We start from the raw sequence: 144,179 nt of genomic DNA, 5'->3' as shown, positions 1-144,179 counted from the left end.
CCAAATGGGTGTCCCTATGCATAATCCAAAATGGTACCTTTCATTCTTACCATCTCATTCCCATGGAAGTGTAGAGAAGGCCTCTGTATACACAAAGGTGGAGGCCATCATCGAATCCCCCAGCAACAGAGTGATGTGTAATGTGCACACTCAGCCCCCCCAATTTGACTTCAAAGGGGTGCAGCTGATTTTCAGGGCACGCACGAGGCTGCTCAAGCATCCCTGTTTCATTCTAGCTTGTGTTTCTGTCCCTTGGTACAACGGATTAAAGCTGCATACTCTTATTTGGGAGAAAATCCCATTGATCTCAGAAAGCATGTGAGGGGGCAGGATTAGGTTGTAAGTGTAACGGATTCAGCTGGAGTGCCTTTGGGCCTCACACAGCTATCATTTCATCTGTGTTCCTTTTATGTTATTTTTATGGCATCCAAATAGGCGCACTTCATTTATTCAGGAGGTGTGGGTGGAGGCAAGTGTGTTTTGGAGAGAGCGCTACGCGCCAAAGACTTTTAACCCAATTGAAACGTCAATATATGCCAATACAGTGGTACCTCGGGATGCGAACAGGATCCTTTCCGGAGCCTCGTTTGCATCCTGAACAGAATGTAAGACGTAACTGTGCATCTGCACGTGCGCAGGTTGTGTTTCGCCGCTTCTGCGCATGTGCGTGACATCATATTGACCATCTGCACATGTGCATGATGTCATTTTGACCACTTGTGCATGCGCAAGTGGCGAAACCCGGAAGTAACGTGCTCTGTTACTTCCAGGTCGCCACGGAGCGCAACCAGAAAATACTTATCCTGAAGCATGTTTATCCCAAGGTATGACAGTATCTTAGGGACGCGGGTGGCACTGTGGGTTAAACCACAGAGCCTAGGGCTTGCCGATTGGAAGGTTAGCGGTTCGAATCCCTGTGATAGGGTGAGCTCCCGTTGCTTGGTCCCTGCTCCTGCCAACCTAGCAGTTCGAAAGCATGTCAAAGTGCAAGTAGATAAATAGGTACCACTCCGGCAGGAAGCTAAACGGCATTTCCGTGCGCTGCTCTGGTTCACCAGAAGTGGCTTAGTCATGCTGGCCACATGACCCGGAAGCTGTACGCCAGCTCCCTTGGCCAATAAAGCGAGATGAGTGCCGCAACCCCAGAGTCGGCCACGACTGGACATAATGGCCAGGGGTCCCTTTACCTTTATGACTGTATCTTAACCAGGTTCAACAAACTGCTGTTGATGGTTGCTACAATTTATGCATTTATCTGATGTTACGTTATTATTATTTTTTTACCTTTTAAGAAGTGCCATTGAACGCTTGAGTGCTTTTCAATTTTGCAATTCAGGCTGCGGATTGCATTTCTAATGACTAGCTTAATTTCGACGGGCAGCAGCATGCGCTTCATCCCCCCAGAGAGAATATGCCTCTTGGTCCTGCCTATCAAAACAATGACATTTTGGACACCCTTTCAGGTTTCAATAAATATCAGATACAGGTCAGTGCCTTCCGGCTGCCAAAGGGCGGCTGACCTTAGACATCAAAGGGCAGGAGGTGATGGCTCACTTGTCTCCGGAGTACAGAGAACGCAGGATCCCTTAATGTTGCCGAGCCTCGAGATCGTCACTGCTGCCTCTGCTGACTGCAGAGGACCAGTGGAGGAGGGAAATGCAGGCTTGTAGGAAATCCAAATACAAGATGGAACCAGAGAGGAGCATTTGTTTTCCAGATCTCAGAGTCCCTTCAGGAGTGGAAAGCCACCACAATTTGATTCCCTCCCCCTCTTCTTTTTCCCTTTCTCCTCCTGTGATGGAACTCCTATTTGGGGACTTCCCTGGCTTTTTTTCTGGCCCATGTAGGACCAGTCTGGATAGTTAGCCTTGGTGAAGACTTGACATTTTCATCCCCCCCCCCAAGTTTTTGATTTGAGTTTCCATTGAAATGAGGCTGTATTTTAATGTTTTCATGTTGTATTTTAATCTTATTTTTAAGTTGTATTTCAATCTGTTTTTATATCTGGTGTTAGCCGTGTTAGAGGAGGATTTTCCACTGGTGGCAGATGACAGAGACTGTGACACCACGAGACCGGTGTAAAACCAAATTAAATAAAGGTTTTATTTCAAAACAACAAACAGCAAAGCTTGTGGATGTTTTTCTTGCAGGCAGGGTTCAAACTGCAGCTTTTCTCCTTTTGTAGTCATGGCCAGCTGTACTCAATCAGCCCAGAGCTTACAGAAACTGTTCTTAAAGGTACAAACATGTTTCTGTGCAGAATGACTCCCAATAAGCCGCCCTGAGGGGGCCACTATGGGCGCATTGGAAGATGGCCGACAATAACATCTCTCCGACCCACACAAGGTAATTAAGAGGCTGTGATGGGAGTAAGCAGCCTCCCGTCCCCCCCAAGTGAGTGGGGGGGACAGCCCTTGCTTGCTGTGCCCTATACCACCCCCGAATTTGAGGGGGTGGGAGCACTAGGCAGAAAGCCCTTGCGTGGACTTCGAATCTCCTGGACGCTGTCTCTGATTTGCGCCTCTAGCTGCAGCAACTTCAAAAGAAACAATTAGAAGGAAGTTAATGCACATATTTCAAGGAAGAATGGGGAGTAAAGACTGCTAATTGAAGAGATCTCTGAGAAAGAAGATGGGTCGGATAAACAGGAATATATCATGAGAAGACACAGCAAGGCTCGGTCTGTCGGTAACGGGACTGGATGGGGGGGGAACTTTCCTTTCTTTTCTTTGATTAACCAAGAATCCCCCCCCCCCAAGTCAGAAATGCCGCTTAAATGACCTAAGCTGATGATTTAAGACTGTGTGGAGATAATTTTCTAACCAAAAGCATGTTTTAAGGAGATTGTGGAAAATATAAGAGCTTTGGGATGACGCAGTAAAAAATAGCGTCACCATTTTGGCAAGTTCTGTCGAAAGACTTATGTCTGGGAGGAGGAACAGATCTGTTTTTATTGTGGGCGAGCCTCCTCAGAGGGACCAAAGAAGGCGACAGATTTGCGAAGATTAATGATGGAAAAACTGCTTTATTTATGGAAGTGATGATACATGGAAACCATCTCGATATGGTGATTGGACAAACGGAAAAATTCACACAGGATTATATCTGATGTTTACCTGCTTAAGGAAATTATCAGAAGAGATCACAAAGAAAAAGAAAAATATATGAATAAGATGAGACGTGGGAACAGCAAGATAGGACTGGATAGAATTATGAGCATTATTTGGACAGATTTGTGGATATTAACGCAGCAGCAAGAAGATGATTGGAATCCCCTTCGGATCTTGAAATATGGGTCTCCCAACAAAAAATTTAAAATTCGGCTTTGTAATTCGGAATTTATATGATGTGATGTGATTTGATTTGATTGGTCGGTTAATAAAAATTATTTTTTAAAAAACCCCAATAAGCCTCCCTGAACCCGGTATTGGCTGGGGAGGGTGGGGTATAAATAAAAATTATTATTATTATTACAATTATTATTATTATTAGGGGAGGGGATTGAGACAGAGTGGAGGTTACTGGGGGAAGAAAGAAATGAGAGGAGGCAAGTCATAGGAAAGAAAGTGTAGGAACAGGAAGGGAAAAAAATGTGCAGGAAATTAGTAGGGCACAGGTGGGGAAACCTTCTCATTCCAAGGGCCACAATGCCTGCTGCACAAGCTTCCAGGGGCCGCATGCTAGTAGTGGGTGGTGCCAGAGGCAAAAGTGGGCAGAGCAAGAAATGTAAATTTTAGTTTTGTACAGGAGGCTAGCTTCTACACACACTCTCCTCTCTCTCTCATCTAGGCCATCAAGAAGCATTCAAGGCAGGCACAAACACTCAAGGAATATGTAAACTTGGGGAGAGCCCCACAGACCAGATAAATATGGGGCTGCAGGGCTGCATTTGCCCTTCAGCCCTGAGGTTCTCCATCTCTGGAATAGAAGATGATCAATATTTTCAGATTTGGTCAGCCCACCAGTCCAGTTTAGCTGAGCATCCTGTCTGTTAACAACTGCCTGTCAGACACGACAAAGTCATTCACAAGCAAATGTAAGGGGCCACCAACTAATCTCTGGGAGGCACTAGAGCTGGGGTGGTGGTGGTGTCGGTCAGTCGGTCAGTCTGCAGGCTCCTGTGTCCACAGCTGACATCACAAAAAGGCAATGGATGGCCAAGGGAGCTGGCGTACAGCTTCCGGGTCATGTGGCCAGCATGACTAAGCCACTTCTGGTGAACCAGAGCAGCGCACAGAAATGCCGTTTAGCTTCCCGCCGGAGTGGTACCTATTTATCTACTTGCACTTTGACGTGCTTTCGAACTGTTACTATGTTGTGTTTTTTTGTGTTTTTATGTTGTAAACTGCCCTGTGATCCTTGGATGAAGGGCAGTACAGAAATTCAACAAACCCTGAAGCTGACTAAGACTCACACGTTGATTCCACTCACAGCTCTTTCTTCACCCTCTGTCCTCTCCTCCCCCAGCTTCAGAGACAGCCAAGATGGGTTGCAGGTTTAATGGTACATACAGTGGTACCTCAGATTAAGTACTTAATTCATTCCGGAGGTCCATTCTTAACCTGAAACTGTTCTTAACCTGAAGCACTACTTTAGCTAATGGGGCCTCCTGCTGCCGCCGCGCTGCCAGAGCACTATTTTTGTTCTCATCCTGAAGCAAAGTTCTTAAGCCGAGGTACTATTTCTTGGTTAGCAGAGTCTGTAACCTGAAGCGTATGTAACCTGAAGCGTATGTAATCCGAGGTATCACTGTATTATGTTTGAGCTGGTGCTAATGGTATGTACCATTCTCATAGGGTAAAGGTAAAGGACCCCTGGACGGTTAAGTCCAGTCAAAGGCAACTACAGTGGTACCTTGGATTAAAATCTTAATTCATTCTGAAGGTCTGTTCTTAACCTGAAACTATTCTGAACCTGAGGTACCACTTTAGCTAATGGGGCCTCCTGCTGCCGTTGCGCTGCTACGCCACTGCACGATTTCTGTTCTCATACTGAAGCAACGTTCTTAACCTGAGGTACTATTTCTGGGTTAGCGGAGTTTGTAACCATTTATCTACTTGTTCTGGCGTGCTTTCGAACTGTTTGGCTGGCAGAAGCTGGAACAGAGCAATGGGAGCTCACCACCGCTGAGTGGATTCAAACCGCTGACCTTCCGATCAGCAAGCCCAAGAGGCTCAGTGGTTTAGACCAAAGCACCACCCGCGTCCCTTATTTTCATAGGGCACCCGAGTCAACTTGTCTACAGCATCCAAAGCAGTATCTAGGGTAGGTCCAAGGTTAGAGCACATAACAAAGCGTCAGGTGAGAGGCATGGTTATGTTTGGTGTAGGCAGGAGACCAGATAGCAAGTTGGACACAGAGCTGGTATATAAACATGGTTCTTGGCTCAGACACACATCCAAACATGTTCAAAAATACATGTAGGAGTTACATTTTGAGAGAACATGCATTTAAACAGTGTGTTTTGACAGGAAAATATTTCCTAACACTATAAAGGCTGTTCCTTTTGCTGATGGGAAAAAGTTATCCTGAGATGCTTTCATGGGGAATAGATGTCATATTTCTGCATCCCCACCTCCATGTCTCTGTCACACCACCACCTGTGGTCTATATCGAGCTGAATATTTTGCGAATCAATTCTGCCCGGCGATGCAGACTGATTAATGAGCTGTTGCAAAAGAGTCTGGATTTTTTTGTCCTGTTGTTTCAACATGTCTTAACTGATGTCTTTCCAGTGGAAACTTCAATAATGATAATCTTTATGTGTATTGAAATGCAGATTTCTATGCTGGTTTAGATCAATGAGGAAAGAGGATAGAACCAAGACATGCAAAAGGGGAACTCCATTTGCAGAATGGCCATAGCTCAGTAGCAGAGCTGTTGCTTTGTTTGTAGGATGTCCCGGGTTCAAATCCTGCCATCTACTATATGCAGGGCTGGAAGAAAGCCCCGTCTCAAACCCTGGGCAGCTGCTGTCAGTCAGTGTAGGCAATACAAATTCAGATGGACATGTCTCAGCATAACACAGTTTACTGTGTTCCTATCTCATCCTTAGTAGAGATAATTACTGTGTCCGCCCAAATCCTCGCTGGATTTGTAATTTTTCGTTGGAATCAGGGGCGCCGACTTATAAAAAATATTGGGGGGGCCCATACCGGGGTCCTGCCGCTGGTTCGCTCAGGTAGCCGGGAGAACGCAGTTCGAGGTGGCGGTGTTGGGGAGAGACCCTCGCTCAGGGCGCCACTAGACTTGCCGGCCGGCGGCCTATCTGGGGGGTTTTGGAGCGTATTTCGGCGGAGCGATTGGGGAGGAGGGGGCTTGTTGCCGGATTCTTCAGCTGGGCTGGAGATCCGCTGCTGGGGGGTCCCTGGGCCGAGTTGTGAGCACGGCCTGCTGAAGGGAGATCCAGCCGATTGCGCGACGGGGACGGCCGGGGCTCTCCGGCTAGGGCGCGCGGCTGGCTGGCTGGCGAGGGAGCAGGTGGGGAGGAGGCGGGGGTCCTCACTCTCTTAGGAAACGCGCCCGCGCGCCGGATTGCCACGAAGTCCGAAAGGTGCGTGTGTGGAATTAAAAAGCAAAAACGAGATACGGGCAGGGCAGGCAAAGAGTTTTCTGCAAGAGGATGGAGGGCAGGTTGAAGAGAAAATCACTCAGGATGAGACAGTCAAATCAGCCATGATAAAATGGGCTCAGGATATTGGGTATAACATCATGTTTGAGGACTGGGAAAGGTTATGGACCACCGGAATGAAATTCACGGCATGTAATGCCTTGAAGGAAAATATTATGAAAATGATTTATAGGTGCTACATGACCCCAGTCAAGCTTGCAAAAATATATCACCTGTCTGATAATAAATGTTGGAAATGTAAGGAGGCTGAAGGGACATTCTTTCACCTCTGGTGGACTTGTCCAAAAGTGAAGGCCTTCTGGGAAATGATCTATAATGAGTTAAAAAAGGTATTTAAGTATACCTTTCCCAAGAAACCAGAGGCCTTCCTCTTGGGCATTGTTGGCCAGAAAGTGTTAAAGAAGGATAGAACTTTCTTTATGTATGCAACTACAGCAGCAAGAATACTTATCGCAAAATATTGGAAGACACAAGATTTGCCCACATTGGAAGAGTGGCAGACGCAATTGATGGACTACATGGAACTGGCTGAAATGACTGGCAGAATCCGAGATTTGGGAGAAGAAACAACGGAAGAGGACTGGAAAAAATTTAAGGACTATTTACAAAAACAATATAAGTTGTATGAATGTTAAAAATTTACACGATTCGGAAACTATAGCTTCAGCAATTAGATTTGGGAAACAGGAAATTATATTTTAAGTAAGAAAAGGTCAAAATCTAAGGTAATACTATGTTTAATTTAAGATATAAGTAACTGATGAAAAGTATGTTAAATTTAGAGGTATAGTATTTGAAAAGTACAAAATAAGGTACGAAACAAGGTAATAATTTGCTGATATCTTTATTATAAAGAATGCAGGGTAAGGGAGATGCGAGGAAGTCCAGTTAGTTATATAAAAAATGTGTTGAATGGTTGGTTTTCTTTTCTTCTTTTTCTTTTTTTCTTTTTCTTGTTCTTTTACTTTTTTCTTCAGTGTATGTTTCTAACTTTGTATTTGAAACCTTAATAAAATATTTATAAAAAAAGAAGAAGAGAAAATCCTTTCGCTTTTCTGGGGCGCAGGGAAGTCTCAGAGTCGGAGGTTGGGGAAGGGACCCCCTTTGCTCTGCCCTCTTCTCCCATCTTAGATTTGCATGGGGGTCCCCGCCCAAGCTTGCCTGGCCACCGGGCCACACAAGGGCCGCGCTCTACGCGGCACACCTTGCTAGCCGCGCAGCTGTCCTCCGCGGCTGCGGAGCGGCCCTGCGCCGGTGCCCAGCCCCTCTGGGCGCCCGCTGCGCTGCCAATGACAAGCGGGCGACGTCGCGGGCGGGGAAGGCGTCGCTTTCTTTCCCAATCCTGCATCCTCCCAGTCTTCCAGCCCTTTTTTGGGTTGGAAGCTCGTCTCGTTCGCCCTTCTCCTTTCTTCACCCTGCGCGCAATTTTCCTCCCTCGTCTCCCTCCCCATTTCTCCTTCCTTCCTGACTGACTGACTGACGGGCTTGGGCTCGGGCTCAGGGTCGGGCTCGGGCTCAGGGTCGGGCTCCGGGTCGGGCTCAGGCTCGGGCTCGGGCTCCGGGTCGGGCTCAGGCTCGGGCTCGGGCTCGGGCAGCCACAGCGTCGGCGGTGTTGGCGATCGGCGGCGCGGGGGGATGGCCCTCCCGGGGGAGCCGGCGCTGCTCAATGGGGTTGCCAAGGAGACAGGCCGGCCGCCCTCCTCCCCCGGCCCGGTGCCCCCCGCCGCGCCGGTGCCCGTTATCGAGCTGGTGCGCGCCGGGCGCCCTATAAAAGCCGCGGACGCGCCCACCGCTGCCCGAGATTATTGGGGGGGCTGAGCCCCCCCAAACGAATTTTTGAGGGGGCTCGGGCCCCCTCAAGCCCCATGGAGTCGGCGCCTATGGTTGGAATGGAATGAGCCATAACCTGAATTTGTTGTTGTTTAGTCATTTAGTCGTGTCCGACTCTTCGTGACCCCATGGACCAGAGCACGCCAGGCACTCCTGTCTTCCACTGCCTCCCGCAGTTTGGTCAAACTAATGCTGGTAGCTTCGAGAACACTGTCCAACCATCTTGTCCTCTGTCGTCCCCTTCTCCTTGTGCCCTCCATCTTTCCCAGCACCAGGGTCTTTTCCAGGGAGTCTTCTCTTCTCATGAGGTGGCCAAAGTATTGGAGCCTCAGCTTCACAATCTGTCCTTCCAGTGAGCACACAGGGCTGATTTCCTTCAGAATGGAGAGGTTTGATCTTCTTGCAGTCCATGGGATTCTCAAGAGTCTCCTCCAGCACCAGAATTCAAAAGCATCAATTCTTCGGTGATCAGCCTTCTTTATGGTCCAGCTTTCACTTCCATACATCACTACTGGGAAAACCATACCTTTAACTGTACGGACCTTTGTTGGCAAGGTGATGTCTCTGCTTTTTCATGGATCACTGTCTTCATGGATCACTGCCTTGTCATGGCAAAGGGGCTTGAATAACTCAGAGAAGCTATGAGCTATGCCATGCAGGGCCACCCAGCTGGACAGGTCATAGTGGAGAGTTTTGACCAAAGGTGATCCACCTGGAGCAGGAACTGGCAAACCGCTCCAGTTTTCCTGCCAAGAAAACTCCATGGACAAAGACAACCTGAATTTAGGGATGGATAAATTTGTCAGTTTTGCTGACTGCTTCCCACTCCCAGCCTCCACATTTCTGCAGAGATTTGTATTTTTTTAAAGAAAATCCTCGTGAAAATTAAACAGAATTTTAATGCAAGCATTTAACAAAAACATTTTATACACAGTTTTCACTAATATATGCACTTTTGCAAGCATTTTCCCCATATATGCTGCAATTTGTATTTTATTTTCTCTAGTGTTTGCACTTTCTTCTTTGGAGAACTGCAATGCAAAATTCGGAGAAATGCGAATGTTCAACAAGAGTTGTATTTCAGTTTGCATTTTGGGTTGCAAAGTGTGAATTAGGTAGTGGCTGAGCGGGGGCTCAGAAACATCAGCTGTGGGGTCTGCCACTGCTGCCCCCTCCAGCAGCCACTGCCTGAGGTCTCCAACGGGAGGATACAGTACACATAAATAAATAATAAATAAATTTTAATTTATACCTCGCCTTTCCCACTTCAGAAAACCGGGCTCAGGGCGGCTAACAACAAATTTAAAACACTTAACTGATGCAACAAAACAGAGCATAAAATACAGTATAAAACGCGAATAACAATGAATTCAGAATTCAAAAATCATTTTAGGGGGGAAATCCATCCAATAAACACTAGATAATCACCAGGGCTAGCTGGCTAAATTAGTCCTATTTGGGCCAGCGAGGAGACCAGGGGGGAATTAGCTGTGGGATCCTGGAGGGGGAGGGAAGGAAGGGGAATAAAAGATAATGTACTGGACCCCATACCAGCAGCAACCCCCATCTCTCAGCTTAGCTTTTATTTTATTTATTTTTAAAAAAACTAACTTCTGCACTGAAAAGTGCATTGAGGTCCATTTTAGCCCACTTAATTGGAAGGAAGGCAAGGTTCAATTTCTCATCACGGTTGCTCTCTAGGCAAATCTGAAGCTGCAGGAAAGAAGAATGAAAACAGCCAAGATTCCATCAGCAACTCTCAGGTGTGACTCACGACTGGTGGCTATTTGCTTTTATACGACTCCTTCCTTTCATTCCTGGTTTTGCTATTTACTCTGCACTTGAATTATTTAACTATGCAGAAGATTCCCACCCCCCCACCCCCAAGGGCAGAGAGTAACACTACTGTGCATAAAATATGAAATTAAAATACATCATGTATACTGCCTTGCAGTATAATTAGACAATTTCTAACCAAAAGAAGAAGAAGAAAAGAGGATATAGTTTTCCCGGGTACAAATCCAATCAGCACAATGTCTGGGGCTGCTCCTACATCAAAAACCTTATCAACGGAATAATTATTGTATGAAATTACAAGTACCAATTGGGAATCCTCAACAACATCATTCAGAAGCTGCTGGTGCTTCACTGTTGTGAGTCTTTAGAAGAGCGGGACCATAGAATCCTAAAAGTGTTCTTTGAGCTTAAAACCAAGAAAGTATTCCCCCACCCACCCCACCCAAAGAGATGGCCCTGCCATTAGCAAAAGAGGCAAATGGTCATGGTGTGGCAGATTAAGACCCCCAACCCCTCAAGAATGTAGGAAGCTGTCATATACTGAGTCTACCTAGTTCAGTACAGTGGTGCCCCGCAAGACGAATGCCTCGCAAGACGGAAAACCCGCTAGACGAAAGGGTTTTCCGTTTTTGAGCTGCTTCGCAAGACGAATTTCCCTATGGGCTTGCTTCGCAAGACGAAAACGTCTTGCGAGTGTTCCGATTTTTTCCCGCTTTCCCCCCCTTTTTCTAAGCCGCTAAGCCGCTAATAGCCTTTTAGCCGCTAATCCGCTAAGCGTTTAATAGCCGCTAAGCCTTTAATAGCCGCTAAACCGCTAATAGCGCTAATCCGCTAAGCCGCTAATAGGGTTGCTTCGCAAGACGAAAAAACCGCTAGACGAAGAGACTTGCGGAACGGAATATTTTTGTCTTGCGAGGCACCACTGTATTGCGCATAAAGACTGCTAGTGACTTTCTACAATTTCAGGCAGGTGTATCTCCCAGCCTGTCAAGGTGGGAGCTGGGAGCAAGTCAGCAATAGCTCACAAAGTGTTACTGACATTTACACTTTATTCAAAGAAAGAGCTTGGGCCTGTTGGGAATTTCATTCCTCCGTGCTGCAGATATGGGATCGTTTCATCACATGTCTGTATGTTTACATTCCACAGTGTTGGATGTCATGGGAATGGAAGTTCAGATACGCTGTTTCCGTGATATTGCTTTTGCTTTTCTCTTCTCTTGCTGATGAAGAAAGTAAGAGGAGCCATGTTTACGGATATCTGTCGCACCGGTGGCTCGGGAGGAAGATTAATCACCCGAGTGTCACTTTGAAGGGAGTAACACACCAGCCGTGGTGTTGAATCCCAATAAGGCCTAGTGATTGCAGCAACCCAATGGGTCTTGCCCCAATGAAGCAGTAGTGAGGACTGAAGGTCCGCCCCTTCCTACTGCTCTCCAAGGCTTCTCCCCTCTTGGGTCCTTCCTCAGCAACCTGAGGCTCCTTCATCTTGTCTCTCTTTGCTCTGCCCTCTTCATACCTCTTCAGGTTCTGTGTCCAGTACGGGAGTTCCCCTCTCCCTTCTAGTAGCTCACCAATAAGAATTAACAAGCATTTGGTAGATTTATAGTCCTTCTATTACAGCATTATGTTGCAAGCACAAACAGACAACCATCCACAAGGAGATCATTTGCCTACTCTGACTCCTCCCCCTGACTTCCTCAGCAAGAAGCGTGCCAACAGGAAGTCCCTCCCCCTCTGCGTCTCCTTTGTTCTCTGACACCCTCGGACCTGTCAGTGTTTGTAAAAAAAAGGGGGGGTTCTGACCTCCCTTTGTCACCTCAGCCTGGTCCTCGGACCCTTGTCAGCATAAAAGAGTCCACGGGAAGAGTATCCTTGCAGAGTACTTTCTGCTTTTATTCTTAAAAGTCTTTCTGCAAAAGTGACTGACCAACTGTACACACATGAACACTACCAGCTTTCACCAACCAACCAACCAACCCAACACCAAACTAACAATTCTCACTCTATATAGACAACCCGGTGCAGGCCACTGACTCATGCTGACCCAGCTTTTTAAGCATTAAAGAAACAGCGGCAAATTTTTAGCCGCGACAGGACCTCTGAGTTCGGGGGAGGGAGGGGTTCCCCCCCAACTCTCAACTGATGTATTGCCCAGCTGCTCCCTCTCTTCTGGTTGCTTAGCTACTATCTCATAGCTCGGTAGCTCCTCTATAAACTGTGCAGTTTCTGTGTCTGCCCGTCTCTCTGCTTCTGGAAACACTGGAAGCAGGGGGGTGGGATATTCCCTCTCCTCTTCTGTTAGGAACTGATCTACCTGCGATTGCATCCCCCAATTCTCCGATCCAGACCAGCTCCTGACATTCTGGGAGACTAGGTTTGGAGGGGAGCTGGTCACAGCAGGAAGGGGAGACCTCCTGGCTTCTTCAGAAGACTGCCCCATCTCTGGCTCTTGCCTCCTCCTCTCCAGCCTTTGCTTCTGCCTCTGATTCTTCCTGCTCACTAAACCCTGTTAGCTCTTCAACTTCCAACATCTCCTTCTCCCAGTCTCCTCCCTCTTCTCCCTTTGACCACTCATCATCATCCCATCACCAGTCCCCTGGCTTTGAGTCTTCTTCTCTTGAGGGTTCCCCAGCTGGTGCCTTCTACCACTCCTCTGCCTCCAGCCAGTCCATGACAGAGCCCTATCTGAACATGCTTGGGATTGAACCTAGGAACATGCAAAGCAGATGCTCTACCACTCAGCTATGACCCTTCCCCACATGTGGTTGCTTAATTGTTGCCACCTACTCATTGTGCATGGCTCCCATGAAGCTCTCAAGGTGAGCATTCTGGGCAAGGTTTCTCACCATGGATAGAAATTCTGTTTTCAACGTAGTCAAATGTTGAAAGTTTCTGGAAAGAAACGTAGACCTCAGTCATAAGGAGCCACTGAGTCTTTTTTTTTTTAAAAGATATTTATTAAAATTTCAGAGAAAAGAATTACATAAAAACAAGAAATACAAAAATAAAAGACAAAAGTAAAAATACAAGAAAAATATAAAATACAAAATACAGAATAAAAAAATAAAAACACTTAAAAAGTGAGTCTTATACTCTCGGCTGCCTGAGGACTTGTAGCTCAGAATGGGAAGGTACTTCAGAACGGAAATATCGACCACTGGCATCAAAAAGTTTGGTCATGTGCTCTTTTAGAGAAATCAACCCATAAGCTAAGGGCAAGCAGGGGACAAAAGATAAAGGACTCATTCGAGAAAACATGGAAAGCGTTTATTGATTACACAAGTGTAAAGGATAATGACTGCCCCTCACCCCCGATGTGCTCTAGACTATGGGCCTTTTGTGTTCTCTCTTGATCTTGAAACCCCATTAAGAAAACTCTGTAAGGAAAACGTAAAAGAGAAACAAAGAGTTAGGATAATCAGTGTGTATTAAGAAAACCCTGTAAGAAAACATAAAGGAGAAAGAAAGAGTTTGGATAATCAATGTGTATAGTTATGGAGCATTTCTTAAGCCTGTTATGTCAGTAACTCGTTCTTTTCATCTGTTTCGCTTCATTTTTAATTTGCACTGTTAAAAAAGTCTAATAAAGAATTTTTTTTAAAAAATGCCAAAAGTTGCTACTTTTCTTTTTTTAAAAAAAATGTTTTTATTGCATTTTTTTCAGACATAAACAGAAAACAGAAAAAGAAAGAAAAGAAAGAAGAATATAAAAGAAGAAAAAAAAAAGATCATAACCCTTCAACAGCTTATTCCAACTTTCCATCGGACTTCCCCGCATCTCCCGCACAATGCATTCTTAATAATAAATTTATCAGCAAATTGTAACCTTGTTTCATGTGTTTCTTTGGTACTTTAAATTGCAGTTTAAGTTTAAATCCCTTATTGTCCAATTACTCTAAAAACAAAACGTATTATCCTTTTTAACATTTAAACTTCGATCCCTTCAATATTGTTTTCCAATTTCATAAATATTACACTCTCATTGCTGGGGCTAGCATTTCAAATTATGCGTCATTTTATAGTTCATATAACTTATAATGTTTTTGCAAATAATTCTTAAATTTTTTCCAGTCCTCCTCCATTGCTTCTTCTCCCAAGTCTCGGATTCTGGCAGTCATTTCGGCCAACTCCATATAGTCAATCAGTTGCGTTTGCCACTCTTCCAACGTGGGTAAATCTTGAGTCTTCCAATGTTTGGCGATCAGAATTCTTGCTGCAGTGGTAGCATACATAAAAAACGTTCTATCCTTCTTTAAAACCTTTTGGCCGACAATACCCAAGAGGAAGGCTTCCGGTTTTTTAGGGAAGGTGTACTTAAACACCTTTTTTAACTCGTTGTAGATCATTTCCCAGAAGACCTTCACTCTTGGGCAAGTCCACCAAAGGTGAAAGAAAGTTCCTTCAGCTTCCCTGCACTTCCAACATTTGTTATCAGACAAGTGGTATATCTTAGCGAGCTTGACTGGGGTCATGTACCACCTGTATACCATTTTCATAATATTTTCTTTCAAGGCATTACATGCCGTAAATTTCATACCGGTGGTCCATAACCTTTCCCAGTCTTCAGACATGATATTGTAACCAATGTCTTGAGCCCACTTTATCATGGCTGATTTCACTGTCTCATCCTGAGTATTCCACTTAAGCAGCAAGTTATACATTCTTGATAAAACCTTGGTCTTTGGTTCTAATAACTCTGTCTCAAGTTTCGATTTTTCCACCTGGAATCCTATTTTTTTATCCAACTTAACAACCTTGTTAATTTGGGCATAGTGAAACCAATCTTGCACCTTATCCTTTAAGTTTTCAAAGCTCCGCAGCCTCCAATTGTCACCAACTTTTTCTATTAGTTCCCAATATTTCGGCCAGCCGGCCTCCATATTGTGTTTTTTCCTCGCCTTAGCCTCCACTGGTGATAACCACCTCGGAGTCTTACTTTCAAGTAAGTCTTTGTATTTCAGCCAGACCATAAAAATTGCTTTCCTGACAATATGGTTTTTGAACATTCCATGTGCTTTTGCCTTGCCGTACCACAGATACGCATGCCATCCTAACGAATTGTTAAAACCTTCCAGGTCTAGGACATCTGTATTCTCTAATAAAATCCAATCTTTCAACCAGCAGAAGGCTGCCGCCTCATAGTATAACCTTAAGTCTGGCAGGGCAAATCCCCCTCTTTCTTTTGCATCAGTTAGTATTTTAAACTTTATTCGGGGCTTTTTGCCCTGCCAGACAAACTTTGAAATGTCCCTCTGCCACTTTCGAAAACATTCCACTCTGTCCACGACCTGCAAGGTTTGAAATAAAAACAACATTTTTGGCAAAACATTCATCTTAACAGCAGCAATTCGGCCCAGCAAGGAGAGCTTCAGTCTCGACCATGTTTCCAAATCTTTCTTAACTTCTGACCAACATTTCTCATAGTTGTCCTTAAACAAGTTCAAATTTTTAGGCGTCAAGTTTACCCCCAGGTATTTCACCTTCTTAACCACAACTAACTCTGTTTCCTTCTGAAACCCCTCTATTTCTAAGGGTGTCAAGTTTTTCCCCAAAACTTTAGTTTTTTGTTTGTTCAACTTAAATCCTGCCACCCGACCAAATTCTTGTATCAGTTCCAGAACTCTTTTTGTACTAGATTCTGGCTCCTGTAATGTTATTACCAAGTCATCTGCAAATGCTTTCAGTTTATATTGTTTCACTCCGACCGTGATCCCCTGTATTTGCCGGTCCCTCCTAATCATGTTCAGCAAAACCTCCAGGACTGATATAAATAGTAGGGGGGATAGGGGGCACCCCTGGCGTGTTCCTTTTTCAATATAGAACTCCTCTGTCACCACATTGTTCACTATCAACTTAGCTTTTTGTTCTGAATAAATTACTTCTATACCATTTTCAAACCCTCGTCCCACTCCCATCCCTTCCAAGTTTTTTTTCATAAATTTCCAAGAAATATTGTCAAAGGCCTTCTCAGCATCGATAAAAATTAACACTGCTTTAGTGTTAATATTTGTTTGTAAAAGTTCCAGAATATCGATTATATTCCGAGTATTGTCAAACAAATGCCTGCCAGGAAGAAAGCCTGCTTGGTCCTTATGAATTACTTCATTTAAAACCTTTTTCAATCTACTTGCCAAAATGTCTGCAAATATTTTATAATCCACATTTAGGAGTGAGATGGGACGGTAGTTCCTAAGTTGAGTCTTTTCAGTTTCCACTTTGGGTATCAATGTGATGAAAGCTTCTTTCCACGTTTCCGGTGCCCTTCCTCCCCCCATAATCTGGTTGCAAACCTCCATTAGTGGTAGAATCAAATAGTCTTTTAATGTCTTATAGTATTTGGAGGTAAGCCCATCTGGGCCTGGAGATTTGCCCAGCTGCATATTCTGGATGGCGTCCTCAATTTCCTGTTGTGTTATTTTACAATTCAAGATTGATCTCTTCTCCTGAGACAGTTCTGGTAAGCCATTGAGTTTCAAAAATCGTTCCATCTCAGACACTTCCTCAGGCCCTTGTGTATACAACTTTTTGAAGTATTTCTGGAAACACTTTCTAATTTCACCTGGTTTCTGAATATTTTTCCCTTCCACCTCTAGATTGGTAACATAATTAAGTTTCTGTCTTTTTTTTCAACTGCCATGCCAGCAGTTTCCCACATTTATTTGCTGACTCAAAGGATCTTTGTTTCATTTGTTTGATTTTCCATTCCACTTCTTGATTTATCAATTTCAAATATTGTGCCTGATGGAATTTAATTTCTCGCAAGATCTCTTTGGATTTTGGTTTAGATCTCAACCTTTTCTCTCCGTCTCTTATCTTCTCTAATATTTTATCCTTTTTCCCATTCCAGAGCTTTTTCTTAATTGTATTTTGTTGTATCAGAAACCCCCTCATTACAGCTTTACTAGCGTCCCAGATTGTTCTTTTTTCCACTGAAGTGTTCAAGTTGATTTCAAAATAGTCTTTTAAAGTTCTTTGGGCCTTCTTTACGATCTCTTGATCTCTAAAGAGGGTGTCATTCATTTTCCATCTGAAGGAGCCGGCTGGAGTAAGTCTCAATTCCATTTTCAGGGCATTGTGGTCGGAGCAAGTCTTTGGGCAGATTTCCACTCTTGTAGTCTTCGGTGCCAGCCCTCTAGTTGTCCAAATTTGGTCGATTCTCGTCCATGATGAGTGGGCCTCAGAAAAGAAAGTTCCCTCTCTACCTAGGGGGTTCCTTGTCCGCCAGATGTCAATCAAATCCATATTGTCTGTCAGTTCAAAAAAGGTTTTCGGTAGTCTGCCATCCTTGGTTAATTGATTTTGTGACTTATCCATCAAAGTGGAGACCACCCCATTCATATCTCCCATCATAATGATGTTCGAATAGTCCAGATAGTCCAGTAGTGTCTCATGCAGCTTCTTGTAAAATTCTGCTTTCCCCTCATTCGGTGCATAAATTCCTACTATCAAAACTTTTTCTCCTTGGGATTGTATTTCAATTGCCAAGATTCTCCCTTGCTCATCTTTAAACAAAAATTTCGGTGCTAGGTTCTCCTTTGTGTAGATCACCAGGCCCCTCTTTTTTACTTTGTCTGATGAAATAAATTCTTGGCCTAGTCTTTTGTTAATTAGTACTTTCCTATGGAGCCTAGTCACGTGCGTTTCTTGCAAGCAAATTATATCCAAATTTTCCTTTTTCAAAATATGAAAGATCCTTTTTCGTTTTTCCGGGGAATTTACGCCATTAATATTCCAGCTGTACAGCTGCAGAGACATCCTGTATCAATCTGTTGTTACTCTTTATGGGGTGTCCTCCTTTTTGTCTGGGTCCGAGGGAGATGGTGTTGGTTCAGGTCCAGGCTGTGGCAGAGGCCAAGGGGCTGCTGTTCCCTTCTGAAGATCTTCTCCGTTGTCGTGCAGGAACTTCTGGTTGTCCTCTTTTGACTTAATTCTAACCTTCTTTCCTTTGTATTTAAATGATAAGCCTTGTGGGAACTCCCACCTGTAAGGTATTCCGTTGCCTCTCAAGAGTCTTGCTAGGTCGGTGTAGATGGCTCTGAGATCCAATAGTTGTTTTGGTATATCCTTATAAATTTCCACTCTTCTGTCCTGGATCTCAAGTGATTTATTAAAATGAAGGTCAAGTATTTTGTCTCTCTCCTGTTTAGTCTTTAGAATGATCAGGCAGTCTCTGGGTCTGTCCTTTCTGGTTACACTTCCCAGTCTAAATGCCGTTGTTATTTTGAAGTCTTCGTCTTCCTTTATTCCCCAGAATTTGGAGAATTCTACTGTCAAAAAGCCAGTCAAATCTTCTTTTTCAATCTCTGGGATAGAGCGTAATCTTAAATTATTTTCCCTGTTTCTCAACTCTACCATAGACAGGTAGGCCTGCTGGTCACTGATGTGCTTGTGTAACGGCCTTACCTCTCCTTTCAATTCATCCGCTTTTTGAATTGCTTGGTCAGCTTTCTGAATTGCTTGGTCAGCTTTTTCGTTCGCAGCTTCGGCCAGTTTCCGGTTCTCAGACGTAGCGTCTTTTAGGTTCCCAATTGTTTGTGAGTGCTGTGCCACTTGTTCAGTTAGCTTTGTAATGGATGATGTAGCTAAGTCAATTTTTGCTGATTGATCATCAACCTTCTTGTTTAAGATTGCTAATTGTTGTAGCATTTCCTTCAGAAGTGCATCAGATCCACCTGCAGCCATATCCTCTGTTGCTGGTTGTTCAGCTTCCTTAAGTTCAGCTGTTGCTGAAGGTTCAGTTCCCTTCAATTCAGCTACTGTTGGAAGTTCAATTCCCTTCAATACAGCAGGGACTGATGATCTACGTGACTGAGAAATCAGAGTTGTTTGCACAAGCTGGCCTTTTGTTGCTTTCGTTTTAGATCTTGTTTTCGGTTGGCCACTCATTCCCCACCTGTCTATGAGTCAAGGTCAAGCTGTCAAAAGTTCCATGGGAAGGACAAGCCTCAATGTAGATAACAACAGCGGAGAGACAAAACAAAGTTAGTTCCCAAGGAATTGTAAATCCCAGTCTCCACTAGAGGGAGTACAGTTGAAGGGAGAACAGTTGGAGTTCAGGAAGGAAGGAAAAAAGTTATGGTCGCCATTAAAGTTCCTGCAACTAAATAATTTTCCAAAAGTCCTTAAAACTTTTTCCACTGGCAGAGCCCTTCCAAAATTGCCACAAGTATCACCTCTCAAGGCGCAGGATACAATTACTTAATTATATAGTCCAAAGTTGCCTCTATGTATCTGTTTCAATTTTATAGATTGTATCAGCAAAGGACATTTCTTTTCCCCTGCCGCCCCGAGGCTGGGTCTTGAACTTTAAATTCCACCAAAGGAGAAGGTTCCCAAGTTGCTTCCACTCTATAGAATAAATTAAAAAGAAAGCTTGCCTTTCATTTCAAACCGCAGTACTGTCAGACGCATAATACTTCCACTTTAAAATCCTTTTTCACTGCGTCCAGCCTGTCAGTTCCTTTGCCTTTGATCTATAAGCTTTGCCGGAAGACGGACTTCCTGTTTCTCGTCATTCCGCTTTCAGCCAAATTCAAAATCTTAAAAGTCTTAATTTTGTAAAGTCCCAATTACTCACGGATTGTGGTTTTCCAAATTTGAAAGTTTCAGGAAGAAAGGTCAGCGCTGATCGGCAACAGCAGCGCGGCTTCGCTCCGCCATTACCGAACGCGCCGCCTCCGGAAGTCCCCTTTTTTAAAAGTTGCTACTTTTCAACTTTGAGCTGTATTGAAAACAAAATTTCTAGCTGCCACAGCAAACAAACAGTGGTGCGCACTATCTCTAGCTCCCCTTTCGCCCCAATGATAATAATAATAATAATAATAATAATAATAATAATAATAATAATAATAATAATAATTTATTATTTGTACCCCGCCCATCTGACTGGGTTTCCCCAGCCACTCTGGGAGGCTTCCAACTAAGATTAAAAATACATTAAAATGTCACACATTAAAAACTTCCCTGAACAGCGCTGCCTTCAGATGTCTTCTAAATGTCAGGTAGTTGTTCTCTTTGACATCTGGTGGGAGGGCGTTCCACAGGGCGGGTGCCACTACCAAGAAGGCCCTCTGCCTGGTTCCCTGTAGCTTTGCTTCTCGCAATGAGGGAACCACCAGAAGGCCCTCGTCGCTGGACCTCAGCATCCGGGAAGAATGATGGGGATGGAGACACTCCTTCAGGTATACTGGGCCGAGGCCATTTAGGGCTTTAAAGGTTAGCACCAATTCTTTGAATTGTGCTCGGAAACGTACTGGGAGCCAATGTAGACCGGTGTTATGTGGTCTCGGTGGCCACTCCCAGTCACCAGTCTAGCTGCCGCATTCTGGATTAGTTGTAGTTTCCAGGTCACCTTCAAAGGTAGCCCCACGTAGAGCGCATTGCAGTAGTCCACTCTGCCTCACTCTGAGGAAGGAGACCTCCCTCCTCTGAGCCAGGCAGGGAGGTTGGAGAGGTGAATAGCTTGTTGCAAGGGCAAAAGTTAACAGTTAAGTGGGGAAGAGGAGGAGGAGGAGGAGATAGTGGGTGTGGGGTAGTAAGAAATGCTACTAGTAAGAAATACTTTATGCCCCAGCCCTGGTTTTAAAGCACTCACTGTCCTTAAGCAATATTTTTTTCACACACACCCACACACCACTATTTCATAGAAAAACATCAAAGTGGTTTGTAACAACAACAACAACCATAAAGAATAAAAGCAGGCATCAATTAACTGTTGTGGAAAGATACATTCTTAATTGCCTATAACTTGCTTAGAGGGTTTCTATAAATATATAAAATGAAATATAAACCTGGTTAAATTAAAAATAAAAATGGTATTGGAAGAAGTAAGAGCAGGCACAGATGCTTGCATTCAGAGACATTCCCAAGAATGTAAATCCTATGAGATGGATGATGCGATTTAGACCCAGCAGCATAGCCCCCAAATTAACTACTACAACAAATTATTCCTGCCGTCTGCCTTGCCAGGTTCCCTGCCCTTCCCCGGATGCCTTTGCGCCACATGAGGATTTCGCTATGGGGCACTTCCCTGCCCCAGCATTGCTCAGCTAATGATCTGGATGGGTCCATGCTCCTAAGTACTAGGGCTGAAAGCTATTTGTAGAAAAATATCTCTAAATTTAAGCTTGCTGGAGGGGAGGGGCACCTGCAAAGGGATTTCTGGCCAAAGTAGACGAATCACCAGCAAACCAGAGTGTTGGACTGCTGTTCCTTTGGGATTAGTACTATACCTGTGTTCATGCTTACTTCCCATCTGTTCAACTTGTAATGTGCAGTAATATTCTCATACAAGGAAACTGACCTTCAGCTTGCTGACTCTGGAACATCCTGAGTACAGGTGCTGTGGACATATCTGAGGAGGGGGCACCCCCCCCCAACAGAAAGTTCACTCCAAACACTGCTCAGGGGGCTTGCTTGACTTCTTCGCTGTTCATTTTTCATCTGCTGACAGCTGAATTCTGCAAACCTGGTTTTCTTGGGGCTGAATTGCGTGATTTCCTGGCAGTTGAAATTTTGGAGATGATGCTTGATCTTTAGTTTTGCTGGTTTCTTGGATTCTTTGGTGGCTTTTCTTTTGACAATGTTAGTTGCCTTAAGAATCCCTTTGGCCAAAAGGCAGGGTAGAAGCATTGAAGAGGAAGAAGAAGAAGAAGAAGAAGAAGAAGAAGAAGAAGAAGAAGAAGAAGAAGAAGAAGAAGAAGAAGAAGAAGAAGAGAACACTGATTCATCAGTGTAAAAAGGTAAAGGACCCCTGACAGTTAAGTCCAGTCACGAACGACTCTGGGGTTGTGGCACTCATCTCGCTTTATTGGCCAAGGGAGCCAGCGTACAGCTTCCGGGTCATCTGGCCAGCATGACTAAGCCGCTTCTGGCGAACCAGAGTAGCGCACGGAAACACCGTTTACCTTCCCGCCAGAGCGGTACCTATTTATCTACTTGCACTTTGTGCTTTTGAGCTGCTAGGTTGGCAGGAGCTGGGACCGAACAACAGGAGCTCACCCCGTCGCAGGGATTCGAACCGCCAACCTTCCGATCGGGAAGCCCTAGGCTCAGTGGTTTAGACCACAGCGCCACCCACGTCCCACTCATCAGTGTAGAAAGGATTAAACTGCATAGCTTAAAATGGGATTGTATCCAACTAAGGACTTATCCACTCTTCCTCTTTTCCTGCTGCTTTCCCTGGGGGAAATGTTCTCTTTAGCATTCATTTGGAGCAGATGGCAATCGGGGTTTTGTGGATGGCTATTTGTTCTGATTTAGAGCTAAAGAGTGGGTTTTCTCTGACAAAGGAGTGGGGCAAGGGGAAAACCCCTCAGATCCATGCCTAGAAAGTGTGGGTCAATAGAAGTGTGGGCAAAACCCTAAGTCACTTAGCCAGTGGACTTCATTCATGCTCATGCATAGAACAAAACTCCCTTCCCCTCGCATTCCTTGCACTCTGGGCACTTTGAGTCAACCCAATGCTTCCATTTTTAATGCCCTTCTAAAATGCCTCATGGTTTCTGAGGGAACTTTCGCAGCAGCATTCGCTCCTGGATTATATCAATAATATGCAAATACAACAGGTAAATGGATATATGTAAAGAAATCTGGCTTCAAAGCTGTTGTTTCCAACAGGAACGCTTTGAAAAATACCCTTGCAATGGATTTGCTAGCATTGCCTTCTGTGCTGGATGAATATCTTGTGACGAATTATCTTGTGAATGGTGAGGATTGACCATTTGGCCCCGAAGTGCTGGACTCAGACTTGCTGCTAATCGGACATTTTTTTAAAAAGGAGTGGAAATGTCAGAGAGAGAATAAAATCTGTTATTGCTTTCTGTAAACCTCAGAAGTTGCAAACACAATGGAAAATGTAACAGTGTTGACAGTATCTTGTTGGGAAAGCTACAGAAAGGATAGCCTTGTTGTAGTCTTTCGCCCCATTGTGTCAGAGAATACAATAATGGAGATAGGAATCCTTCTCTGGAAAAAATGTATATGCAGCTGGTTGATGTGGGCTGAAGGAGAACTGCAATTGCAAATACAGCAGTATTTCCAAAGCTCATTTCACTAGACCACCGTTTGCCAACCTGGTGCCCTCTGGATGTTCTGGTTTCAAGGTCCCATAAGCTCCAGTCAGCTAGCGAAGGCTGACCTACGCCAATGACCATGAGCAGGGCAGACCTCACAGATGGTGCTGCTATGCATTTGCTGGAGCCTTAAAACCAGTCCTAAGATTATCGGCAGAGGGAATGAAATTAATCCAACCCCTGACTTCCTCCAGTTTTATCCAAGTCATTCTCTCTCAGACTCACACACCTCAGTAGTCATCAAAAAACTGTAGTCAGGTGTATGGGAAAATCCAACCAGAAGACCAATTGTATATCGAGGAGGTGGTGATTCTGACATGGTTACCAGTATGTTTCCGAGCACAATTCAAAGTGTTGGTGCTGACCTTTAAAGCCCTAAACGGCCTCAGTCCAGTATATCTGAAGGAGCATCTCCACCCCCATTGTTCTGCCTGGACACTGAGGTCCAGCGCCAAGGGCCTTCTGGTGGTTGCCTCACTGGAAGAAGCCAAGTTATAGAGAACCAGACAGAGGGCCTTCTCAGTAGTGGCACACACCCTCTGGAACCCCTTCCCACCAGATGTCAAAAAGAACAACAACTACCAGACTTTTAGAAGACATCTGAAGGCAGCCCTGCTCAGGGAAGCTTTTAATGTTTGATGCATTACTGTATTTAAATATTTTGCTGGAAGCCACCCAGAGTCGCTGGGGAGGCCCAGCCAGATGGGCGGGGTATAAATAATAAATTGTTGTTGTTGTTGTTGTTGTTGTTGTTGTTGTTGTTGTTGTTGTTGTTGTCGTTGTTGTCCTTCCTGCCTCCGCTCCTTCCCCCTCCCTGGCAACTGTTAAGTTTCTGAAGGTGTGAGAACGTTCTCTGATGTCCTCATCAGTTGGGATTAGATGAAGCCCTCCCCCCCTCCAGCTGCCTTAATCAGTCTGGGTGGTTAGTGCTGGGAACCTTCTTTAATGTTGGAAATTGTTATTGGAAAGTAAGGCATTGGGAGGAGGCAGCTATCTACAAAATCAGATGGTTTGAGCAGTGAAATATACTTGGAGTCCTGTAGTGATTTCATGCTCTTTATTGCAGCTTGTAAAACAGTGATTGAATTGCCCCCCAAACCTCAGGCTTTTATATACATTATTTACACAATGAGTCCTGACTGATTGGCTAATTTGGCTTCCCTCCTGGAGTCTGATTGGTCTTTTCCTGCAGGCCAATCAGTTGTTGCATTTTAGGATCCTACTTGCCTATTGTTCTAGGATCCAAGCTTAGTACATAACAGGCAGAGTGATTTAGAAGCTCGTGCACGGACTGATTGGCCGCAGGGCCATGGAATCTAAGACTACCTGGGGGAGTCACTTTGCCACTTCTTGAAGGCTTCCAAGTGGCATGCCTGGTATGTATATATTGCTTGCTGTTTAGGAATCAAATCTTCTTCTCAACTCCCTTGTGTTTTGTGTTGCTTCTGAATCTCCTTTAGAAGAACCACCTTGCATTTGGCAAGACATCAAGCAGAGATACAGGTGGCCAAATGCCCTGTTTGAAAACCCGGAGAGCTGCTACCAGTCAGTGGTGGTTGGTACTCATCGGAACTGGTGGGGCAGAAGACTGGTAGAGAAAGCACCAATGACAGGCAGATCCAACTAATTCTAATGTTCTCCCATCTTCCTCCCTGCCAAGTTCAATGAGGACAGGCAGCTGATAGCCATGGTCACCCGCTGAACCAGGCCTATGGATGGCAGGAGATATTGCCTGGTACACCAACGCAAGGTGTTAGAAACAATTGAAGAAATAAAATGCACTTTTCGTATTTTTTCTCTGCAACAGCCTCTGATTTTTGTCCAGCTAAAGATAAATGGAGTAGAAGTTAATGAAAACAGAAAACGCGGACCATGGCTCGGGAATCATATTGTGCAGTAATTTACTTACAACAGGAGACTTCTGCATTAGCTACAAAATGGAGAATTTTGTCACTAATAGGGGGTGGGAGAATGAATGTATGGCACTTTCCAGCATACATATAATGAAACTAGCCAAGATTTCTTCTTTGGGAAGGGGGTGGGGTGGAGAAATGGATTATGATGCATCAAACTTGGTGTTAAGGCAGCCTCCTATGTTCTTCTAACTCACTTTAAACTAGAGTTAGGGGTGGGGGGTGGGGTGGGGTTGGAATTCAACCAGTGTGGTGTAGTGGTTAAGAGCGGTAGACTCGTAATCTGGGGAACCAGGTTCGCTTCCCTGCTCCTCCACATGCAGCTGCTGGCGACCTTGGGCTAGTCCCACTTCTCTGAAGTCTCTCAGCCCCACTCACCTCACAGAGTGTTTGTTGTGGGGAAGGAAGGGAAAGGAGATTGTTAGCTGCTTTGAGACTCCTTCAGGTAGTGATAAAGTGGGATATCAAATCCAAACTCCTCTTCTTCCTCTTCTTCCTCTTCTTCTTCTTCTTCTTCTTCTTCTTCTTCTTCTTCTTCTTCTTCTTCTTCTTCTTCTTCTTCTTCTTCTTCTTCTTCAATTTAGTTCACATTTAAAGGTGAACCTACCTAATTTGCACTTTCTGAAACAATACATGAACCAAAACACAGCCATCCTTTAAAATTTGCACTTATCTGACTTCTTCAGTGCAGTTCTGCACACACACACACACACACACACACACACACACACACACACACGTACTAGGGTCAAGTGTGCTTAAAAATGCACAGATGGGTGAAAATAACAGAAAAATATATCCAGGGAAATTGTTATTCTAAAATGTGTCCATTAGGCATAAAGGTAAAGGTACCCCTGACCCTTAAGTCCAGTCACGGACAACTCTGGAATTGCGCACTTATCTCACTCTATAGGCCAAGGGAGCTGGCGTTTGTCCGGAGACAGCTTCCGGGTCGTGTGGCCAGCATGACTAAGCCTCTCCTGGCAAACCAGAGAAGCGCACGGAAACGCCATTTACCTTCCCGCCGGAGTAGTACCTATTTATCTACTTGCACTTTGGCGTGCTTTCGAAGTGCTAGGTTGGCAGGTGTAGGGACTGAGCAACGGGAGCTCACCCTGTCGCAGGGATTCGAGCTGCCAACTTTCTGATCGGCAAGTCCAAGGCTCAGTGGTTTAGACCACAGCGCCACCCGCGTCCCTTCCCATTAAGCATACTCACATTCAAAAATGTTTATATTAGGATAAATTTGCACTAAAACATTGGAGAATTTGCATGTGGAGTTGAGGAAAAAGGAGGAGGAGTGTTTTTCTGGGGGTGTTGTTGTTGTTTAGTCGTGTCCGACTCTTCGTGACCCCATGGACCAGAGCACACCAAGCACTCCTGTCTTCCACTGCCTCCCGCAGTTTGGTCAAACTCATGCTGGTAGCTTCGAGAACACTGTCCAACCATCTCGTCCTCTGTCGTCTCCTTCTCCTTCTGCCCTCAATCTTTCCCAACAACAGGGTCTTTCCCAGGGAGTCTTCTCTTCTCATGAGGTGGCCAAAGTATTGGAGCCTCAGCTTCACGATCTGTCCTTCCAGTGAGCACTCAGGGCTGATTTCCTTCAGAATGGAGAAGTTTGATCTTCTTGCAGTCCATGGGACTCTCAAGAGTCTCCTCCAGCACCAGAATCAATTCTTCAGCAATCAGCTGTCTTGATGGTCCAGCTCTCACTTCCATACATCACTGCTGGGAAAACCATAGCTTTAACTATCTGGACCACTCAAGGGTATATAGACCTGGCACCTTTTTTTCTAGAAGAAATGCACTGACTGTGTTGAAAACTGAGGCTGAAATGGGGAGAACTGAACTCAAGCTCCCTTGTGCATGGCTATTGGCAAAGGCACTCTCCCAATAAATGATGGTGATTGTGATGAAGATTGGAAAAGAAAGAAGCTGAGAGAAACTGAATTTGATATATTTGCTCATCCCTCTGTTGAATACTAATACTCTTGTAGGTTGTTTTTAGCCATTGTTCTGCTGGCTTTCTTCGGGGTTCTGCAAAAACTTACAACCTCCCATCTCAAACAGGACATTTTCTCCTCTTGCACAGGGCAGCGAACCCCAGTTATTACGAGTCTCCTCTTCTTTTTAACTTCACATTTGGGGGCTCTGTGGGAAGGGTTCGTGGTGTTGCATCCTATCACATGTCAAAAGGGTTCCTCAATCAAAAGAGAGAGAGAGATTGAAAGCCACTGCTCTAAAGAACGATCGATCTTAGGGATGGGGATGGATGAAAGAAGTTTTGACACATCAAAAAAAGCCGCTGGATAGAAGGGAGGAAACAAACAGGCAAACTTTTGACCAATGAGAACACACTTTGCTCAACTCTTTGAGAAGTCTGAGTTTAGCTTTCGGGTTTTGAACCAAAGGTTTTTCCAACAGCAAATGTGCTTTCAGCTTAGAGATCAAAACATGGCTGTCAAATCCCAGACTGAGCAGGAGAAAGCATACAGATTCTGTTACCTGGGAAAGACGGATGTGGAGGCTGGGGGGGGGGAGGGGAAAACCACAGTATGTGATTTCTCTTCTTCTCCACCAAATGCAGCCCTAATGATAAACCTCTGGGAAATGTTACATCTCAGCTTTCATGGAAGAAGCGGATTACACAGCCATTTGGGAGAACGCGAACGTTTTCCAGACAGAAAAGTACATTGGGTTGGGGGTGCAGTGAGAAACTATATGAACATGAGACGCACTAGATAGGGCCTTCTGGCAGTTCCCTCGCTGCGAGATGCAAAGCCACAGGGAACCAGGCAGAGGGCCTTCTTGGTAGTGGCACCCACCCTGTGGAACACCCTCCCTTCAGATGTCAAGGAAATAAACAACTATCTGACTTTTAGAAGACATCTGAAGGCAGTCCTGTTTAGGGAAGTTTTTAATGTTTGGTGTTTTATTCTGTTTTCAATATTCTGTTGGGAGCTGCCCAGAGTGGCTGGGGAAACCCAGCCAGATGGGTGGAATAATAATAATAATAATAATAATAATAATAATAATAATAATAATAATAATAATATTATTTAGATATCCTAGTATGGGGGAGTAGCTAACTGGAGCCACTAAATCAGTGTTGGACTACAACTGCCATCATCTCCAACCAGCATAGCCAAAGGTCAGGGATTATGGGTGTGGTAGTCCAAAACACCTGATAATTTATTTTTTATATTTTACAGATTTATAAATCTGCCCATTCCTGCCTCAGGCCCCATCTGCCAGTGTCCTGCAGCTCCTGACAGGATTTCCAAGAAGGAATGCAGACCTTGGTCTGAAAAATATTCTCTCCCTACAGCCTTAGGGGAACCCTGCTGCAGTGCAGGCCTGTACGCTTTAGAGCCCTTCTAAATAAACCTGTTACGTTCCTAGAGCTTGCAGGGAGCCTGAACCCGTAGTCAAGGTTCAACAGACAGCACCCTGAACGTTTGTCACTTTTCCTGAAAGCTGCCTCTCCGTTGCTGTTCTCTGTTTCCGCCCAGTGGAGAATATTTTGCACGGCTTGATTTGTTAATGACAGGTCTGCCGATGTCTTTGCAATGCAGTCAAGGAGACACTTTTGTCGAGGCCACAGGTGTCACCTGCTTTCAGATAGCATTTAGCAAAGTGTGCGAGAGGTGTGCTGGATGAGAGAGAGAGCTGTATGTGCCATCCTGCTGTGCCTCAGAAGCTCCTGAGCTAAAAGAGAGAGGGAGTGAATGGAAAACACTAAAATGCATTTTTTTTCCTGTTGTGACAAAGGCATAATGGACGAGTGTTCCCTTTGTCACTTACGTGAGACTATTGATGGCTATAGAGAAGTTGGGCAGGGGGCAGGATATAGGTCACAATCTAGCAGAATTTCAGATTGGTGTGATAAACCTGTATCTCTTACTATGGAAATCTCAATCCGTATAGAAACTGGGGAGAAAGAGTCTACCATAGCCTGCTCTCTGATATACCATTTTATTTATATGTGGGATTCTTTCCACCAGGGGAGAGCTTTCAACTATGCGTATCTCTACCTATACTCTGAAGTAAAGGTAAAGGGACCCCTGACCGTTAGGTCCAGTGGCAGACGACTCTGGGGTTGCGGCACTCGTCTCGCTTTACTGGCCAAGGGAGCCAGTAGTCATGTGGCCAGCATGACTAAGCCGCTTCTGACGAACCAGAGCAGCACACGGAAACGCTGTTTACCTTCCCGCCAGAGCAGTACCCATTTATCTACTTGCACTTTGACGTGCTTTCAAACTGCTAGGTTGGCAGGAGCAGGGACCGAGCAATGGGAGCTCACCCCATCACAGGGATTCGAACCACCGACCTTCTGATTGGCAAGTCCTAGGCTCTGTGGTTTAACCCACAGCGCCACCCGTGTCCCCTATACTCTGAAGCAGTACAACCCAAACACAGAGTTGTCACTAGGACCCAGGAGACCAGGGCTCTAATTTCAGAAATAATTTTAGGAATCCTGCTAATTAAAGCAGAGCTCAAGAGGGGTAAGGAAACAGAGCCTTAGAACGGCTATATTTTATGCCAACTCCTTCCCGCTTCTGAAACTTCCTGGGCAGAGCACACCTGGGGGAAGGAGTTAATTTCCCCTGCTAAAATGGTGCAAAGGTGCAGTGAGCCAGAAGATGGCGGCCCTTGGGCCAGATACAGCCTATTGGCCATCACTTCCTGATCACTCTTCTGAAAGAAAAGCCCAACCAGATGTGCTGACCCACAGGTGGTCTAATTTCTGGCGTGAGTTTGAGCTGAGTGAGCCAACATTTTTATTTTTTCCTAAAGCTTTGCTATTTTAATCTGGTTTGCTGAGGCAGCCCCTCTTGTTTGCCATCTCGAAAACCTCAGGACAGATGGATGCTGAACTAATTTCCTGTCTCTGCAGCGTTGGATCTAATTAAACATTTAGACAGAGAAAGTTATAATTGTGGGGTAATCTGTCTTGCCTTTATCATGCTCTTTCCCCGAAGATACTCTCCTGCCTTTCCACCGAAGCAAATAAACTTGGACAGATGTTTACTTTCAAAGCAGGGCTGGGGAGGAGACGGAGAGAAAGGAGAAGAGCGCTATTAACATGGGTCGCATTCAATAGCGAAGCCATTCCCCCCCCCCCCCATTGCACTTGAAGCCAACATTCATTGTAGAACAAAGATTTTGGTACTGAGTAAAATTTGATTTGCATGCCTCGGGGAATAATAAAAGAAACCTATTATGGAATGAAATGGACTGTAATCACATTGAGAGGATGGAGAAAGATTGCTGCTCCAGGAGGGAAACCTAGCGTCTAGTAAATGGGCTGTTGCAGAAGAAAACACAATAGTGTCCCAGATGAAACATCAGCCAGCATTCTGCGGTTGATGTATGAACTCAGTTTACAGATGCTCCTTTTCTAAGTGGAGTGACTCAGGCTTGCCCTTTCAGACCATGTTTGCAGGAGACTGCAGCCAAGTCCCTAGTATAGCGCTAGAATAATTCCTGCACAAAAGACGGGCATAAGAAGTGCCTTGCTGAATTGGACCCTCTTGGCTGTGAGTACTGGAAGACCTGCTCCCTGCCCATTGGACTGACTCCAACTACAAAAGTTGAGGTTGCTGAACAGTCTCTTGAGTTAGGGTATTGTTGGCGGGGGTTGTTGCTGTTATCAAGATCAATTTTTTGTATCTTTATTTTAGATCTTATTATGGTTTATGTGGAAATTGTGCAATTTAGGTAAAGGTAAAGGGACCCAGGTGGCGCTGTGGGTAAAAGCCTCAGCGCCTAGGGCTTGCCGATCGAAAGGTCGGCGGTTCGAATCCCTGCGGCGGGGTGCGCTCCCGTCGTTCGGTCCCAGCGCCTGCCAACCTAGCAGTTCGAAAGCACCCCCGGGTGCAAGTAGATAAATAGGGACCGCTTACAAGCGGGAAGGTAAACGGCGTTTCCGTGTGCGGCTCTGGTTCGCCAGAGCAGCGATGTCACGCTGGCCACGTGACCCGGAAGTGTCTTCGGACAGCGCTGGCCCCCGGCCTCTTGAGTGAGATGGGCGCACAACCCTAGAGTCTGGCAAGACTGGCCCGTACGGGCAGGGGTACCTTTACCTTTACCTTTAAAGGGACCCCTGACCATTTGGTCCAGTCGAGACCGACTCTAGGGTTGCGGCGCTCATCTCGCTTTATTGGCCGAGGAAGCCGGTGTACAGCTTCTGGGTCATGTGGCCAGCATGACTAAGCCGCTTCTGGTGAAGCAGAGCAGCGCACGGAAACGCCGTTTACCTATTTATCTACTTGCACTTTCGAACTGCCAGGTTGGCAGGAGCAGGGACCAAGCAACGGGAGCTCACCCTATCACAGGGATTCGAACCGCCAACCTTCTGATTAGCAAGTCCTAGGCTCTGTGGTTTAACCCACAGCGCCACCTGCGTCCACCTGCAATTTAGTAATGCACTTTTTATGTTTCATTTATTGTTTATGACCACTTTCATTACGCTGTAATTATGGTTTGTTTGTTTTTCATGTTGTAAGCCACCTTGAGCATGGTTCAAACTATGGAAAGATGGCATACAAATAAAATCATGTATGGATGTATGTATCTAGACTAATACCCTCTTCCTGCAGAGGCCAACAAGATGCATATAAGAAACCCATTTTTTTTTGCAGCAGCCACACACTGCCTCATTTTTTTCCTATTGCGTCATTGGTGAGGGACTTTGTTGGAAGCTTTCCAAAAGTTCAAGTACACTATGTCAACCAGATCACCTCTATCCATATGCTTGTTGACACTCTCAAAGAACTCTAAGAGGCTCTTGAAATAGAACCTGCCTGTACAGAAGCCATGCTGCCTCGGCTTCAGTAAGGCTTGTTCTTCTTTATATACCTAGTTATTTCATCCTTAACAATACTTCCCACCAGTTTTATGGAGACAGATGTTAAGCTAATTGGCCTGTAATTTCCATTGTACCTCTTGGATTCCCTTCTTTAAGAAATAGTGTTACATTTAAAAATCAGTGTTACCAACCACACACCAGCTGAGCTCTTTCATTGGGCAACTGGCCTCAACTCTAAGATCTTTTTCCTTATCAGTCTTGACTAGTTCAGGTGACATCAGCATACATGTTTGGATTGATTGGTGGGTTTTTTGACCCAATTTGCATAATATTACATTTCCTTACACTGAATTACTTGTATGATTTAATGCCCATTCACTGAGTTTGGAGAGAGATCCTTTCGGAGCTCTTTGCCATTCCTTTTTGTTTATACCACACTGAATAATTTGGTGTAATCAGTTAACTTGGCCACTCACTTTTTTTTTAATAAGAAATTTATTAAGATTTTCAAAATATTACAAAATAAAGATAAAAAAGGAAAATACAAAATAAAAATAATTAAAAACAACTCAGTCTTTCCATTACTTATTTTTCATTAGCTTGTTTCCCGGACCTCCTCACGCCTCCCTTTTTTGTATTCCAATTCAGTTTGTTGGTTCAGCAAATCCTTCCCCTCTTTAATTATCCTAATCTTTAATCTTAAAATATTGTAACATTAAATCTTTACCTATTAGTAATCCATTTTTCATATTCCCTTATAGTATTGCAGCTAAAAACCACTTAGTTTCTATCCAACATCATTCTAATATTCATTAATTTTACAATATTTCTGTAAATAGTCTTTAAATTTCTTCCAATCTTCTTCCACCAACTCTTCTCCCTGGTCTCGGATTCTGCCAGTCATTTCTGCCAGTTCCATATAGTCAATCACCTTCATCTGCCATTCTTCCCGGGTGGGTAAATCTTGTGTCTTCCAAGAATACAAAGAGGACTTTGTTACAAGTATTTTGCTGGTTAATTTTGTTACAATTGGACATAAATATGGATACAAAATGTCGGGGGGGGAAAAGAAACAACAACTTGACTTTTGGATTAGAGGACACAAAGTTACTGCAACCCCCCTAGAGGGGCTTTGGGACATTACAAGTGGCGTATGTGGAAAACTACTCTGGGATGTGTACTGGTCTTAGCTCCTGGGAAAGTAGCAAAACTGAAATATTGTTTTGTCTACAGAGGTGACAACACAATAGAATCTTTCTATTGAAGTAAGGTAGGAACTGGGCATAAGTTTTTGTTCCTGAATAACAAACCTCTGTAGAGATACTAGATTTCAGAATAAGAATGGTTTTGCAGCTGAACAAGACAGAAACCTGAGAAAGTAAGAAACAAAAGAGCAAAGGACCAACTATGCCACGGAAAGAATAATGGGAGGAGCAACAATGACCAAGGGAAATTAAAGGCCTCTATTAGACTGGATTTTTGAAGTTAAACATTATCAAAACAAGCAAATTCAAAGAAAACCGGCAAGATGGATTGAGGAAAATTTGGTTGTGGACTTGAGACCTCCAGGCCGACAACATACAGACTGATGGACATGGGGAATCCAAACCGGGGAAGGGAGGGGGAATTCTAGAATCCAAAGGCTATGTAACCAACTTTTGGAATCTTCTTCTATCTTCTATCTTTTATCTTTCTATATAACTTTGGTATTTTGATTTAACATGTTTTGGGAAAAAAAGGGGGAATTCGTGGAAGGAAACGGGGCAGATCTTGGGGGAAAAATCTTTTGTTCTATTTTGTTAAAGATGAGGAGTGATGTTAAGATTGTAATTTAAATTGGCTAATAGGTACAACATATTAGGTTTAAATTGGGAATGAGAACTTGTGGAACCAACGTAGGGAAAGGGGAATACAGTCGGGAGGGGAAGGAGGGAGTCCCAGAAAGAAGGTTATGAAAATAAGGGTTTAAAATTGGTCTTTCTTTTTCTTTCTTTTCTTTATCTTTTCTATTTTTTCTATTCTGTTATTATTGGAAATTTTAATAAATATGATTATAAAAAAAAAATAAAAAAAAATCTTGTGTCTTCCAGTACTTTGCAATGAGTATTCTTGCTGCTGTTGTAACTTGGCCACTCACTGCTCGCTACTAACGCCAGAACATTTTTGGACATGTTAAAATGCATGGGATCCCAATACAGATCTTTGGAGGACCCAACTGACTACATCCCTCCATTGTGAGAACTGTCCATTGATTCCTGCTCTCTGCTCTCTGTTCTTTAAGCAGTTACTGATCCACAGGAGGACCTGACCTCTTATCTAATGACTCCTAAGCTTTCTCAGGAATCATGGTGAGGACCTTTATCAAAAGGTTTTGGAAAGTCAAGTATACAATGACCACTACATCATGCCTATCCACATGCTTATTGACTACACCAGCGGTGTAGTGGCAAACTCAGAATTGCAGAGTCCCTTCATGATAATCACAGGCACCCAATGTCACAGCCACAGCCCCACCTAAGTTTATGCAATGATCTGAGATTATAAAAACAATGTTATAATTGTTACAATATTAGCAGTTAGGGATGTGTTGCAACCATCCATGCAGACCTCCCCATATTGCCTTACAACTAGATCTACTATTTTCCATGTACGTACATAGGCAATAATTTAGAATGCTCCATTATTTTATTTCAGAGCGCCTTGAGTTGTGTTTCTCTTGAAGTTCCATTGTATGCAACAGAGCTTTCACACTGTTCTCTTGAAACTGAAGCACCTTCTGTTCCTAAATGCTTAGCTTTGGAACATACCGAACAACAACAACAACAACTCAATTGCATGAAGACCGGGAAGGGTTAACCACCAATCGGGGGAGTCCTGCTGAAGTACGCCAACTAGGATCCTCCAGGTGTCACTGCTCGGGGGCGTGCCTTAGGCCCACACCTCCATAGGCTTCGGACAGGGCAACGCCACCCGGAGTCCTTTACCGGACTACGCTTTGCTTTGGGGGAAGGTGATGGCGCTTCCTTCCCCCTTCATTTGCATAACAATACCCCTGCCAATGCCTAACCACCAATACCGGGAAAGTTGTGACGTTTGCTACGAGGTAGGTGAAAAAACAAGGTGGCTGATGAATTTGCCAAGTAGAAAAATTCCTACCAGGCCCCTTTCGGCGACCAACCGGAGTCCGTAGCAAGGTCAGATGGCTAAACCTAAGGGAAGGCGGCGTGGGAAACCGAAGCAGCTGGAACGGGGAAGAGAGTAAAGTCCCCGGGCGCGCCAGCCTTAAATGCTCTAGGCCACGCCTCCCCAGCCTGCCGATTGGCTGGCCGGGGCGATAATGCGCCCGAGGATTCCCCTACTCTCACGGGGACTGTGAGCCAGCCCCCGCGTGTGTGGGGAGGGGGTGGGCCCGCAACCCCACCTCCTCTCCAGCTCGGAAGTGGCTTTCTCAAAGACATCTAAACAAGCAATGGAGATGCATGGGGTGGAGAAAGTGGATAGAGATCTTTTCACCTGCTGTCTCACAATACTAGAATCCGATCAGTGCCATACCCCATAGTCAAGTTTGACTGGACTTAACCATCCAGGGGTCCTTTACCTTATCTTTTTACTAGAATCCAGGGCCATCCAGTGGAACTGATGTCAGCATTTTCATTCTCTCCCATTGATGGATGTGTGATTATTACATCAAATGTCTATGTCTACATTCCACCACATGTGATTAAAAGTTCCTATTTGGTTTTTACACCTCCATGTGGTTTTTACACATTGTTGTGAGATTTATTTATTTTAGCCAACTTAACAGGGGTTAGATACCACCTGTATTTCATTTTCATGAATTTTTCCCTTATTTCACACGGTGGCACTATGGTCTAAACCACAGAGCCTAGGACTTGCCAATCAGAAGGTTGTCGGTTCGAATCCCCGTGATGGGGTGAGCTCCCATTGCTCAGTCCCTGCTCCTGCCAACCTAGTAGTTCTAAAGCATGTCAAAGTGCAAGTAGATAAATAGGTACCGCTCCGGCGGGAAGGTAAACGGCGTTTCCGTGCACTGCTCTGGTTCACCAGAAGCAGCTTAGTCATGCCACATGACCCGGAAGCAGTCTGTGGACAAACGCCGGCTCCCTTGGCCTATAGAGTAAGATGAGCGCCGCAACTCCAGAGTCGTCCGAGTCTGGACTTAATGGTCAGAGGTCACTTTACCTTTAAGTAGCAGGCTGTAAATTTTAAGTTTTTTGTCCAGAGCTTTTTCCATTTGCCCAATTCAATCGTATAACCTAGGTCTTGGTCCGATCCAGCTCTGCAATATCTTTCTTTAGGTGTGGCACCCCGAATTGTGCACAGTATCCCAAATGTGGTCGCACTAGTTCCTTAAGACCGCTTTGGAAGACTGTTCAGTTTACTTGCCACAGCTGGCTGCCAGGTCTCTTTGCAAAGTTCCAGTATCCTTATTGAAATTCTACCTTTTCCGAGGCTCCTGAAAGTGTGTCATTGTCCTTCTCCCACTCTCAAGCAATTGATTATGCCTGTGGCATCAAGGTGCAGATCCCCACAGGGCAGAGAATGCTATTATAATGATGAATACGGAGTCCTCCGGTGTAAATGAACAGGGCTTGTGGAAAACATTTGCAAAGCCCCCATAAAACAAGCCCAGTGACAAACAGGCGAAAAGAAAAAATTAGCACGGATATGAATCCTTCACAATTTCTTTCCTCCGCCCCACTTCCCCCTCCCCCCACTTCTCTTGCATCTCCTTGAATCCCACACAGGCAATCTTGCTTGACAGGTTTACTTGTCACGATGGGCGCAACACTCTTCCTCTGCTTTTATACTTGAAAGACTTGGATACTTTGCAGTCTGTCAAGTCTAAATCTATTTAATCCATGACAATTTATGTCCCTTCCACAGCGCGGTGCTTGTTTTGATCATAAGACCAGGTTTATTATTGCATGAAATGAACTGAAACTTCGTAAGGTGCGAGGAGGAAGGTGGGGAGACGGTGATTGCTTTTAAAAGCAAGAGTGGGTTGCAGGAAGACCTTTAAATAAATCTGAGTTGTCCTCTAAGTGAAAGCTTGGGCTGCAAGTGGGCCAGTTTTGGTTTCCCCCCAGAGGTTTGAAGGTGATCTGAGAGCAGAACCTTTGCCCAATGTTCAGTACAAAGCAACATGTATTTCTGTTTGGCCATCTAGACCAATATTTGGTGCTCTGGCTGGCAGTGACTCTCCAAGGATTCAAGTGGAGGATTTTCACATTTGACTTTGATGTTTGTCTGCTTATGATGTTTCTGGTTGCAGGACTTTGCAATGTTTCAGAAACCTCTTTGAGCTGAGACAACACAGGGTCAGAAGAAATGAAATGACCACCAGGGACAAAACACACACTTCTTTTGCAGCACTGCTCACCCAAAGATGGCAGCCTGTGATATGATCCAACATAACAGCCACAAAGTCAGAAATGTTGCCTAAGGACAATGGATGGTCTTAGAATTTAGATTCCAAGCACTGAGCACCATCAAACATCTATTGGATTTAGAGATTGTAAGGAAAAGAAGAGCATAGATAGCAAACATCAAAGTCAAATGTGAAAATCCTCCACTTGAATCCTTGGAGAGTCACTGCCAGCCAGAGTACTGAATATTAGTCTAGATGGTAAAACAGAAATACATTTCTGAAACATTGCAAAGTCCTGCAACACCTGCAGCCAGAAACATCATAAGCAGACACTGGAGAGACCTGTCAGGAATAAGCACGGACCAATGGTACCAAATAGTATGGGAAACAGCCTTACTAGAAAAACTAACCAATAAACTGAAACTGACATGGGGACAAATAGAAGAAGACGCCTTCATGGTATGGCTCCCCTTTATCACATACACAACCCAACAAGACAATGACAAAAATCCACCAACAGCATACAAATCAATATGGCTAACCTGATCCAAAACACCCGCCCACCCCCACTCACACATTAAAACAAAGACCACCACAGCCAACCACAAATGAACAACCACACCCTAGGCCAACCCCAACCTCTCTCACCACCAAAGAAACATAAGTGAACAGCAGAGAACCTGCACAAGTGATGCTGACATAATACCCCACATATATTAAGTAAAATAGAAACATTGCCACCTGACCCCACCCCCACTCACCTTCCCCCCTTTTCTTCCTAATGTCTCAACAAATGAAACTGATCTGTAAAAGACGTTACTTGGGGGGGGGGGGGAGAGAGACATTGCACATACTTTTGTAAACCAAGAAAATCTTTAATAAAAATACATTAAAAAAACCAACACCTGCAGACACCTCTCCCTGCCCAAGCTAACTTGAGTGTACACTCAATCCTTCTAAGGGACCCATAGTGATTTGTGCTCAGGATGGTATTGGGGTGGTTATACACATTCCTGCTTTCAATACTGTTTGTAGCTGCAGAAGTTTCAGGGCAGACCTACTGCTTCGTGTCTCACCTGTACATGTCCTTTAGCTTTCTGCTGAAATCTGCAGCGCACCATGTTGCTGAAGGCTGCACTGAACATTTTTTAAAAACTGATTTCTGTCTCCCATTAAAACTTTATATTTTTATGACTCAGGTTTTATCTGAGCTACTTTTGGAGGAAAACACATCATTCATTGAAGGAGATAGAAGTTTCCTTTGAAACTCTCACTGTCACTGTTTTGTATTTCAGATTTATCTTGCAGGAGCTTTTCGCAGTTCCTTCTACACATTCCTTCTGAATTTTTATTTATGAGACACCTCTGGTGCTATCAATATTCCTTGAAACCTGTGCTTTTTTTTCAAGAGAAATTGGTGCCGGTACTCCCCATGAAGTTGTTACAGTACGTAAGTGCCACACTTTTTAGCAACAACAAAAAAGGAGGTGCTGACACTGTGTATGCTTGATGACCCCCTGAAAAAAAGCACTGCTTGAAAAAATGCATAATACCATCCAGCCTGGAATGAGCCAGGAGAAAAGTAAATTAGAATGTGGGTCACTTCCAGCACAGCCCAAATGTTCCCACTACTGCAAATATTAATATCGCACAGTTTGAAGCAAGTGGGATGCATAAAAACTGACTCCATTGTCAAGGTCCATAATTTTGATGCAAAGCTTTACTTGCAGAACTTCCTTCAAAACAGAACAAAAACATCAAAGATACATCCAAATAATTCCATATCATATCTTGTGCTGTCCAACACAGGCTCAGCAGCTTAGAAATAAAAGATAATTCCAAACATAGCTATAAACAAAGGCCTCCCTCCTTACAGCCTCCATTTTGCCTGGAGCTGTTTTTCCTCACTGGAGAGGGTCATTACATGTCCTTACTTCCACAAAGACTGGGAACAAAGATTCAGCCACCACCCTTCCAAGGTGGTGAATTTGCAATTCAGTACCTCTGTCACCTGATCTAAGGTTAAACACTCACATGTTAGCTCGCAGAAAACAACAATAGTTAATCAACCCATTGAGGAGTTCAGAGACCACTTAGTATACAGTGGAATTTCCCCACATTAAAGCCTTCTGTAATACACATTTAGGCATTCCCTATTTCATTGTCAATTAAACAATTATACTCAACACCCATAACTCCCTAGGCATCAGGGATGGGTATTTCAGTACTGCCCTAACCCTTTCAATGCATTGCAGTAGGGAGCAAGTATGTGAATTTTGCGATTGAGCAATTCTTTTTAAAAACTTAAACTATGTAGATTGATTTTAAAGCAGTAATAACCTCACACTGTTGGGGATTTTTTGGTGGGTATGTTCTGGAACATGTGATGGACTCAGCAATAATGCATTTATGGTGGATTTACACTGAACCACCCACACATCATTTAGTTTTATTTATTGTTTTGTGCTGCTTCCCAGTAGTGATGTATGGAAGTGAGAGCTGGACCATAAAGAAGGCTGATCACCGAAGAATTGATGCTTTTGAATTATGGTGCTGGAGGAGACTCTTGAGAGTCCCATGGACTGCAAGAAGATCAAACCTCTCCATTCTGAAGGAAATCAGCCCCGAGTGCTCACTGGAAGGACAGATCCTGAAGCTGAGGCTCCAGTACTTGGGCCACCTCATGAGAAGAGAAGACTCCCTGGAAAAGACCCTGATGTTGGGAAAGATGGAGAGCACAAGGAGAAGGGGACGACAGAGGACGAGATGGTTGGACAGTGTTCTCAAAGCTACCAGCATGAGTTTGACCAAACTGCAGGAGGCAGTGGAAGACAGGAGTGCCTGGCGTGCTCTGGTCCATGGGGTCACGAAGAGTCAGAAACAACTAAACAACAACAACAGAGTGCAACAAAAAGCAGGGCAGTAATAATAATAGAACAACATTTATTGAACTTTTGGGGTAGAAAAAGTGAGTGCAGCCATGCAGGCACTGGTGGGAACTGTTGTCCCAAACATCTGGAGGGCATCAGGTTGACACAGACTGGGATAGGAGAATAGCTATCTACCACAGATCTCAGGCTAAATAGGCTTTCATTTAATCAGGATAATAATTAAGCCTACTTCCCCTCCCTTGGTCTTCATAAGGAAAACTGAGGATGCCCCCAGACTGCCAGTGTTTTGAGCGTGGGATTCAAGCACAATACAGGAACTTTAGTTTTGAACAACTGAACTGGATCTATTTTGTTGCCCTAGAACGGGCTTCCTCAAACTCAGCCCTCCAGATGTTTTGAGACTACAATTCCCATCATCCCTGACCACTGGTCCTGCTAGCTGGGGATCATGGGAGTTGTAGGCGAAAAACATCTGGAGGGCCAAGTTTGAGGAAGCCTGCCCTAGAACAACAAAGCCACTTTGTTTTGTTCTAAGGCAGTGGTTCTCAAAGGGTGTGGCGAACCACCTGGGGTGGAAGGAGAAGATGGAAAGTGTGGTGGGATTTCACAAACCCAGCTCTCTCATCCAGCCCCCAGAGCAGTTTTTACAACTTTGCTTTACATGCTTTTAAAAAAATAAGAATAAGCAAAGAGTAAATGTACATACCTCCAGATAGTCACACCCTTCATTCCCTGCCCCCCCTTTAAAAAAGACAAACAACTCAACCTGGTTTACAAGTAGGGGGGGCAGACTCCTGAAATTTATATTTATCATGCAAGAGTCAACAACTGGGGTGAAATTGGCTAACTGAGCAGGAGAAGAGTCTTCAGTGTGTTCTCTTAAAGTGGGGTGTCTCAGCCTTCACCCATAGTCTGCATATGTCCTGAAAAACAACAGTCCTCAGCCACCTAGCTGTAAATCCCACAACTGTCTCCAAGCACTTATTAAATCACAATCTCCCTCAATAACCATCACCACCTGTGTTTAAGCATGCATTAAAGAGCACGGGCGTCTGGGAGGAAATCAAGGCTCCACCATAAACTGCCACTTCATAAATTGCATTGCAGTTTCCATTCTGGGGCCTGGTCACAGCAATTAGGGATCAGCATAGATCCGTGTTTCTCCAAGGGGATGGAACAGGCTCTAGAGATGGGTCTGTATACACAACTCCTAATTCTGAAGCTCTCATCACAGAAAAACTAGCAAATTAAAGAACTCACAGCTCATAATATTACAGCAAAGAGATAGCAAACCTGTTGAGACTAGCCTATCCGTGATCCTGTGTGGGTTCTGTAGGTAAATTCTGCTAGGGAATTTTTGCTTGTTTTATCACTTAAGGAAGGGGTGGGAAATTTGCAGCCTTCTGGATATTGATGGACTCCAACTCACATCAGCCCTAGCCTGCACAGTCAGTGATAATGGGAGCTGAAGTCCAACAACCTGTGCAGGACCATGGATTCCCCATCCCTGCCTTAAGGCAACAAACAGTCCACTCAGAAAGCAATGCTTTATTTGAGTGAGTTAAGCTCTTGCATCTCTCTCCTCTCAAAATAAATAGGACCTAGCCAGTGTGAGCTTGGGCTGAATTGCACCTGGTGTTTGAAAGACTGACATGCATTATTTTTTGTGCCTGTCAATAAGTTGGGCAGGAAGTAAACAAACAACAACAACAACAACAAGATATATTATTTATACCCCGCCCATCTGGCTGCGTTTCCCCAGCTACTCTGGGTGGCTTTCAACAGAATATTAAAATACAATAGTTTATTAAACATTAAAAGCTTCCCTAAACAGGGCTGCTTTCAGATGTCTTCTAAAAGTCTGTAAGTTGTTCTTCTCTTTGACATCTGGTGGGAGGGCGTTCCACAGGGCGGGTGCCACTACCGAGAAGGCCCTCTGCCTGGTTCCCTGTAGCTTTGCTTCTCGCAGCGAGGGAACCACCAGAAGGCCCTCGGAGCTGGACCTCAGTGTCCGGGCAGAATGATGGGGGTGGAGATGCTCCTTCAGGTATACTGGACCGAGGCCATTTAGGCTTTAAAGGTCAGCACCAACACTTTGAATTGTACTTGGAAACATACTGGGAGCCAATGTAGGTCTTTCAAGACCAGTGTTATGTGGTCTCAGCGGCTGCTCCCAGTCACCAGTCTAGCTGCCACATTCTGGAGTAGTTGTAGTTTCTGGGTATATGGAATAGATGTCCAGTGAGGGAAGAATTGTTGCACACACCAATCTCCAAGCAGTGAGAGAGACTTCAGGGATGACCAAACCTATCCAGAGTTCAGTTTTCTTGGAATGAAGGTCAGTGGAGACTGTGGTATCTTTGAGATACATGGTTTTATCTACACATATACACATAGGGCTGTGGGCCTATGTATGCTGTGGGCAGGCTCACAGCATTAATGCTTTACAGATATTGCCTTCCTATTTAGTTTCTAGCAAAGTTCCCAGCTTTGGCTCCAGCACAGAACAAGACAAGTCTCTGTGTCCCCAGCAATGTTGAACTTTGGGTTTAAAATTTCAGCAGCACCCTGTGTGGTGCCAAAATTCAACACTCCCTTACCTCTCACCTTCTGTTGTTCATCACTGTTGTGGTGCCCCCTGCAGTGCCCTATCGGCTCAGTGACCAGTGTTGGTGAACTGGTTGCATTTCCCTAAACCTGCCTCTGTCTCCAGCTTCCAGCATCAGCCAAAACTCATACACACAGAGAAACAGAATTCTCCTTGGCCTATTGTTTTCCACCCTAAGATGACATGGTATTGAGCTGGATGAAGTGGGAAAGGGCCCACTCATTTGTCTCTATGGCAACAGAGCAACATCTTTGGACATGTCAACGGTGGTACTTACCTGGCTAGCTAAGGCTAAGGCTACCTAACTAAGGACTTCCGGGTTAGCGCGATCGACTAATGGCGGATTCCCTCTGAGCTCCGGAGGGAATCGACTCCGCAGGACCGGGTCTTGCCGCTGCGGCGACGCGGGGACCCTTAAAAATCACAGGCGGTGAAGCCTGTGAACTTGGTGACTCGGCGGGCACCATTTGCGCCCCCCAACCCGTGAAGGAGCCTTTTTAAAGGCTTCGGAACGGGAGACGGGGTAAGCGGCGCGGTGCTGTGAGTCGTCTGCTTCTCCTACGGAGTGAAGCCGCATGCCATGGTCAGAGAGCGCTGACTTCTTCTTGTGAACAATTGGACTTTAAAGCAGCAACCCGTGAGTAGTACGGAAATTGGATTTCTAAAGGAATTTTTTTTTTTTAATTAGGCACGATCGGGGAAGGTGTAAACAGGAAGTCCATCTCCCCGTCCTATAAATAATCTAAAGCAAGGACTAACTAACTAAGGTCGAGAGGATTTTTTCCTTCTTATTGGGCAAAAGATATTAATTTCACGATTTGGCAGAAGTAATTTTTACTGGAGGATAAGAGTTAATTTTTGGAGCTGAAGTGTCACCCCCCCGGACCCGGGAGTGATCCGCGAGAAAGCCTGTTGGAGAGATATTGAAGAGCTTGACAGCTGTCAAACTAGCTGTCAAGACGGAAAAAGCGAACTTTGTTTTCTGTCTCTGCTGGTTATATTTGTTACAATTTGGTTATACTTTGTTGAAAATAAGGAAGAAGAACTGATACAACCTAACTTGATTTTTGGAATTGAACTGGAAGGAATACTAAGTAACCAAAATCCCTCTAGAGGGGGTTTTGGGACATTACAAGAATGGCTGAAGGAGGGAAAACTCAAGCTAAATTGGACAGAATTTTCTTTCTCTTGGGAAAGTTACAAGGCCAAATTGATGTTTTGGCTACTAACGTTGCAACCCTGGACTTAACAGTAAACAAGTGCATTGAATTTGATAAGGATTTGATCCGGGAAGTTCGTGCAGCTGGACAAGAGGAGAAAGTTGAGAACTTTGAGAGTGTGGAGAAAGAGACACATGTTGTTTTTGAGGAAAGGGAAGGAGGAGATGTGGTGCTGCAGATGACAAAGGAGAGCCAGAGTCCTGACATGATGGCTACAAAGGAAAACAAGAATTGGATGATGAAAATCTGGTCCAAATTGGAGACTATATGTGGAGATCTGAAGATCTAAGGATTACAAATTTGATTAAGGTGAAAGCTGGAGCTTCGGGGACATTTGGACTTGAAAGGAGCAAGAAACAAGATTTGGGCTCCACTTTTAAGTATGGTGGTCTGGCTGGAGGAAGCGTTGTCCCCATCGGATTAGAGCATCTCTGAGATCTGGTGTTTAATATTAAGGACTATCAAAAAAACCGGCAGAGAGGAACTGAGAGACAATTAAGGGCCTCGGATGTGAGATCTCCAGGCTGATAGCAGATTAAGACTGATGGACATTTGTTGGGGACTGAAACCGGGAAAGGGGATGGGGTGGGGTTTGGGGATCCAAAGGGTGTATAATTATAATTTGTCTTTTTCTTTTTATTCTGTTTTGTTATCAGTATGAAAAGTGGGGAATTCGTGGAAGGGAATTTGGGTCGATTTTGGAAAAAAGGATTTAAGAATGAGTACTGAGGTATAAATTTTGAGGTTTATAAGGTAAAATTGGTTTTTTAAAATGAATTAAGTATAAAAAGGTTAAAAACTGGGGATAAGAACTTGTTGAATTTACAATTTGAATTGGAATATAAGAAGGGGAGGTGCGGGGAAGTCAGGGAAATATGTTATAGAAAATAAGGATTGCAAACTGTATATGTTTTTAATTTTTCTTTTTGTTTTTTCCTTTTTGGCTTTTTAAAATGGAAAATTCTTAATAAATATTTATTTTTTAAAAAAAGGAACTATTCTGACCAGTTCAGTGGCCTCTTCTACTAGATCAGGGGTCATCAAACTTTTTCAGCAGGGGGCCGGTCCACTGTCCCTCAGACCTTGTGGGGGGTCTGGACTATATTTTGAAGGGGGGAAACTAAACAAATTCTGATGCCCCACAAATAATGCAGAGATGCATTTTAAATAAAAGCGCACATTCTACTCATGTAAAAACACCAGGAAGGCCCCACAAATAACCCAGAGATGAATTTTAAATAAAAGGACACTCATGTAAAAACATTCTGATTCCCGGACCATCCACAGGCCGGATTTAGAAGGCGATTGGGCTGGATCCAGCCCCCAAGCCTTAGTTTGCCTACCCATGTACTAGATTCTAAGCCTCCTTGATGCAGAATCACAGGCCTGCAAGGTACCCCTGGATATCATCCAGACTGATCCCCCAAACCTAATAGTTTAAATCCCTCTACATGGGAATGCCATTAAAAGCCCATGAGAAACTTTAACTGGTTCAGATTATGTCGGGAGAGTTATTAACTGAGATGCGCCTTTCTGAGCATGTCTTTGCCAGTATGGGGATGTCATGAATATTAGAGAAAAATACATTGATTGTGATCCCAGAAGTCTCTGCATTAATGTTTAATGCATCATTTCATTTAGTTGGAAATGCATTTTGTAAACACTTGCTCCCTAAACAGCTTGCCTAATGATCTTCATTTCATGATTGGATCGTTGCTTATGATCTCATGGAAATGTTAAGAGGATGAAAATATGAATCATATTCACTTTCATATTAATCTCGGTCAGAGATTTTTTCCCCGAGAAAAATAGGTGCTGGAGCTCACCATGAAATTATAGAATCATAGAATCATAGAGTTGGAAGAGACCACAAGGGCCATCGAGTCCAACCCCCTGCCAAGCAGGAAACACCATCAGAGCACTCCTGACATATGGTTGTCAAGCCTCTGCTTAAAGACCTCCAAAGTAGGAGACTCCACCACACTCCTTGGCAGCAAATTCCACTGTCAAACAGCTCTTACTGTCAGGAAGTTCTTCCTAATGTTTAGGTGGAATCTTCTTTCTTGTAGTTTGGATCCATTGCTCCGTGTCCGCTTCTCTGGAGCAGCAGAAAACAACCTTTCTCCCTCCTCTATGTGACATCCTTTTATATATTTGAACATGGCTATCATATCACCCCTTAACCTCCTTTTCTCCAGGCTAAACATGCCCAGCTCCCTTAGCCGTTCCTCATAAGGCATCGTTTCCAGGCCTTTGACCATTTTGGTTGCCCTCCTCTGGACACGTTCCAGTTTGTCAGTGTCCTTCTTGAACTGTGGTGCCCAGAACTGGACACAGTACTCCAGGTGAGGTCTGACCAGAGCAGAATACAGTGGCACTATTACTTCCCTTGATCTAGATGCTATACTCCTATTGATGCAGCCCAAATTGTTATAATAAGTCGCCAGGCAACTCGGGACAGCCCTGAACAGATGCCAGTTTGACAACAGTGCCATTCATCTCCCACGGAGGTGCTGAAGACTACAGCGAGTTGTCTCCCTAGCTGGTTTGGGGGTTGTCAAATAAATTTGCTCCCACCTCCCTTGTTCACTTAGATTCAGGCAGATGGCTAGGGCAACTCAGAAGGGCCCTCACACAAATGCACACGTGTGCAGTGGTAGGGGCCTGACTGGAAAGCTTAAAACCCACTGTCGCCACATGGGAGGCAGATTGAAGAAAGGGAAATACCAATGGCCCCACTCTGTAGCTTGACCAATCGTGGAGAGGAGTGACTAGGAGCTAAGTGGAGTCATAGATCTGAAAAAAGTATAGACTTGCATACACTGGCCAGTTTCCGAATTGAAATGTTCATTTTGGACTTCTCAGAAGGTCATAAAGACAAGAAACAGGCAGGAGGAGCACTGGTGCGCAATGGCACTCCCCTGAGTGGTGACGGAACTGTGCTCCGGCTGAAAAACAGCAACACTGATCTTGGTCAACTGAGCCTTGGCCAACCTGGTTCCTTCCAAATGTTGTGAACTGCAACTCCTAGAAGTCCCATTAAGCAGAGCTGTTTTGGCTGGGGTTGGTGGGAATTATAGTTCAAGACTTTCAGAGGGCACCAAGAAGGTAATGCCTGAGCTAGCTTCTCGAGGTTGCATGTTTTTGTCCAGTGTGGTGTAGTGGTTAAGAGCGATAGACTCGTAATCTGGGGAACCGGGTTCTCTTCCCTGCTCCTCCACATGCAGCTGCTGGGTGACCTTGGGCTAGTCACACTTCTCTGAAGTCTCTCAGCCCCACTCACCTCACAGAGTGTTTGTTATGGGGGAGGAAGGGAAAGGAGAATGTTAGCTGCTTTGAGACTCCTTCGGGTAGTGATAAAGCGGGATATCAAATACAAACTCTTCTTCTTCTCCTTAGCTAGCTATTTCGCTTTGTTGTTGTTTAGTCGTTTAGTCGTGTCCGACTCTTCGTGACCCCATGGACCAGAGCACGCCAGGCACTCCTGTCTTCATTTCGCTTTAGCTGCTAGCAAGTATCTGAGATATTTATTCATGTGCATTTCACCCGTTTCACCACTTTCTCCAGAAGCATAAAGAAAGACTTTAAGGTAAAGGAACTTGATTAAGCTTATATTGCTTGCTATCATGACAGGATAGGCAAACAAGTGAAAATATTTTGGTACTTCCAAGCAGACATATTGCAGGTCGCAGGGAGAGGACGCCAACTTGACCCAATGCTCAGTGCTTTGTTTTGAAAGTGGAAATACATCGTTTATGAAACGCTGCCAAGTGGATACTAAAACTAGACTTTCCTACAGTGCATTGCTAAGAGTGATTATTTTTAATATTAGGATTACTGGTGATCTACAGAAGTTGAAAGGTTTAAACATACTAGAGCCAATTAAGAAAAATTTTCAGGAGACTTTCAACCCCTTCCCTGTATCATCATAGCTTCATCTTGTCTCCTGAAGGCTTCTTAAATAAAGTCTTGCTGCTTAAGAAACCTTAGACAGTTTTGAAATATGTTCCCCCCCTTATTACAGCTATTTTTTATCACCCTGTTGTGTTGTGGGTATATTTGCTACTCTCTCATGCTGTACCATGTTCTCCTGCCAACACTGTTTTGACATTTTGAAGTAAACTGTTTTTTTTTATAAAGACCTTAGGACTCGGATGGGCCACCTCGAGCTTCTTGGAGAAGAGTTGGAATGTAAATGTAAGAAATCAAATTCTGGGTAAAGCAAGCAACTCCTGGTCTGCTTAGCTACAGGGCTGGGCAAGAAACTTATGGCCACAGAGACACCATCACTGACTCCCAGTTTGTTTCGGGGTACAATTCAAAGTGATGTGATTTAATATTTGTATTCTGCTTTTGCAACAAAGCAGCTCAGCATAATAAAAGCATTTAAATTAGACACCTGGGAGCTGTAGTTTGCTAAGGGTGCTGAGAGTTGCTAGGAGACCTTGCCATTCCCCTCCCAGAGCTACAATTCCCCATGAAGAGGGATTGATTGCTAAACCACTCTGGGAATTGTAGCTCTTGGAGAGGAATAGGGGTCTTCTAACAACTCTCAGCACCCTTAACAAACCACAATTCCTAGGTTTTTCTAGGGGAAGTCATGCTTGTTTAAAGTTGTAGAATGCTGTTATTTTCATATGGCGTGGATGGAATCTAACCATGGGATCCAACACATGATTAATTTATTTTTATTTTTATTTTTATTTTTATTTTTATTTTTATTTTTATTTTTATTTTTATTTTTATTTTTATTTTTATTTTTATTTTTATTTTTATTATTAACTCTGAGCTATTCCATGAACTCTTCTTTGGGCTGAAGCACAGGATATTAATGTTTTAAAGAAATGCAATAAAGTACAAACATATTTCATGGCTTCTGTGTGTGAGTGAATTCCTCCTGCCCTGTCTTGAAGATGCTCTTCCTCTCTTCTGACAAAGAAGGCTAAAGGGCGACATTCTTAACATGTTTAAGCTAAGCGGAAAGGACAGTAACCAGTTTTCCATAGAGTGGTATGTCGGAAAAAATTAAGGTTTCAGTGTGACCGTATTTCCGCCTGTCTTTTTAACACATGTTGCCACCAAAATTAGCAAGCGCTATCAATAATGAAACAAAAAAAAAATGTTCCACTTTCTTAAAAGAAATCAGTGGTAAAGAGTTGTTAGTGCTAAATAAATTGGGAAACAGGAGTTGTTCTAATAATGAGAAGATTTCTCTTGTAATATATTCAGTTGATATCGTTTTATTTATGGTGAGCGAGCAAAATGTCTTCATTCTGGTGGCAAGGGAGAAGGCAGAAGAGAGGGAGCCATATGTTATCATGGCCCCTTGCAAGTATGCTGCGTGATGGGGAAATCAAAAATACTTGTGATCCAACGCAGAAAATAGAGGCACAGATTGTTCTATATTCCAAATGCATTAGAATATTATTATTACAGTGGTACCTCAGGTTAAGAACTTAATTCATTCTGGAGGTCCATTCTTAACCTGAAACTGTTCTTAACCTGAAGCACCACTTTAGCTAATGGGGCCTCCCGCTGCCGCCACACCACCGCCGCGTGATTTCTGTTCTCATCCTGAAGCAAAGTTCTTAATCCGAGGTACTATTTCTGGGTTAGTGGATTCTGTTACCTGAAGCATATGTAACCCGAGGTACCACTGTATTTTAAATGGATTTAAATATTTGTGTGTGTGTGTGTGTGTCTGTGTGTGTGTGTGTCACAGCACAACCATATGCATATCTACTCAGAAGTAACTCCCAGTGAATCCAGTGAGACAAGTCCAGTCTGCACTATGCATTTATAGCAGTATCATTCCACTTTTAAACAGTCCTGGCTTCGCCCTCCAAATGCACACATCTTCGACTAGCTTTTAAATTTGCTCATAATGATACATTTTCACTCTCTAAAATTATGCACACCATTCCATTTTACTTCCCTCCCCTCCTAAACACATCACTCCTCCCCACCCACCCCCACTGAAACATTCCCCACCCCCCGAAATATTTCTTTGCTCCCAAGATGGGAGCAATCGCAAGCACAATGCCTAATGCGCCTTGAACAGTTAAACTAGCCTAAAGCACTGGAACTTTAATTCATTATAACCAAATCGCTATGGATACAGAGTGGCTCGATGATCCTGAGTATTATATTCTGAAATTTGACATTATTATTTTTTTACTACCCTCCAGAAAACAAGGTTCATAAAATTTGATTATTTTATTAGTGCTCCCTAATTTAAAAGTAAGAAGATAATGAAATACAAGACAGCTCTCAAGACATAATTCACTCTCTTCAGTGCTATCATTTTGGAAGCTGGCAGTGAGTGGCTGGAAGAGGCTATTAATTCCCCTTGCTGTTGTACAATCCCTTGTAGTTCCCAGCTATTGCCTTGAAGAAAAGGAGATCTCTTTGGTTAATTAGACCTAGGCCGACAATGAAATGGGAGAGGAGAGATGAATTCCGCATAAAAGCTCCCAAAGAACCTCCTTGCTCTTTGGCAACAATTTGGCAAAATGTGTACGATTAAGGTGGGCTGGTTTTGTGCTGATGGAGCAGCAACTGTATATTTAAATGTCTCCTAGGGTGTGCCCTGTATCTCTCTGTGCAGGGTACAATATGGCTTGCTGCACTCTGAACCCTGAGACATACACGGTGTTCCCAGATCCCTGGTTTCCTTCTCAGTGGCCACACAGGGTCAGTGATGGGAAGACAATGTATGCCTATAGTGCAAAGGTGTCCTCAGACACATCCATGCCCTTCTATCAAATGTGAGAAACCTTTGGCTATTCAGATATTGTTGAACTACAACTTCCAAAAAGCCCCACTGAGCATGGCCAATGACCAGGATTGATGGGAGCTGTAGTTCAGCAACGTCTGAAGGGTCAAAGTTTCCCCACATCTGTCCTATATAGAGGAACATAGAGGAGAAACCTCAGATTCCAGTTTGACCCATCAAACTCCATGGGAGCCATTGTCCACTGAGGTACAGTGTACCTCCTTCATCTGCCTGGGTCTATCCTGCATTCTGCTTCTAGGAACATATGAAAAACAAGAAGCTCTTTTGGATCAAGCCAAGGGTCCATCCATCAATCCAGGTCTCCACCTACCACTGACCTGTCAGGGACATGGCTCAACCAAGCTTAGGGGAACAGGCAGACTCAGAAATTGAGCCAAGTGAGAGAGAGGCCAGCTCTGCAGACGAAAGGTGGCTGATAGAGATGGGAAGGGAGAGCTCGACCCCCTCTTCACGAAGAAGTCACTAACACTTATAGCTCTCAAGCAGGGGGAGAGTTAGGGGGCAGTCAGAGTGTTACTAGGCAACCAGCAGAGAGGCAGAGGACAGAGGCTGTGTCTAGTGGAAGTGGGGAGAGCAAAGTCCAACCTCTCAGTCCCCGTTCTCAGAGACTGGACAAGGTCAGAGTGCAATAGAAGGGCAAGAGGGGAAGGGTGGGAATCTGGCATCCTTCCTGCTGTGAGAGGGGCGGAGATTCAGACTGACCAACTCATTCAATGAGAGCAGACTAGAAGCCGTGCTCTCGATGTGTTTTTTTGTAAATAAAAGTACCATAAAGCTGCCGGAGAGTCATTAATTCTTATCGAGGCTTGCCTGCCTGCCTGAGATCATTACATGACCTCACACAACAGTTCAGCCAATCATCCAATAGTTGGAAGACATCATGCCCACAATCTCAGCAGCAGCATTCCCTGAAGCTCTTGAAGAAGTGTGTTTATGTGCAGTTTCAGGCATGCAAATAGAACATGCCCCTGAAATGGACTTGTCCATGTTATGTATTGTGTTTCATCTGTGTACTATCTTATTTTTGTAAACTTCCCATGAAGGACTTTGCCGAGGGGTGGTATACAAATCACTACAAACAAACAGGGATTCCTTGGCAGGTAACGGGAGGAATGGCTCCCTGGTGGTAGGAAACTTGCAAGTCCACTGATCTGTTGCATCAGTAGGCTTCAAGGTACTGTAGGTTGCAGAAATATTTGCTCCTTGCAAACCAGATCAGATTAGTTGCTTTAATCAACATGGGCTCCAGGAGGCACTTCATCGAAAAGCACTGAGCCATTCCTCATTAAGTTCACCAGCCTTCCTGGTTCCCAAACCTTTTCGCAGCAACACGATGCCCTTCATAAATGTCAGCGAGAGTTATGGAGATGCAGCTGATTTCCAGAGACGGCCCCCAGAAGTAATTAGAACTGTCGGAAAGAGTTTTGCCTCCTACGCAGATCTTGGAAAGTGACGTTTCCTTCAGCGGAGGCGTGTGCCAACTGGCAGATCGAGCTTTGTTTCCAGTGGCCAAGAGTCTCAAGGTGCTGTTTTGCTTCGTGCTCATGAAACATCTCTCTGTACATGCCAGCATCGTTTTTGCAAAGACAAGAGGGTGTTTAAAGAGTGCATCTGAATAACTCTGAGATCAGAGGGTACCTTCTGAAGTGTTTCTAGGAACACTTAGCTGAGTCTTAAGTGCTGCAATAGGCACCCTTGGAAGAATTTAACGGTGGTTAGACTTCTCTCTGCCTCGGGCGAAACATTCAGAATCCTCAAGTTGACCAAGGATGGAACAAAGTGTTTTCTAATACAGCAGAGCCATGTTCTTCAATGGGTTTGAAATCCCATTTTTAGAGGCTAGGATGAATTTGCCATGAAATGGATTTTATGCATTTTCAGTTCAAAAATGGATTTGCTTCCTTTTATTTCAGGTCACTGAGAAGATGTGAGCAAGATATTTGCAGAACAGTCCATTTATTTATTCCTTCACCCCAGTTGCTTTCCCAGTTGCAACCAAGGCTGGTAACAAAGCTAAAATAAAAACCAATCTATCCTAAGATCAGGAAACCTAAAGGAAACCAACTTAATTAACAAAGAGTCTTGTTGTTGTTGTTGTTTAGTCGTTTAGTCGTGTCTGACTCTTCGTGACCCCATGGACCAGAGCACGCCAGGAACTTCTGTCTTCCACCTCCTCCCGCAGTTTGGTCAGACTCATGTTTGTAGCTTCGAAGACACTATCCAACCATCTCGTCCTCTGTCGCCCCCTTCTCCTTGTGCCCTCCATCTTTCCCAACATCAGGGTCTTTTCCAGGGAGTCTTCTCTTCTCATGAGGTGGCCAAAGTATTGGAGCCTCAGCTTCATGATCTGTCCTTCCAGTGAGCACTCAGGGCTGATTTCCTTCAGAATGGATAGGTTTGATCCTCTTGCAGTCCATGGGACTCTCAAGAGTCTCCTCCAGCACCATAATTCAAAAGCATCAATTCTTCGGTGATCAGCCTTCTTTATGCTCCAGCTCTCACTTCCATACATCACTACTGGGAAAACCATAGCTTTTACTATACGGACCTTTGTTGGCAAGGTGATGTCTCTACTTTTTAAGATGCTGTCTAGGTTGGTCATTGCTTTCCTCCCAAGAAGCAGGCGCCTCTTAATTTCATGGCTGCTGTCACCATCTGCAGTGATCATGGAGCCCAAGAAAGTAAAATCTCTCACTGCCTCCATTTCTTCTCCTTCTATTTGCCAGGAGGTGATGGGACCAGTGGCCATGATCTTCGTTTTTTTGATGTTGAGCTTCAGACCATATTTTGCGTTCTCCTCTTTTACCCTCAGTAAAAGGTTCTTTAATTCCTCCTCACTTTCTGCCATGAAGGTTGTGTCATCTGCATATCTGAGGTTGTTGATATTTCTTCCGGCGATCTTAAAGCCCAGCCTTTCGCATGATGAATTCTGCATATAAGTTAAATAACCAGGGAGACAATATACAGCCTTGTCGTACTCCTTTCCCAATTTTGAACCAATCAGTTGTTCCATATCCAGTTCTAACTGTAGCTTCTTGTCCCACGTAGAGATTTCTCAGGAGACAGATGAGGTGATCGGGCACTCCCATTTCTTTAAGAACTTGCCATAGTTTGCTGTGGTACCTATTTATCTACCAGTTTCCTGCTTGGCACGGGGTTGGACTCGATGGCCCTTGTGGTCTCTTCCAACTCTATGATTCTATGACACAGTCAAAGGCTGTCAAACATAGTCAATGAAGCAGAAGCAGATGTCTTTCTGGAACTCTCTAGCTTTCTCCATAATCCAGCGTATGTTTGCAATTTGGTCTCTGGTTCCTCTGCCTCTACTAAATCCAGCTTGCACTTCTGGGAGTTTTCGGTCCACATACTGCTTGAGCCTTCCTTGTAGAATTTTAAGCATAACCTTGCTAGCGTGTGAAATGAGTGCAATTGTGCGGTAGTTGGAGCATTCTTTGGCACTGCCCTTCTTTGGGACTGGGATGTAGACTGATCTTCTCCAATCCTCTGGCCACTGCTGAGTTTTCCAAACTTGCTGGCATATTGAATGTAGCACCTTAACAGCATCATCTTTTAAAATTTTAAATAGTTCAGCTGGAATACCATCACGTCCACTGGCCTTCTTATTTGCAGTGCTTTCTAAGGCCCATTTGACTTCACTCTCCAGGATGACTGGCTCAAGGTCAGCAACCACACTACCTGGGGTGTACGAGACATCCATATCTTTCTGGTATAATTCCTCTGTGTATTCCTGCCACCTCTTCTTGATGTCTTCTGCTTCTGTTAGGTCCTTACCACTTTTGTCCTTTATTATGGCAATCTTTGAACGAAATGTTCCTTTCATATCTCCAATTTTCCTGAACAGATCTCTGGTTCTTCCCATTCTGTTGTTTTCCTCTATTTCTTTGCATTGCTCGTTTAAGAAGACCTTCTTATCTCTCCTTGCTATTTTTTGGAAATCTGCATTCAATTTCCTGTATCTTTCTCTATCTCCCTCGCATTTTGCTTGCCTTCTCTCCCCCGGTATTTGTAAGGCCTCATTGGACAGCCACTTTGCTTTCTTGCATTTCCTTTTCATTGGGATGGTTTTCGTTGCTGCCTCCTGTATAATGTTGCGAGCCTCCATCCATAGTTCTTCAGGCACTCTGTCTAGCAAATCTAAATCCTTAAACCTGTTCCTCACTTCCACTGTGTATTCATAAGGGATTTGATTTAGATTGTATCTTACCGGCCCAGTGGTTTTTCCTACTTTCTTCAGTTTAAGCTTGGTCAATTTCAGTTTCTTCAGCACCAGTAGTTGGTGCATAAACTTGGATTACTGTTATGTTAAAAGGTCTGCCTTGGATTCGTATCAAGATCATTCTATCATTTTTGAGATTGCATCCCAGTACTGCTTTCGCCACTCTTTTGTTGACTATGAGGGCCACTCCATTCCTTTTACGGGATTCTTGCCCACAGTAGTAGATGTGATGGTCATCTGAACTGAATTCGCCCATTCCCGTCCATTTTAGTTCACTGATGCCCAGGGTGTCAATATTTATTCTTGCCATCTCATTTTTGACCACATCCAACTTACCCAGGTTCATGGTTCTTACATTCCAGGTTCCTATGCAATATTTTTCTTTACAGTATTGGACTTTCCTTTCGCTTCCAGGCATATCCGCAACTGAACGTCCTTTCGGCTTTAGCCCAGCCGCTTCATCAGCTCTGGATCTACTTGTACTTGTCCTCCGCTCTTCCGCAGTAGCATGTTGGACACCTTCCGACCTGAGGGACTCATCTTCCAGCGTCATAACTTTTATATGCCTGTTGTCTTTGTCCATGGAGTTTTCTTGGCAGGGATACTGGAGTGGCTTGCCGGTTCCTCCTCCAGGTGGATCACGTTTCGTCAAAACTCTCCACTATGACCTGTTCATCTTGGGTGCCCTGCTCGGCATAGTTCATAGCTTCTCTGAGTTCTTCAAGTCCCTTCGCCACGGCAAGGCAGTGATCCATGAAGGGGAACAAAGAGTCTAAAACAAAGAGTCTAAAACCAACCTATTTGGTTGAAAGGGCAAGGGCCATAGCTCAGTGTTAGACTATCTGCTTTGTATGCAACAACACCACCTGTTCTTTCCTGATAAGCTCAAATGTACACATATATATTTATTCACACAAACACACAAAATACACCCTGCTCTTCATTCACCAATAATTTTTTAGAAGTGTAGAACTGCCCCACTTGCCTGTTTTAGAGACCTTAGGACAGGGATTGCCAATGCGGTGGGCTCCAAATCTTATTGGGCTCCTTCGCCCCTCAACCCTAGTCAGGGATGATGGAAGGTGGAGTCTAACAACATCTGGAGTGACCACACTGACTAGCCTAACCTTAAGCACCATCAGTGACACAGCTGTCTTCTGAATCCTTGCAGTGTAGGGTGTCAGGTACAGCTAATGAGTATCAACTCAGTGTGGTGCTTGAGATCTTGGAGGTTATGTTAAAGGTAAAGGTAAAGGGACCTCTGACCATTAGGTCCAGTCGTGACCAACTCTGGGGTTGCAGTGCTCATCTCGCTTTATTGGCCGAGGGAGCCGACGTACAGCTTCCGGGTCATGCGGCCAGCATGACTAAGCCGCTTCTGGCGAACCAGAGCAGCGCATGGAAATGCTGTTTACCTTCCCGTCGGAGTGGTACCTATTTATCTACTTGCACTTTGATGTGCTTTCAAACTGCTAGGTTGGCAGGAGCAGGGACCGAGCAATGGGAGCTCACCCCATTGCAGGGATTCGAACCACCGACCTTTTGATCGGCAAGTCCTAGGCTCTGTGGTTTAACCCACAGCGCCACCAGCGTCCCTTAGGAGGTTATGTTAGGCTGCCTAAAATGCATCAAGTATAGCATGCATTGGAACTGTCCGTTTTCATTGTAATAAATGAAGAGGATTTCTTCAATTAGCTCTAACATCCAGGTGTTCTGCAGGGCTCCCTGCTATTAGATAGTGTTGCATGCTGCCTCGATCTCTGAACGGCAAGAGATTCCAGACACTTACCCAGGGTTCGGGTTTCCTTTTGGCACAGTGACTGTGGTGCCTTTTCTGATATATTTACACACAGATATAACCTGAGCCTATGGTGGAGGGGTTCACAGCATTAACACCCCAAAGGGTCTTGTTTCTCCCATAGCTACAGCCTTGGATTAAACAGAAATCAAGCATTGCTCTCAAACAGCTCTCTCTCTCTCTCTCTCTCTCTCTCCAGCTTGCTGCTTTTCTTCTAGGTCACATCAGTTCCACTTTAAATTCAGGCTTCGTCCTTCTGCATTGAAGGAGGGGCTCCACCCATTTGTCATCTCACACATAGCCCCTTTTCCTTTGTTCTCTTAATGTCCCATCACCCAGGCGATCTCCTCCCATCAGAAATAAAGAACTATCTGAGGTTTAGAAGACATCTGAAGGCAGCCCTGTTTAGGGAAGTTTTTAATGACTGATCTTTTAATGCATTTTTAATCTTTTGTTGGAAGCCGCCCTGAGTGGTTGGGGAAACCCAGCCAGATGGGTGAGGTATGTATAAATAAATAAATATCATCAACTCCAGAAGCTAGCCTGACTTACATTTTAACCATGGATGGACCCAGGGGTTGGAAGAATCTTGCATATAGCCTACTTCCTCCCCTCCAAACTATATTATAAAATATCAGTTTCAATAAAGCCATGTTGCTGCAATATATATATATATATATATATATATATATATATATATATATATGCCATTAAGTAATAAAAGCCGGGGAGATATTAAAGCTAAGCTTCCAGCACAGTATCATTAGCTTGGTTTTACTGAATGTCTTGGAAATTTTTACAACCCCCTATAATGTGTTTTATTTTATTGACTTATACATTTAATCACCATCTACCAGCACTGAAGGGGGAGGGGGAGAGAATAAAAGTACAAAGAGATCAAGAGACTCTGGAGCTCTTTCCCCCCCTCCCCCATTTATCAACATATTGTTTGACTGTGTTGGTTTGAGATGTAATGAATATCTCTGGATGGCAAGTAATTAACAAAACAAGCACACCCACATATTATGGAGCCGCACAATGCTTTGGCTCATAACTGCATAGCTTTCTGGGTTTTGTGTTTTTGCATCACCTCCCTCTCTCAGCAGCACTTGCCAATTTCTTTTGGTATGGCGCCATATTTTTATTGCAAGGTTAATTTTCTCAGGGGAAGTTGCCAGTACGGATGTGTCTCCAATTGCATAGAAGAAAGTGCATGCTGACAAATTGCATCCCTTCCCCTTTTAGCTCAGCCAAATTTTCTCGAAGGGTGGAGAACTTGAAACTTGGGGACTGAATGTGGCCATCCAAAGCAGGCCACACCCCTCAGGATTAGGCCACGCCCCACACCAGCCCTGCCCTGGGAACTCCTCAAGTGCACATCAGTTGTTGTCGTTTAGTCATTTAGTCGTGTCCGACTCTTCGTGACCCCATGGACCAGAGCACGCCAGGCACTTCTGTCTTCCCCTGCCTCCCGCAGTTTGGTCAAACTTATGCTGGTAGCTTCAAGAACACTATCCAACCATCTCGTCCTCTGTCGTCCCCTTCTCCTCATGCCCTCCATCTTCCCCAACATCAGGGTCTTTTCCAGGGAGTCTTCTCTTCTCATGAGGTGGCCAAAGTATTAGAGCCTCAGCTTCATGATCTGTCCTTCCAGTGAGCACTCAGGGCTGATTTCCTTCAGAATGGAGAGGTTTGATCTTCTTGCAGTCCATGGGACTCTCAAGAGTCTCCTCCAGCGCCATAATTCAAAAGCATCAATTCTTCGGTGATCAGCCTTCTTTATGGTCCAGCTCTCACTTCCATGCATCACTACTGGGAAAACCATAGCTTTTACTATAAGGACCTTTGTTGGCAAGGTGATGTCTCTGCTTTTTAAGATGCTGTCTAGGTTTGTCATTGCTTTTCTTCCAAGAAGCAGGCATCTTTTAATTTCGTGGCTGCTGTCACCATTTGCAGTGATCATGGAGCCCAAGAAAGTAAAATCTCTCAGTGCCTCCAGTGCACATCAGTAGCAGAGGGTAAAGCTGACTCATGCAGTCTTACTACCTCTTGGGATGCCTGGGTACTTACTGACTTCTCGAGCTGGAATGGAGTGAGGCTGTAGCTCATTGGCAGAACATTTCCCTTGCATGCAGAAGACCCCCATTTTCAATCCCCATCATCTCTAAGTAAGGCTGGGAATAGGTCTTGCTTGAAACCTGGAGATCTTCTGCCTGTCGTTGCAGACAATAATGAACTAGATGGACCAATAGTTTGACTCAGCATGACACAGCTTCCGACATTCCTAGTCTGACCAGTTTGGGTGTTTATTCATGTTTCCCTTGCTGTGGGGGCACAAGGCAAGATGGTTTTCACTTTCCTTCCTTTTAAAGTAATCATGGTACCTTGTGCTACACGTGTCTACCAAATTCAAGTCATTTCCCCAAACTGATGTCCTTCCAGAGGTTATAGACGCCAGATCCCATCACCCCAAGCCAGCATGGTCAAATGGTCAGGGATGATGGGATTTGTAGTCCAACAATATCTGGAGGGCACCAGCTTAGGGAAGGCTGATTTAGGAAGTGTGGGCATCCGAAATATTTCATGGTATGCTTTGAGTCTGCCATTTGGGAGGATAGAAATACAAATGTCCCATTTTCAGTGTTTATTCACTGCTCAAATGCATGACCATAACTCAATGAGATACATTTTTAGTTTCCAGTTATTAGACATTTTTATTTTCCACTTCTTCTCCTTCTTTTCAAACTTTACTTAGAAACTGAGTAAGTGGAGTCTGCGGCCTCGAAGAAACGCAAATGTCACATTTAAAGCTCACATCACACATCCTAAATATTCGACGCCATTTATAAATAACAGAAGCTCTGCTGCATAAACCTCTCCCATGCCACGTGATAGACCATGCCTGGCATCTTGCTATAAATTCATGGCCCAGAGACGAGTACAGCAGTAAATAAGCCAAGGAAGGTTACTGCGATCGTGGCGAATCGCTATTAAATTTTCAAATTGCTTTGACAGGGCAGTCAAACCTCAGAAAGGCAAACGATGCATTTGTCAAAATGCTTGATATTCAGGAATAAAATTCCAAGGCAGCTCCCACTTTTAACATACTGCTGTTTGAATGGCAGATTAAAAGATAAGTCAATGTTTACAGAAAAAAATATAAAGTATGTTCAAGAAGCACAGTATATTGCTGGAAATGCAGGGTTTCCTATCTAATTTCAACTGTATTAAGTTCTGCCCACTCACTGCGTTCTAGCCATTCATTTAAGCTACTTCATAATGCAGACTGGATGCAATTTGATCAGTCCCTTCATGCTTTCGATCAAGTGGAATCTTCCATTAATGGAATACCTGCAATTGCACCTCCAGGACCTGTGATCTACTACATATTTTGCCTCTCTCTTTTTTGCTATGTATTCAGAAATTTCTTAAGATATCATAACCAAATTCTGTACGATGGTTCCTGAGATCAAGGAGCAGGTTTTTGGTCTGTGTTTGGATACAAATGGATGGCATTTTTGAGTCAAGAATTCAGGGGTTAGCAAACTTTTTCAGCAGGGGGCTGGTCCACTGTCTCTCAGACCTTGGGGTGTGTGTGTGCTGGACTATATTTTTTTTGGGGGGGGGGGGAGATGAACGAATTCCTATGCCCCACAAATAACCCAGAGATGCATTTTAAATAAAAACACACATTCTACGCATATAAAAAACACGCTGATTCCCGGACTGTCCATGGGCCAGATTTAGAAGGTGATTAGACCAGATCCAGCCCCGGGCCTTAGTTTGCCTACCCATGTTCAAGACAGTGGACTGAACCTTTCAAAGCTTCTTCGGATTTTAACCACTGGTTTGAAAACTGCAATGATTTCGTTTGTTTCTTAGAATTTCTCAGCAACGCTTGGCACTTTCCTCTGCTATATAGATAATAATAGTTTGAACATACCATGGAGAAATTTCGTGATGCATTTTTCTCTTCTACAAGTGTACAGGCTGCACATGTTGGGATTTCCGGTCTCCAATCCACGTGTGACTCAATCCTTTCCCAAGGATGGGTAGTTTTGTAGAGAAAAGCGCAAGTTAAGCGCCACATACATGATCTACTGCGCATTTTTTGCTTCGCTTTGGGCTCATGATTTTCCACTCAAGTATAGAAGAAGTGTGACCATGGTATGATTGCTATCTGTTGCTCCCCCCCACTTTAATGACACATGATATAAATCAATTTGGAAGTTTCTCTTGGAAGTTGGCGTAGAGATTTCAGTAACAACAACAATGACAATGATAAGTAGAATTTGGACTCATGGACGGGCGTTTAATCCTGTGGATGGAATCTGGAGCCCCAGGAAACAGCCTTATACAGTGGTACCGCAGGTTACATACACTTCAGGCTACAGACGCTTCAGGTTACAGACTCCGCTAACCCAGAAATAGTACCTCGGGTTAAGAACTTTGCTTCAGGATGAGAACAGAAATTGTGCTCCGGCAGCACGGCAGCAGCAGGAGGCCCCATTAGCTAAAGTGGTGCTTCAGGTTAAGAACAGTTTCAGGTTAAGAATGGACCTCCGGAACGAATTAAGTACTTAACCCGAGGTACTACTGTACTGAGTCAGAGCATTGGTATAGTTCAGCATTGCCTACATGGAATAGGAGCAATTCTCCAGGGTCTCAGAGAGGGAATCTTTCCCAAGTTCACCTGGAGATGCTGGAAATTGAATATGGGGGCTTCTGCACCCAAAGCAGATGTTCTACCACTAAGCCACAGGCCCTCCCTGGACTCCCTTGCTAACTGAAGAAGCAGAGATTCTTCTTTGCTGATTCTTCCCTGGAGCCTCCAGGAACGTCCTCTTATAAATGGAATTTGGGGACCCTCCAGCATAGAATGAGTTGTAATACGGGGAGGTGCATGGGGAAGGACGAATTGGCAAAAATTGCCTCCTCTCCTCTGATGGAGAAATTTTTAAGTAGGGTTGCCATGTGTCCAGAATTTCCTAGACATAGCCAGAATTTGGCTGTCTGTAACAGCGCCTGGGCAGAAATCGCTAAAACACCCGGGGAAATCTGGATGTATGGCAGTCCATGTCAGAAGTGTAGATTTTAGCGAATTTCTTTTAAAATAGCTCAAGAACTTCATTCACCCCCTCAAGATATTGCAAATGAAGCTCAACAGCTTTGGGGAAAACTGAAAAAAGCTGAACAACTTTTTGAAATATGGCAACACTGTTCTAAAAGGGTTTCTAGATTGGCGATATCTCTCCTGGAAACTCAGAAGAAAAGCTACAAGCTACAGGTTAAAAGGCAGGCCTTTACTGAAATACAAAAGCACATAGGAACAGCCTAAGAGTGAGGAGGTTGTAAAGGACCACATCTAAAGCAATGTTGTTGTTTTTTATATAAACTTATATATTACACATGATTTCTATTCCCCAATCAAAGGATTACAATAATCTTGACGGTTGCAACCCAATGTCACTATCCTGAACTAATCAAAATCATTTAGCTCTTCAGATCAGCCCCCATAGCATTTTTCACTGTCGTTCTTTATGAAGACTTTGACTAATTTCCTATTCATTAAATGCCTCCTGATATCCTCTTTCACCTATCTGCAAAACAATTCAAGATTAATCAAATTGCCATGCCTAGCCAATTCTCTGTTGCTGCATACAATCTATTCTAGCAGTTTATTCTTCCCAGTGCTCTGGAACGAACATTCGCCACATACAGTACCTAAAAGCAGCTATTTCTGTACTGTAAAAGGCAGGCAGGCAGGCAGAGGTCTTTTCAGTTTAGCTAGGCCATAGGCTCAAAAGAAAACGGAATCATCAAAACGATACAGTTTTATAAGATTATTATTTTCTCCATCAACTCTTTCACCAGAAGAGACGTCTTTTGGATCAAATGCCCTTCAGTGATTGTAAGGGCACCAAAATGAGTCTTCTCCCCAATAATAATAAAATATAATATTCTCCAAATATATGAGATTTGAGTGAAGAATCCCAGCAGGCAAGGCTTCTACATATGCTTGGATCTGACCTTTGTTTTTGTTTTTTTAACTGAAGCCCTCCAGTAGAAATAAGACTTCAGGTTTGAAAAATGCCCTCTATAACAAGCAGTCAAAAGGACTTTCTCTATCAGAAGAATAGAAGAACATTAGGAGCCCACATTATCACCTGTAATTTCCCCTTGTGTGGGTATTATCACATCTGCTGAGACAACGTTCTTAAATCTAGCTGACAGAGACAGGACAAACAACCCGTTTCTGGTCATTTCATCGAAAGGGGAGCAGGAATCCGATGGGAAATAAAACGTCAACGCCTTCACATGTGAGTAATCAACCACTTGGGGATGAGATATGGAGTCAGAGCTTTCTGAACTGAAGCCTGAACATTATTTTTTTAAAAAGAGGTATGTCATAGTTCAACCATAGTTTATTGAATTTACTTCTATACAGGAACAGAGATGGATCTCAGAACAAACTTTAATGGGCTGTAACGGCAGCGCAAGAGTCCTTGGCAGCTTCTCTGCGGCAGTTTTATAGACTCACCCAGGGATAACTCCAGGTGCGATAAGAGCCACAGGCTGACTCCACACTTTTTACAGCAGAGGTGACCCGTGGTGAGTACACAGGTGGTTCATGCAGGAAACACAAGAAATTGTGGGCCTCATACCTGCAATTTTAGGCATCTATGTTTATATGTTTATACACATCATGGAGCTCCAGTCCAAACAGAGTTCCTGGGGACAAATACATGAGTGTTCAAAGACATGGTTATGAAATCTATGCATCTGCTACAGGAAACATCTGGGTATTCACTCGTAGCTGAGGAAGATTGTCTTCCATGAACATGGTCTTAAAAGTGAATCCATAAGTGACTGTAGAGGCCAATTCCGGATCCACACACCCTTCCATAGTGGGGACGTAGGTTTCCAGGTGGGAGCTGATCATGGTGATGGTTTGCCAAACATGTCTTCCTCTTAGCATGTTTCTCCCTTTTGTCCTAAGTTCGATCGTCTTCAAAGTCCATGACACCTTTGGGAAAGGCTGTTCTCCAACTGGAGTACTTGTAGGCCAGTGTTTCCCAGCTGTCAGTGTTTATACTACGTTTTTAAAGATTTGCTTGGAAACAGACTTTAAACCTCTTTTGTTGACCACCAGCTTTCCATTTTTAAGTTCAGAATAGCATAGTTGCTTTGGAAGACGATCAGGCATCCACATAACATGACCAGTCTAACGAAGCTGATGTTGAAGAATCATTGCTTCAACACTGGTGATCTTTGCTTCTTCCAGTACACTGGTATTAGTTCGCCTGTCTTCCCAAGTTATGTGTAAAAAAATTTGGAGACACTGTTGATGGAATCTTTCGAGGAGTTGGAGATGGCGTTTATAAGTGGTCCACGTTTCACAAACATACAGTAAGGTTGGTAGTACAATAGCTTTGTAAACAAGCATTTTGGTTTCCCTGCAAATGTCCCGGTCCTCAAACACACTGCACTTCAATCGGGAGAAAGCTGTACTCACAATGCTCACACCAGTGAATGTCTGACACATCAAGTGTGGACTCATGGCGAGGGATGCTTTATACTATGTCAGGGACTGGCTGGATGATGAGGAGTGGTGGGACGCACCAGCCGGGGAACCCCAAAGGGAACCTCCAGATGAGGAAGGCTCAGAGCCTGGGGATTGGTGGTGGGACACTAAGAAGAGGTCAGAGGGAGAAGAGCAGTTGGAGGCTGAAGGGGCAACAGGCTTCAGTAAGCAGGGAGAGCTTGTGACAGGGAGCAGTGCAGACTCAGAGGCTGAAGCAGAGAAGTGGGGGCCGGAGGCTACAACACACTGGAAAGCCCCAACAATCTGCTGGCCTATGTTTTTTGGTCATTTAATGCATTAGTTTACTTGGGATTTGTTCGATCACTAAGGGGAAGGGGGAAAGTAGTCTGCCTTTGCCTCCTCACCCTGCTGCCAAACTTGCTTAGATGCTTATTTCATTTGTTACCTTGATCTTTTGTCAATGGGTCTGAGAACCATGTTTCTATTTTCATCTGTGGCATGTTGCTGGCTAAGCCTGAGACAGCTGATTATGAATATTGACAAAAGTATTTTTTAAAAAAACACTCTGAGATTTTTCTTACAGTACCACATCAGCTGAATGGAATCTCCTGGATCCACTATGTCCAGCTTTTATCCATATATGGAACAACAGAGAATCCAGATGGAAAACACAGTATGTTATTTCTCTGTACTTGGTTATTGCAAAAAATAAAATAAAATCTTAATCATTTGCATATGGCTAAAAAGTCTTATAGAGTCCACTGTCACTAACTTAGGTTTTGCACTGCCAGTGTAGAAAAGAAGTCTAATGGGTTCCACATATTCATTAAAATACTGATTTTTGAGGGTCAGATATATTTTGGTGGAAGAAATACCAGGACTGAAATGTATACAGAACCCCTACAACTGGCATTCAAATTTCAACATGAAAAATATGCGGCAGGATTTCCCCCACCCCATCCAAATATCCAATTGCAAAATTCACCCCAGGAGACAGATTTGGAATATTAAATTAACTTCTCTTGTAGATTTCCCCCCTTTTTACTCCATGACATTTTCCTTTGTGGCTTTCTCACTCCTTTCCATCGCAATTTCTTATTTAAACAGCCTCTCGAATATTAAGATAGAGGTCACACGCACGGATGCCCTTAGCACAAACTTCTCCTGCACAACTAACGTGGCATTTCCAGCAGGAGGAGCCGTTGCACCAGATCCTTGGATGGAAAAGTGGCTTACAAGAGAGCAACACTGGATTTCCCCCAGGAATTGCCTGGGCCAGAGATGCTGGAAGCAAGAGTGCAGAAGGCTGCCTTGGCCCCTTCCATTGGTCCACCTTTCCACAATTCAAGAAACAAAGGATCTTTGAAATCTCTCCTCCTGAGGGTGAACAGTAAGAGATGCTTTAGCACATCCTGTCTCCTTATAATTCATCACTGCAATAAAGTGTACTGGGAGAAGCTGCAGGAAGACCTAGAGAAGAGTAGAATAGAGCAGACATCAAGTCCACTTCTGCCAGGGCCCCTTCACACTTCTGCATGTCCCGCTGCTTCCCCCCAGGGAAACCTGCTGTTTATCACTGAATCAGAACTTCCATCGTTTTTCCTGCGGATCGACACTTGCTCTGATTCAGCAACAAACAGCAGGTTTTCCCAGGGAAAGTGGTGGGGGAAGCTGAAGTGTACGCGAGCCCTACATCTCTGTTGGATCAGGGCAAGATTAAGACTGTTAGAGGTGGTAAGCACTGAAAAGATTTGGGTGCCCTAATTCAAAATAATAACATGATTCCTGCATTTCAAGCATTGGGACTAAATGACCCTTTGGGGAAATGGAAATATTTTCATGGTAGTGGCTTTGACTCAGAACAAGACAGATTCAAAGATCCTGTATACTATTGATGTATCATTTTCAGTCAGTAGAGCAGGAGACTCTTAATCCCAAGGTCATGGGTTCGAGCCCCACGTTAGGCAAAAGATTCCTGCATTGCAGGAGGTTGGACTAGATGAGTCTTGTGGTCCCTTCCAACTCTACAATTTTATGATTTTGTGATTCGGGTCCTTTCTGCAACCTTCCAGACAGGGAATGCGGGATCCAGGGAGTGCTGCGTTTGACTCACCTCAGGCAATTCCATAGTGCTCAACTTTTTTCAGGTTAAAAACTGGAATGTGCATCTTCAAGGATGTGTTCCCAGGTGAGTCACGTGACCCATGCCACACTGTCACCCCAAAAAACATTCTTGGGGGGGATTAATGTTGCACAGCACCCAATCCAAGGCCAAGATCAGGGCCCCCCAAAATGTTTTTGGGAGTGTTAGAGCCTGGCGCAAGAGCACATGGCGCAAGAGCATTGTGGCATCCAAAATGGAAAACAAGGTGGTAAAACAAGGTGTCCCATCTTTTTCAGGACACTTGGTGGGTATGCAATTCTGGAAGAAGGTATGGGAGCCTTGGCCTTATTGGCTGCCTGCTTCTCCTTGTGCCAACCTTGCTCTGAATCATCCATCACTCTCACAGTCTCCTTCTTCCTGGATTCCGCAATTCTTTCATTAGCCGCAAGAGCTCGGCAGCTGTTTCAGACATCTGCAAGCCCTGATATTGATTTCCTGGTGAGAAGTTTGCCCACCCACAGATCATCCACCTCCTCAGAAAGCAAGCGGAGGCAGAGAGAGCTTCTCGAAAGAAACATGTGCAAGAGACCTCCCTCCCTGCCCTGGGATTTATTATCTCGGCAGTTGAAGCACCCACATTGAGAGTCCATTAGGAGACGGCAGGAGGCAGGCGCACAGGATTTGGGCATCTCAAATCTGAAAAATGAGACGTCATGTGCAAATCTGGGATTCTTACAGAGAGAGGTTGTAGTTTAGTGGTAAAGAACAGAATGTCCCAGGTTCAATCCCTGGTGTCCCCTGCCTTAAACCTTGAAGCACTGGTGCCTTTAAAGGTGAGCAAGCAAATAATAGTGATGGTGATGAGCATAGGGACATAGGAAGCTGCCTCATGCTGAATCAGACCTTTGGTTCACCTAGTGGAAGGAGCAGGTATCAAGAGTGGGTCAGCAATAAATCACAAGGAGTAAGGTAAAGGGATCCCTGACCATTAGGTCCAGTCGTGGCCGACTCTGGGGTTGCGGCGCTCATCTCGCTTTATTGGCCAAGGAAGCCGTCGTACAGCTTCTGGGTCATGTGGCCAGCATGACTAAGCCACTTCTGGCGAACCAGAGCAGCACACGGAAACGCCGTTTACCTTCCCACTGGAGCAGTACCTATTTATCTACTTGCACTTTGACATGCTTTTGAACTGCTAGGTTGGCAGGAGGGGGGACCTTGCAATGGGAGCTCACCCTGTCGCATGGATTCGAACTGCCGACCTTCTGATCGGCAAGCCCTAGGCTCTGTGGTTTAACCCACAGCGCCACCCGCGTCCTGGGTCAGCAATAAATCACAAGGAGTAAGTGAACTTAACTCTTTATTAGAAGAAACAAAGCCTGCTCTTTACTAAGTAACCTGAGACTCCGCTGGCACATTTGTCTTTGCTCTTCCTGGTGCATACCTCTTCTGGTTCTGAAAGGCCAGGTGGAAGGGGAGTTTGCTGCAGTAGGAGGGGGAGACCCCCTGGCTTCTTCAGCAGCCTACCTCATCTCTGCCACTTGGCCCCTCTCCTCTCCAGCCTTTGCTTCTGCCTCTGGTTATGGTCTTCCCTCTGGCACTGATACTCCCTGCTCAATAAACCCTGTTACCTCTTCAGCTTCAAACACCTTCTCTCAATCTCCCTCTCATCGTCATTCTACCACAAATCCCCACCACAAATCTGAGCCTTCGTCCCTTGGTGGTTCTCCAGCTGGTACGTCCCATCATTCCTCTGTGTCCAGCTAGTCCATGACACTTCACATGGTGTTGTCTACATTGACTGACATCAGCTCCCTGGGATTTTCAGACAGGAGACATTCTCAGCCCTCTCTGGAGATGCTGGGGATGGAACTTGGGACCTTCAGTGTGCAAAGCAGATGCTCTACCCCAGAGCTACAGTCCCTCCCCATTGCCACAGAGGCTGGTGGTAATTGTGATGGGGTGGAGGTGAGCCTACTAAGAGAGAGGGCCGAAACAGAGAGAAGAAGCCCCATGGAAGATGCCTTGCCCAAGCTCCCCTCCTCAGCCCCATGTGCAGGAAGATGGAAAAGCACCATTTGGCTTCTCTTCAATATCTGCCTTTAACACCAACCAGCCTACAAATTTTCTTTACAGCTCTTCAGAGAGCCTCCCCTGCCTTTGGATGTCAAATTAGACTTTCCAGATCCTTCCTCGGCTGAAATCATGTTCCATAGGAAGGTGTTTAAAAGCACCAGTGATTGTGGCTTTTGGCTCTCTACGCCCATGGATAAATCAGGAGTTAATTCCACTGACGTCAGTGGAAAATATGCTGGTGAGCAATGAGACCCAGGTTGTTAAAGCTCCCAATTGCTACAACCTGGTTGCACTTGGAAGTGTAATAATTCAGTCGGTTCTGGAGCCATGGTGAAATGAGAGTAATAGGACTCTGCCACTTTATAGGATCTCCGGCCCAGTGATGCTTCTCTCTAAGGGCTGTAAATCCATGTGCGCATGGAACATTCCGGAGAGCTGAAGTAGCAGCAAAGAAAATGCAGACCTCCTCCTCATCTCCCTCCGGGTTTTTGGAGTTTTTTTGTTTTTGTAAGAAGAGATTAACTTTGGAAAGTTTTAACAAGAAAAAGTTTCTCGCTGATGGGCTATTCTGGCAAGATACTTGGAGATACATATGCACTGCAGCATCCTTTAGAGGTCCCTGGCGCTACAGTAGGTACATCTCAGATATTTCAAGGCAAAAGTGGAGTGTCAAAAATCTACTGCAAGGCCGCAGATTGAATTGGTTCAGTCCCCTGTTCCCAGCGCTAATTTCTCCGTTATCCTCAGCTTTGGGTTTTTGTTGTTGTTTTTTTTAAAAAAGGCTGTGGTGGGGCAACTTTTTAACTCCTTCTGCTCCTCTATGATAGGGATAGGGAACCTCAGACTCAGAAGGCTGAATGTAGAAGAAGAAGAAGAAGAAGAGTTTGGATTTGATATCCCGCCTTTCACTCCCCTTCAGGAGTCTCAAAGCGGCTAACATTCTCCTTTCCCTTCCTCCCCCACAACAAACACTCTGTGAGGTGAGTGGGGCTGAGAGACTTCACAGAAGTGTGACTGGCCCAAGGTCACCCAGCAGCTGCATGTGGAGGAGCGGAGACACGAACCCGGTTTCCCAGATTACGTGACTACCGCTCTTAACCACTACACCACACTGGCTCTATGTAGCTCTCCAGGCCTCTCTTTCCAACACTTGGAATTCTCCCCACATGATACCTCTTTCCGTGTCAAGGCATTAGAGTTGTCTCCACATTTTGTGTTCTAACTTTCTTCAGAAATGTCTGATTGACTTGCTTTTTTAAAAAGCTAAGAGCCTGGGGCCCCTGCTGGCCTTGGTCACGCAAACTCCATCCTACCCTTTCCAGCTATCTTCCAGCACCCCTGGTCACTGTCCCTACTTTGCACTCTCCTTGAGTGTTTATGCCTGGCTGCCATGTCTCCTTGAACTTTGAAAATGCCTCATCCTTGCCTGGATGGTTGCTAGAGAAGACTGTGTGGACATGTGTAACAACTAGCCATGGTACTGTACCAAGATGAATTTCACACCCGTTGCTCTGCCCACTTTTACCTCTCTCCCTGCCCACCATGGGAATGTGGCCCCCAGAAGATTTCCCTAAGAGGGATTTGGCCCTCAAGCTGAGAAAGGTTCCCTATCCTAGCCATAAGTGAACAGCAACACATGTTTGGGCAGGGTCTTCCCCTACTGAATCATAACTGCTAACAATGACATCGCAACAGAGAGAGTAAGATGTGATTTAAGAGAGCCTTTTAGCTTTCTGTTGGTGTGAATGAACATAAGTACCAGTTGTTGGTATACTGAATTTATAACCTGCCTTTTTAGAAAATAAAAGAGTCGACTTGGGATTGAGATAAATCATCAGCTAAAGGAACATCAGCTGAGAATTCCTCACCACTACAGAACAGCATTTCCATGGCAATATTCAAAGATGCAATTTCAATAAGCTAATGTAAGGGCTTGAGCTCGTGGACTAGGATTCCTTGCTGCTGTTGTCAGGGGACAACTGCTCCTGCATCAGAAGATGTTTGCAAAGATGGCTCAGCTGCCAGGTGGCATGGGTCTAGATTCAGAATGAAGGCACAAAACAGAAAGCTGTGTGGATCAGGGGTGTGAACCCCTGAGTTCCTTGCATTGTTGTTCATTTGTCTAATAGAGCAATCCTATGTACAAGGAGGTGGCGTAAATTTACACCAGTTCCAAACCCCATTCAGCAGCAGCTCTGCCTAAGCCTGGCAGAGGGAAAACAAGCCTTTATGATAGTGCTCTGCACTGGGTTGCCAGGTCACGTGATGTTATGGACTGGCCGGATGCCAAGGAGTGGTGGGAGGCACCAGCTGCAGAACCCCGAAGGGAAGAAGGTTCAGAGCCACAGGATTGGTGGTGGGACAACGATGAGTGGTCAGAGAGAGAAGGAGCAGACTGGGAGGAGGGGGTGTTGGTAGCTGAAGAAGTAACAGGGTTTGATGAGCTGGAAGAGGCTGTGGCAGAGGGCAGTCCAAAATCAGAGGCAGAAGTGGAGGCTGGAGAGGATGGAAGTCAAGAGGCAGAGATCAGGCAGACTGCTGAAGAAGCCAGGGAGTCTCCCCCTCCTTCTGTGACCAGCTCCCCTCCTCCCTGGTCTCCCAGAATGCAGAGAGGAAAGAAGATGGTGGAGCAATGAGAGACAAAATGAAGGAGCCTCAGGCTGTTAGGCAAGGAACTAGGGGAGGAGTCTTAGAGAGTGATGGGAAGGCAGGGACCTTTAGTCCTCGCAGCTGCCTCGTTGGAGCAAGAACTACTGGGAAGACTTGCTGTGAACACTAGGCCTGTGCTGGTTTCTTTGAATGTCTTTTATGTCTTGTTTTTATCTGTATGGGCCTACGGCCGTAATAAATTATTATTATTATTATTATTATTTGAATAAAGAGTTAACTTCACTAGCATCCTGTTTGCTTGTCACGGCTCACAGACCCAAACAATTTCTCTGTCTTACATCACCCAATTGAGAGATCTTACACTCTTTAAACCAGGGGTGGGCAACCTAAGGCCTGGGGGCCAGATGCGGCCCAATCGCCTTCTCAATCTGGCCTGCGGACGGTCCAGGAATCAGCTTGTTTTTACATGAGTAGAATGTGCCTTTTGATTTTAAATGCATCTCTGGGATATTTGTGGGGCCTGCCTGGTGTTTCTACATGAGTAGAATGTGTGCTTTTATTTAAAAGACATCTCTGGGTTATTTGTGGGGCATTCATATTTTCCCCAAAAAATATAGTCCGCCCCCCCCAAATGGTCTGAGGGACGGTGAACCGGCCCACGGCTGGAAAAGGTTGCTGACCCCTGCTTTAAATTCCTAGGAGTTTATCTCAGTGAAGACCTTACTTGGAAAATAAATACAACCCAAGTGGTTAAGAAAGCCCAACAGAGACTCCATCTCCTCAGAGTATTGCGGAAGAGCGATGTCAATCAACATTTGATGATCTCCTTCTACCAGTCCACAATAGAAAGTGTCCTTTCATACTGCATCACGGTGTGGTACGCTGGTTTGACATCATCTGATAGGAAGTGCCAACAGAGGGTGGTGAATACAGCACAAGATATTATGGGCTGTCCCGTGAATCCGCTGGATGAAATAGCAGAAGAACGTTGCCTCAGGAGAGTGAGGAAAATTCTCAGGGATCATTCACACCCTGGCTGGCACTTTCTTGATCTCCAGGCAGAAGATATAGAAGCATGATTACTCGCACCAACAGGGTAAAGAACAGCTTCTATCCATGGGCTGTTAGGCTGCTGAATGAAAAGATAACAACAGGGCAACTGACTTTCGGGTTTGGTGTGTGTGTGTCAGTAAATGAATTAAGACTAAGAGAGCTGAGTGGGGGGGGTGCTCGTGTAATCTCGCTGTATACAAGTTATACAAGTGACAATAAAGTATTTCAATTTCAATTTAAACCCTTCCTGTCTCTGCCCACTAACACACAACTTGGGGAGAGGGGCCACCCCTCCCCTTGATGGCCTTTTTGATGGGTCATAACTTGGCCTTTGTCCCCCTAATAACCCACACTAATCTTGCTACCATCAGGCTGACTTGACTTGTTACCAGAAGCTTAATCCACTGCTTTTAGTTTGGCACAGTTTAACTCCCCAAACCTTGATTAATTCTAACTTTTTGGGGACCCAGGAATTAAGGGTGCCTCACACCCCACAAACCCATAACAATCTATGGGTACAAATCTGCACCTGAGTTACTACAGAGCATATGTGGGCCTAACAGCCTAATCTGAAAGAAGAAATTAGAAGACTCTTGTTATTGTTAAACAATTAGAAGTCAGTTACTCTTGCAGTCCTATCTAGAGATCTGCCAGTAGATGCGAATGTACCTTCTGCCAACCACTTCTCTGAGAGCTATGGAAAATGTACCCAGAGCACAGCATATTGAAGCACAACTGTAAAGTTTTTACGTCCCCTTTAGGCAGACTATTAAATGACTAACACCTAGCTCAAGGCAACAGGGAATGGAGTCCCTAGTGTGTGTTACATTTTCATTAAACCTAGCAGTTTATGGACTTTAGGGCTATAAATCCATGTTCTGTAAACATATACATAAAAATAAAACCACCTGCATCACGGCGTCCAAAGATAGTGGATTATGTTTGTTTTTATGACCCTCAGAAACATCTAAGGCTGGAAGCAATCTCAGGCCTGGGTAAAATAAGGATTTGAAAACATGAGCACGGAAGACTGAATTTGCCCATGTTCCTCATTCCTGGCTTTTCTCTCCCCAGGCTGCCTTATCTGAATTTGAGATAAGGGGCTCCAGCAATGACTTATGTGGGAAAGAATGCTGTGATGTGCTAAAAGTGTTGCGCTAAAATAAAAGCACTGAAATCCATGCATTTGTGAAACTTGGCATTTTCTCTTTCTTGCTCTCTGGAGAAGGTGGACTTAGAGAAGAAGCAATAGCTCCAAAGAAGGTTGTCACTGAATTGCAGCTACGGAATCCTCTGGGATGAGCAGATCAGCTGGGATGAACAGCTTAGGGTTCAGTTCAGCCAGCGGATTCCAAGCTCAACCAGGCTTAGGTATCGTTAAGATCCCAACCCCAGCTTAGCCAAAGATGTAGCTGTCACTTTACAACTTCTCTCCCCCCTGTCCTGGCATTTTCCTTAAATTTAGGCATCTAAATTTCACTCTTGCCAAGCTAATCTCTTCCCCAAAGCATGGGGATTGGAGACCGCTGGTAAAACTATTCCCTCTAATAAAAACCTGGCAGTCACAATGAAGCTCTACCTTCACACCTTCTCCCCAGTTTGGTTTATTTTCTCCCTTCCTCCATCAACCCAGCTTGCTATGGTGTCCTTATGGTAAGTTTATAGACATTACTTTAGCTTTTGGCAGACACTTGTCTGCAGCACTTTTTTTGATGTCTGAATCACTGACATACTTCAAGGGTCCCCGCTTTGACTTGTGCCACTTTCTAGAGACCCCACTTTCCCCAAAACTCTCCACAGGAGTGCTGATTCACCTCAAAAATTGTAATCCATCTGAATCATCAGATTTTGTGTGAGTGGAATGTAATATATTGTACAAAATTTACATCCCATCTGTTGCTCCATCCACCTTTCAGGACCAGATGAAGTTTGCATACTGTCTTCAAGAGCAACCACACATCAGACACATTATAGGAATCTTCTTGGGAGAAAAGCAATGACAAACCTAGACAGCATCTTAAAAAGCAGAGACATCACCTTGCCAACAAAGGTCCGTATAGTTAAAGCTACAGTTTTCTCAGTAGTGATGTATGGAAGTGAGAGCTGGACCATAAAGAAGGCTGATCGCCGAAGAATTGATGCTTTTGAATTATGGTGCTAGAGGAGACTCTTGAAAGTCCCATGGACTGCAAAAAGATCAAACCTATCCATTCTTAAGGAAATTAAGCCCAGAGTGCGCACTGGAAGGACAGATCATGAAGCTGAGGCTGCAATACTTTGGCCACCTCATGAGAAGAGAAGACTTCCTGGAAAAGACCCTGATGTAGGGAAAGATTGAGGGCACAAAGAGAAGGAGACAACAGAGGACGAGATGGTTGGATAGTGTTCTTGAAGTTATCAACATGAGTTTGACCAAACTGTGGGAGGCAGTGGAAGACAGGAGTGCCTGGAGTGCTCTGGTCCATGAGGTCATGAAGAGTCGGACACTAAACAACAACAAGGTGGAGATGACAAGAGGAGGAATGACTGAGACCATATGGTGGGTACCTTTTATTTTGCATTCAAAAGCTGGTATTTATTTCAAAGTAAAGTGTGTTTGCCTTGTGATTCCAACCCATTTTTAGGACTATACTACTACTGGGAGTGACACACAGTGTCTGGAATATGCTGGAGGAGATAAAGATAAATGGGAGTGAAAAGGTAAAGGACCCCTGGACGGTTAAGTCCAGTCAAAGGCGACCATGGGGTGCAGCACTCATCTTGATTTCAGGCCGAGGGAGCTGGTGTTTGTCTACAGACAGCTTTCTGGGTCATGTGGCCAGCATGTATTGTTGAAAGGGTGCTGGAAATGAACTACTAGAGGGATGGAGCGAAGTTATTCAAGCTGCTGCCCAGCCATACAGAATTTAAATACGAGGAAGAGGCGAGTCAGTACAGAAGAAAGAAAAACAGACTTTTCTAATTGACATCGAAATCAGCTTTGGGGAGGCTAGATTTGCAGATGATCTCATATGCAAACAACGGGGCTAAAGTGAAGCCAGCTTTCGACATATGGACATTTTGGCCCTTGAGTGTCTTGCTTCCTTTCTGAACTTTCACTTCATAGCCTGGTTCAGATGGATGAGTGCCTGAAATTAAATAAATGAAGGGGGATTTTTCCCCCCTGGCAAGGATTCCTGACCCAGCTGGATGCAAGAAAATACTGGATCTGTTTCAAGACAGACAAGCTCTGCAGTCTGAAGAGCTTCGGTGATTTTCTATAAGCATCTGAGATGTTGGGGGCTCATCCAAGTTGGGATAACTCTGGGAAGGATGTTCCAGAGAATCACTCCTTGGCTATTTAGGTCCGTTATGGTTTAAGTGCTTTTTACATGAGGCATAGAATCTGCATCACAGTAATTCCACCCTGAGAGGGACCCTGACTTTTTGTATTTTGGCTATCATTCACAAAAGCTGTTAAAAGCACAGCGCCTGTGCTAGAGTGATTCTGGGGATGCTTGAAGAATTTGTTGTTTGCAAATTCCTGTGCAAAAGGACCTAATTTGCACATCTCACTCCAATGTGCAGACCAGAATTTAGCTACCTACCTGATTTTGCACATATCTAAACATTATGGCTGGAAGTTAAAATGTATTAAAGTATATATTTAAATATGTATTTAAATGGAAAGGAATGGCATTGGGTGTAAAATATGGGACAGTCACACAGATAAGAAATAGACAGATCTGCCCATTTTACTGGTGCACCTGAAGTGGAAACTGTGGTTAGCAGTACTGAATATTATAGCAACATCAAACTGTGGTTCCAACCTCAAAAACACAGTTTTCTGCCTCAGATGGAACAGGAAACTCTAGCCTCCTTCAGGAATTATGCTTGAATGGAAAATATCAACGTATCTTCTCTATTTCATAAAATTTATGCACCACTTATTATTATAAAAAAAACCTCAAAGCAGTTTACAAAAAGATACAACTATAACATCAGGAAGGATTTACAATACATTAAAACATACAAGAAGTCACGATGCTAAAACAGATTAAAATTCACATCAGCTTATGTCATGGCGCTTCTTAGAACATATTTCAGTGTGAGGTATAAGCATACATGTTGTTTCTGCCTCCTATTTTCCTGTTTACTCAGACTCCACCCTTACTATGTCGACTTACCATATGTTAGGGCTGCCATACATGGGGGTTTATCTGGACATATCCAGGATTCATCGATCGGAAATAGTGTCAAAAACTTTGAAATTTTGGAGGTTTTGCAAAAAAAGCTTTGGCCAAAAAAGAAAGAGCAGCTCTTCACTTTTTTGAAATCTGTCAACCCTACCATAGGTGCAGATTTGGGTGGGGGGTGGCATGTGGTGTTAGCCTTTTCTTTAAATAAAATTTTCTTTTAAAGATCCTGTGAAGCTCGGCTGTGGATTTCCCCTCTGACCTAAATACGAGGCATTCGGTTGCGAGAAAAGCACAAAAACTGGCTTATTTGTCAGTGTTCAAATTCTGAGTATAGAATTACTCGGAGTTGGAGGTCAACATCAGTCATGGGATAAAAAAGGTCAGGGCCAGTGCCCTCAATAGCTGGGATTGCAGAAGTGGGAATTTAGGAAGGCTGTTGACCAGATTTAATGCATTGCTTATTACAGCCGTTTCAACAAGAGCGCTGAACCACATAGCCTCTAATACAAACAACAGTCTCGTTACCTATTTATTAGGTTTCTGACCATATACACTCTGGGTATGCCTTGAATTTGTACCTAATATGGAGAACTAATAAACTCAAAGGGTTTTTGGAGAGAGACTTCCATTCTTCTAATATGACTTTAGTTGAAATAAACTACCATATTTTCCGGCGTACAGTGGTGCCTCGCAAGACGAAAAGAATCCGTTCTGTGATTCTCTTCGTCTAGCGGTTTTTTCGTCTTGCGAAGCAAGCCCATTGACGGATTAGCGGATTAGCGGCTTTTAGCGGCTTTTAGCGGATTTTAGCGGCTTATCGGATCAGCTGATAAGCGGCTTAGCGACTTAGAAAAAGGGGGGGAGGGGAAAAACCCCGCAGGAACTCGCAAGACATTGTCGTCTTGCGAAGCAAGCCCATAGGAGATTCGTTTTGCGAAGCACCTCCAAAACGGAAAACTCTTTCGTCTAGCGAGTTTTCCGTCTTGCGAGGCATTCGTCTTGCGGGGCACCACTGTATAAGACAACTGGGCGTATAAGATGACCCCCAACTTTTGCAGTTAAAATATAGAATTTGGGATATACTCGCCGTATACGACTACCCCCGGCTGCAGCCAACTAGAGGCAGCCAGTCTTTTCATCCCTGTACACACACCACAGCTGGGGCGCGGGGGGCCTCGCAGGTGGATGGGGGGGGAGGGGAGGATGGAAGGGAGGACTTCAAAGCCCCGCTTGCCTCATGCATCCCTCCTCCATCCTTGGTGGCAGCCAGCCCCTTGGAGCGGTGCCCCGCAATGCTGGGCAGGAGGTGGTGAAGGTGTTTTTGGCACTTGCCGGGCCTCTCTTCAGATGGGATGGGACGGGAGGGGAAGTTGCAGGGGGTGTGGTGAGAGAAAGGAGGGCGGCCGGCAGAGTGACGTCTGTCAGCTGGGAAATGAAAGTTAAGCCTCGACCCCCCCCCCACCGCCTCCCGTTTCTGGTCCTCCTCGTTGGGTGGGGTGGGGGCAGAGAGGAGGGGGCAGGGACTGGCCGGCTGCTGCCGCCACCCCACACGGTGCCGGGGCTGGCGGCACCCCTGGCGGGCTCCCCGTGCACTCTGTGCCCCTCTTGTCATGTTTGTGGTTTGGGACCAGGTGGTGAGTCCGTACACCAAGAAAAGCCGCATGCCCTCAAGCCCAGCGGACAGCGCAGGCCCCAAGTACCAGCTCCCGCTCTCAACGCCGCTTGTTGGAGCGAGGGAGACAGGCCCAGAGCTGCCAGACCCTCAGCGAGGCGAGGAGCAGGCACAGGCCGGAGCCCCCCAACCTAAAGGCCACCAAGCGCCGCCCACCAAGCGCCACCAGGGGCAGAGCGCACACCCCTTGGCTGCCTCTGCCATCACAGCAGCAGCCCGAGGCAAGGCGAGCAAGCCCCGATTGGCCGTCCAGCAAAGCGATGGGCTGCGCTCACCGGCTCCCTATCCTCCTTCCCAGCAGGTGGCTCCAAGTCGCCACAACCATACCTGACGTATAAGACGGCCCGCAACTTTTGAGAAGATTTTCCTGGGTTAAAAAGTCGTCTTATACACTGGAACATAAGGTAATTTTCTGATATAAACTAATTTTCTCCAAAGTCATCACACACACACACACACACACACACACACACACACACACCCTTTGATTGTAAAAACTCCACTGGATTTGCATTGGTTAAAGAAGAAAGCAGTCATCTCCATTTCCAGTGGGAGCCGCTGAGAATTGGAACAGCCTCTGTCCACATAGCTCAACCCCTCCATCAGCATATCCCTGTCATCAGTTCAGCCTCTTAGGGACCAATACCATACCACAATCCACCAAGAAGAGTGGGTTAGGATTCAGCAGACCCCCCACCTCACATGGCCACGGGCTCTGGCAAACCATGCTATGCCACTGACCTGGAGAGCACTATGCTAGAGGATGATGGGATGCCATGAGAGCAGCTTGGAATGCTGACATTTGGCTTTTATAAACAGAGAAGGTTATTGCAGCAACCTTCCTGGATTCCAGTCTTAGGTCTTCCTGACACGAACATTTCCTTATCTGCTACACCCCTCCACACACTTCCCCTAATGATCTCTCTCTCCTGAGCTCTGGAGGGTTTGTAATTTATGTCAGCTTCTTCCTAGCGAGCGAGCCGCTTCTTCCTATGCTTTCAGCTGAATCCAATAACCAATTAAGCCCGTTAGAAAGCCTTATTTGACTCGGTTTTTAATTTACTGTTTCGCAGTAGAGACAGCATGAATTAGTGCTGTTCATAAGAAGAGTTCAGTAGTTAACAGTGAGTTTTGAAATGGCAGGATTCCTGCGAGTTTGAGGAAGGGAAAAAACAGAATGGCAGCCCTGTGCTAATTTTGGGACTCATTTTTATGTCTGGAGGTCTTGTTCTGCTTATCATATGCTTGCCTTTTCCCTGGGACAGCGAGAAGAAGAATTTGGCCCACTAAATTCCGAGGCACATAGCATCTTTCACTTGTCAAGCATTGCAGGCTGAGAAATGAGACTGAAAAGCAAACATGTCCACAGCAATAGGCGAACATGAGCAAAATCGATGCTATGCATGCATTTGCTGGGCATGCAAAATCCATGAGTGGTTTAAGAATAGATTAATAGCCACAGCCTTCCTGAACCTGAGGAGCTGTGCTTTGATGCAAACACTGAGGTCCTGAGAAGGTTTGTTGTTGTTTAGTCGTGTAGTCATGTCCGAATCTTCGTGACCCCATGGACCAGAGCACGCCAGGCACTCCTGTCTTCCACTGCCTCCCGCAGTTTGGTCAAACTCATGCTGGTAGCTTCGAGAACACTGTCCAACCATCTCGTCCCCTGTCGCCCCTTTCTCCTTGTGCCCTCCATCTTTCCCAACATCAGGGTCTTTTCCAGGGAGTCTTCTCTTCTCATGAGGTGGCCAAAGTATTAGAGCCTCAGCTTCACAATTTAATTAAAACTGAGAGGAGATATTCTGCAAACGGGAGTCCAGAAGCCAGGAGTCCGAAAGCCAAGAGTCCGAGGGTCAGAGAGCCAGGAGTCAAGAAGCCAAGGGTCTGAGGGTTAGGAAACAAGGAGTCACAAAGTCAAGGGTCTGAGGATCAAGAAGCAAGAAGTCATGAAGTCAAGGGTCCGAGGATCGAGAATCAAGAGTAAAATGCAGCAAGGCAGGGAATGTGTTGCTGTGGCCAAGAGCCAAAGGCAAAATGCTGACCTTATATCCCTTCCCAGCTCTTGCCACCAGGTGCTGTGAGTTACCAATCGGCCTCACCTGTGCGACCACACCTTGCCTCTTCAGAACAAACTTAGGAAGGCCCCAGTCCTGCAGAGTCCTATTGGTCACAGGGCCTGGCTCCTGCACGCACACCTGACAAGCTAGCTGGAACGCATCCTTGAACTACGACAATGTTTCCTGCTTGCAGGGATTGAGGATGGAGTGGTGTGCAGTTTCAAAGTGTCACTGTTTTCATATTCATTCACATTCTGGCAAGTTGAGAGAGAGAGAGAGAGAGAGAGAGAGAGAGAGAGAAGGAAAGTGATGGGGGAAACACACTGGAAGGAGAACATTTGCTTTGATGCAACGCCCTCCATCTTCCCCGCAAATGAGGCAGCATGAATGCTCACCAAATAGCCAACATTTTTTCGCCTCCTTGGAAACGAGTTAGGACGAATGCTCAGACCACCTGGAAGCGCGGTGCATTTGGCCATGGGCTCAAGAGTGCTCTCATTCTGTCCCTGAGTCTTTACGTTTCACCGGGAGTTTATTCACGCTGCTCCGCAGAGGGTCCCATGTGTTGCTTTCCAGATGGAAAATGCAAAGGGTGTTTCGCTGAACCAAGCAAGGCCAGCTTGAAACTGCAACCTTCTTTGAGACAATCAGCATTCATCACCAAGAAGGGTGTCCACTCAAATGCACAGCATAGTGGTGGAGACGATAATGAGATGTCACGTCACAGCAAGAAAAATATACATTGGAAGGTGTAGCCTTCCCTCCTTTCCCCTTCAAAAAGAACTACCTGCCAATTTCCCTGAGAGGTTCCTTCAGCAGAGTGGGGGGGGGGAGGGAACCCTACCTGTCTATTTTTTTCGAAGAGGCATTTCGAGATGGGAAGCATCCTTGTAGTGCAGCCATCAAAGCCTCTGCCTTCTCCGTAGGAACCCTTGAAGGCTAGTTCCATTAATGAGCAGCTGATCTGCCTGCAAACTTTGGACAATAGGACAATTTGTTACAACGGAGACATGCATTGCTAGGAAGTTGATCTGGTAGGGACACAGTAAGCCTGACTTACACATAGGGATGGGTGTCGCTGTCCAGTTCAGTTACGCTTCGTTTCTAAGTTTTCCAACCTTAAAGAGTTCAGGTCTGCATATTTAAATACAAGGTCTGTATATAACAAACATGGGATGTGGGTGGCACTGTGGGTTAAACCCACAGAGCCTAGGGCTTGCCGATCAGAAGGTCGGCGGTTCGAATCCTCGCGAAGGTGTGAGCTCCCGTTGCTCGGTCCCTGCTCCTGCCAACCTAGCAGTTCGAAAGCACGTCTAAGTGCAAGTAGATAAATAGGTACTGCTCTAGCGGGAAGGTAAACGGCGTTTCTGTGTGCTGCTCTGGTTCGTCAGAAGCGGCTTAGTCATGCTGGTCACATGACCTGGAAGCTGTACACCAGCTCCCTCGGCCAATAAAGCGAGATGAGTGCCGCAACCCCAGAGTCGGTCATGACTGGACCTAATGGTCAGGGGTCCCTTTACCTTTACCTATATAACAAACATCCATTTGTTATATATATAGAATCACAGAATTGTAGAGTTGGAAGGGACCCAATGGTCATCTAGTCCAACCCCCTGCAATGCAGACATCTCAACTAAAGCATTCATGACAGACAGCCATCCAATTTCTGCTTAAAAGCTTCCAAGGAAGGACAGGGAGACCGTTCCACTGTCAAACAGTTCTTACCGTCAGAATTTCAAAAGTTCAACACAGTGAGTGAACTGGTGTGTATTATTTTTTTATGTTCATGACCCTTAATAAAAACATATGGAATAAGCTTCTTGGGCTTCTGAATGCAGGCAGGAGACTACATGTTTGAAAGCTTCCCCAGTGTAAAAATGCCCTGCCTCTTTGAACAGCTAGCATGTCATGGTGAGAGCTGGGATGAATAAACTCCTTCTCCTTGAACAGCTAGCTTTCTGCAGGCAGGGCCCATGCACAAACGAGAATTCAAACATGTAAAGTGTGGCTTTTTTATCTCACATAGGTTGATTGGAGTTTACACACTGTAAGAAGGAAGAGCTAGGATCAGTATGAAATTGTAATTCTGAATGCTTTTTGTGTAAGGACTTCCTGCATGTAGACAACTAGCACATCAGGGAGAAGGCTAAGCTAAGAAGATCCCCCTTCCTAGCTTGATCACTCTCTGTGGGCAGAGATGAAGGACAAAACAGAAATGTGCATCCCTGACGTACATATATATGTATACGTATATATGTAGGCCATCAAGTAGTCATTGAGGCACCCATCTTGAATGCAGAGAGGTTTTGTCAGCTACTTTTGCAGCTTTTTAGATGGGCCTGCAGCCCTGTCGTCCTTGCCCCTGAGTTGCTAGCAAATGATTTGGTACATTCTTAATTGCTGCGTGCCTATATAATCATCTTTGGCAATACATTCTCCTTTCCTGAGAAATATCCCATCCTGCAAATCAGCGCTTAATAGCCAGGAAACTCCTATCAATCAAGGTCCAAAGTCTGCATTCTGCAGCACAAAGTGCCTCATTGCATTGCATTTCCAATGATAACTCTCCTGAACATTTTGCTTGTTTCTGCCATTTCGGCCGTTTAGGGAAAAGCAACGGGCAGTCCTTCAGAATGGATTTTCCATTTTTATATGCTTGCCTTGGCAAAATCCCATTCCGAACATATATATCTAAACTAGTGATACAGTTGTTGGTACTTTGCCTGTGACACGAGGGCAGTGAGGTGATAAAACTCGAGATCTGCTGCAGTTGTAGACCAGGCTGCATTCTGGTCGAATCAAATCAACCTTACTTGATGGCTGAAGTGGGACTCGAAGGCAGGTGAGGAGGGGCCCACTCTCAATCTGGCCAGGTAGAGCCCAGGAGAGCCCAGACTCCTCCATTTCCTCCCTAGGGCTAGAAGGAGATAAGCAGGGCTCCCTACCAACCATTAGGAGGAGGGATTGCTGAGAAGTGTGCTGGAGCCATGGCTGCCATTGTAGCAGCAGCAGCACCGGGGATGCTGCTTTGTGAATCCTGCCACCCAAGGTCATTGCCTCACCTTGCCTCTTGGGTGGGCTGGCCCTGACTGCATGCCTGCCAAGGTGTGCTGGGCCCGGGGGTAACCCGAGTAACACGGTCCAGGTCCAGTCCCAAATCCAAAGGTTCTATGAGGAGTCAGTCCAACAGGGCCAAGGCAGGACTCAGGCAGGAAACCAGGCTAGGTCAGGCACAGGATCACAGGTAGGTTCTGGCAAACAGCAACGCTGCTCCCACAACCTGGGGCAGGGTCTGGCAGCCTTTTATCTCTGTCGGGTAACGGCCGGTCCTGATGTCCCAGTGACTCACCTCCCTGTCACGCCCAAAGGCAAGCACTCCTCCTGCAAGTACTCAGGTCTTTCCTTCTCTCATATCTCAGTCTCTGCAGCTCAAGAGACGTTGGTGGGTTACTAGACCCAGAGGCTGCCTCAGCCACTCCTGACCCAACTGGTAGTGGAGCAGCTGTAAGTGATGGCCCAGCTGGAGGCAACAAGGCAATCCCCACATCTGGAGCCAGGGCAGGCTCAGGTCCCTGCCTCAGCCCAGCTGGTGCTTGTTGCCAGGGTACCTCTGCAGACTGGGGCTCTTCAGAATCAGGCCCCACAGTAGGTTCAGCTGCCGCCTGAAGAAGAAGAAGAAGAGTTTGGATTTGATATCCCGCCTTTCACTCCCCTTCAGGAGTCTCAAAGCGGCTAACAATCTCCTTTCCCTTCCTCCCCCACAACAAACACTCTGTGAGGTGAGTGGGGCTGAGAGACTTCAAAGAAGTGTGACTAGCCCAAGGTCACCCAGCAGCTGCATGTGGAGGAGCGGAGACGCGAACCCGGTTCCCCAGATTACGAGACTACCGCTCTTAACCACTACACCACTACACCAAAGGATCCAGTGCAGACTGAGACTCCTCTGACTCCGAGTCCGACCCTGAGTCCCAGGCCATCACACAAGGCTTCAGGGAATCCTAGCCCTCCCCTGGTGGGATGCCAAGAAGCAGGAAAAAAAGAAGAGATCTTACTATGTACAATGGTACCTTGGGTTACAAACACACCGGGTTACAGACTCCGCTAACCCGGAAGTAGTACCTCCGGTTAAGAACTTTACCTAAGGATGAGAACAGAAACCGCGTTCCAGTGGTGCGGCGGCAGCAGAAGGCCCCATTTGTGGGATATAAAACTGTCAATCAAGTCCCACATTCCAAGAGGACTAACTGCCTCTATGTGGCAGGCAGTTTTGTCAGTTGGTTGGTTGCTGCAAGGAGTGTTAACTGGTAACTGCTCGGATGCAGTCTTCTCATGACTCACTACTATCTAGTATATAGTTTTATCTGTCATGTAACCTAAGCCTGCCTCAAGGAACAACTCTGTAAACCTGAATGAATCTGATAGTAAAGTAAAGGTAAAAGTAAAGGGGCCCCTGACCATTAAGTCCAGTCGCGAACGACTCTGGGGTTGCGGCGCTCATCTCGCTTCGCAGGCTGAGGGAGCCAGCGTTTGTGTGCAGACAGCTTCCGGGTGATGGGGCCAGCATGAATAAACCGCTTCTGGTGAAACCAGAGCAGCACATGGAAACGCCGTTTACCTCCTGCCGGAGCAGTACCTATTTATCTACTTGCACTTGACATGCTTTCAAACTGCTAGGTTGGCAGGAGCAGGGACCGAGCAACGGGAGCTCACCCCATTGCGGGGATTTGAACCGCTGACATTCTGATCGGCAAGTCCTAGGCTCTGTGGTTTAGACCACAGCACCACCCACATCCCATGATAGTAAAGTAGTTTATGTTAATATGATTCAGATTCATTTGTGCTTTCTTTAAGAGGGACAGAAAGGGATTATCAACCAGGAAGTTATAATTTTATTGATAGGACTCAAACGAGTTAGCAACCCGCTTGTCGCTGCATAAAGTCAAACAGGGGATTGTTTAAACTCTGCTAAAATATATAAACATTCCCATACTATTAGCTAAAGTGGTACCTCGGGTTAAGAACGGTTTCAGGTTAAGAATGGACCTCCGGAATGAATTAAGTTCGTAACCAGAGGTACCACTGTAGTTTCTTCAATATTCAAAGAGAGAGAGAGAGAGAGAGAGAGAGAGAGAGAGAGAGAGAGAGAGAGAGAGACGAAGGAATGCAATCTCTCTTAGATAATGGCATTGCTTCCAGATAAAGTCCCACCCACTCAGTCCCTCCTATTCTGCCTTACCCCTCTGCCAGCTGATCTGTGCTTTCTGCCTCTGAGTTTTCTGTTCTACTGCTCTCAAGACACACCTTGTTCTGGGAGAGGTGGGGTCAGGAATGCTTTCAAGAGACACCGAGTCTGTTGGCTGTCTCTCCCCTGGTGCTTCTTCTTCCTCCTACTCTCCCAATATTTTCCAGCTCCTCCACTCTGCAGCCTCTGAACTATGACCTTCTGCAAACCACTGTTCTAAATCTATACTGTCCTCCTCTTCTCAGGAAGGTGCAGGAAGAGGGAGGGGGAGCGGTTCCCACCATTCCTCCTCAGTTCTGCCCCTGACAATGTCATGCCCTTGGTCCAGACCAGAAGGCTAGAACAAAGGGCAGTGAGGAGACCATGGTGGATATGTGATGTTCCAGTTAAGACTAGTTTGGAATAATCCAAGCTATCAAACTAGAGAAATGAGGACCAGAAGAAAGAACAGGAAGGAGGAGAATGCAGAGATGGGATGAAAAATATGCATAATATATTTTATTTGGACCTCTTTGAGCATTTATTGGGGGCTCAGTTAATGGTTTAAGTTTGCGAGAGCTCCAGCTTTCTTTTAGAACCCACCAACTGCCATAAGAACTGTCTGATTCCAGGCCTGGGTGTCACAGTCCGGTCTACGGGTGATCAAAGTTCCGGCTGAGGATGTCGGGACTGGGGGCAAGATGGTGGGGTGGGAGCGGGAATGAGAGTCCAGAAGCCAGGGGTCCGAGGGTCAGGAAGCAGGGAGTGACAAAGTCAGGGGTCCAAGGGTCAAGAGGGTCGAGAAGCAAGGAGTCAAGGAGCTGAGGTCTGGGGACCAGGAAGCAAGAAGTCAAACGCAGCAAGGCAGGAAGCGTGTTGCTGTGGCAAAGAGCCAGAGGGAAATGCTGACCTTATATCCCTTCCCGGCTCTTGCCACCAGGTGCTGTGAGTTACCAATCAACCTCACCTGTGAGGCCGCGCCTTGCCTCTCCAGAACAAACTTAGGAAGGCCCCAGCCCTGCAAAGCCCTACTGGTCACAGGGCCTGGCTCCTGCATGCACTCCTGACACTGGGAATCTAAGGATGAGGCAACCTATGGCCCATCCCAATGTTGTTGGACTCCCATCAGTCCCAACAAGCACAGTCAGGGATCAGGCATCATGGGAGTTGGAGTCCAACAACATCTGGAAGGGACATGAGTTTCCCCGTCCTTGGCTTGAAGTACTGTGCACTTTCTGGGATTGCTGCCTTGGATTATGCGGTTGTGTTGTTGTTGTTTAGTCATTTAGTCGTGTCCGACTCTTCGTGACCCCCTTCGTGACTCCATGGACCAGAGCACACCAGGCACTTCTGTCTTCCACTGCCTCCCGCAGTTTGGTCAAATTTGGTCAAATATGCTGTTGTAAGGGACCTCAAAGATCATGGGATGGGCTGCAGCAGAAGATCCCAGGTTGAATCTCTAGCATCTCCAGGTGGGATTAAGAAGGTCCACCGTCTTAACCCTTGGATAGCTGCTGCCAGTCAGGGCAGACAAAATGGACCAATGGTTTGGACTTAGTATGTGACAGCTTCCTATGTTCCTATGTTGATCATCTAATCCAATCCCATGCTGATTCAGGAAATCCACTACTGCAGCATCCCTGATTGGTGGCCACCTAGTCTCTGATGGAAAACTTTCCCCTCTGATCACTAGAACTCATTTCTGGCCTGGGGGAGATATGTACTATGTGCCTTCTTGGACAGACAGCAAGCTCTTCTGAGTCCAGGAACCTGATTGCCCCCTTGGGATGTGGGGGGCTGACACATCCAAGCAGGTTAGTTTAACGGGGCTTGCAGCTGACACAGTAAATAATCCATTCTGTCAGCAGGAATTCATCCTTTCTGCTAAGAACGTTGCAAGCACACAATTTACACAAAACGGATTAGGTGATAGATCAAAGTTTTCCCACAATTTGTGAGGATGTTTTGTGTGTGTGTGACACCATTTTATATGCAGGGAGTCTTCCAAAGTTTCAAGCTGAAGTAGCACTTCTTTTTACAATTCAGCAGGGAACTTTGTCAATATCGTTCTCCTCTCCTATTTCTTTTCTTTTTATTAAAAAAAGAAGCAGCTGAAATAATGAACAATTGAGAGCCATGTTATTATTATTATTTTTTACCATGTATAATCTCAACTGCACGATGCCTCACAGATGCTAATGAATTGCTTCTTCCACTAGCTGGTTATAGCAGGAAGGAAGCTCACCTGAGAACACTATATTCAGTTATTCTGCTCAAGATGCGTTCAGGATAGTACTGGCTTTTCTTGTCATTAAATTTAACTGCACTGTTTGTGTTATCTTCATCCATCCCTTTTTATGGAGGCTGTAAAAAAAAAAAAGTGAGATGCAACATTCTTTGCGGGTAGAAAACTGCTTATTTCTAATTCTGTTTAAAGGATCCAGTGGTGTCAGGTGACACCTGAACAAATAAAACTTAGGAGTAGCAGGAGAGATTTTGTGAAGAAGATGATGCCAGATGTACTGCAGCTCTGGCATTGTGTAAGGTTGGGGGAACCTGGGGGCTTCTAAATGGCGATGGACTCCAGTTCCCATCATCCTCAACCACTAAGCATCAAACCTGACTCCAACACCCATCAACTCCAGCTAGAAATATGGATGGCTCAAAAGAGGGTCTTGTTTTCCCAGAGCTGGGGGTCATTTTGTCAAGCCCTCCGATGGTTCAGAAAGATTACTAGAGGTTTCCTGATCTTTTCCAGATGAGCTTGCATCAATGGAGCCAGGTCCATAAGGTCAAATGGCTCACTGCCCCACCTGTGGGAATATTAAGGATTGTAGGAAAGGATATATTGAATAAGTATTATCCTTCCTTTCACTCACGCTAGTGAGTGATGTAGCAAAGCAAATTCCCCTCAATATAGCTGGAAGCTAGTTTGCAGATTACTTTGACTCTCTTCGTTAAGATTATTTCCTGGTGTCCCCTTTAATCCTCCTTAAAAGAGTCTTTGTGAGTAAAGTAACAAAAAGTTTACTCACATTTCAGTTCACGATTTGATCCCTGAAAGGCAGGCTGTACTTAATAGTTACATAAACAAAAGTGTGAGTTGATCTCATTGTCGGAACTCCACTTGGCCAAGCCAATAGGGCCTCATCTTCCTCCGAGCCGAGCCTTTGAAATCACCTCTGACGTGTTTAATGACCTGAGCCTTTGATAAGGCCTCAAGCACATTCTATCCAGCAGGGTTCCCAGCACAGGGAAGAGACGAGAGGTTTGGCTACATTGTAAAGAATTTTATTTCTAAACTACGCAGAACAGAAAAGACATCCGCTCTCTATGAAAGCAGAGAGCAACTGAACAAAGGAACAAAGGAAACAGGAAACCACTAACGTCACATCCCGTCTCCCCTCCCGTGAGACTTCCAAGAGTTTGGACTGTCTCTGGAATGTAAACAGAGTCCTGTGACTCCACGCAGCTGCTCAGTGATAAGAACAGAAACTAACACTCATATGGAGACTGGACTCATGTGCTGCCGGCCAAGAGCCAGCAGACAGCAAAATTACATTGCGAATACAAAATGGCTGCAGGAGAGCAGTGACAAGACAGCAAGAATTAAGACAGAAATCAAGACGAACTGCAACTGAGAAAATGGCTGCGTGACTCAGTTCTTTTGTGGAGTCAGCCAGAGCTATACCCATCGCCCAGGTCACATTCAGGGGGAGGATGCTCCAGACCAGTGGAACAGGAAGTTACACTGACTGGATGTCCCCCTGTCTGTGCCCACTCTAGGGAAACAAGGAATGTTGCATTTGACTGCACCAATGGATTACTTCCCACACCACACCCTTAACCAGACTGCTGCTCAGCTTCATCCTCCTTAGTCTCAATGTTGCTCTTGTAAAATTCAGCAGGGAGGAGGATGGGGGCAAAGTTAGAATGAGTTGGCTCCGCCTGTCATTGTCTCTGGCTCCCCCTACTGTTGACCTCCCTACTTTCTGCTTTATGAGTTCCAAATGTCACCAGTCATCACTGGCTTGCATAATTTCATTCAAGGGGAACTTTGGAAAGTTTGTCCATCTCTAATTACAAGGAAGCAGTGTTCGTTTTTAAGTTAAGGAAGAAGTTTTAAAAGCTTTAAAACCCAGAATTGGAACGGCTGACCAATGCCTCCACCCAGAATTTTATGCAGACTGCATAAGGTTCCCTAGGATATATCTCCCCCAAAAGAGTCAGCGCTGTGAATACAAACTTTTATACCATTGAGCCATTTCAAAAATAATTTTAATTGGGATCTGTCACCTTCACAGCTGGAAGAGGTGGGGCATTATTTCACAACCTGAATCTTACTGAGAGGCGCCGCTTTTTAAATAATAATAAAAAGGATCTGCCCATTTTTCAGCAGGTCAACAGAAAAAGAGCAAAGAAATTTGTCACCCTTTTGGAAAATCATTTTCCGGAGCGAAACAGAAAATGGCAAGAGCTGTTTCAAAGTAGTTTCTAATGAGCAGGAATGGAGAGACTGTCGGATTTATAGAGGCCTGCAGCATCACCTAAAAAGCTGCGTACCAGCCCTCTGCCACTCTTTCAACCTAAACAAACCACATTTCCTTTAATTTCGGATAAAGCGGAAGAACCACAATAATCAGAACAGACCCCTTTTGGAGATGGCTCACCGACACCAGGTCTCATAAAACCTCTTTGGGCTCATGAGATTAATGACTCAAACCTGCACATTGCCTTGTTCTGTTTTCCTGTGAAACAGGAGGAACCATACATCTGATTAAATAACTATTTCAGTATGGTACTATTTTATTCTAACGGCACAAATTCAGAGGCTTTGTGAGATTAGCGATAAGGGGCATAGAAACCCGACGTTTGCTTCTGCATCTCTGCTGGTACAAACTTACCTTCAGTCATAATGAAGCCCTGGGTTTCTCTTTATTCTGCAGCACATGATATGTTTATTACAGGCTTCCATGTTTTTTCATCATGCAGTCTTATCGTTATACTGCATAGAGCCGGGTGCCCCTGAGATAATGGCTTCAGAGCTGTACCTTGCTGTTTCTGTGGCCTGAGCAGATTCCAACTTTAGAGCTTGAAAGAATGGACTCTCCTTTTATTTGTTGCATGGTTACATTTCTATTTACTGCCAAAACATCCTACAGTCTTTAAGGGTACCCTGATTTTTTTGTATGTTGTATGAAAATCTCAACATTTTATATGACTTTTTCTTTTAAACATAAGCTGCTTGGAGACCTTTAAGGTAACAACTGTCTAATAAGTTTTTTTTAATAATAATAATAATAATAATAATAATAATCCTACTTTTCCTCCAAGGAGCCAAGGTGGCCTACATGATTCTCTCCCTCCCCATTGTATCCTCACAGCAAAGATCAAATTCAACAAGTTCACAAACGTTTCACAATGTTCCCCAAAATAAATGTGGAATTGTGTTTTCCTGCACCTCTTCGGCTGTATATGATTGAAAACTCTCATTTTCTTTAACAGAGACATTGTCACTTTTTTAAAGGGAAGTTTCTTCCTCTATTCAAGGGCTGAGCTGTGGCATAAAGCCGAATTGTGTGTTAAGGAATCGTAAATATTGAGAATCACAGCAACTACACCCTCTTTAAGAGGACAGCAGTTCTTTCATGAATACTTTGATCTGGAGTAAACTTTTGAATTATAATGGACAGACGGGCCCAGCTCTCTTCACTTTTGTGAAGTCCCCCTCCCCTCGCAATAGCTATCGTGTTTTTAGAAACCTATGAGGGATGATTTAACTAAAAAAAAATGGGGGGTGTTAGAAAAGTGGTTAAGCCTGCTATGAACTTGGGTGATCAAAATTATCCCTTTGAAATTGTGGCGAATGGGTAGCCAATATGCAGATGGAACAAGCAAGGAATCAAAGAGGCTATGTAGAATCTACAGTGGTACCTCGGGTTACAGACGCTTCAGGTTACAGACTCTGCTAACCCAGAAATAGTACCTTGTGTTAAGAACTTTGCTTCAGGATGAGAACAGAAATCGTGCAGTGGCGGCGCAGCGGCAGCAGGAGGCCCCATTAGCTAAAGTGGTGTCTCAGGTTAAGAACAGTTTCAGGTTAGGAATGGACCTCCAGCACAAATTAAGTTCTTAACCTGAGGTGCCACTGTAATTGCAACTGCTGGAGCATCCGAAGGACAGCAAAGCATGTTTGAGGGTCTACAGGGAAACATTCGTACAATTCAATAAGCCTGTTTGAGGGATTCCAGTTGACCAAGGAGAACTGACTTGTAGATAAAGCTGCTTAAAAAATGAGATCATTTACATTTCATGGAAAAGCAGGACAAAAAGTCCTGCACCACCTTGAAGATGGACACATTCGATGATGACAGGTGCTTCCATGGCTTAAAGCATGAATGGGCAAAAAACTGCAGTCCCCCTGTTAATGTGCTGGGCCCGGGTGTTAACCCAAGCATTGTGGTCCAGGTCCAGTCCCAAATCCAAGGGACTGTCAGTCCGACAGGGCCAAGGCAGGACACAAAGCAGGAAACCAGGCTAGGTCAGGCACAGGGTCTCAGGCAGGTTCTAGCAAACAGCAATGTTCCTCCCGCAACCTGGCGCGGGGTCTGACAGCCTTTTATCTCTGTCGGATAACGGCCGGTCCTGATCCCCCGGCGACTCACCTCCCTGTTTCGCCCAAAGGCGAGCACTCCTCCTGCGAGTACTCAGGTCTCTCCTTCTCTCAGACCTCAGTCTCTGCAGCTCAGGAGATGTCGGTGGGTTACTAGACCCAGAGGCTGCCTCAGCCTCCCCTGACCCAACCAGTAGTGGAGCAGCTGTAAGTGATTGCCCAGCTGGAGGCAACGTGGTAATCCCTGCATTTGGAGCCAGGGCAGGCTCAGGCCCCTGATTTGGCCCAGCTGGTGCTTGTTGCAGGGGAACCTGCGCAGACTGGGACTCCTCAGGATCAGGCCCCAGACTTGGTTCAGATGCCACCTGAGGCAAAGGATCCGGTGTGGATGGAGACTCCTCTGGTTCCAAGTCTGAGCCCGAGTCCTAGGCCATCACAGTTAATGTGGGAGAACAACTTCTAGAAGCCCCAGTCAGCATGGCCAACAGTCTAGGATGTTGGGCACAATGCTGCAGGGGTACCAAAACAGGGTGCCACCTAAAGCCCACCACTTCTGGAAGGCCACAAATTCCTCATCCCTTCACCAGAGTCCACTTTACCAGCTGAATTGTGATCCATGGATCCACACATTCACTGGTGCTGCCGCCGCCACCACACTGAGCAGAACGGCAGACTTTGGCATGCAAAGGGAGAACTTTGGGTGTTGGGTGATTTTAATATTCCTTCCGAATTGCATTTGGGAGGGTAAAATTCAAGGCTAATACATTCAGGGCTAATGCAAGCATATGTCCGTATCTTTGGTACAGCTCCAATCTGCAATTTGCTTGTGGCTTTTCAATTTCCTGTGAAGGATGTGCTCATTTGACTTTCCTCCACCCCTTTCTCAGCCTTCACTGTTTCCACAGATGCTTTTAACTACATAGGAGTCATTCTAGGAGAGTTTTGCAGCACTGCAGAATTTGACTCCATTCTGCAAATGTCGTACTCTGCCTTGCTGTATAATCTCAGCCATGGGTGGGTATTCATTGTTTTTGCTTTCTGAAGAAACCCCACCGACAACTTCATATTTGCTGCAAAGTTACAGTAGACTTCTAAACTCACAATTAGAAATCAGAATAATTTACCCAAGATTTACCCAATGATTTACAATTAGAAATCAGATGATTACCCAAGATCTGCAATTAGGCCAATTTAATCACATACCCTCGATTTTCAAGGGGCATCCAGGAATTATGAAAGCTTCTGATTTGATCCTGATTTGATGTTCCTATTTCCTACATCAGTGCTGCCACCACTGAGCTCAGGGCTGTTGTGAGGGAGCATCCCTGTCAGGGACTGTGCTGAGGAGGGCTGGACTGAAGAGGAAGGGTGGGGATCCTGAATCTTCCCAGGAACAGGAGAACAGTATAGATTTGGAACAGTGGTTTGCAGAGGGGCATAGTTCAGAAAGCAGAAGCTGGGAAATACTGGATGGGGAACAGCTAGCAGAAGAAACACTGGAAGAGAGAGAATTAACAGATTCACAGTCTCTGGACAGCATTCAGCCCCCCTTCTCCAAGGACATAGAGAGCTCACAAAGTGTTAGAACAGAAAGCACAGAGGGTACAAACTCAGGTTACGGGACGTAGGAGTGATGTAGATTAATAGGAATGGACAGAGGAGTGAGCCTTAACAGGGAGCACCGTACCATTTCTAGGGAGGTGTGTGCTTTTGTCTCTTACTGTGATCATTAACGATTCTAACTGGTAAGACGTTCCTTTTGTTTGCTCTTTTGTTTACTGCCATGGGGGAGAAAGCCGATTCCCTGAAGCCTGGGAATCCCATTGCCTCTCCATGGCCTCTCCAACAACTTGTAGTGGCTGCTGAAGAGTGGGCGAGGAAGAGGAGGAGGAGTTTCTGCATGACTCGCATGACACATCGACTCTGATGGACTGGCAGAGGGTAGGGCTGCCCTGGGCAGGAAGAAAGGAAGAGTGGAGCAGACCAGAAGGAGTCTTGATTTTTTAAAAACAAACAAACAAACATGCTTTGCACATCTGCATCTAATCTTGCCCCCTTCTAAAATTTACTTATTGATATGTGTGTGTTTCTTAAATCTACCAAATAATAGAATAAAATTGGGATTAAGGGATTTTCTCAGGACGGTGGACTGTGTGTGTGCTTTGTCCCGTCTGTATGGTGTTAGTAGCTCTTCTTTCTTCTCTACAGGGGAAGGGGGACAAAAATGGGGGAGGGTCAATTAGTGGGGAGTGAGAAATGTCCCTATTTTCATCTGAGGAATATTGGACAGTATGGGAGCAATGCTCTTTTAACTGATACCATTCAGCCATCCCTGGACTTGGCGCCAAGCAGCTGCCATGTTCAATTCCCTTCAGTGCTCTAGGGCAGTGTTTCCCAAACGTTTTTGGGCAACGGCACACCTGTTTGCCGAAAAAAAATCTCGCGGCACACCACCATTAAAGCCCCGCCCCGTGACGTCAGCGCGCAGCGTCACGCCGGGAGGGACGCACAAAAGTTAAAGTTTTTTCCCTCCCCGCGAAGCAACGAAAGAGGGCGCCTCAACTCTGGGAGGTGGGCAGGGAGCGGGGGGAGCGGCCAGACGGGCTCCGCTGGGGGACTTTCGGCTGCCGGAGGCGGGGAAGGGGCGGCTGCAGCGGACCCGGAAGTGGTTGCGCCCATCGGGGGCGGTGGGAGCGCGCCGTGCGGGTTGGTGGGTGGGGGAAGGAGAGGAAGAGGAGGGGGCGGCGGCGGCGGCCGGAGGCTGGACGGATCCGCGCAGGGACGGCGCGCGAGCCGGGAGGAGGCGCGAAGAAGGAGGCAAGGCGAGAGCAGCGCGGCTCGGGATGCATTCGGACTGCCGGCTGCTGCGCCCGAGACGCGGGGTATGGTGAGCAGCCCGGAGCGCCCGCTCCCCCAGGGGACCCGGCCGGCGCTGGCCTCCCTCCTCCTCCTCCTGTTGCTGCTCAGGCGGGACGCGGCGGCGCAGAAAGGTGCGTGCGGGAGCCCCGCCGGGAGGGGAGGGACCAGAGCCTTCCCGCCTTTCTTGCTTGGCGCCCACCCAAAAGCCCGCCGGGTTTTCGCGCCTTCCTCCAGTAGGCCGGCCGAAGCGAGCGGCGATGGGATGTGGGAGCTCGCTCGCTCGCCGCCCCGCGTGTGCTCGCCGCCGCCGCCCCGCCTCTCGCCGCCCGACTCGCCCGTCTCCCTCCCACGGAACACAAGGCAATGTTCGGCGGCACACTAGTGTGCCGCGGAACACCGGTTGGGAAACACTGCTCTAGGGTGCTTGAAGTACTGCGCTCTGGGGCACTGTGGAAAATTTGAAATTTCTTCTCATTGCCACTCATCAGCCTGGTCTATTGCTATGCCATGGTCGAGGATGCATGTGACTGAGCGGAGGGCGTTTTGAAAGCGTGATTATGTGTGACTGCCCCAATAGCAAAATAAGCAAAATCATCATGAATGTACTGTTCAGTTTCGGTTTCAGTTTCTATTAATTGGTTCTCGTGGGAAACTTGCAGATTCTAGCTTCTCCAATTAACTCAAGCTGGAGTCAATTTACTCTTGGCAGAAAGCCCAGGTCTGCTTGACCTAGAAACTACTCACTCTGATTGGTTAACGAGCAGCACTCAACTCTGTTATCTAGGGATTGCTAGCACAGTTTGATGTGAGGTGTGTTTGGAGTTAGAAGTGCTGTGTATGGTTATGAGAGAGAGAGAGGATTTATTTTGCTTTTATTTGTATGCAGAAACTCTGCTGGTTTTATTTTTCCTTTTAATAAATCCTGTAAATAGTTATTCTGAGTCTAGCTGACTAGTCATTACTGCCGCAACTAGCTTCCTCGCTGTGCAGGAAAACTCTGCTACGTTTGGGCTAAAGCCAGTAGGGCTATGCCTGACACTCCAAAGTTCCATGAGGTTATGGGCATTGTGCTGCCAGCCTGAGTTGCGGTGGTGTCAGCATCAACGGCGTTGGTTCCAGTAGTTCCAGAAGTTGTTGTTCTCTGGCTGGTTCCTGACCGTGGTGAGCTGGTGACGCAGCGGACACAAGGACAACAGCTGCAGCGTGTGAGTGCTGGGTGCTGTGGTTCCTGTTTTCTCTCTCGGTGGTCGTGAGTAGCTGGTTCCGGGTTCCAGGGACATCGCTCTCAAGATGGCCTCACAACCAGTTCAGATGGCTTTTGAGCGTCTGAATGACTCCAATTACTTGCTGTGGTCGGAACGCATGCAGGCAGTGCTGCAGAGGGATCGTCTCTGGCAAGTGGTGAGTAAGTTTCCTGCAAAGCCTGATGATGAAGACCTTGATAAAGACCAAAGAGCAAGGGCCACAATTGTCTTGGGGCTGGAAGATTCCCAGTTGCCCTATGTGAGGGGAATCAAGACAGCTAGAGGTGTGTGGCAAGCACTTAAAGAACTCCATGTGCGTGAGACAGCGGTTTCCAAGCTGTTCATTCGCAAGGCATTGTACAAGGCAATGTTACAGCCTGGGGTTACAATGCAAGAACACCTACACAGTTTACAGTTAAAGTTTGCTGCGCTACAGGAAAGAGACTGTGCGTTAGACCAGCAGGAGAAGGTGGCTATTATTTTGAGTTCTCTCCCGGAAAGCTGGGATAATTTAGTTTTGTCTCTAGAAGGCATACAGGAGCGTGATTTATCAGTCAGTTACGTTACTGGGCGTTTGATTGAAGAATGGCAGAAGAGGCAAGAAAGGTCGTTGGCTGCAGAGGCTTCTACAGGTGGGCGGTTTGGAAGGAGTTCTCATGCCGTGCCAGAGGTGAAGCAAAAGCAGCGTACTGGTGAGGAGTCAGCGTTTGCTGTTAGGCGTTGTTTCCGATGTGGGTCTTTAGCGCATCTAAAACGACAATGTCCGGAGTTGGTCAAGTCTCAGTTGCCGGTGCAGGAGCAGAGACGAGATCAGCAGCAGCAGCAGCGTAAAAAGAAATTCTTCAAACGAAAACAGTCGGCTCAGCTGGTGACCGGCGAGGTCAAGAGTGCTGATGAGAAACAAGCGGTCTGGGTGGTCGATTCGGGAGCGTCTCGCCACATCGTGAATTCAGATGAATTGTTTGTTTCCAAGAACTCAGCACAGCGCAGCCAGGTGGCTCTAGCAGACGGAAGTACTTCCGAAGTGATTTCGGGGGGTGCAGTTTTTGTTCCTTGTCTTCGTGAATGCCTGCAAAATGTACTTTGTGTGCCGTCATTAAGGAGCAATCTGATGTCTGTAGATTGTTTGCTAAAAGCTGGGTTTAAAGTGTATTTTGAAGGAGACAGTTGCATTATTAAGAAGGCTGGTGAGATTTTAGGCACTGCTAAGTCAGAGGGAGGCTTGTTTTGGCTTAAAGCAGGATCTCAAGTTGCAGCAGTAGTCAGTAAATCTCAGCCTGCAGTGAATAACAAAGCTATACATGACAACTGTGTGCACTTATTGCATAGGAAAATGGGGCATGCTTGCTGGAAAAGTGTACTAAAAATGTCTGAATTGGCTGATGGGGGTAATTTAAAGAGTTGTAACAAGTACCTTGATTGTAATGTCTGTAAAAAGGTTAAAACCCACAGAGTCTCTTACCCCAGAAGTGACAGAGTTAGTGAGTCACCGCTACAGCTGGTTCACATGGACGTAATTGGTCCATTTGCTGTAAGCAGGGGTGGATCGCGTTTTTCACTAACAATTGTGGATGACGCCACGCGTTATTCTTGGGTTTTTCCCATGAAGAATAAGGGTGACGTGTTCACTAAGTTTAAAGGCTGGGTGGCATCTGTGGAAAGATTTCTGTCCATTAAACTCAAAAGGATACAGACGGACAGAGGCGGCGAGTTTATGTCAAATGCCTTTAAAGATTGGTTACAAAGGCGTGGCATTGGGCATAGAAAAACGAACGTTTTTTCCCCTGAGGAGAATGGCGTTGCAGAGCGAAAAAACAGATCTTTACAAGATATGATGTTTGCCATGCTTGATGATGCTGATTTGCCCATGTCTTATTGGGGGGAGAGCATGCTCACCGCGTGTTATCTCCAAAATAGGCTCTTTCATCAAACAATAGGTACAACCCCATACTTTAAATTGTTTCAGAAAAAACCCAAAATTGACCATTTGCATGTGTTTGGATCAAAAGCCTGGGTATTAATTCCGAAACAAATGAGAAAGAAGGGAGATCCTAAGACCAAACAGTTAGTGTTTGTGGGTTACCAGGAGCTGGGAAAAGGTTTCCGCTTTGCTGAAGGGACAAATGGCATTGTGATCTCCAGGAATGCCAGTTTTTGTGAACATAGTGGCTGGGAGAGACTACATGCCAATACTGAGGTTTGGTTTGAACCTTCCCAGGAGCTCCATGACTCTGAAGGTAGACACAGAGAATCAGAGTCTGAGGGGGAGGAAAGTTCAGATAAGAGCTCTCAAGAAAGTGGAGTTAGCCAAAGCCCAGTTGCTAAGCAACAAAAGAGAGGTCGTAGTTCTGAGGAGGAAAGTGGGTCAGAAGAAAAATTTTCTCCCAGAAGATCTAAAAGACAAAACAAAGGAGTGCCTCCAGTGCGTTTTTCCCCAGATACTGCAAATGTGTTTAGTGTAAGTGCAGAACCCAAGAGTTTTCAGGAGGTGTTAAAGTTACCAAAAGAGGAGGCAGAGCTCTGGAAACAGGCAATGGAGGAAGAGATGTCCTCTCTGAATGAGCACAAGGTTTTTACACCAGTGGCAGCGCCTGGGGGGGCAAAGATTGTAGGCTGCAGGTGGGTGTACAAACTTAAACCTCTGGTGACAGGAGAGTACAAATACAAAGCTCGTTTAGTTGCTCAAGGATACTCTCAGAGGCCTGGAAAAGATTATGACGAGACTTTTTCCCCTACTGCTAAGGGGGACAGTGTAAGGCTGATCCTAACGCTTGGAGCAAAGAGAAAACTCCTGTTAAACCATTTTGATATCCAGACTGCATATTTACATGCATCAATATCAGAAGACCTGTATCTAGCCGAACCGCCTGGTTATGAGACAGGTTCCAATAGAGTGTTGAAATTAAACAAAGCTCTATACGGTCTCAAACAGGCTGCAAGATCTTGGAACAAATGTTTCCATGAGGCCTTAGTGTCATTTGGTTTCAAGCAGAGTACAGCTGACAATTGTGTTTATGTACGTGGTACAGGCAGTGATCAAGAGTTTTGTCTGATTTATGTAGATGATGTATTGTATGCCTGTAAAACAGATAAACAAACTAAAAGATTTGCCAAGCAATTGTCCAGTAAGTTCAAAGTGAAGGACTTAGGCCCGGTTAGGACATATCTAGGGTTGGAAGTGTGCTGGGCCCAAGATGGCAGCTGCCTAATTAGTCAGCAGAACAAAGTTAAACAACTACTGACTACATACAGGATGCAGGATTGCAAAGGGGCAGCGGTGCCTATGGATCCAGGTTTCATAAAAACACTTCACATAGATGAGAGTCCTGAATTTGAACACCCTGATGTATATCACTCTGTAATTGGAAGTTTATTGTATATAGCACAGTGGTCCAGACCTGATATTAGCTATGCAGTAGGCATATTAAGTAGATTGGTCTCAAAACCCACACTAAATGCCTGGAAAGGGGTAAAACAAGTTCTGAGGTATCTGAAACAGACAATTGGCTATATGTTACAATTAAATTCTTCAGAGGATGAAATGTTGAGTTGCTACTGTGATAGTGACTGGGGAAATTTGCCAGATAGAAAATCTGTCACAGGACTAGTCATAATGGTCGGTGGAGCTTTAATCAGCTGGCGGTCACGCAAGCAAGACGTTGTAAGTGTGTCATCAACGGAATCAGAGTACGCCGCATTGAGTGAATTGTGCAACGAGGTGATTTATTTCAAGCATTTGATGGCAGATTTAAATGTAAATTGTGGAGAACCAGTACAAGTTTACATTGATAATCAAGCTTGTATAACCTTAAGTAAAACAGAGGGTTTCAAATCGCGTTCAAAACATATCTCTGTAAAATACCAAAATGTACGTTGCTGTGTACGAGACAATGTAATCACCTGTACTTATGTGTCAAGTGAAGAAAATGTAGCAGATGTGTTAACTAAACCATTGGCAAAGGTAAAGAACAAGCGAATGTGCAAGGGTTTAGGGTTGCTGGAAAAATAATCTCCTACATAGGTGTATTTGGTGTTAATTGTTCAGCAGAATCTGTGAGGGGGTGTTCAGTTTCGGTTTCAGTTTCTATTAATTGGTTCTCGTGGGAAACTTGCAGATTCTAGCTTCTCCAATTAACTCAAGCTGGAGTCAATTTACTCCTGGCAGAAAGCCCAGGTCTGCTTGACCTAGAAACTACTCACTCTGATTGGTTAACGAGCAGCACTCAACTCTGTTATCTAGGGATTGCTAGCACAGTTTGATGTGAGGTGTGTTTGGAGTTAGAAGTGCTGTGTATGGTTATGAGAGAGAGAGAGGATTTATTTTGCTTTTATTTGTATGCAGAAACTCTGCTGGTTTTATTTTTCCTTTTAATAAATCCTGTAAATAGTTATTCTGAGTCTAGCTGACTAGTCATTACTGCCGCAACTAGCTTCCTCGCTGTGCAGGAAAACTCTGCTACGTTTGGGCTAAAGCCAGTAGGGCTATGCCTGACACTCCAAAGTTCCATGATGTACAGTAAGAATCATGTCTGGAGGGGAACTACTTTCTGCATATTCACCATTGCAGGTAAATGCTCAAGGCATACAAAAATAGTTTTCAGTCTCCCCAAGTGTGCTCACGTATTTTCTAGCGATATTCCTGGATTTACAGAAGCCGTCCTGGTTTCTGATTTGATCCCGGAATGTCCCGCTTTTCCTTAAAGGTAAAGGTAAAGGGACCCCTGACCATTAGGTCTAGTTGCGGACGACTCTGGGGTTGCAGCGCTCATCTCGCTTTATTGGCCAAGGGAGCCAGCGTACAGCTTCCGGGTCATGTGGCCAGCATGACTAAACCACTTCTGGCAAACCAGAGCAGCGCACGGAAATGCCGTTTACCTTCCCACCGGAGCAGTACCTATTTATCTACTTGCACTTTGATGTGCTTTCTAACTGCTAGGTTGGCAGGAGCAGGGACCGAGCAACGGGCGCTCACCCCATCACGGGGATTCAAACTGCCGACCTTCTGATCGGCAAGTCCTAGGCTCTGCAGTTTAATCCACAGCGCCACCAGGACATCCCTATTTCCATCAGAGAAATGTTGGAGGGTATGATATTTTCAAGACATTGAAATGTCTGTATCAAAGGGGTATTTAAGGGGAGGTGTTGTGCCTTCCTAGTTCTTGGGCATGAAAGGGAAATGTGTTATCATGAGTCTTGCTCAAAAGCTTCTCCACAGGCAGCTGGTAAATCACAAGAGTAAATAAACTTCAGACACCTCTGTGAAACAATCCAGACAGGAGCTTGCCTCGTTGTTGGGGAATGATTTGTGTTCAGCAGGCCAAAAAAAAGGGAGGAGAAAAACCGATTGGTTTGCCTGACCCACCTCAGGTATGATTAAGTAAGACAGCAGCCTTTCTCCAGAGGGCACAGCTACAACATATGTCAGAGCTGGAACTTCCCCTAAATCATAATTTACTATGACATGCTGAGGCTTCCAGGATTCTCACCAGACAAATTGACAGTTTGGGAATAAAAATCACTGTCAGATTGCAACAACTTCCAATATGAGCTCCTTTCACCTGGTCTTCTTGAAGCTGCAGGAATTAAGTAACACACCGCTGAGCCAGTTCTTCCTCCGAAAAGGAGTGGTTTTCAAGCTCCATAGCTTCTGACAACCCTTTCCACATTGATGGAAGTTCCTGCTGAGAAACTGCCGTAGGCTGGATCACAAAATCCCTGCATGTGGTGCAAGGAATTCTGGGAGGAGTTTTTGAGCAGAGACGGACAAATTAAGTTGTTTCCAGAATGTATCGCTTTCAAAAGTACCATTTATTAATACTCAACATGGCGTACATGGTGCCCCCCAACCCTCTCAACAACTCTGTGAGGTAGGTTATGCTGAGAGGTAGAGCTCATCCCAAAAACTTCATGGGTGAATGGGGATTCGAATGCTGGTCTCCCAGGGACACAGGAATTTGCCTTATACACCCGACCATTGGTCCACCTAACTCAGTATTGTCTACACTGACTGACAACTCCTCAAAAGATTCCATCAATGGTGTCCCCGAAAAATTGTACACATCATTTGGGAAGATAGGCGAACTAATACCAGTGTACTGGAAGAAGCAAAGATCACCAGTGTCAAAGCAATGATTCTTCAACATCAACTTCGTTGGACTGGTCATGTTATACGGATGCCTGATTATTGTCTTCCAAAGCAACTACTCTATTCTGAAATTGAAAATGGAAAGCGTAATGCTGGTGGTCAACAAAAGAGATTTAAAGGCAAATCTCTCAAGGGAAATCTAAAAAAATGTAGTATAAACACCAACAATTGGGAAACATTTTCCTACTAGGGCTCCAGTTGGAGAACAGCTTTTACCAAAGGTGTCATGGGCTTTGAAAACACTCAAACTCAGGATGCAAGGGAGAAATGTGCTAAGAGGAAGGCGTGCTTGGCAAATCCACGCCATGATCAACTCCTGCCCGGAAACCAATGGCCCCACTGTGGAAGGACGTGTGGATCCAGAATTGGCCTCCACAGTCACTTACGGACTCATGGTTAAAACTGTGTTTACGGAAAACAATCTTACTCTTCTACGAGTGATCGCCAAAGAGAGATGACACTGACTGACAGAAGCTCTCTGGGATTTTTAGACAAGGGACATTCACAGTCCCACCTGGAGATGCTGGGGTTGAACCTGTGGTCTTCTGTATGCTAGGTAGACGCTGTGCTACTGAGCTATGTCCTTTCACCAGACCTACATCAGAACATTAATAATAATAATAATAATAATAATAATAATAATAATAATAATAATAATATTTTATTTATACCCCGCCCTCCCCAGCCAAGGCCGGGCTCAGAGCGGCTTACAAGCAATAATAAAAACAAGATGAGTGATTACAACTTAAAAACAAAAATAAAATACAACATTAAAATAATGGAACATTAAAATATTAAAATGGAGCCTCATTGCAGGAGAAGGAAAAGAAAAAAGAAAAAGGGGGCGGAGGGAATCAAATTGGCTCCAATCCAAAGGCCAGGCGGAACAACTCTGTCTTACAGGCCCTGCGGAAAGAGATCAGATCCTGCAGGGCCCTGGTCTCATGAGACAGAGCGTTCCACCAAGTTGGGGCCAGTGCTGAAAAGGCCCTGGCTCTGGTTGAAGCCATTCTAACTTCCTTAGGGCCTGGGACCACTAGGGTGTTGTTATTTATGGACCTTGAGGCTCTCCGTGGGGCATACCAGGCGAGGCGGTCCCGTAGGTACGAGGGTCCTAGGCCGTGAAGGGCTTTAAAGGTCAAAAGCAGCACCTTAAATCTGACCCTGTACTCCACCGGGAGCCAGTGCAGCTTGAAAAGCACTGGATGAATATGCTCCCATGGCAGAGACGCTGTGAGGAGCCTCGCTGCAGCATTCTGTACCCGCTGGAGTTTCTGGGACAGCTTCAAGGGCAGCCCCGCGTAGAGCGAGTTACAGTAGTCAAGCCTGGAGATGACTGTCGCATGGATCACTGTGGCCAGGTCGGGGCGGGAAAGGTAAGGGACCAACTGCTTGATGCGGCGAAGGTGGAAAAATGTCGCCTTGGCTGTTGCTGTGACTTGCGCCTCCATGGAAAGGGAGGCGTCAAGGATTACACCCAAACTCTTAACGGAAGGCAATGGCACTAATTGGGCCCCCGCAAGAGAAGGGAGTTGGTCCCTCATCCCCATGCTATCCCGACCTAGCCATAGGACCTCTGTCTTCGAAGGATTTAGTTTCAATCGGCTCCCACGAAACCATCCAGCCACAGCTTCCAAGCATCTGGTCAGTGTGTAAGGGGCCGAGTTGGTGTGGCCATCCATCAGTAGATAGAGCTGAGTGTCATCAGCATATTGATGACAGCCCAGCCCAAAGCTCCGGATAATCTGGGCAAGGGGGCGCATAAAGATGTTAAAAAGCATTGGGGAGAGAATTGCGCCCTGCGGCACTCCACACACCAAGGAGTGGCGTGACGACATTTCCCTCCCTAGTGCCACCCTCTGTCCCCGACCAGAGATAAAAGAGCACAACCAGTTACGGGCTATCCCCTGTATCCCCTATAATAGAATCATAGAACTGCAGAGTTGGAAAGGAGTCATCTGGTCCAATCCCCTGCAATGCAGAAATCTTTTGCCCAACGTAGGGCTTGAAGTTCCAATTGGCAAATTAGTCCAGGAGGTCTGTCCATGTTAGACCAAGCTGATGGAATATGCAGAAATGGCAAGACTGATGGGAAAGATCGGAAATCAGGAAGACTGGAATAACTATATAACATATTTGAGAGATCACTGTAAACAGTTGAAATCATTGTCAGGAATACAGTGACACTTGTAAGGTAACATGGATTTTGGATACTGTGATTATATAACAGATAGATTACAGCAGGGGTGGCCAGAGACTGCAATCTACTCACAGAATTAAAAACTGGCAGTGATCTACCCACTTTTGGAGGCTTCAGGTCCCAAGCTTTTTTTAGGGAGGAGGAAAGCCCCGATTTTTGAGAATTCAAACCTGAGCTGAGCTCAAGAGAGAAAGGGGAACAGCCACTCGCAACAGATCACTGGGGAAACTGAGTAAACTCATGCAACAATGGAGGGCGGGGCAAGGGGCGGGGCAAGAATCTATTTTACCAATGCTAAGGAAAGGGACCCAGCGATCAACCGCGAGCTACCGAAACCTCCCGAGGATCTACCAGTTGATCGCAATAGACTTGTTGGACATCCCTGGATTACAGTAAAAGATTCTGGAATAAAATTTAGAATGGGAACCCATGGAGGGAAGGAAGGAGGTCTCAAAGTTTGAAAGAACCCCTTTCTTTTCTTTTTAATGTGTAAAAAATGTTATGTTTGTGGTGTATAACTTTTATGTAAAACTAATAAAAATGTGTGTGTGTGTGTGTGTGTGTGTGTGTGTAGGAGGTCAGTCCCTATCTAAATCTCTCTTTTTTAAAAAAGAATCAATCTTTTCCTTGCAGGGAAAGGTGACAGTCAGTGGGCAGGTAACTTTCAAGGCAGCCTGTTCACTTTTACTGATCTCTCACTGACAGATATCTGATAAGTTTCTGTCAGGCTGCTACCTTCACTATAATGTTTTAAACACCTGCGGAAATCTTTTCTGTTTCAGGAAGTCTAGCCAGACTCATCCTTTAGTTACACCTCCTCTAAATGTTTGTTGTTAGTTATGATTTTTATGGATATTTGTTTTTAGTTGGTTTGTGTATATGTTGGCCCTGTTTGATATTTGATTGGACTTGTTGTACACCACATGGAGACTTTTGCTGAACGAGTGGGTTAAATGTTCTAAGTATGTCAGTTTCCAAGATTTATTCAGTACACAGTTTGAAAGCAGTTACTCTAAAGAACTAGAACCCTACACCAATTATTTCATTTATCTCATTTCAGTTTTTGGGATGAAAGTAGTAGTTTGGAAGGGAAGAAATACCCTCCCCCAACCAATTAATTCTGAGTCTGGTCATCATTTTGATTTTGTATACTGCCATTGTTTCTCTTATCTGCTGTTGCTCTGACAATCTTTCCTTCTTGGGAGCTGTACCCTAGGCGATCCTAGTCAGCTGTAGTGAATAGGGTGACATCATAAAGCTGGGCAGACAAACAGATTTGACTAAATTGTGTCCTAAGGCAAATGAAGCCAACTGTCAGTGAGGGCAATGCATTCTGGAACTGTTGAATGGGGAAGCCTAGCCAATTAGGGATCACATAGTGAATGGGATGGTGTCATGATGTGCCATAGCCAATCAGGGGTGGATAATTGATGGCATCACCGATTGTAAATGAAGCCAATTCACAGTGAGGGCCAGGTTTCCTGAATGGGGAATGGGAAGCAATCATGGATTGGGATCGAGGTGTGACACTGAAAAACAAAGGGTATATTTAGGCTCAGCACTAATTCAGGCAACCATATTTTGAACTGAATGAGGGCCAAAAGGGGAGCTGGACTATATTTTGGAAGGGGGGAAATGAATTCCTATGCCCCACAATTAACCCAGAGATGCATTTTAAACAAAAGGACACATTCTACTCATGTAAAAACACGCTGATTCCTGGACCGTCCACGGGCCGGATTTAGAAGGTGATCTGCCTCCTGGGCCTTAGTTTGCCTACCCATGCCCTGAGGGGTCCAAAAACCTTTAGAATGGAAAAAGAAACTAAATCTGAGTCCCTTGCCTCTTTTCCTGAGTGGCATGAGCTAGCAGGGTTTTGGAGTTGGAAAATCATCCATCAATTCAGTCCTTTCCACACTTGCTATGCCACAAAATTCTTAGTTGTTGATTTTCACTGCAACACAAAGACAATGCTCTGGAAACTGGGATAAAGGATGCCCTTAACTTACAGCCCAGTGGCTTAAAGTTGGCATGTTACAGTTAATCAACTAATGCTATGGTTAATTAACCTGCTGAACACAGTTAATTAAGGGCAGTAACTCTAATGACTGGGATGCAAGTGACGCTGTGGGTTAAATCACAGAGCCTAGGACTTGCCGATCAGAAGGTTGGCAGTTCGAATCCCCGCAACAGGGTGAGCTCCCGTTGTTTGGTCCCAGCTCCTGCCAACCTAACAGTTCGAAAGCACATCAAAGTGCAAGTAGATAAATAGGTACCACTCCAGTGGGAAGGTAAACGGCATTTCCGTGCGCTGCTCTGGTTCACCAGAAGCGTCTTAGTCATGCAGGCCACATGACCCGGAAGCTGTACGCCGGCTCCCTCGGCCAATAAAGCGAGATGAGCGCCGCAACCCCAGAGTCGGTCACAACTGGACCTAATGGTCAGAGGTCCCTTTATCTTTTTATCTCTAATGATGATGCTTCACATTTTGGATGTTATTTCAGTCCTTTGGGGTTGGGATATAGAGGGGGAACAGAAGTTCCAGGGAGCCCTGTTCCGATAAACGAGCCCGTTTTTTTAACCTAATGCAGAAGGCTTGAAATGTAAAATAAAATATAAAGGACTAATGATGGAAGAGGAGGAAATGCACCTTTCAGGATAGGTGGCGGAGAGGCAATCACTCCCCTTTTCCTTTCTTTCTCACATATATAAGCTTGAAGCATTTCCAAAAGTTTTGTCAGAAGCAACTGTAGCAAAGAGGCTGAAGATGAAAAGAACCTTTCCCTCTGGCCACGGAGAGTATAGCAAGAAATAATTGGATTAAGTTGAAGGAGCTGAGCAGCTAAGTATTAAGTTTGCTCTCCAGCTGAACTGGGCTCCTCTGCCTACTGGGGTCTTCCTTCTCACTGTTTAATTGCAACCTAGTTCCTTTGCTCAAGGAAGGTGTAAGGAGGAGGTGGAAATCAATGCACCAACCTCACCTGATCTCCTTACAAAACACATGCCCATCACTGCCGTATCCGCCGAGTCTCTCTCTCTCAACCTGCCAAAACTGTTGTGGCAGTTCAGGAAAGCCTCCCCCAAGAACTGGGCTGCAATTACAGCTGGACTGAACAGGCCTAGCATATATATATATATATTTCCCTCAGATGGGAAATAATAAGCTGCATTGTGTGCTTCAGTTCAGAGTGAATTGTGCCGGACTCGGAGAGTTTGTTATGTGCATTTGCAAGGACCAAACTCCAAACAGAGTTTGCCAGGACCACAGGTTTACCCATGTCAGATATGCTGTAGCGTAGAGATGCCTGAATGCCAGACCTTTAGGATTCCATGCTCTTTCTGTGCATGCTGAGTGGATTGTGGAATCCACTGCAATCCACTGGTTTCTGATTTGATTCTGGAATGTCCTGCGTTTCCTTTGTTGTTGTTGTTTAGTTGTTTAGTCGTGTCCGACTCTTCGTGACCCCATGGACCAGAGCACGCCAAGCACTTCTGTCCTCCACTGCCTCCCGCAGTTTGGTCAAACTCCTGCTAGTAGCTTTGAGAACACCATCTAACCATCTCGTCCTCTGTCGTCCCCTTCTCCTTGTGCCCTCCATCTTTCCCAACATCAGGGTCTTTTCCAGGGAGTCTTCTCATGAAGTGGCCAAAGTATTGGAGCAATGCTGCAGACATAGGTGGAATCCAGACACATAGAAAAAACATTGTGGAAATGATTTTTTAAAAAACGTTTCAAAAAATATAATGAATTTCCCATAGCTCACCATCGCCATCTAGTGTCACATTTGTATAACACACTTTACAACACACTTAAGAATGTTTGATTTGCAGCTGTATAGCTGAGTCCATTGACGTAGGGAGTTGCTTTTCCTGCTAAATCATCTTTCTTATTATCCTGCCGATCTCCCTTTTCCCCCTTGTTCGTCACGTAGCATAGCACCTTGTTAAAGCGTTTGACCTTCCAGCCTGAAAGCCGGTGCTATTCAATTAGGCGGCAAGAAGATGGATTTGCCGCTAGAGTTCATTGCCTGAGTGCTGCCTCTGGCTTCCTAGTCCTTCCTGCCGCGCTTTTAAAATAAATAAATAAACGTGCGTTGATACGAAAATTAAATTGTGCGTATTATGCAATCTGACTCAGAGAGGGGCTCAGCTTTTAAAGGAAGCTGGAGAATAGATCCTGGAATTTGTGCAGTTGGTTGTGCCCTGAGCTGACAATAAATGTTTCAGACAATGTGGTAGAGAGGAAGGGCGTGGGAATCTCTACCGTTATGCCCCTGTTGTACTTAAGGGCGTGTAGGAAGATCATTTCACGGGCAATAAATATGCAGCAGATCTAGGCTCGGGGTGCTTTATCTAGGAACAAGCAAAAACTTGGTCTGCATTGATCCATATAACACTGGTCTTGAAAGACCTACATTGGCTCCCAGTATGTTTCCGAGCACAATTCAAAGTGTTGGTGCTGACATTTAAAGCCCTAAACGGCCTCGGACCAGTAGACCTGAAGGAGTGTCTCCACCACCATCATTCAGCTTGGACACTGAGGTCCAGCACTGAGGGCCTTCTGGCAGTTCCTTCACTGAGGGAAGCTAAGCTACAAGGAACTAGGCAAATGGCCTTCTCGGTAGTGGCACCCGCCCTGTGGAACGCCCTCCCACCAGATGTCAAAGAGAAGAACAACTACCAGACTTTTAGAAGACATCTGAAGGCAGCCCTATTTAGGGAAGCTTTTAATGTTTGATGTATTACAGTATTTTAATATTTTTTTGGAAGCCTCCCAGAGTGGCTGGGGAAGCCCAGCCAGATGGGCGGGGTATAAATAATAAATTATTATTATTATATCCTACAATAAAAGGTTGTATGAATACAGTCAAAGTCTATCATCTTAACTTTTCCTTTCCCCAAAAGTATTACCCGCCCATTACAACTATGGGGGTGGGGAGTTCTAGTCACAAACAAGACTGGAGGGGGGGGCAGTTAACCCTTTCCCACCGCTCCTATGTTTGCAATGTAAGTTATTTGGGATTGGAAAGGGAGGAGGGGCAATTCACCCGGCTACAGAATGTCATTTGGACTTCTGCAGTCCGGAAGCAGAGTTATCACCGTATTGGCCTGGATATAAGCCTCACTTCTTCTTCTTTTCCAAATTCCGACCGTGAAAAGTTAAAGTGCGGCTTAAATTCGCGACCTTACAAAAATGGGCTTTTACGATATCGCTGCTGAAACAGACATACGGTGAAGCGGAACCAAGAAAATGTTTTATTGCTGATTTGCGAGCTTGAGACTGTTCATTTGCCATTTACGGGTGTGAGTGCCTGTGGAATTGTGGGAACTGAATAGTGATTTTCGATTTTTAGCGACTGTACGGTAACTTTTGCGGGCTTGCAAGATCAAAGGCTTAAATTGTCTTGGAGTTACAGTTCTACAAACGGCAGTGATTTTCAGCCTGTAACCCAATTTTAAGGGAGTGGCTTATATTTGGGTGTTGTCTTTTTTTTCCCTCTCCCCCCCCCCCGAATTTTAAAGGTGCGGCTTATTTGCGGGTGCAGCTTATATTCAGGCCAATACGGTACAGTGGTACCTCTGATTAAGTACTTAATTCATTCCAGAGGTCTGTTCTGAACCTGAAACTGTTCATAACCTGAAGCTCCACTTTAGCTAATGGGGCCTCCCACTGCCGCAGCACGATTTCTGTTCTCATCCTGAAGCAAAGTTCTTAACCCGAGGTACTATTTCTGGGTTAGCGGAGTCTGTAACCTGAAGCGTATGTAACCCGAGGTACCACTGTATTCCTTTTGTGGCTTGAAGCAGAAAAGCAATGATTGGCTGCTGCTATATCACCCAGGCCCAGAAGCACCCAGTGTGCGTGTATTCATCTGGACCAACGAGTGAGTGCACAATGGTGACATTGATGCTTCCATTGAGATCAATGGGTGACCGTCATGACCCAAAACAGCCTCTAAATCAGGTTCAGAATAGTTCAGGAAAGTCCCCATGTCAGAAAAACATAGTGACCAACAGAAACTCCTCAAGGAACATTGAAATATTATTATTATTATTATTATTATTATTATTATTATTATTATTATTATTATTATTATTATTTTGTAGAGCACCCATCTGACTAGGTTGCCAACCAGCCACACTGGGCGGCTTCCAACAGAATAGACAAACTCCCATTATTTTGAATGGAGCACTCCCCAGATCACAGTCAATTTCATAAAGCAAGTGCTCATCCTTACTGATCCATAAAGAAATAAGCGTACAATTTAAAAATACTCCATCACCTCTAACATGCTTTGAATTGCTCTTACAGGGCTACTTTGTTTCTCATCTGAACTCATTAGTGGTGATGGGAAGTGATGGAACCTATGAAACTGCCTTATATTAAGTTGGATCATAGATCAATTTCATGGAGGATAATGCTATCAATGGCTACTAGTCATGATGGCTAAGTTCAGCCTCCATGCCCGGAAGGGGTAATGGTTCTGTATATTGGTTGCTAGAAACCGCTGGAGGGGAGAGTGATCATATGGTTGTGAATTTCCAACAGGGGTCAGATTGACCACTCTCATGATCCAGCATTGTTGTTTAGTCATTTAGTCATGTCCGACTCTTCGTGACCCCACGGACCAGAGCACGCCATGCACTTCTGTACTCCACTGCCTCCCGCAGTTTGGTCAAACTCATGCTGGTAGCTTCGAGAACACTGTCCAACCATCTCATCCTCTGTCGTCCCCATCTCCTTGTGCCCTCCATCTTTCCCAACATCAGGGTCTTTTCCAGGGAGTCTTCTCTTCTCAGGAGGTGGCCAAAGTATTGGAGCCTCAGCTTCAGGATCTGTCCTTCCAGTGAGCACTCAGGGCTGATTTCCTTCAGAATGGATAGGTCTGATCTTCTTGCAGTCCATGGGACTCTCAAGAGTCTCCTCCAGCACCATAATTCAAAAGCATCAATTCTTCGGCGATCAGCCTTCTTTATGGTCCAGCTCTCACTTCCATACATCGTTACTGGGAAAACTGTGGCTTTAACTATACGGACCTTTGTTGGCAAGGTGATGTCTCTGCTTTTTAAGATGCTGTTTACGTTTGTCATTGCTTTTCTCCCAAGAAGCAGGCGTCTTTTAATTTCGTGGCTGCTGTCACCATCTGCAGTGATCGTGGAACCCAAGAAAGTAAAATCTCTCACTGCCTCCATTTCTTCCCCTTCTATTTGCCAGGAGGTGATGGGACCAGTGGCCAGGATCTTAATTTTTTGATGTTGAGCTTCAGACCGTATTTTGTGCTCTCCTCTTTCACCCTCATTAAAAGGTTCTTTAATTCCTCCTCACTTCTATTTCCAGCATAGAATCATGGAAATGTAAAGCTGGAAGGGACCCCAAGGGTCATCTAATCCAACCCCCTGCAATGCAGGAATCTCAGCTAAAGCATCCATGACAGATGGCCATCGAACCTCTGCTTAAAAACCTCCAAGGAAGGGGAGTCCACAACCTTCTCAGGGAGATCGTTCTAAACAGCTCTTGCTGTGTGTTTAGCCTGGAGAAGAGGAGAAATGACAGCCATTTTCAAATATCTCAAGGGCTGTCACATGGAAGAGGCAACAAGCTTGTTTTCTCCTGCTCTGGAAAGTAGGACTCAAACCAATGGCTTCGAGTTACATGAAAGGAAATTCCTACTAAACATCAGGACGCTAAGTGTGATGGCCTGGGACTCAGGCTCAGACTCGGAACCAGAGGAGTCTCAGTCTGCACCAGATCCTATGCCTCCGGCATCATCTGAACCAAGTCTGGGGCCTGATCCTGAAGAGTCCCAGTCTGCACAGGTTCCCCTGCAACAAGCACCAGCTGGGCCAAATCAGGGGCCTGAGCCTGTCCTGGCTCCAAATGCAGGGATTACCACGTTGCCTTCAGCTGGACTATCACTTACAGCTGCTCCACTACCGGTCGGGTCAGGGAAGGCTGAGGCGGCCTCTGGGTCTAGTAACCCACCGACGTCTCCTGAGCTGCAGAGACTAAGGTCTGAGAGAAGGAGAGACCTGAGTACTCGCAGGAGGAGTGCTCGCCTTTGGGTGAGACAGGGAGGTGAGTCGCCGGGGGATCAGGACTGGCCACTACCCCGACAAAGATGAAAGGCTGTCAAACGCCGCCCCAGGTTGTGGGAGCGACATTGCTGTATGCTAGATCCTGTACCTGTCCTTGCCTTGTGTCCTGACTTGGCCCTAGTGGAACCTTTGGATTATGGACCGGTCCTGGACCGCATTACACGGGTTACCCCCAGGCCCAACACAGTAAGATCCATTCAACAGTGGAACAGTCTCCCTAGGGAGGTAGTGGACTCTCCTTCCTTTTAAAACAGTGGTTGGATGACTATCTGTCAGGGGTGCTTTAGCTGAGATTTCCTCAATGCCAGGGGTTGGACTAGATGACCCTTGGGGTCATTTCCAACTCTTCGATTCTGTGATTCTATGAGCTGCTGTCAGTGCAGATAATACTGAGCTCATTGTCTGGCTCAGTATAAGGCAGCTTTCTCTGTTCTCAGTGGATTGGATTGTGTCCTTCCAGATTCTCTGTTGCCCTGGTGATTTCATCGGGGATTAGCTGTGGGAGGAGCTTATCAGAGTTTGTAGGGCAGCAGTTGAAGAAGGAGCAAAAAGGGTTTTCTTGTGTGTGTGTGTTTCTTGTGGCTGATTAGCTCTTTTCCCTGTGTAAAGGTCAGAGGGGGCAGGGTTTCTGTTGAGGCAGGGGATTAGCTGTGGGAGGAGCAGTTATATCCATCTTTTAGATTTAGGGGAGCTAGTCTCAAACGTTTGTTGGGGGAGACCTAGGTTTGTTTGTTTTTTGTGTGGGCGAAGTTATTTGTCCTGTCTTCAAGCTTTTTATGATGGAGGACCTCTGTAGCCACCCCCAACAACACGATCTCAAGATGGAAGGGGAGGGAACAGCTGCAGTCGCCTGCGATTCCTGCGCAATGTTTGCCATCTTGCCAAAGGTTGCAGGCAGCTTCAACTGCAGCAATTGCATGTTGATTGCCCTTTTAAAAGACAAAGTCCAGCAACTGGAGGAACGTGTAGCTACGCTCCAAAGAATTAGAGAGCTGGAGCTCTTCTTGGAAGCAACAGAGCACACCGTCCCCACCAAGGAGGAGACAGGGGACTCCCCTGAGAAGGAGGCTAGTTCATCAACACAGGAGCCAGATATATGGAGAAACGTGACTCAAAGAAGTAGGAGGCCCAGGGTTCACTCTGATTGTTTAGAAATACACAATCGCTTTGAGGTCCTCTCCCCTAGCATGGAAGACGAAGAGCAGACTCCATTTGAGGATCTCTCCCTCATTACAGTCGATCAGGTATATGAAGACGAGCAGCAAAGTCAGTCCTCAGGGAATGTGCAGGCGACCTTGGAACGGACAGCTCACGGAAGAACCCCGACCAAACCCAAGAGGAGGCGTGTAGTGGTGATAGGGGATTCCCTACTGAGGGGAACAGAAGCAGTGATCTGTGGGCCTGACAAGATGTCTCGGGAAGTGTGCTGTCTCCCCGGGGCTAAGATCCAAGATGTAACTGAACGACTGCAAGGAATCATAAAACCCACTGACAAATACCCCTTCCTCTTGGTTCATGTGGGAACCAATGACACTGCAAGCAATAGCCTCCAGAAGATCAAAAGAGACTACGAGGCTCTCGGCAGGAAATTGAAGCAACTAAATGCACAAATTGTCATCTCGTCTGTCCTCCCAGTTGAACGACGTGGCCCAGGGAGAGAGGGGAAAATAGTGGAAGTGAACAGCTGGCTTCGCAAATGGTGTAAACAGGAACGGTTTGGATTCTTAGATCACGGACTGCAGTTTCTTGAAGATGGACTTCTGGCAAGTGATGGGCTGCACCTCACAACGGTTGGGAGGAATGTTTTTGCCAAAAATCTCAGAAACCTCATCAGGAGGGCTTTAAACTGAGTAATGTGGGGGAGGGAGACAGTGCTCCTGAAGGTAGGAGTCTATCAATTAATGAAGATGATCATCCAAATGTCATAGACCAAATGGAGCAAACAGCACGCGGACCTAGTGGTGGGAGGAAAAAATCCTTAAATAAGAGACACGGGGGAATGATTAATGGACTTCAATGTCTGTACACTAATGCGCAAAGCATGGGAAATAAACAAGATGAGCTTGAGCTCTTGGTACAGCAAACTAAATATGACATAATAGGCATCACTGAAACCTGGTGGGATAAGTCCCACGATTGGAATGTAATAATGGGGGGATACAATCTATTTCAGAGAAACAGACCAGACAAGAAAGGAGGAGGAGTGGCGTTATATGTCAGGGATGTGTATACCTGTGAAGAGATCCAAGATTTAGAACCTCAAAGCCAATGTGAGAGCATTTGGGTCAAAATTAAGGGAGAGAAGAATAACAGAGACCTCATTGTGGGAGTTTACTATAGATCCCCAAGCCAAACGGAGGACATAGATGATGCCTTCCTGGAACAGATGGCCAAGCATGCAAAAGGAAGGGAGATAGTAGTAATGGGGGACTTCAATTACCCGGATATTTGTTGGACGTCAAACTCAGCCAAGAGCATAAGGTCAAACAGATTCCTCACTGGCCTTGCAGACAACTTCATTGTCCAGAAAGTGGGAGAAGCAACAAGAGGAACAGCCATTTTAGATCTGGTCCTAACCAATGTTGATGACCTGGTTAGTGGGGTAGAAGTGGAAGGATCATTAGGCGCGAGTGATCATGCTCTTCTGAAGTTTACTATACAGCGGAAAGGAGCAGCCAAGCATACTAGGACTCAATTTCTTGACTTTAAGAAAGCCGACTTCATAAAACTTAGGGAAGTGCTGGGTGAGATCCCATGGACAGCAATACTAAAAGGAAAGGGAGTTCATGATGGCTGGGAGTTTGTTAAGAGGGAGATAGTAAAAGCACAACGTCAGGCAATACCAATGAGACGGAAACATGGAAGGTGCCTAAAGAAGCCAGGGTGGCTATCTAAAGAACTTTTAACTGAATTAAGATTAAAAAAGGATGTGTACAAAAAATGGAAAAGGGGGGAAACCACCAAAGAGGAATTCAAACAAATAGCCAGCACGTGTAGACACAAAGTCAGAAAAGCTAAAGCACAGAATGAACTCAGGCTTGCTAGAGAGGTTAAAAGCAACAAAAAAGGCTTTTATGGGTATGTTCGTAGCAAAAGGAAGAACAAAGAAACAGTGGGGTCACTCAGAGGAGAAGATGGTGAAATGCAAACAGGGGACACAGAATGGGCTGAACTCCTCAATGCCTTCTTTGCCTCAGTCTTCTCCGATAAAGAAAACAATGCCCGACCTGAAGAATTTGGAGCAAATGATTCAGCAAAGGAAACACAGCCCAGAATAACTAAGGAGACAGTACAAGAATATTTGGCTAGTTTAGATGTATTCAAGTCTCCAGGGCCAGATGAACTGCATCCAAGAGTATTAAAAGAACTGGCAGATGTGATCTCAGAACCACTGGCAGTCATCTTCGAGAAATCCTGGAGAACAGGCGAAGTCCCGGCAGACTGGAGGAGGGCAAATGTTGTCCCTATTTTCAAAAAGGGGAAAAGAGAGGACCCAAATAATTACCGCCCAGTCAGTCTGACATCAATAGCAGGGAAGATTCTGGAGCAGATCATTAAGCAAACAGTCTGTGAGCACCTAGAAAGAAATGCTGTGATCACCAATAGTCAGCATGGATTTCTGAAAAATAAGTCATGTCAGACTAACCTGATCTCATTTTTTGACAGAATTACAAGCCTGGTAGATGAAGGGAACTCAGTGGATATAGCCTACCTTGATTTCAGTAAGGCATTTGACAAGGTGCCCCATAATATTCTTGTAAAGAAGCTGGTAAAATGCGGTCTTGACTCTGCTACCACTCAGTGGATTTGTAACTGGCTGACTGACCGAACCCAAAGGGTGCTCATCAATGGTTCCTCTTCATCCTGGAGAAGAGTGACTAGTGGGGTGCCACAGGGTTCTGTCTTGGGCCCGGTCTTATTTAACATCTTTATCAACGACTTGGATGATGGACTCAAGGGCATCCTGATCAAATTTGCAGATGACACCAAACTGGGAGGGGTGGCTAACACCCCAGAGGACAGGATCACACTTCAAAACGACCTTGACAGATTAGAGAACTGGGCAAAAACAAACAAAATGAATTTTAACAGGGAGAAATGTAAAGTATTGCACTTGGGCAAAAAAAATGAGAGGCACAAATACAAGATGGGTGACACCTGGCTTGAGAGCAGTACATGTGAAAAGGATCTAGGAGTCTTGGTTGACCACAAACTTGACATGAGCCAACAGTGTGACGCGGCAGCTAAAAAAGCCAATGCAATTCTGGGCTGCATCAATAGGAGTATAGCATCTAGATCAAGGGAAGTAATAGTGCCACTGTATTCTGCTCTGGTCAGACCACACCTGGAGTACTGTGTCCAGTTCTGGGCACCACAATTCAAGAAGGACACTGACAAACTGGAACGTGTCCAGAGGAGGGCAACCAAAATGGTCAAAGGCCTGGAAACGATGCCTTATGAGGAATGGCTAAGGGAGCTGGGCATGTTTAGCCTGGAGAAGAGGAGGTTAAGGGGTGATATGATAGCCATGTTCAAATATATAAAAGGATGTCACATAGAGGAGGGAGAAAGGTTGTTTTCTGCTGCTCCAGAGAAGCGGACACGGAGCAATGGATCCAAACTACAAGAAAGAAGATTCCACCTAAACATTAGGAAGAACTTCCTGACAGTAAGAGCTGTTCGACAGTGGAATTTGCTGCCAAGGAGTGTGGTGGAGTCTCCTACTTTAAGCAGAGGCTTGACAACCATATGTCAGGAGTGCTCTGATGGTGTTTCCTGCTTGGCAGGGGGTTGGACTCGATGGCCCTTGTGGTCTCTTCCAACTCTATGATTCTATGATTCTATGATTCTATGATTAACCCGTCCATTTTCTCCCAGTTTAGTGGTGGTTAAGTTTATTTTGCTTATGCAATGTTGGGATCCATCAACAGCCCCTGCTGCGTACATTGTTTTTTGTGTGTATCAACAAGGAGAAAGTGGATGGAACCACCTGCCGTCTGAGCCAAACGAGTCAAAATCAATTCTGCTTGCCACACAGTTTGACATTTGAAGAAAACAACAACAGTAGCAATTAACTATCATTTCACCTCACCACTCAAAGGGCAAAAGGTGGGCTGTCCAATGAGCTTCTGCCTTTGTAATCAAGGGTGGAGAAAAAAAATCTATAAGTCCCTTTTGATTCTGAATTGAAACGCCACTTTCATTTTGGTCCGCTCACTGGTGATGCTCCAGACTTTTAATTAAAGCAGTCTGTTTAATTTTCACCAGAAGAGTCGAGTGAAGCAATGAAGGGAAAAAACGCTATGATTCTCATGGGCCTTGCCGCATTCCCAGTCAATAGTTATCTCAGAAGAGTTAAAGATAGCATTTTTTAGTTCAGGAGGACAGAACTCTTTGCCTTGCTAAGGGATGCTCCTCTGTAATTATACATAATGGCTCACTTTTTAAAAACCTCAAAAAACCCCACCATAATTACAGTACTTAGATATAATAGCCACATCCACTTAACACTACTGTATTCCTCTTTTAGCTTTCCAGTGGATAGTCTTTACCCAGCTATGAGAGCTCATATGATGGAAATGCAAAAGCTGCTTTGTTCTCTCCTAGGGTTGTCTGCAAATTGTCAGGGGCAGACGGCGACGGTGGGCAGTTATGCTGTGACTCAGACCCAGAGTGTGTCCGTCCCCCCCAGGGTACCATCCCTCAAGTCAGAGGCTGAAGGCCGAGAGGCCGAGAAGGTAGGAAGAGATTCTTCAGCCAAGGCAGAAAGCCAAATACCTAATATTTATACCTCTGCTCTGCTCAACCCAGAGGCCTCAGACCACCTATGAGTCACTGCTCTGAAACTTTTTGAGAAGCTGTTTTGCGGCATAATTTGTAGCTCCCGAGACAGGCTGGTGCCAGCCAGCCAATGATAGATCTACTGCCGGGGTGGTATGCTACATAATTAAAATAATTAACTTGCATGGCAAGAAAGCATAAGAATTGCGGCTGGTAGCCATTGATAGCTTTCTCCTCAGTGCAGAGGGATTGCTTTGGGCCCAATATTAGAGGGAGAAGCATGTGGTGTTCCACATGCCCACGCAGGAAGCCAAGAGAAGGCCAAGCACCTAGCCCAGTGCACCTGTTGTATGGGAAATCTTGTTGTTTAGTCATTTAGTCGTGTCCGACTCTTCGTGACATCATGGACCAGAGCACGCCAGGCCCTCCTGTCTTCCACTGCCTCCCGCAGTTTGGTCAAACACATGCTGGTAGCTTCAAGAACACTGTCTAACCATCTCATCCTCTGTCGTCCCCTTCTCCTTGTGCCCTCCATCTTTCCCAACATCAGGGTCTTTTCCAGGGAGTCTTCTCTTCTCATGAGGTGGCCAAAGTATTCGAGCCTCAGCTCCTCAGCTTCAGGATCTGTCCCTCCAGTGAGCACTCAGGGCTGATTTCCTTCAGAATAGATAGGTTTGATCTTCTTGCAGTCCATGGGACTCTCAAGAGTCTCCTCCAGCACCATAATTCAAAAGCATATAGGCAATCTAGCTAGAAGCTATTTGTATTTTGAGGAGTTAGTGATCTGACATGGTTATCCGTCCTGCCCCCTGTTCCTTTCTTTTCCTTATCTTTTGTTAAGCTCTTTAATGGCATGAGAACAGCCTTTAATGTCCTAATCCAGAGGTCAGCAAACTTTTTCAGGAGGCGGCCGATCCACTGTCTCTCAGACCTTGTGGGGGGCTGGACCCACCCTCTCCTGAAAAGACCCCTCTGCTGCCACTCACGCCACAGTCACTGACACCGCCTTGTCTTTGGCAGTGTCGGCGTCGTCCTCTGCCTCAGCCAGGGGTTCGTGGAGTGCAGAGCCCATGCCGCTGGCCTGGGCATCGGAGGCATCCTCCCCGCCACCGCCGCTTCCTCCCACTCGGCTCTTGGCCATACGTGGTCGCCTCAGCAGGAAGGAAGGGGTGTTGCCTAGAGGTGTCCGCAGCTTCGGATTGGCTGCAGGAGCTTCCTGCAGCCAATCCGAAGCCATGCCAGTGTCACAGAAGTCAGTCCCTGCATTGCAAGTCCTCCACACCGTGCCAGTCTAGCACGGGGACTGACCGAGCAGGCGGCAGGGTCTGCAAGGTTCGCGGGCTGGATTAATGAGCCTGGTGGGCTGCATCTGGCCCCCGGGCTTTAGTTTGCCAACCCCTGTCCTAATCTGTTGGGAGGAAGTGACAAGCCTAGATAGCATCTTAAAAAGCAGAGACATCACCTTGCCAACAAAGGTCTGTATAGTTAAAGCCATGGTTTTCCCAGTAGTGATGTATGGAAGTGAGAGCTGGACCAGAAAGAAGGCTGATCGCTGAAGAATTTGATGCTTTTGAATTACGGTGCTGGAGGAGTGCCTGGCATGCTCTGGTCCATGGGGTCATGAAGAGTCGGACATGACTAAACAACTAAACAACAACAACCTTCTTTGATGTTGGACGTTGTTTGGAGAAAGTGAGGCAATTGGAAGATGCTGGCTAATGAATTACCTACATGTAGCCAGTAATGTATGACTGCACGTAGCCAGTCAGGCAAGTCACACGGGCTAGCTATCTATAAATTTGATGGTTTTGGGGAGGGTTTGAGAGAGAAGCTCATGCATGGACTGACAGCCATGGGGCCGTGCGAACTGAGGCTACCTGGGGAGTCACTTTGCCACTTCTTTAGTGCTTCCAAGTGGCAGATTGAGGTGCTTGCTTGGTATGTATATATTGCTTGCTGTTTAGAATGAAATATTTAATCTTCTCACTCACTTGTGTTTTGTATTACTTCTGAGTCTCATTTTAAAAGAACCACCTTTCATTTGGCAAGACACCTGCCACCCAGTCTCAGTTGACCCTGATTGCCTATACCACCTCATGATTCCTATGAACGAAATGGATTCCTGATTGGTTGGGATCATCCATGTGATTAATGAAAATAGAAGATGATTAAGTGGTCAGTTTTTGTTTTTAAATGTATAGTAGCAGCACCCAGGGAAAGCAATGGTGGTGTTGTGTTTTTTTAAGGGTAAGTAAAGGCTGATTGCTGAAGAATTGATGCTTTTGAATTCTGGTGCTGGAGGAGACTCTTGAGTCCCATGGACTGCAAGAAGATCAAACCTATCCATTCTGAAGGAAATCAGCCCTGAGTGCTCACAGGAAGGACAGATCCTGAAGCTGAGGCTCCAATACTTTGGCCACCTCATGAGAAGAGAAGACTCCCTGGAAAAGACCCTGATGTTGGGAAAGATGGAGGGCACAAGGAGAAGGGGACGGCAGAGGACGAGATGGTTGGACAGTGTTCTCAAAGCTACCAGCATGAGTTTGACCAAACTGTGGGAGGCAGTGGAAGACAGGAGTGCCTGGCATGCTCTGGTCCATGGGGTCACGAAGAGTCGGTGTAATGGGAATTGTAGTTGCTTGTGTGTCAGTCACCGACTTCCCTAAACTGCTTGTTGTTTAAACCTTTCCCTAACTGAAGCGCACTCCTGTGCGTCTGCTTCAGTCGCTGGCAGAATCCGTTAGTGGGTGTTTCCTAAATTTTTTCCAACATAAGAATTCCTTGACAGCCAGTCTCCGCCTAGCCTCTCTGCGCGGAAGCCTTCTGCGCAGAGTAGGCGTGCCCAGTGGTGGTCCGGCACTCTCCCCACTGATCTCACTGGAAGAGTCCCTGAGCCTTCCCTCCAAAGTGCTTCTCATCCCCTCCTGCCTTCTTGGTGTCACCTTGATTTCCTTCCCCCTCGGAAACCCTCTCTCTCTCCTTGCTGGTTCCCTCTCCTGCACTATCGGGGCGACTTCTCTCTCTACTGGTCTCCGATGTCAGTTCCCTGACAGTCGGACACGACTAAACGACTAAACAACAACGATCACACTAATTGTTTTTTCCGGTCAATTTTCTACCCGGCTGAAATAGTGTTGCCACACACATCACCCCACTAGTACAAGATTGTTCATTTCATGCTAGCCATCCTCTAAAAAGTGTCTTCTGGATCCTCTCCCCATCAGTAGTCTCATGTCAAAAAACCATGATGGTGAGAGCTGGATCTTGAGTATAACAAATGTTTTGCATATGGATCCAGAAATAAGGATTTCTTCCACAGGTTACAAATGCTCATCACTGCAAACCTGTCACCCAGTTACCTTTCCTTCCATTGCAGCTACTATGAAAATAATGAAGGCAAAAGAAATGGCAGGGGTTCTGAGCCAGGGAGACACAGTGGCTGCCCGATGCTTTTCCTTAATCATTTCACTGCCTGAGAATTTGATGAATAGATTCCCCCCGCAGATCCTACAATGTTCTTTATTTGTTTCAGGGGAAATATCATGCCTTTACCTTTCGAGCTACTGGAGAATTATGTGCACAGGAGAGCTTGCTCTTCATATCCTGAAGTGTGGTTCGAACTGCCCGCATCTGATTTAAATCAAGAAGGGGAAACAGTGGTAGAGATCATTTGGTGCAAAGGCAAATGTCTTGGCTGGGGCCCAAAATCCTGCATAACTCCTTCTGTCAGGGATGGAAAGCTGAAATACGAAACAGCACAACAGTGCAAAGACTGAGACCACATTGGCACCATATGTTTAAAGCACCATGATGCCACTTTAAACAGTCATAGCTTCTTGCAAAGAATTATGGGAACTGTATTTATGGGTGCTAGGAATTGCTAGGAGACCCCCCTATTCCCCTCACAGAGCTACAATTCTCTGAGTGGTTTAGCAATCAATCCCTCTTTCGAGGAAGCTCTGGGAACTGCAGTTCTGGAAGGGGAATAAAGGTAAAGGGACCCCTGACCATTAGGTCCAGTCGCGGACGACTCTGGGGTTGCGGCGCTCATCTTGCTTTATTGGCTGAGGGAGCCGGAATACAGCTTCCAGGTCATGTGGCCAGCATGACTAAGCTGCTTCTGGTGAACCAGAGCAGTGCATGGAAATGTCGTTTACCTTCCCGCCGGAGCAGTACCTATTTATCTACTTGCACTTTGACATGCTTTTGAACTGCTAGGTTGGCAGGAGCAGGGACCGAACAATGGGAGCTCACCCCATCGCAGGGATTCGAACCGCCGACCTTCTGATTGGCAAGTCCTAGGCTCTGTAGTTTAACCCACAGTGCCACCCACGTCCGGAAGGGGAATAGGGTACAAGTAAACCAGCCTTTCTCAGCTTTGGGTCCCCAGCTGTTTTTGGTCAGACCACACCTGGAATACTGTGTCCAGTTCTGGGCACCACAATTTAAGAAGGATGTTGACAAGTTGAAAGGTGTGCAGAGAAGGGCAACCAAGATGATCAAGGGTCTGGAAACCAAGTCTTACAATGAGTGCTTGAAGGAGCTGGGCACCGTATGTTTAGCATACAGAAGAGGAGACTGAGAGGCAATATGATGGTCATCTTCAGATATCCTAAGGGCTGTCACATGGAAGAGGGAACATGCTTGTTTTCTCCTGTTCTGGAGGGTCGGACCCAAACTAATGGCTTCAAGTTACAAGAAAGGAGATTCCGACAAAACATCAGGAATAACTTTCTGACAGTAAGAGCTGTTTGGCAGCGGAACAGACTCCCACGAGAGGTGGAGGACTCTCGTTCCTTGGAGGTTTTTAAGCAGAGGTTGGGTGGCCATCTGTCATGGATGCTTTAGCTGAGATAGCTGTGTTGCAGGGGGTTGGACTAGATGGCCCTTAGGTCCCTTCCAGCTCTACAGTTCAGTAATTCTACAACTCCCATCACCCATAGCTAGCAGGGCGAGCGGTCTGAGATGATGAGAGTTGTAGTCCAACAACATCTGAGGACCCAGGTTGGATGTTCATTGGGTTGGCCTTGGCTGGGTCGGGGCTAACCTAGAGAGGCTTTGCACAGTCTTCGTAGCTGTGCTTGCAGAATGTTAAGTCACTCTTCCAAGTAGTATTTTTACAGCTGCCTGGTATCAGTCTTAAATTCTTCTCGTTTTGAATAAGCATCACAAGCAAAATGGCCAGGGGCATGTACCGAACGCAATGAATAAGTCAGATCAGCAACGTATCTGAAGGAGGGGACTGGAATGCCCAGAAATAACATACTGAAAAGTCTGGCCCCCTTGAAGTACAAATGGTGGAGACATGCTTGCGCCTTATGCCACCGGGGCAAATAGTGCCAGGAAATCAAAGCAAGGGAGGCAAAACGAAGTTGGAAAACTCTCCCACAAAACAGAAGAGGTAGGATTTTTTTTTTGAAAATGTGCATATGATTTATGAACTGCAGAAAGTGTAAGTGGTTTTGGAACGAGAGATTAATGAATCCTGGTTCTCCTGCAGCAACACAAACACACACGGTTTTTAGCTTATTGTTGTCCTTAATAGCTACTTTTAACAGTTTTCACTGATCATTTCATTGTTTTATCCTTTTTGTGAAACGCTTTCAGGTTTCTTTTGCAATCACGCAGTACAGTCGTACCTTGGTTTTCAAACAGCTTAGTTCTTGAATGTTTTGGCTCCTGAACATTGCAAACCCAGAAGTAACAGTTCCAGTTTGTGAACTATTTTTGGAAGCCGAACATCCGACAGGGCTTCCACAGCTTCCAATTGGCTGCAAGAGCTTCTTGCAGCCAATCAGAAGCTGTGCTTTGGTTTTCAAACGTTTTGGAGGTTGAACGGACTTCCGGAACGGATTCTGTTCAACTTCCAAGGTACGAGTGTATATACCTTTTATGAAATAAAACATATTTTATATATAATAATATATCAATGTCTCACAGGTGGGAAACCTCATAACTCTGGGGCCACATGTTGCTCTGCAAACCTTAGTATCTGAACTCAGAACTCTGTCCAGGTTTTTCTTTTGTTACACAACCAAAATAAATTCAGGAATTCTCTTCAAAGAATGCTTAACGGCAAATATTTCTTAGATAACTGTTAAAACTTTATGTTACGGGTTCCAGAGCAGTTCTGTGCACAAGAGGCTGTCGTAAAACAAACTGGTGTGTAAGTTAAGCTGGTGAAAAGTTACATCAGATCCAAACCCTGTTCAGCAGAAGGGCTGTTGTTGCTGCTCTAAGTCTGGTAGAAGAAAAACAATTCTCTAAAAGAAGTGTACTTTGCTGGGTTGCCAGGTCACGTGATCAAGCAGAACAGACTTAAGCACCAACCCAAGTCCCGTGCCTTCTGGTCCCGCCCCTGCCACACCCCAACCATATCTCTGGGATGAGCAAGTTATGATGGCATATCTTTGGCTGAGCTGGGTTGGGGAATGTAGTAGTGACTGAGCTGGAAATCCACTGCATCCTAAGCTGCTCATCCTAGTGGATCTTTGTTGGTTCAAAAAAATATATAGAGAGAAAGGAAAATTCACTGAATGCCAAAATCTAGGTTTGGTGCAGGTACTCTTTAGGAGAGAACCCCAACAGAGACTTGAAGAAATCACAAAATATGCAGCAAGGTAAAACATGGAAATATTGGCTGTTAGAACTTTAAAAGATGCCTTTCCAAGTTCCTTCCAAAGTTTCCTTCTTCCCTCAGCATAGGAAAAAACCACAGGTTTGGTAAGTTGAAATTTGGTTTACTTACAAACTCTTCAAAGGTCTGGTTCATGCACTTTTCCATACCTCAGTCAGAAAAGTTGCACAGGCATTACAACATAGCTTAGTTACAAAGTAGTGAAAGTTCCTATATTATTGGTATAGGAACACAAGAGAGCCATGGGGGCGGTATTATTCTTTTGTTTTTGTTCTAACTATTTGTGCTTTAATCTTGTATTGTTCTCTTGTGAACTGTACTGAGACAAAGGGCAGTGTTTAAATTATTATTATTATTATTATTATTATTATTATTATTATTATTATTATTATGGCTGAGCTGGAGTAGCCAGCTCAAACCTCTTCACCTACTGAGCTTTTCAGGTAGACTGGAGGAGGAACAATAGGCTTGATTACATATTTCCTCCCAATGTCAGGGACATGGCATAGCTAAGTCTGGCAGGACAGCTTACTCTATGGTTTTAACCCCTTCAAGTGTAAATTAGACTTAAGCATGTTGGCTATATGAGGCTGGTTAGCCCACAATGTTGCCATAGGATTGCCCCTTAGTGTAACAATTCATATAATTCAAACCCCCTTTAATGAAGATGAATACAAGAAGCTCTATATTGGAGACATATCCTGTTGTTCTTTCATTTCAACCCCATTACAAAAATGTTCCAATTTGGTATAGAAAGAATTTCAGGCCAAACCTTCTTGGCTTGAGCGGAGCCAAGGTGTTCAGGGCCTGGTTATTCCAAAGGGGGGGATGTTTTGGCTTCTGGTTTCTCCTCCAGAGAAAGAAACAATTCTTGAAACAACACATAGTCAAAAACTATGGGCTCCACCATCTCAAGGTATAAAAAAATCACTATCAACTTTACCAGCTTAGCCCAGGAATTTGTGATTAGTACCGAGCTCACAATTTTCTTTGTTCACAAAAAATTCCACTCCTGGCTCCCGCCCAGTGTTCTTTTTCCATAATTTCATTTTAGGGATGGAAAACTTTTCAGCTGCCCCTGCTGATATTATAAGGCATCTGGCACCAAACTTGAATCACAAGGTTTATACACGAGGAGCCCCGCTGCCGGGAGAGAAGCCAGCTTGCAGATATCTCCATGTGAGTGCACAAAAGGCAGTAGAAATGTTTTCAGAACAAACTTTGCATGGTCTTGTGATATCCCATGAAGCGCTAGGACTTGCCAATCAGAAGGTCGGCGGTTCGAATCCCCGCAATGGGGTGAACTCCCGTTGCTCGGTCCCTGCTCCTGCCCACCTAGCAGTTCGAAAGTACATCAAAGTGCAAGTAGATAAATAGGTACCGCTCCGGCGGGAAGGTAAACAGCGTTTCCGTGCGCTGCTATGGTTCGCCAGAAGCGGCTTAGTCATGCTTGCCACATGACCCGGAACCTGTACGCTGGCTCCCTCGGCCAGTAAAGCGAGATGAGCGCCGCAACCTCAGAGTCGACCACAACTGGACCTAATTGTCAGGGGTCCCTTTACCTTTATATACATACAGTGGTATCTCAGGTTAAGAACTTAATTCATTCTGGAGGTCTGTTCTTAACCTGAAACTGTTCTTAACCTGAAGCACCACTTTAGCTAATGGGGCCTCCTGCTGCCACCGTGCCGCTGCTGCGTGATTTCTGTTCTCATCCTGAAGCAAAGTTCTTAACCGAGGTACTATTTCTGGGTTAGCCTCTGGCACCAAAAAGTTTCCAGCTGCTCCTTGCCTGGACTGTAGATAATACTCAGCTATAGGGATCAACAGCCTAACTAAGGACTCAGTTATAGAGCTGCAAATAAAATGTTTTAAGAGCAATGTACAATGTGACACAAGATGCCAAAGGTGAGTCTATGTGTTTTATAAAAAAAAACTTTTTAAAAAAGCATTTTTATATGTGTCTAGATTCCACTTAAGTCTAAGTAGATTTCCATGTTCCTAAATAATTGGAGCAGGGAAGAAAAGGCCTGTGTTCAATTTCCCCCAAGTGCTCTATTGAATGAAACTGTTGAGAGATATAAACTCTCAAATGAAGGCTGTGTTTTGCATACCCTTCAGTTTTCCCAGGATTTGCGTGTCGAGGTCCCCAAGGCACCCCAAATAATTCGCACATCACACAGAACTTTTGTTTAAGGTTTTTGGCATCATTTTGGCCACAACTTTGTTAAAATACAAACATGTGAGTGGTTGCTTAGGCATTGGTTGCAACTATCTGCCCCCGGTCAATTTCACAAGGCTGCGAAAGTCAGAAAAGGGAAATACATTTTGGGGATAGCAACGGAGCAGGGAACCTGCCCTCAGCCCTCCCCAAATGCAACCAGGGGCTCTTGCTTGGCCCTAGCCCCTTGACAGGGTTCGGACAAAAGCAATGGTGAGCCCCTGTATTCCTTTAACGGAATCCCTTGCAGCAGCAGCATTAGAGGGGCAGGCACAGCCAATCCATGCCCCTCAACCAACCAAACCATAAACCAATGCCTAACTGCCAACCTTACAAGTTGTGATGGTTTGCTACGCAGTAAGCAAAAACCAAATGGCACCAGCCAATCAGCCAAGTGGACAAAATTCCTACCGGGCCCCTGCCCCAAGAGCAGACGACCCCATGACAGGCATAGCAAGGTCAACGTGAACAGCCCTAAATATAGGTGGGGGGGGGACAGGGAATCCAATGCATGGAGCGAAAAGAGGAAGCTCTACGCTTCGTGCAGAGAGTTTTAACATTTCTGGCAGTCAATCACAAAATGGCAACATTAACTTCATCCCAACAACAAGGGAAGCCCAATCACAACAATGGCCAAAGATCAATTAGCCCGCCTCAAAATCTCAATCTTTGGACAAAATAAAAAAATTCCTTCCAGTAGCACCTTAAAGACCAACTAAGTTAGTTCTTGGTATGAGCTTTCGTGTGCATGCACACTTCTTCAGATACACTGAAACAGAAGTTGCCAGATCCTTCTATATAGTGAGAAGGTGGGGAGGGGTATAACTCAGAAGGGTGGTGGGAATGGGAGATTGGCAGATAGGTGAGATGAGCCTGTTGACGACTCTTAACGATCTTTGGAGTGTCTTGTCGGCCCCCACCGCAACCCGTGCTCTCCATGAAGGAGAACACGCTATTCCAGAATTACAGAAGCCATCTGATTTGATCCCAGAATGTCCCATTCCCTCCCTGTAGCGCTGCCAGAAGGAGATGAGCTGGTGTTTGCAGTGGTGCCACACATTAGTGAGAGTTAGCATTCGTGAGAGCGTAGCACCAACAGATATACATCACAATTTTCAGCAGAGGAATGTTGGAGGGTATGGATTCTTATTCTTGACTTTCACATTAAATGAACAAAACTACGTCAGGTTGAAAAAGCTCCAAGCTGCAGCAACCCAAGTCTTCCACTGAGAGCTATTAGGAATGGCTCTACCCCACATTTTGCTTTCCCCAATATGATCTAGGGCAGCATTTCTACACTTTTAAAAGCAACTGAAGAATAACCTAACATGACTCCTAATGTGGAGTTTGCTTGCTTGTTTGTTTGTTTGGGCAAAACCAGAAAGTAGTGATTCTTTAAAAGATCTATAATATCGATTGAGATACAATCTGACCTTTTTAGTAGGGAAATGGATCTGTTCTTGAGTGCCTAGTGGATTTTTAAAGAAAGTGCACAGTTCTACCAATTCAGCATCCTATAAGGTTGTGCTAAAGTTAAACACGGAGAGATTTCTCCAGCCTTCTTAAAGAGAGTGTTTACATCCTCTCTTTGTAAAGTGACATGATGCATTTTAATATAAAAGCAGTCAACTTATCTTATCATAGCAGCCTTAGAATTAAGTAGCCGTGACATTTTTATACAGCCTCGAGCTTTTAAGCCAGGGCCAGGTAATAAACAAAGAGTCAAGGAAGCAGCTAAGATGGGTACAATGTCATCTTTGCAGATGATTTGGAATACCTGGCAAATTGTTACCTTACATTTAGGAAGTTATAAAGAGCCCAGGATCAAGATGCAAAGTTTCTTCAATGGGGCTGAGCAATATATCAGCCAGAAGAATCCCACTCAGTGCTTGGCTTGAAGAGGAAGGCAATTTGTCAACTTTTTAGTTTTATAAAGTGGAATGCGGGTCTCGGAAAAATGCTTTGCACAAAAGATTTGTCATCGTGGTCTATATGAAAACAGAGAGGCTTTCCTGAATAAAATTCTAGTTTCAAGACAATGGAGTAGTCTTGGAAAGTTAAGGACTCGAGTGTGGGGATGTTCTGCAAAGGTCTTGTTAGCCTCTGGGGAGGCAATTCATCTTAATTTAAGACCCCCTCTCTACAAAACGTGGGACGCGGGTGGCGCTGTGGGTTAACCACAGAGCCTAGGACTTGCCGATCAGAAGGTCGGCGGTCCGAATCCCCGTGACGGAGTGAGCTCCCATTGCTCGTTCCCTGCTCCTGCCAACCTAGCAGTTCAAAAGCACGTCAAAGTGCAAGTAGATAAGTAGGTACCGCTCCGGCGGGAAGGTAAACGGCGTTTCCGTGCGCTGCTCTGGTTCGCCAGAAGCGGCTTAGTCATGCTAGCCACATGACCTGGAAGCTGTACGCCAGCTCCCTCAGCCAATAAAGCGAGATGAGCACCACAACACCAGAGTCGACCACAACTGGACCTAACGGTCAGCAGTCCCTTTACCTTTACCTTTACCTCTACGACACAGATACATGCACTGAACTGGAGCCTGGCTCAGGATTCTAATTACAACCAAAGGCTACATTTTGAGCATTTGAAGTTTTGAGAAATTTCATGTAACTATCACAATACGCTATGAAGATTTAGGGGTTTTTCATTTCTGCTTTGTTTTTGTCCCCCCGCCAACTCCCCCAAAAGACAACCCAGTGCACTCTGCACATGCTCTGTGCCTCCGAGGTTTACAAATGCAGAGTTTGGTAATGGGCATACAGTTCCATAGGTTGCAGCTGATGCTAGAGTAGACCCAACAAAGTTAATGAATCTGAAACAGAACCACAGAATTGTAGAGTTGGAAGGGACCCTGAGGGTCATCTAGTCCAACCCCCTGAAATGCAGGAGTCTTTTTGCCAAATGCGGGGCTTGAACCCACAGCCTTGAGATTAAGGGTCTCACGCTCTGCCGACTGAGCAGTAGTTATGTTCATTAACTTCACAGGATCTTATTGTAACACTGGCATTTGATATTATTAGTCTGTATTCTGAGAATCTCTCTCCCCCCCCCCGCCCTTCTCCCTCTTTTTATAAACAAGTACAGTGGTACCTCGGGTTAAGTACTTAATTCATTCTGGAGGTCCGTTCTTAACCTGAAACTGTTCTTAACTTGAAGCACCACTTTAGCTAATGGGGCCTCCCACTGCCACCACATGATTTCTGTTCTCATCCTGAAGCAAAGTTCTTAACCCGAGGTACTATTTCTGGATTAGCAGAGTCTGTAACCTGAAGCGTATGTAACCTGAAGCGTATGTAACCCGAGGTACCACTGTAAACAGTTTTCTAGTCCTTGGAGCTGCAAAGGTAGACAGGAAAGGATGCAATGAATGCATGATAAAACTTCAGAAGCTGAGGGTGGAGGGTTGAGAGGACATTAAGCTGGGTTTCCTGGCTTTGGGAGAGTAGCATTTCCATGTCCTGCTTAATACAGTGGTACCTCGGATTAAGAACTTAATTCGTTCTGGAGGTCCGTTCTTAACCTGAAACTGTTCTTAACCTGATGTACCACTTTAGCTAATGGGGCCCCCTGCTGCCGCCGAGTTACTATTTCTGGGTTAGCGGAGTCTGTAACCTGAAGCACCACTATATTTACAGGTTACAGGTCTGTAACCTGAGGTACCCCTATATTTTGCCCCTGACAGGATCATCAGCAGCAGAAAGGTGAAGCAACATAAAATTGCACGCCCTTCTGCAAGATTGCAGGGAGATGATCGTACATTTAAAGGGGCAGACGTAAGCTTTTCAGGTAGTTGTCACGCCATGGGGGTGGGGGGGGCTCCATTTCTTGCAAGGCGCTGGATAGCAATGCAAACTCAGCTTCTGCCTTTGATCAAACCCCGAGTTCTTAGAGTCCAGGATGTGGGCTGACAACTCCTCCGAGGGAAAAGTGCCTTGCTCCGCAACTTCTGATGGGATGATAGCTGATGGTGGCAGTGAGAGACAGGTGAGGATGGAGCTGCTGTCATCATCCTATCATGTAGTGGGTTTTGATGTTTATGCCAGTGTGTTTGATCGGGGGGCTCGTCTCTTCTTCCCAGGGCACAGGGAAGGGAGATGAGACAAAAGGCTTCTTGCAACACTCTATGCCATCCACTGTGTGGAGATGCTCCGATTTGGATGCACATCCCTTTATAGATAAAAGCGAGCAAAGACCTTTCAAGTAAACCCCCAGGATTCTGAAAACAAAGATTATGCAGGAATGGAGAATGGAGTGGCGGCCGGGAAAGGGGTGTGTGTGACCTAGATCTGTTAGCATTAGATAGTAAATTCCCCCCAAAAGGTATGAGAAAAACAGTGTCCCAGTTCTTCCGGGGTTTCACCTTTTCACCCTGCCCTGAAGCAGCGATGTGATTAAGCAACAGCCTCCAGAAAAACGCCGAGCAGCTCGCGTCCTCATGGTGCACCATAAACAGCAGTGTGGAGACATCTAAGCGGGGAAGCTTCGGGTGATTAGCAAAGCTTTTTCTCCTGCGTGACAGCAGTGCTGCGTTGCCAGTCGGAAAAAGCTTCTAAGGCAGGTGCACAGCCTGGGGGTCATTTTGTACTCACAGCTGTCCGTGGAGGCACAGGTTAATTCTGCATCCAAGGCAGCTGTCTACCAGCTCCATCTGATATGCTGGCTGAGACCCTACCTGCCCACAAACTGTCTCGCCAGAGTGGTGCATGCTCTGGTTATCTCCCTCTTAGACTACTGCAATGCACTCTATGTGGGGCTACCTTTGAAGGTGACCCGGAAACTACAACCAATCCAGAATGCAGAAGCTAGACTGGTGACAGGGAGCGGCCGCTGGGACTATATAACACCGTCCTAAATGATCTACAGTGGTGCCTCTCAAGACGAAATTAATCCGTTCCTCGAGTCTCTTTGTCTAGCAGTTTTTTCGTCTTGCGAAGCAATCCTATTAGCGGATTAGCGCTATTAGCGGTTTAGCGGCTATTAAAGGCTTAGCGGCTATTAAAGGATTAGCGGCTAAAAGGCTATTAGCGGCTTAGCGGCTTAGAAAAAGGGGGGGAGCGGAAAAAAATCGGAACACTTGCAAGACATTTTCATCTTGCAAAGCAAGCCCATAGGGAAAATCGTCTTGCGAAGCAGCTCAAAAACGGAAAACCCTTTCGTCTAGCGGGTTTTCTGTCTTGCGAGGCATTCGTCTTGTGGGGCACCACTGTACGTTGGCTCCCAGTACATTTTGGGACACAATTCAAAGTGTTGGTGCTGCCTTTTAACAGGGGCATAGGAAGGGGGGTGAGGGGGGTGGTCCGACCCAGGTGTCATCCCTGAGGGGGTGTCAAAATAGCATACCATGGGGGGGGTGCGGCACTTACTGCAGGGCCTGGCCTGCAGCGCACCTGAGCCATGCCTCTTTCCTGGGAGTGACACGGTGGCTTGGGCCCTGCGCTGCATGAAATGGCAGCCTGGGGCTTATCTGCCAGGCGGACTCCATGGGCAGCTTGCCGCGCAGCCACCCCCGGGAGAATTGCTGTGAATCACTGTGGTGCCCCTGTGGGCAGCTTGCCCCATCCCTGCCAATCCGGCTGCCGGAGCGGCTAGCTACGCCCCTGATTTTTAAAGCTCCAAAGGGCCTCAGCCCTGTATACCTGAAGGAGCCCCATTGGTCAGCCTGGACACTGAGGCCTGTTAGAATTCCTGCTCCATGATTGCCATCATGGGGTTTTTGTCTATCGCATGACAGTGTATGTTTTGACTCCACAGAGTGGGAAGTGACGGAGACAGGATGTTTGTGTTACTGTGTTCCATGAAGTGGGACTATTGTCCTTTGTTCTTTTTTCCTTTGCTGTCTGATGCTAGAGAGAGAGGGAGCCATGTTGCAGTGCTCCGTGTGTGTTCATATGTAAATAAAGTAGATTAGCCAAAATGCTGAGTTGCTGAGGTCTGTTATGCAAGCTGCAAAGATTCTGCGGATCGCTAAGTGTGCCGATGTCTGGCATCGGTTGCTGTGATGTTTGGGCTGAAGGAAGCTTTTGAAGCTCCCGAACGAAAGACCAGGAGGGGGAAAACATGCCAGGCGGGCATGTGTCTCTGCCAGAGTCCTACTCGAGTGTAGGCTGAACTCCTGACAAGGTCAGCCTCTGAAGGCCTTCTGGTGGTTCCCACATTGAGAGAAGTGAGGTTACAGGCAAACAGGCAGAGAGCTTTCTCAGTAGTGGTGCCCAGTCTGTGTCTTCAACATTCATGAAAGCTGTAAGAGGGAGGTGCCAACTAAGAGGGCCCCCTCTGCCAGTCTTTCTGTAGGGACGTTATTTGGGACCTGAGCCATTTAGGGTGTTAAACATTGATTTGTGCCAAGAAACAACATGGCAACCAGTGCAGCTGTTTGAAAACGGGAGTTGTGTGAGATCTAACCGCAGCCATTTTGGTGGCGTTTTCACAGATGTTTTGCATGTGTGAGAACTCTATGATCAATTCACATTCTCTGGCATCCACTGCTGATTATGCACATTCTTTGGGAAATGTGCAAAATCCCCAAACTACACTGTCATGATCATCCATAGCTTCATGTGGAGGGGTGGCAGTGCTCGGTGTTTGGTAGGCTTCTTTGAAACAGCCTCAATCCTACTTCTTACATGCAGATGATGCTCAAGAGCTGTAACCGCTATCCCTGCGGAGAAGGTGGGCTGTCAGTCTCTGTTCTGACGCTGACAGTTGTAATTAAGTGCATTTTCCATCCCATTCATTTTTCTCTGGGCACAATCACTTTCAAGCCTGATCAACTCTTGGCAATTAATTGCCGAGTGAGCTTTGGAAGCATTTGAAGTGACTGATTGCTGGCAAGTCCAAAGAGCTTGCAAAGATGAAGTACAAGCGATCTGGAATTCTCCACTTGTGTATATATGGAATAAATGATTTCCCCAGCAGAAACTTGCAATCTCTAAGCCATAGTGTTGGCTGGAATGCAACAAATAATGAGGAGAGGCTCTGCGGGTCACATTCACAGGCTCTAGCTGCAAATTCTGCGATGGGTCCCCTTCCTGTTCCTTTTAATTTTAAAATTGGCCTTGGAAGGGTGTACAGAGAGAGGCCACTTGGTTCTTCCCCTGTCTGAGCCACCTGGGAGACCAGGCTCCACATCTCCACTTGGCTATGGGTGACCCTGAGCCGGGATTGTAGTGGCTATTAAATGAAGAGTGGGAGAACCTTGGAGGAAAACAGTGGGGTATAATTGCAATAAATTAAATTGAATTAAATTAAATGCAATATATAGGGTGAGTCCTTTAAAAGAGGCCCTGTGGATACAGAGTACACATGTTCCACGTGACCTCTTTTAAAATACGCATCGTGTGTATGTGTACACACAGACTCATATCTGCAGATTATGCTCCTAGAATTCCATCTTGCCACTTGCCACCAATCACCACCATCCCTGACACTCCCTAGCCAGGCCAAAACAGAAGTTTGGGCAAGGTGATTGTCAGGTGTGCCAGGCCCTGTGACCAATAGGACTTTGCAGGACTGGGGCCTTCCTGAGTTTGTTCTGGAGAGGCAAGGCGCGGCCTCACAGGTGAGGCCGATTGGTAACTCACAGCACCTGGTGGCAAGAGCTGGGCTGGGAAGGGATATAAGGTCAGCATTTGCCTTCGGCTTTTTGCCACAGCAACACGCTTCCTGCCTTGCTACGTTTGGCTTCTTGCTTCCTGATCCTTGAACCTTGGCTTCTTGATCCTCGGACCCTTGGCTTCTTGACTCCCGGCTCTCTGACCCTCAGACTCCTGGCTTCCTGACTCCTGGCTGCTGGACCCCTGTTCCTGCTCCCACCCCACCATCATGCCCCCGGTCCTGACATCACCTGCCGGGACTTCGATTGCCCGTGAACCGGACGGTGACAGTGATTTTGAGCTACAATACATCTAGGGTGGAAAGAGGTTAAGCCATTTGACTCCTCCCAGCTCCCTGTTTTGCATTTCAACTTCCCAGAAGCATCTGGCTGTCAGGGACTGGGCAGAGGAGGAATGGTGGGGACCGACTCCCCAGCCTGACCCTTCCAGAGAAGAGAAAGACAGTTCAGAATTACAACAGGGATTTAAGGGAGGTAGCCTCTCAGAAACAAATGAGAGGGGGAAACTGGGAAATCATGGCAGGGCTGGAACAACAACCAGCTGACACTGTCATTTGAAAGCATTCCTCCATCTCCCAGAACCTGGTGAGCCTTAAAAGTAGGAGAGCAAAGAGCTCAAAGACAGAGAGCACATTGCAACACCCCTAGAGGAGACAATGAGAGTGACAAATGAGGAAGTGGAAGAGACGGGGGAGGGGTGGAGATTCACTCAGGACAACGTCATTATCCAAGAGGCTGGGTTTTATAGCCTCTCTCTGTAAATACTAAATAAAAAGCGGATGGTAAGAACAGTCCTTCTCTTTGTACGTTCCTGGGCAATCGGCAGTGGGAGTTGCTGGCAGCAGCCTGACACTGGTTGCCTACTGCTGGGAAAGGGACATAATGTATTGGAAATAATATTCTGGATACTGCCTCCCCAAGAGAACGTTCCATGAAATGCTCTCCCCTCGACACATATTTTTATCCACCTGCAAATGGGGCAGAAAAGTTGAGGGGGCCACTTTCTCTCTGCTCTACGTTGGACTAGACAGACTTTCAGCTGGATCAACAAGTTCTCCTTTGCATATTCTGTTTTTACACGCCATCCCAGTCTCTGAGCGGTGGAGATTCCAGGGGTCCAGGCACTTGTCCGTGTTTCCTTTTGGAAATGCGGCACAGCTGAGACTGTGGTGTCTTTATGATATATGGCTTATTCATCACATACCTACAACCTGAGCCTCTGATGGAGTGGCTCACAGCATTAAACTCCAAGAGGCTGTTGCTTCTCCCATGGTCTTAGTCTTGGATGCTGGCAGAAATCAGCCATGGTCCTCTGTCCGTCTGCTTCTGCTTGCTGCAGTTTACAGACGCCATATTTTCCCCCCAAGCTCACATCCCAGCCAACTGCAATCACAAACAACCATTCACCTTACAGCTTGAGCCTTTGTCCTGCTAACTAACTCAGAGCTGGAAGGGGTTAAGTTAATGTCTCATGCTTGGTGGCCATTATCAGGCTGACCTGGCTATTCTGGCATTTGAATCCCTGCTGGGTCCATGGATTCAGGAGGGTTGATTAAATTCTAACACCTATCTGGAATTTAGGGGAATCTGGCATGCAGGTCTCCTTGCTCTGAGTCCATTACTCTCACCGCTATGCAACACTACCAGGGGTATTTTAAGACACTGAGAAGACCTGGGTAAAATGTTCATTTAAGGTCAAGTCCACCAGTGTGGTGTAGTGGTTAAGAGCGATAGACTCGTAATCTGGGGGACAAGGTTCGCGTCTCCGCTCCTCCACATGCAGCTGCTGGGTGACCTTGGGCCAGTCACACTTCTTTGAAGTCTCTCAGCCTCACTCACCTCACAGAGTGTTTGTTGTGGGAGAATAAAAAAATTCCTTCCTGTAGCACCTTAAAGACCAACTAAGTTAGTTCTTGGTATAAGCTTTCGTGTGCATGCACACTTCTTCAGATGTGGGAGAGGAAGTTGTGGGAGAGGAAGGGAAAGGAGTAGTGATAAAGTGGGATATCAAATCCAAACTACTCTTCTTCTCACAGCACCTTTTGTCAGTTTCACTTTTCTGCTCAGCTGGGGGGCGGAGGATAAGTATGCATGTATTATTATTATTTTTAAAGCCATATGTTAAGATTTTGTGACTAAATGAAATATTTTTACACACAATGACAAATGACATTCAGAATATTTTTGAAGTTATCTTGTCATCTTTTGTCTACCTTTCTTGTCAGCCAACTCAGAGATGATATTATCGAAAGATACTTCTCCCAGAAGATCCAATTTCTTGAATGCAACTTATTTTTAAAGAAAGGTCGAGTGGGAGAATGTTCTTTCTCCCTCACAATTTGAAAACTGACAGAGTAAAGGTGCAGAGCTAAGGCAACACCAGGAAAAGCTCCAACCACAAGCCCTTGCGGTCAATGGTCTCCAGACAAAGATTTGCAGCAATTGCAGATCCATCACAAACCCTCTTCAGTACCTAAGCAATGAATACCTCTCTCTTGATGGTCTTATGATGGAATGGAGGAAGACAATTCAGTCACTTGTCACACACCTCTAAAAGGCGAAAGAGCCCCCAAAAGGGGGGGGGGGAGAATTGGCATCATTAATCCTTTTGGCATTAGTAGGAAGATGGGCAAGGGTGATATTTTGTTCTTGTGTTCCTGGAGTCAGCAGTTTGGGGGTTTTTCCATCCCTGAAATGTGGGACTTCCCCCTCCCCAATGAAATAGATGTAACCATACCATCAGAATTCTCACTGCAGCCAACTTCCTTTCTGCTTCCATCTGCAGATTTAGTGTTTTCCTGTCTTGGCATAAAACAACGCAGCATTCTGTGATTAATAAGGCAAATAGCAAATGTTCCCTCTGTTCCTCCAGGGCCTGGAAAACTTGATAGGAGAAGCACCTGCGTTTCTCGTCCCACTCAGATGTCTCATTTGACTCTGTCTAGGAAACTGAAAGGGAGTGAGCCATACAACCTGGCTCTGATTTTCTCTGCTCTGCTGTTTATTTATCGAATTTGTATCCCGCCCTTGCTCCCCAAGGAGCCCGGGGTGGCAAACAGATCATAGAACTGCAGAGCTGAAAGGGAAACTCAGAGTCATCTAGTCCAACCGCCTGCAATGCAGGAATCTCAACTGAAGTATCTATGACAGATAGCCTTCCAGTCTCTGCTTAAAAACATTCAAGGAAGGAGAGTCCACTGCTCTGTAAAAACTTTTATTTTTATTGCAGAACAATCAAACCTGTGTTGCTTTATTCTTGGTTTTTACCTGCCCAGTTTTGCTTGAATTGCTTCATTACAGTCAAACCTCTTGAATGACTCCATTTTCGAACCTTTCAGCTCCCGAAAGCCAAAAATGCTCCATTTTTTAAAATGTTTTTTGGAACCTGAATGTCTGACACGGCTTCCACTTGGGTGCAAGAAGCTCTTGCAACCAGTTGGAAGCCGTGCCTCAGTTGTCAAATGTTTCAGAAGTCGAACGGTCTTCTGGAACGGATTATGTTCAACAACCGAGGTTTGACTGTACTGAGAAAATAAAGGGAAGTGGAAGAAAACTCTTCAGTTTTGTTAACTGTGATAGCCAAAGAGCTCTCCAAGAGTTGAAACTTTTGACCCTTGTCAAAAGGAATGGAGGGAGCTTCCTTATACTGAGCCAGACCATTGGTTTATCTGGCTCAGTACTGTGCACTCTGACTGGCAGCCAGTCTCTGGGATTTCAGACAGGATTTCATCCCTACCTGGAGATACTGGTGACTGAACCCTCTACATCCATAGTAGATGCTCTACCACTGAGCTACCACACTTTCCTGTTGGGAAGCTGTCTCAGAAGCGTAACACAGGGCATAGCAGACAGAATATGTGATAGGAGGAGATTAAATGTACATGACAGTTTATCCAGCAGTTTCTCCACTATCCTGTATCTGATCACGTCAAGCTTTTAAATTTGGGGAGGGAGATAGGACAGGGCATGACAGGAGAGCCCTACTCAATGAGTTCTAACAACCTGAAGACTCGGGAGATCTTTTTCTTCCCATCCTCCTCACTGCTTTCTTCTGTACCAAAACCCTCCCCAGGTCACCATCGCCTTGGACAGTATGTGCTATGTTGCACACCTCTTGTGGTAGCCTGTTACACTTTCAATCTGCTCTTACCTTCAGAAAGTTCTTCCTGATGTTTAGTCAGAATCTCCTTGCTTGGAGCTTGGAGCCATTGGTGTGAGTCCTACCCTCCAGAGTAGGAGAAAACAAGCTTGTTCCATCTTCCACGTGACAGCCCTGGAGATATTTGAAGATATACAATTTAAAGGCAAAAACAAAGCAAAAATATTCTGAAGCTGATTAAAACAGTCTAAAAACAATTTGAATTAAAAACACTCCCATCCCATGAGCTCAAGGTGGCCCGGAACAGTATGCTTCAGGCACCAAATGCCTGGTGTAAACAGGTTTTCAAATTCCTCCTGAATGTAACAATGGAGACAGGCACACATCACTAGGGATGGCTCTTCACAACTAGGGAACAACCACCGAAAAGGCCCTGTCGTGGACCAGCACTAACTGGACAGTTCCCTGTACGCAGCTCAAAAAATGTTTTACTGCACCCTGGTCCTCTGCAAAGTTTGGTGTGCAGAAGCCCAATTGAATTAATGGTTTGGGACACTGCTATTTTTCTAGGGGAAGCTCCTGCAGCCAATGGGAAGCTGTGCACGCCTCCTCCGGGCCGGAAGGAGCGCCGGCAATAGCGTTTGCGCATGAGTGCATGCGTGCACACACACTCCGGCCCACCGGGGCATCTGTGGGACCGTGAACCGGCCCAAGCCACAAAAACATTGCTGACCCCTGCACTAGATGATCCTCAGGGTCCCTTCCAACTTCACAATTCGATGAATCTAAATGGGGCATAGAAACACAGCAAACAGAACGTCTATTCTTACATTTTAACAGTGGCAAATAAATATCATTACGCTCACGGCTCTTGTAAGCAGTTTGCTGCAATCTGAATTGGCTTTTGCAATCTCAGTGTGCGCGTACCAAAGATGAAGAAGGATTGCAGATGCAGCAGACTTGATACGGTAATCTGAAGTCTGAAGTCTCGGTAATGACACCAGAAAGGCATGTGCCTTTGGGCAAATAACAGCACAACAAGGCAGCAGATATGTGGTAGTATGAAAGATATCCCCCACGGCTACCGTTTCTCTCTCTCTCTCTCTCTCTCTCTCTCTCTCTCTCTCTCTCTCTCTCTGTGTGTGTGTGTGTGTGTGTGTGCAGAGACACACACATGTAGTCACATGGGTAGACAAGCAAAATATCTTTCATGGTATAGACACCAGAGCTAAAAGATCCAAGCGAGGTCCTGTTCAAACAGGTACCTCGGTGATGTAAGGATGTGCTGTCTGGAAACAAGTGCTGGGACATCTGATGCACAAAGGACATGGGGATTTATTTTCCAGCAGAAACAGAAATATGCTTTTGCTTCTTGTGCAAATTCAGTCTGGAATGGAGAGACCTTGATCCATAAACAACACACTGATCTGATCCCAACTGCCGGGAATCAAATGGGGGGGCACTTACTTTGGGGGGCATTGGTTTCTTGCTGTTGGCATCCGTCTGTCTTGGGAGACGATGAAGGAGTGCACCTTCAGGCATGAAGTCAAACCATTGGAGAATTACAGCGCCTGCTGTGGCTGTAGAGGCCGACACTGGAGAAACATGTTTTGGAGCTGCACTGGCTCCCGGTGGAGTACAGGGTCAGATTTAAGGGGCTGGTTTTGACCTTTAAAGCCCTTCACAGCCTAGGACCCTCGTACCTACGGGACTGCCTCTCCTGGTATGCCCCACGGAGAGCCTCAAGGTCCATAAATAGTGGTCCCAGGCCCTAAGGGAGTTAGATTAGCCTCAACCAGAGCCAGGGCCTTATCAACACTGGCTCCAGCCTGGTGGAACACTCTGCCTCATGAGACCAGGGCCCTGCAGGATCTGATTTCTTTCCGCAGGGCCTGTAAGACAGAGTTGTTCTGCCTGGCATTTGGCTTGGAGCCAATTTGATTCCCTCCCCCTCTTTCTTTTTCCTTTCTCCTCCTGTGATGAGGCTGCATTTTAATATTTTAATGTTTCAATATTTTAATGTTGTATTTTAATCTTGTTTTTAAGTTGTATTCATTCAACTTGTTTTTATTATTGCTTGTTAGCCGCCCTGAGCCTGGCCTTGGCTGAGGTGGGCGGGGTATAAATAAAAATTATTTTTATTTTTATTTTTATTTTTATTTTTATTTTTATTTTTATTTTTATTTTTATTTTTATTTTTATTTTTATTTTTATTTTTATTTTTATTTGTTGCAGCTGGGGCAGATGAAGGCATCTGGTTGTGCTGCTGCAGATGCACCCTAGCGTTTCTTCTCTCTGTGCTCCTCCCAGTTTCCCATAGGGCACATCCCTGGGGATTCTGCAATCTTCCATTCTATGGACTTGACCAAGCCCCCATAGATGTCTCTGAGACAGGGGTGTGACCATGCAGGAATAAGGGCATGGGAGAGCACATCTTTGTTTGAGACTCAGTCCTGCCATGTAATGGCCAAAACCTTCTTGGTGCAGTGCTTGCGGAAGGTGTTGAGGCATCCCTAGAAATAACGCCTTCCTTTTGTGATGAGGAATTCTCTCCCCCTCACAAACACATGCTTCATGATGCAGCTCAGCTCAGCTGGCCTTGGCTAGCAGGGATGACAATTGATCTCAGCAAAGTGTTCCAGCCTTCACTGTTTCAAGGATTTTGTCAGCATCCTCAGAGAAAACAAGGCCAAATTTATCCCTCTGGAAGTGGTTGCTTCAGATTCAACCACAGTCAGACTCTGTTATAACCGCCATCAGCAAATCAGGCTGGATCTGAGTAACCAGGAAGAAAAATGTGTGGAATCCTTGCAGTGGTGACTTCTCTTCCAATACATCGCCCCTTGAACACACAAATCCTTTCTCCATCTAGAACAGCTCAGCTGAGTGCAACTTCAGGGAATCAGAGAACCTTAGTAATATTAATAACAATAATTTATTATTTATTACCCCCCCCCCCAATCTGGCTGGGTTTCTCCAGCCACTCTGGGCGGCTTCCACCAAATATTAAAATACAATAATTCATAAAATATTATTAATAATAAATAATAAAATTTTATTTATATCCTGCCCTCCCCAGCTGAAGCCAGGCTTCCCTAAACAGCTTCCCTAAACAGTGCTGCCTTCAGATGTCTTCTAAAAGTCAAATGTCTTCCAAAACTTGTTTGTTTCTTTGACATCTGATAGGAGGGTGTTCCACAGGGTGGGCACCACTACCAAGAAGGCCCTGTAAAGTTGGAAGACACCCTAAGAACCATCTAGTCCAAGGCAGGAATATGCAGCTGTCCCATATGGGGATCAAACCTGTAACCATGGCGCCATCAGTACTACACTCTAACCAACTGAGCTATCCAGAAGCAAAGGTTATTTCCTGGTCACCATCACCACAGTCTCATCAGTGTGCAATATGGCCCTGTTGCAAGATTGGGGAAGTAGATCTGGCAAGTGGGTTGGGGCTGGTGACAGCTGTCATTCAAAACATCTGGAGGGCATGAGGTTGGGAAACGCTGCTGTATTCTACACTTCCATCAAAGCACCCCCAAACATTCTGAATTCCAGCATCCTCCATAAGACTTCAGGTGGGGACAATCTTAATGTCCACCATCTTAATGACCATCCACTCTCAACGACACAGCTAGCAGTGAAGATCATTGCACATGTGTTAAGACTCATAGAACAGCAGGGCAAACACTGCCAAGTCTGCTTCAGAATAGATGCCCACCATTCTGGGTCTGTCTCAGGCAGAGACCAGAATTTTCTGTCAGCCTTCTACTTTGACGGCACTTGCATCACTCATGTCAGTTCAGGGTTCTTGTTTAATGGGGAGAGCAAAGGTCCCCTCATATTTTCTCTTCTGCAGGCTTCAAATCAAAGAATGAGCAGCATCTGTCATCCCTCAGAACAGGCAAGATGAGGATTCTAGTTTATCACAGCAGTGCACAAGTAAACACCCGTAACCTTCAGGTGGCACCATCAGAAAGGACATTGTGGGCATGTTCAGATCGTTCCTATCTAATACATATTTTTTAAAAATTGTTCCTGTGTGTCAGGGCCAGATTAACTCCTCTCTAAATCATGTAGTTCTGTAGATCCCACAGTTTGAAGGGGGCCTTCAGTGCTATTTTTGTAGAAAAAAGAGGGGCCAGAACTCACCATGAACACCTCCCTCATTCTCTTAGAATGGCAATGGTGCCCACTGGAGACTGAGTTCCTGTGAGTTCCCCCTGAAAAAAATAGCCCTGGCTGGGACCATAGACACCATCTCTGGAAGAGTGCCTCTATTGATCTAATAGCCCCAGGTAGGAGAAAGAGATAGGACGCGGGTGGTGCTGTGGGTTAAACCACAGAGCCTAGGGCTTGCTGATCAGAAGGTTGGCGGTTCGAATCCCTGCGACGGGGTGAGCAGTTCAGAAGCACGAAGTGCAAGTAGATAAATAGGTACCGCTCCGGTGGGAAGGTAAACAGCGTTTCCGTGTGCTGCTCTGGTTCGCCAGAAGCGGCTTAGTCATGGTGGCCACATGACCCGGAAGCTGTACGCAGGCTCCCTCAGCCAGTAAAGCGAGATGAGCGCCACAACCCCAGAATCATCTGCGACTGGACCTAACTGTCAGGGGTTCCTTTACCTTTACCTTTAGGAGGAAGAGAAGAATGCAGGAAAGACTCTCCTCCCTGAAAGAGAGGGGAGTGGTTGTGGTCGGGAGCCTGAGCACCGCCCAGCAGGGGGCGTGGCCCCCTGCCTCCAGCTCACCTGGCTGGTGCTCACCCCCCCCCCGGTGGCCACCCAACCAGGTGCCGCGGAGGGGGCATGTTCAGCAGCCTTTTGCTGCAGCGCCAGCCTCTCCCTGGCCTCATTGCTCGTTGTTGCCCCGTCGCAAGTCACCCACCCTCCACTCCCTTTTAGTTAGTCATTGGCCTTGCTATGGACCTTAGGTTGGTCGCCCTGGTTGCCTGGGGGGCCTGGTAGGAGTTTTTCCATTTGGCATTAGGCTTTTTGGTTTTTTCGCCTACCACGTAGCAATCGTCACAACTTTTGTGGTATTGGTGGGTAGGTTAGGCATTGGAATAATGTGTTGTGGTGTGTCAAAGTGCTAGGTGTGGCCATCGCCTATGCCTTCAATTTTAGGGGTATTCCGTTAAAGGAATCTGGCGGTCGTGTA

At 45.6% G+C, this 144,179-nt stretch overlaps 2 long non-coding RNA genes across 3 annotated transcripts; one reads left to right on the top strand and one right to left on the bottom strand.

Moving 5' to 3' along the window:
- Window positions 1–30,186: 30,186 nt before the first annotated feature.
- On the bottom strand, window positions 30,187–84,443 carry LOC308593153. Its single transcript, XR_014010790.1, has 3 exons — window positions 84,429–84,443; window positions 81,135–81,265; window positions 30,187–30,289 (listed from the first exon to the last, which is right to left on the bottom strand). It is a non-coding gene; the product is annotated as an uncharacterized lncRNA (long non-coding RNA).
- A 170-nt stretch (window positions 84,444–84,613) lies between these two features.
- LOC308593148 lies at window positions 84,614–142,997 on the top strand. Of its 2 annotated transcripts, none has more exons than XR_014010784.1 (3): window positions 84,614–84,722; window positions 87,205–87,325; window positions 142,883–142,997. It is a non-coding gene; the product is annotated as an uncharacterized lncRNA (long non-coding RNA). The 2 variants fall into 2 exon arrangements; XR_014010785.1 differs by lacking the exon at window positions 142,883–142,997 and adding an exon at window positions 93,012–93,231.
- The last annotated feature ends 1,182 nt before the right edge of the window (window positions 142,998–144,179 follow it).

This window comes from Podarcis bocagei (genome assembly GCF_964188305.1).
Source record: "Podarcis bocagei genome assembly, chromosome: 8".
Lineage (NCBI taxonomy): Eukaryota > Metazoa > Chordata > Lepidosauria > Squamata > Lacertidae > Podarcis > Podarcis bocagei.
The sequence above is the reverse complement of the archived record's forward strand: the minus strand, read 5'-3'. Positions and strand labels throughout refer to the sequence as shown.